The sequence below is a fragment of the Zeus faber genome (genome assembly GCF_960531495.2).
Source record: "Zeus faber genome assembly, chromosome: 6".
Lineage (NCBI taxonomy): Eukaryota > Metazoa > Chordata > Actinopteri > Zeiformes > Zeidae > Zeus > Zeus faber.
This window is the reverse complement of record NC_137201.1, coordinates 11,945,199-12,067,489: the sequence shown is the minus strand read 5'-3', so window position 1 is coordinate 12,067,489 and position 122,291 is coordinate 11,945,199. Positions and strand designations below refer to the sequence as shown.

The 122,291-nt window shown below is 42.6% G+C and overlaps 3 protein-coding genes across 3 annotated transcripts; 2 read left to right on the top strand and 1 right to left on the bottom strand.

Annotated features, from left to right (window-relative positions):
• Positions 1 to 17,414: 17,414 nt before the first annotated feature.
• On the top strand, positions 17,415 to 39,780 carry il34 (interleukin 34; the record flags this gene model as incomplete). Its single annotated transcript, XM_080002785.1, has 7 exons — positions 17,415 to 17,525; positions 33,687 to 33,790; positions 34,246 to 34,323; positions 35,431 to 35,508; positions 35,987 to 36,094; positions 38,542 to 38,725; positions 39,731 to 39,780. Exons 1-7 carry the CDS (start codon positions 17,480 to 17,482, stop codon positions 39,778 to 39,780), a joined length of 648 nt encoding a protein of 215 aa, XP_079858911.1. The 5' UTR covers positions 17,415 to 17,479.
• An 11,766-nt stretch (positions 39,781 to 51,546) lies between these two features.
• On the top strand, positions 51,547 to 81,724 carry lonp2 (lon peptidase 2, peroxisomal). Its single transcript, XM_080002717.1, has 17 exons — positions 51,547 to 51,835; positions 52,827 to 52,962; positions 53,197 to 53,304; positions 53,504 to 53,635; positions 54,005 to 54,127; positions 57,118 to 57,281; positions 60,383 to 60,477; positions 63,514 to 63,632; positions 66,101 to 66,240; positions 68,063 to 68,204; positions 69,963 to 70,113; positions 71,230 to 71,356; positions 75,842 to 75,984; positions 76,861 to 76,946; positions 78,674 to 78,881; positions 79,334 to 79,524; positions 80,831 to 81,724. Exons 1-17 carry the CDS (start codon positions 51,603 to 51,605, stop codon positions 81,059 to 81,061), a joined length of 2,529 nt encoding a protein of 842 aa, XP_079858843.1. The 5' UTR covers positions 51,547 to 51,602; the 3' UTR covers positions 81,062 to 81,724.
• A 3,548-nt stretch (positions 81,725 to 85,272) lies between these two features.
• Positions 85,273 to 116,623, bottom strand: siah1 (siah E3 ubiquitin protein ligase 1; the record flags this gene model as incomplete). Its single annotated transcript, XM_080003026.1, has 5 exons — positions 116,608 to 116,623; positions 95,690 to 95,744; positions 87,665 to 87,846; positions 86,712 to 87,008; positions 85,273 to 85,644 (listed from the first exon to the last, which is right to left on the bottom strand). The coding sequence occupies exons 2-5, from the start codon at positions 95,697 to 95,699 to the stop codon at positions 85,273 to 85,275; spliced, it is 861 nt and encodes a 286-aa protein (XP_079859152.1). The 5' UTR covers positions 95,700 to 95,744; positions 116,608 to 116,623.
• Positions 116,624 to 122,291: the final 5,668 nt, after the last annotated feature.

Below are 122,291 nucleotides of genomic sequence, written 5' to 3'. Positions count from 1 at the left end.
CCATGTTAGTTATATGTTGTGTCCTACGAAAACTCAGTGAGAGTTACAGGTTGAATTATACTGAAACTTGGTGACAGTCCTATATTCAATTTTATTGGAACTCAGTGACAGTTTCATGTTCTATTATTGTTCCATAGTGAATAAAGAACAATAATAAATAATTATTGTCAAAATCAGCGATCTCACTAGTGTGGTAACTGAATAATGCAGCGGTAGTCTGTATGTGCAGCTGTCCAATCACGTGAGTGTGATCAGATCACATGATGTTTTTGTCATTAGCGTACAGCAGATCGGAAATCAGAATCTGCAGGTCAGACTTAAAAAAAATCTGAAATAGGAATTGGCTGAGAAAACTGCATCGGTGCATCTCTGGTTGGTAAACATGTTCAGTAACTTTACGAGATGATGCATTTCAAGGGGTATATCCTAATGAGATTAACTTGTATACTGTATATATTTAGTCGTAGAGGCTCACATACGATGTGATGAGCCTCGTTACGAGACGCTACGGTGTGAATAACTAATGGAGTCATTTAGCTGCAGTAACTCAAACACCACAGAGACTCCCTGTTACACTACTGTGGAACTCACAATACTTTCCCACGGTTGGCCGGTCTGACAGTGTCTTTCTCAACGGGAAGCTGGCAGAGCCCGGAATAAAGGCCATTCTGTATGATACGACTCAAGGAAAAGTCCATAGGCCACACCTGGCATGGCACCTCCCAGGATACCCCTGGAATGACACTTTGACTTTCTGCTCTGTCCTCGCATGACTGCAGTGGATCTGAAAAGATAAGGCAGTCATGGATAATAGCATTCAGCAGGATCACCTGGTCCGTGCTTTTGCTGAGCCGGGCATAATGACATAATGTTTAATCGACTACTTTTCGGGTAACTAATGTGTAATGCGCACTATAGTGACGTTTGTTCTCCAAGGAGGACATGTGAGCCTTATCAAAGAGTTACGGGAGAATATATTTGTTTCGCTTTTCAAAATTAATCCTGCTTTTCGAGGTCGATGATGCCCAAAATGACGTGTTGCACTCGCCGGTGAGAACGTGGAGAAAACACGATTTTGAGTGATTATCAGTGAAATGATTCAACGACTGAGCTATTTGATGATTCATCCTCACCTTGTGTCAAATCTACACGAAATTGACACAAACTCACCTCCCAATATGACATTGCATCTGTGTGTCTGGCATCAGCCGTGCTGGATTCCAAAGAACCTGCAACTTCAAAAGTTTGAATCGTCAATAAAAACACCTTGAGTTCTTTACATCATGATTGAGCAGACGCTTTTGTCCAAAGCGACTCACACTTATGCATACACCGACGGACGCAGCCATCAGGAGTTAGGTGTCTTGCTCAAGGACACTTCAGCGTGCTAGCAGGAGGAGCCGGGGATCGTACCGACAACCTTCGGATTACTAGACGACCTCCTGAGCTATCTGGACGGATGGATCTCCTCTTCCAAAACAGGGGACCTGCCAGAGTCACCTCACGCTAAGAAACCGGGAAAGCGGGAAATGCACCGCCTGGCCCTTGCTGGGTAAATTGTATCACTTAGTTGGTCGTATGTGAGATAACCCAAATGTAGTGACTTGAGGTGAGGCCACTTTCCGAGCCCGGTTTGAAGTCCAGCTTTGATGGATTGACAGTGTGTGAACAACCAGTCCATCCCTCACCCCCCCATCCAGGTTTAGCCGAAACGTCTCTTCTTCAACGTATTTCTATCGATGATGTATTACCAAACCCAGACACCTTCAGCTGACCTGGGACGGCTCAAGGTCAGCGGGAGTCCCAGTTTGAAACTCACAGGCGGCGGGAGACTTCTGGCCTCAGGTGCACAAACATTATTGACTCACTCACTGACTCATTAACTGTCTCAGTCATTAAATTATTTGCAGACCTATTTAATATGAAAACCCTATAATGTCTGTTTTAACTTGAAAGACCGCCTGGGCAACATTTAACTGAAACCATAGATCGAGCGACCATTCCATCGTCTGTTTATCTTTAGGCGGCTTTATTTTTTTTAATTTCTATTTTTAAACATACATAAACATAAACATCAAACGTGTATAAACAGAGTTAATTTAGTCCAGAAAAACTGGAAAAGCTATTCAGCACGTGGCCTCTTCCTGTCATAGTTATGGCAGTAAATGAGGGGGAAAAGGAGAGGAAAGTAACCAGGAGGGTGCTGGGTTGTGTTCAAAGCTGGTTCTGGTTGCGGTTTGTGTGTGTGCCTGTGATGAGACCACCTATGTGTGTGTGTGTGTGTGTGTGCGTGTGAAGTGTCACCCGGTGAGTGTATTGGACTTGTCCCAATTGCTTCCGGTGTATAAGGTCAGTATTATATCGTAGCGCCTCCAAGCAGCGGAAAAGCCCCTGAGGCCCGCAGCCGTAGGAAAGCCCCGAGCACCCCGCCCTGCACCCACAGCAGACCCTCCAGCCTCCAAAGCAGCCAGAAGACCATGGAGCAACACCCACGCCTGGACCCAAGGAGCTTAACCCAGTCCCAGAGCACGCAAGGAGACTGCACCCCTGAGGGGCGCACATACATCCCACCCCCATGTGCAGGCACAAGACGCAGCCGCAGATCCTGGGCTGCGGGTGCCAGACACGGACCACAGACCCGGAGCCAGCTCCCCGCGCCAACCGACTGACACCCCACCCGAACTGCCCGCACCGCAGGTGAGCCAGCCCCCATGCCCCCATGCGCCCCGCGCAAGGGTGTAACCCACCTCACCGCAACCGACCAGATGCCCCATCCAGCCAAAAGCCCCGAGCGCCCATCCACGTAGCCGAGTGTGCTCAGCACATGACACCTGGATGTCAGCCCCTTCACGTGACGGACGCTCCTGGCCGCCTATTTGGACCAAAGATGTGAGTTGAAGGATAGGGGTCGATAGGCGATTCTGGAGGAAATTTCCAAATTTAAACCTCTTGAAATACCATTCTAATTATATTCCCCCATTTCCTCCACTGGAAATCATAGGAAAATGTCACTTCCCATCACATCATTATACTGTATGTCATTAAAATGGTTGAGAATGACAGAACTTCAGTTTTTGGCTAATAATGACAAGGGACTTGACGTGTTGAAGCAAGGTTGTTTGGCCAGCTGGTGTTGAACGCATATTACACAAAATAAAACAGATGTTTCCAATTTCTTCAGTAATTTAATCATGTTTAAATTGATAGACACGCAATAACCAAATATTCTCGACTCTCCTGATATTTACCTCAATTGTTCACAGTTTATTTTTTTTTAAATGATAGTTTGAATATTCTCCTCTTCAGTCATGTGAGATGGGGTGTCACAAGTAAACTTTGATTTGGAATAAAAACTTGTATTGTGATGGGAATCAAGCCACTTCTGTGGGACAGGTTTGCTTGGTGTGATGAATCAGAGGGAATACATGCAACATTAGAGTTCCATGTAGAGTTCATTACCTCATTTCACCACTCCTTTTACCTAAATATATGCATTAATATAATGTAACATTGTGATATATATATATATATATATATATATATATATATATATATATATATATATATATATATATACACAGTATATATATATATATATATATGTGCGTGTGTGCATTTTTATACTTATTTTAGAAATTATATTATTTAGAATAGTTAGAATTTAGAATAATACTTTTAGAAATGTATAATGCAACAATATAAAACCAAAATAATCAATCTAAGAGGTAGAAATGCGTCTCAAAATTGACGAAAATATGTTCCAAAGAGCTGTACCAAAGACTGTAATGCGATTTGGGGCCGAACTTAACATATAAAGAACAAAAAACTTGCAAAGGGAACTGCCATGGTATTCATATTTTAATTTAGAGCGACTTTAGCGCAGTCTACAAATTGACTTTTAATGTTGATCCAGTTCTGAGTACTGGGTACCTGTAAATGTTGGGTTCGATGGATTACGACTTTCAGCGTTTGTATTTTGGATTGAATGTCAATACATCATCATATCATCCTTATTTTGCGGCAAAAATAAAAGTGCTTGAACGTTCTTCTTTGTTAGTGATCTGAAACCGAAATTCTTCAGGGCATTTTATAACACTCATTGTACTTTGGCAACGACCCTCGCACTGTGAAAACATTTTTGTGTTGTTTATTTTTTGTGTCTTTCGGTTGAACTTTTGACCGGCACCTTTTACAAAAATCACACTGTTTAACCCTCGCTATAGGGAATGTGAAGCTGACATCACACTGCATGTACTCCCTCGCACCCTTCTCCGTTTTTGTTCATTTCGTATATTTGATCTATTTCTCTATGCAACTGAATGGAAGTGGTCCATCCAAAATGGTGAGCAGAGTCCATAGCAACCCTGTGGTGTGTTTGGATGGTGTGGTGAGAAGCCACACCTGACCTGGATCTAGGTGATCGGGATCACCTAGATGGCTGCATACCTGTTGCTTGCTGGTTGGTCTAACGAGCAACAGGTTAAAGCCCCCCATTCCCACACACACTCAGATAGGAGCCTGTGTCATGACATGATCAATCTCCTGGACTTATTCCAGCCCGCCCACTCTCTACAATTACCGCCGTTAACAATCCCCGGTCTACTGTGTCTCTGTGCCGGAGGGCCCTGAAAACGCCACTTGGGTGGCGTGTGGTGGCAAAACTGCCACAAACCCATAGCAACCATCCACCTTCCCATTCCCTATAGAGCAGCTCAAGTCATATTTCTATTGATGATAGTGGGGGCCAGGTCGCTGACTTCTAAAAAGCAATCATTTGAAATATCTCAAGTGGAAAAGATGCTCTTCAGACGCCGAAAGTGACGTTGAAAGTGGTCTCGGAACTGGCCATGGCGTTGCCGATTTGAAGACTCCTCTCTTAGTGACTTTTCTTTCCGGGAGTCATCCACAAAGCATTCGAGCCCTAAAGCAGGAGTCCTGAGTCACAAACACACAAATCACCAGCAGTTCTGGAAATATCTTTATTTATAGCAATTTATAGCAACGTTTATGTCATCTTCAATGTCTAATCCTAACCCTAACATTAAAAAGGGCCTAATGTGCTCTCATTCGAGGCAGATGTTTGCTACTCAAATTCTACAACGTCTTCCCTCGCCAGCACTTTTTTTGTTTTATGTTCACGAACAGAATGAATCAAAAAAAACCTTTTTCATGTGGAAGTGCCTGGTACCACATTTTCTGTACTAGCTTGTTAAGGGATTTCAAGCTCCAGCTCCAAATTTGCCTTCCTTTCATGAACCAGTTTGACAAGCTGCCACTCCCGGGCCGGTCCTCTATAAAGTAAATAAAAAGCAAGCGAGCAATTTTGTGACTCATTGTCCTTCCTAGTAACACGTTCTGACCCTAATCTTTCTTTCATCTTAAGGTTTCTCCAAAGTAGCTCAGGAAGAAGAACTCTTGGTCATAAGATGAAATACTTTGGCCCATGCTCTCACTGTGCAGATGGAATTACTAAACGGGAGCTGGAAGTTTTCTGCCCTTTCAATTTAAATGATCTATGTTGATTTAAAGTGGAGTGCTTCATCATAACGATGACCTATGCTGAGAGTGCACCTGTGTGTTTCATCATGGTAATGTTGGAGTGAAGCCGTTGGGGATGGAGTCCTGTGGTGATGGTGTTTCTTTGAACATGTGTGTTCTGTAGGAGGCAACGGCGCATGTCCATCGTGAGTTACCAAAGGACCTAATAAGTGCCCCCACTTCTATGATTATTAATAAATGAGGTTGGAATTTAGGCTTCCACACCGCCGCAGCTGGACTCGACCCTCTATCTTGCCGCACTCTTGACCAGTGCACGTGCTTCATTTCTCATTTTATTCATTACTGAGACAGTAGAAAAATGTGGAAATGCATGTCGATGCAAACGTGTCATCGGATTCTTTGGCCGTCCTGTGAAAGGCATGCTGTGCAGCGCTGCTGCATTCCTCTGCAGCTCCTTGGATGCAGCCAGTGGCTAAACCAGCCCAGTCTCATGAGAAAACTGATATTTTTAATGACGATTACTACGGAGGGAATTCAAAATTGACGTCACATCCTTGTTCCAGGAAACCAGTTACTTCTGCCAGGAACATATTTGCTCCAAAAGGGAAGTTTTGTTCCTTCACAAGACAGGGTCAGGGATGTCTGAGGGGAGATTAGATTTTTTTCTTACTAATCTTACTACCCTGAAGAGATGTTTGGATGGACTTCAGACTAGCAGGTAATTAATCAATCATTGAGGATTTTTATAAGGTGTTGAAAAAGGTGAACATTAATAAAACCAATATAATATGATCAACGGTCCTAACACGCATGCAAATAAAAGTGAAGCCATCTGACATGTTTTTCATCAACAAACTGAGGAGCATTTTACACATGCTTCATTAAGTCCATATTGAGCCTTAGTTGAGAGCCTGGTAGTGCTGCCTCAGCAACATCTGGGAAGTTACGCTGGAGGAGGGTTAGGTTGGGTTTTGACTAGCGATGCCATTGCAAAACCAAGAAGGACCACAGGATCACCAGGGCTTCTGTGGTCAAGACAAGAAAAACCATAATGGATCTTCCAACACATCCCTTGAGATCATCACTTTGATACACTGAGAAGGGCTGAGAGGATAACGTGGCTGCTACAGTCAAAGTTCCTCTATGGGAAACTGTCCTATTCTGTTATATTCTGCATCTATTTGTTCTTCCATTCCTCTCCAATCGTCTCAAAATGTTCACCAGCAGCACTGTGAAAATTTACAGCGGTAATAAAACCTGAGGTGTGAATATGATGATGTGAAAATAAATCAAGTTGACTGATGTGCTTATCCTGTCATAAATCAGTACATGACAAATTCTCTCTAGGAAATAGGCCCACAAAACATCAATAGCGGTCAGCATTGGGCTGGCATATTGTCTGTGCGGGGGTTTTCCCATCTGAGATCACAGCAAGTCGTCCAGACGGATGGACAGAGTTGTGCTCGTGGTTGTGGTTTTTTGCGGTAAAGGAATCTCCCCTCCGAGTAAATAACATTTCCAGCGTATTAGGTCACCCAAGCGCAGCGGAAGCTGTCAGTGTCGCTGATTTCGATTTTTCTCTTATCCACTGGTGCGATTGAAAATCTATCAGTTAAACTTTGAATGAGTTTCAGTGAGGTCAGAATCCACTGAAAAACTACATAGGTCCTACACGGATTGCCGGCACTAATAAATAAATGAATAAATAAATAAATAAATGAATAAATAAATATATGTATAAATAAAAAATGTATATTGTAAATTAATTAATTAATTAATTAATTAATACATGAGTAAATAAATAAATAATAAAATATTTCATTGTACATTTTATGAAAATTATGTATAGGTTAAAATATACATATATAAATATAAACATATGTACCTGTGATTTCAACATTGCATAGGCCTTGAACTTGCTTATGGAGAAATAGGCTAGGGTAAAAGAATAATAAATAAATTGTGATAATGACAATAATAACGATAACAATAGTGATATTATTATTATTATTATTATCATTATTATTATTATTATTATTAATAATAATAATAATAATAATAATAATAATAATAATGGGTTCAAAATTACATGGAAACCCTATAGTAACACCACAGTAATACAAAGTAATAAGTAACAATAAAAACAATTATTATTATTATTATTATTATTATTATAATTATTATTATTAATAGCAATAATAATAATAATAATAATAATAATAATAGAAACAATAATGATAATAATAATAATGATAATAACAGTAATCGTGATTTGGAAAGCACTTCGAAAAAGAGGAGCAAATACCTACATAAGCCTAAATTAACATAATAAAATGTAATTTGTATTACAAAGATTAACTGTTGAAATCCATGGAAAGACTTTTTATTACTGTGGTGTTACTATAGGGTTTCCATGTGTTTTTTGAACACACTAAATCATAATATTACTAATGTAACGTGTATTCCCTCTGATTCATAATGTAAGACTATATGTTATTTCCACAGTACATGTTATACTAAACTGCATTTTAATATGATGGTGAAGATTAAATAGAAATCTTAACATCTGATTCTACACCAAAAACGGCCTCCTGTGAAGAAATTACCGCCTGCTGCGAATGACGGCAGTCCCATCATCTGGCGGTTAACACTGTCTGCATTTTTATGACGCCACCAGGACCTGAGTCATTGGGCGGAGTGACATTTATTCAATGTTCTATCATTGATAAAAATGTATAACTAATAGGCCGTAATTTCACTTTGAAATTTTCAGCAAAACATAACTTAACTCACGAAATGCTGAATGGAAAAGGGTGTTCATTTGGGTGTAACTGGTACTACAGTAGAGACCGGCTGCCATAAAAGTGCTCAGTTCTACGTGCATGTGCATGGTAGTAGCCTACTAAAGGATTGTGTACATGTGTGGATAAGTCTTGGCTGCCTTTAGCGACTAAGCAAACTGTTTAGTAGATATGCTATCAGTATTAGTGGAATTCATTGTTTAGGGACCTATGTAAAAGAATGTCTGGCTGAGAAAGTCAAAAGTCAAAGTCAAAAAGCTTTACTATCAATGCTGTATAGCACAGGGTCATTGTGAACAGTGAAATTCTTGTGACAAGGCAAAGGAAAGGCAAAGGCATTGAGATAAGATATTCAATTTTTAAAAAGAGTCAACAAACGAGGGAAAAACTGGCAAATATATGGCAGGAATAGCAAAAACATATATATATAATAAATAACCCTCCGGCACAGAGACACAGACGATGGGGTTGAGAAAAAACACAAGTTTATTGTAGAGAGTGGTCTAGGTGGAATAATCCCAGGAGCACATGGAGATGACATGGCATGACAAGGGCTCCTCTCCTTAGTGTGTGTGAGGATGAGGGTTTTACCTGTTGCTCATTAGACCAATCAACAAGCAAGGGCAAACAGGGCAGTCTGCCCTTCACTAAAGTTCAATGGACAAGTGTGCTTCGGCTCTCTGTTGCGGTGTTTTTTGTGACTGCAGAAGTTGATTTGTTCCAGCCTGGTTACAGTGTCATTCTATGAACATTCTATGTCATTCTATTCTAATTCTTGACTTTGACTTTTACTGAACTACATTTCAGTAAATATCTATACCATACAGTGGTGTCACATGATGGTGATAGGCCGCGGTGCAAATACCGTTTTGGACCCTTCCCTTTCCGCGCACACACGCACCCAGTCCGGCTGTAGCCGCTTTGCCGCTGTTTGCAATCTATCGAATCTTGAATGTTTGGTTTCGTTCATTAAGGAACAGAGTCAAATAAAATAGCCTACATCTAAAATACATCTGGGCCCCGGTTGCACGTTGTCGGTAGTTACGCCACTGATACTATATATGTATATATATATATATATAAGATGGATTTATAACACAGTCACTTTATTTTTGTTAAAAAATATATATATATTACAGTATATATTATATTGTATTTATATTAGTTTACTACATTTTCAAATAACTATGAAACCAACTATACCATTTTATAATGAATTCTGATCAGGACACTCATCTGCAGAAAAAAGGTAAAATAGCAATTGATCTCTCTCTTAGTCACTAAATGCAGTCTGTGTGTCATTCGAATAAGCTCACTGTTTCCCCATGATCAGGGGAGGGCAAGCTGCCTCGGGAAGGGTGAAAGTGAAAGTGAGGACCTGTCCAACAATCCACCGAGGGCTTGTCTGGTTCCTCCTCCCCAAAGCAAAGTAAAAGGGGGAGGAGAGGAGGAGGAGGAGGAGGAGGAGAGGGACGAAGAGGAGGAGGAGGAGGACGACGCACTGAAAAGCAGCCACCAAAACTCCCCAAAACCAAACCCAGCCCAACCAGACGGCCTGTGGCGCACTGTGCAAAACAACCAAACGGACATCAACCAATAAGATCTCATGACTTTTTATTTATTTTCTTGTTAAGTGAAACGAGAGTTCCCGGTTGGATTGAATGAGGAGCTTTTTTTTTTGTTTTTGTTTTTCCTTTTTTCCTTTTTGAAGCTGGTGCTTTAATTGATTTAATTTCCCAAGCGTCAACGTGAAGGAGCGGGCGCGCACTGGACGGACTGTTGAACCCAGATACAGGTGCGTCTGTTCATTTGGTATTATTACTTTTTTATTTGCTGTGTAATACGACTTGACACCCGTCAGTTTCTCCCACTCCCGCCTTTGTGTCGTTAATAGCATTTGTTTTGTCCCTCTTATACTACAATTGCATAATAAGCAATTCCAAGGAATGACATTTGGTGTTTGAGGCTATTTTCAAATGCGGCCTTTGGGTGAATAGAATAACAATAGGCTTTTTATTGCAAGTTCATTGTTTCTTTTCCATAATAGTCAATAACACCGCATGCATGTTTATTGTTATACATTACATTTAGCAGACGCTTTTATCCAAAGCGACTTACATTTATCATGCAATGATCGTTCTTTTAGAGGCACCTCTTTGGGTAGACTTTAAAGGCCCCCGCAATAGGTAAACTGGACTTTGTCTGTGCGTCTGTCATATATACAGGGTTTTAAGGAAGATGCTTGAGAATGTATAAGTACAGAGGGATGGTGAAAAAGCAGAGTAAAAAAAAATAGACATGTGGTCAGCCCCCTGCAATGCCAAAGCTGCAGCCGCACTTCTCTGTGAATGCAAGAAGGAGCTGGAAAGGACATGGAAGTATGCTGTTCATCAAAACAAGAAGTTCAATATGTGTTTCGGCTGTGCTTGAATTCCTGCAAATAAAACGTGTGGGATGCGGAAGGTCCCGTCCTGCCCTCTCCATGTCCATGAATACCTGTCTGTCCGACTGTTTAAAACCAGGTGGTATTGATGGTCTTTCAGTGGGATCTTTCTTTTTCTCGAGGGTTCGTCCTTTTCCCGCTGGGTTTTTGAGGAGTTTCCCTCGGGAGCTCCGGGGGTTAGGGGCTGCTGTCACTCTATCCTTTGAACAGGGGCCTTTAACGCCCTTTAGGGGTCTACAGATACAGTTTATTTTACTTAGTTTGACTTGTCACCCATTCAAATTCTATGTTATGGCTTGCATTATCCTGAAGTGGGAGGAAGGTTCCCGTACGGTTTTCTTCAGGTTCCGGGTACAGGCTCGTCTCTCAGTTGTATCCAACGGATTGACATATTCACAATTGATAGAGTAGACATCATTTTGGGGTAAATGAGTTAGTTGTTTTGTGGGCGAGCAATGTCCCGTCCTTGCTTCGAGATTTGAGATCGACTCTCCAGTCGTGGCCACTTGTGATGTGACCTTTTCCCGTATGAAGTAGCTTAAAACGCAAAGCCATTATTAATTTCACGTCGTAATGTATAGTCGTAGTAGTACGCGTCATCCAAAGTGTGGTAGGGCGTCGAACATGGGTGGAACAATTGAACATGGGTGGAAGTAACCTCAGTGAAATAGTGAAGTTGGCACTTGTGGTGGTTGTGGCGGCTTGGAGGCCACCTAAGCCATTTGGAGCTGGTTTGTGGAGATGCTGATGATGATGATGATGATGGTGATGATGATGAAGATTATGATGATGATGGCACTGCCTGAGGTTCTCTCCTTAAACGTAAGGACGAGTGTGTAATTGGGTTGACAATCAACCCAATTACAGTAAGGGATTCAACACCAGAGTGTGTGTGTGTGTGTGTGTGTGTGTGTGTGTGTGTGTGTGTGTGTGTGTGTGTGTGTGTGTGTGTGTGTGTGTGTGTGTATTGTACGTTGTCACTTTCAATTTGATTTCAACTTTCACTGTCAATTTGTTGCAGCCATAAACCAGCCGGTGGGAGTCCAAAACGAAGCCCATGTGTAGCAGACAGATAATATGTCTGTCTGGTTTACAGATATCACCATTGATTAAAAGTCTGTTCCGTTTAAGCGTCTGTCGACCTGTCTGAAAAAGCTGCCTGTCTTCTGGTTTTTGTAACACTGACAAATAGAATCCATACACCGCACACCTGCTGGGTGGCATGAGCTCAGTAAGTCTTTCCCTTGGTCGGAGGCTCTCCCTCAATGTTTCAGAATTTGCATCATAAGTTTATAGCAAAGGGGATATGCTAAAATGCCGAATGGGAAATGACTTAACGAGACAAAAACTTCTTTAACGTGAATGAAAAAAATGTCTCAGCACACATACCATCAGTGGTAAAAAAAAAAAAGAACACAATGAAAATGGATTTAGGAAAAGTGGAAAATGGACCAAAAAGGCGAGTTTAGGCTTGATGAGTGAAAAATTTTACCGGACACATGGTAAAAAATTTCGCAAAATCCAGATTTTGGCGGGAACATTAAGATCACAGTTTAATAGAATGTGAGCTGAATGTGACAAAATGACCTAAAACCTCAATCAAAATTTTAAATGTCATCGAAATGGACACGTAAGTAATAGGGGGACGCGTGTTGACGCGTGTTCCTCTTGATATTCAGCACAGCCCCCCACCCCAGGACAAGACAACCTGGCCAGTGGCCCCCAGGTCATTTCAGCTTGAGACCCCTGCCTTAAAGAATACATCTTAAACATAAAACATAAAAGGGTTAAAAAACAAAAAAAAACAAAAAAAACGAACTAACAAACAAACAACAACCTATAGCTCATTCCTGCATTTAAATGTTTCAAGTGCCACATCGTCAGGAGAGTCGGTTCAGCTCTGAGTTATGAATGGAACTCTGGCATTGAATTCCTCAAGATTATTCATTTTTGGCGGCAGGATGCATACTCTGGATTTGAGAAAATCTTATAGCCTAATTCTCTCAAATACATTTATTTTGGTTTGAAAAATGCAGAGTGTGAATGGATATGGTCACGTTCAATATGAATCATCCCAAATGCCTTGGCCTTTTTTTGTTCTTTTGCCTCGGTCTTGAACCAAGTCCTCGTGAGTGACTCATGTTTCCGAGTCTTTGTTTTCCAAGATTCACTACGAACAAATCGTTTGTGAGTCTTGCGTCACTCCTTTGAGATCAGAATGCAAATACAAACCAGACAGACAGAGTTGTTTTTACTACGCCTGTGATCCCATGACATTGGATGTCCAGAGAGCAGGGCCCTTAGGGACGGGTGGCAGGGATGTTATGAAGGCTACACCAGTGTGGGTGTGGTTTTTTTTTTTGGTCGCTGTCTGCGAGTTTTTTGAGTTGTTTCACTTGGATGTGTCTTGTCATAATACCTTGTGTTATGACAACAGAGCAACATTTACCCCTTAAATAGACCCAAAACAGCAAAAGGGACATTTGGGCTGGTATTCAAATGAATATTCGTCAGATAACTTTGTTAAAAAAATGACATTATATAAAACGTACTGAAATGTTGTTTAGTTGATTTTGCCTTTTAAACTTTACACAAATAGGAAAAATAAAAATCGATTTGACTTTTCTTTGATTAGAGATCCCACTGCAATGAAACGTTAAAATAGTAAATAATCTAAGAGCGATTTTCAACATTCTGTATAACTCCTCAGTGGCTTTGTAACAATACTGCCCAGAATGGTTTACAGGGATATTGTTTTGTAAGTCTGTGTTTTTGCCGCATAACATTATTCCTCAACCTCCGTATCCCATTCATTGCCCCTTTATTCTGAGTAGATTTGTATTCTTATGAGCGGGTGAGCGATGCCATCGATTTTGTCTTTAGAAGTGTTTCATGAACTTTGGTTTAAGAGAAACGCAAAGTGCTAAATTAAACATCGAAATTAGAAAAATAAATGACCCGCCGGGAGTGTGGCTGCAGGAAAGGCCTTTTTTTTTTTTACTGTAATGCTTTAGAATCCTTTAGATTTCACTAATTTCACTGTCCCTAAAGTAACACCTAAAAACTACAACAGAAGTGTAATATTAAGTGGCAATGCATGACATCAGCGATGAGGCCAGTGACACAACTGAGAGAAGGTGGGCGAGTGCGCTAATTTCCGTGTGGAGTTCTCCCCGTGCTCACATGGGGTTTTTCTCCATTTATAGCATCATAAAGAACCCCCACTAAAAAAATCCACGAGAACATCGTCTGACCGGCGATGGACGCTAAAGCTGGTCCCTGGGTGCTGCGAGCCGCCCATCGCTCCTGGCCCGGCCCCTGACGGAAGGACAGGCCTCGATGGGGAAAAAAACATTTCATGGCCTCCATCTGCATGTGTGTGTTGGCCCACTGTAGCTGCACGTAATGCATTTCTTGTGGTGTGTGTGTGTGTGTGTGTGTGTGTGTGTGTGTGTGTGTGTGACAAAAAAAGACAAGCTAAAGCTTGTCCAGTTAAATCTTTAATCTTAATCCTAAAAACCCTGGCAAAAGCATAACATGCTGTCGCGGTCTCCCCATGGGGGCTGGGGTGTGTGTGTGTGTGTGTGTGTGTGTGTTTGTGTGTGTGGGGGGGGGTGTGAACCCAAAACCATTCTGTCACCAAAGACACCCACACACTCTGGTGAAGACCCAGAAAAAAAAATGTATATGCCAGAGAATACTATTGCTTAATGCGTCCCCTGTCCCCTCCGGTCACAGTGGCTGTAGATGGGTGATAAGTGGTTGTGAGAATGTGCCGGAGTCGACGGAAAGGTTTAATCCATCACCAGTTGGAACACTGCAAGCCTGATTTTTCCTTTTTTTATACCCATTAACAATTGACATTTTTTTAATGACAACGATATGTACAGCAATACTATCCTCCCGGTTAAATAACACCACATTTCATAATTGAAAATATTATTATTATTATTTTTTTTTTCAAACCAGAGCTTTAAGACATCTGCTTTCCTTCAGTTCATTTCATAGGAGCTGAGAGTGTTTCTGATGAAGTCCAGCAATGTATCAGTCCTTTAGCGGAAAATATCAAGCGAGCCTTGTTAAGGCTTGGAGTCTGCTTTGACCACACACAAACTTGGAGTTCCATGGAAAGAAAGTGGTCTGATCGGCAACTTTAAAATCTCCACCTTGCCTTTGAGGATCTGGAAATAGTCATTCATGTTTCCGAAATTCGGAACACAGGTCACACCTCACTCCAGTTTTGGATGCTCTTCATTGGTTACCAATGAACTGCAGAATTGATTTTACAATTATTTTAATTACTTATTAAGCACTACACGGGTTGGCCCCTCCCTACATTTCGTAACTGTTGTCACTGTGAGGTCTCTGAGATATCTCAGGGCTCCTGACGGAGGCCTTCTTGCAGTCCCAAAATCGAGGCAAAAATAAAAACCGAGGGTGACTGAGCTCTTGCTGCTACAGCTCCCACTTTCTGGAAGCCTCAAAGAAGCTGTTCGAAACTCTATCGTGAGCACTTTGTCTTGTAATGTGTGTTTTTCCTTCTCTGCAATTTTAAGCGTTTTTTATATTATGGTCATTTTCTATATTTCTGTTTCTTACTTTCTATTTTTGATTTCTATTCTCTTTAATGTCTTTATTGTACAGCACCTTGTAACTAAATAAAATGGACTTACTTACTTTACGGCACCAAGAGCGAGCTTGATATATTTTCCTGATTATTATTATTGAAAATAGCTGCATTCGACATCACAAGCCCTCCATGCCATGTATTCAATGTATATATACTATATATATTGGTGCTTTGAAATACGGGAAATCCCTTTTTGCCTTTAATCTGACACAGAGGTGGATGTTGGAGCGTGAGCTGCAGATGCATGCAGTGTGCTTTTTTCACGCCATCTTGAAAGGTTTAGAACCGCTTTTCGGGGCTGCAGGGGATGACGACTTCTCCACGGTAGGCAGCAAACAAAAAAAAACAAAAACACATCAAACTATCGGAATAAACACGTTCTGGCCACCTAAACTGGAATGCGTCCAGTTTAGGAGCAATACATATTTGCTCCTTGATTTTGAAGTGTTTCTTTGTTTTGACTACAGTGCGTTTGAAAGGGGTGCGTTAAGGTGCCGTCTCCGCTGCCTGTTGAGTTTGTTTGTCATTTTAAAAGATGTTGCGATTGAAAATGCTGGAAGTCAATGCTGATTGCCCACTGTTACAGTCCTGTTTACATCCTGAGTACAATATAATATAATATAATATAATATAATACAATATAATTCAATATAATATAATATAATATATTATAATATATTATATAATAATATAATATAATATAATATAATGCATTAAATTTGTGGTTGTTCTTCTGTCTGTATGTCAGTCTCTCTCTCTCTCTCTCTCTCTCTCGCTCTCTCTTTCTCTTGTTTACTTTCTTTTTTCTGTATGTATGTGTGTGTGTGTGTGTGTGTGTTTGTGCGTGTGTGTGTGTGTTTGTGCATGTGTGTGTGTGTGTGTGTGTATGCGTTTTTGTGTGTGTGTGTGATTGTGTGTGTGTTTGTGTTGTATCCACACCAAAGCAAAGAGGTCATTTTTTTTTATTGGAAAATATATAAATATCTTGTCAAAGAGCATGCGGTTAATTTAGCGTCTGACAGATCACGCCCAGTTGCCACACCGCCTTGGATGCTATGATTCAATAAAATGATATAACAGATGAATGTTGGTCTCCAAAATAACCGGGCGCAATAGGCTTCAGCATGTGTGAATGAACTTTTTAATGAACCGAGACAACAATTTGAGGGCTACGGCTCAAAAAGCCCCCAGCTTTAAATCAATGCATTAAAATCAGATGGAGGCGGAAAGTGCAACCACACCCCTCGGAGCAAACACCCCAGAGTAAAAAGCAGACTGTGGAACAAAAAAGGACAGGAGGGGAAATAGAAAAAAGCAGAACAGAAATACGAGAGATGCTATTAAGTTGGACGGCTCCTTGTCAACCCATCCCAATGCAACCTCAGGAAACGTCCCTGGATGTGGACGGGAAGTCGGGAGCAGCTTCAGCATTAAGGCCAACATGGTTTTAACTGTAATGCTCTGAATTATAAAAGACACATTTCATTATTCAATTGACTTTTAGACTCGGCTCATGGTCCGATGGGAAAGGGTGCCTCAAATCCAAAGTTTCCAATAAAGGAATATTTTTCAAGTCAGCGTGGTGCCCCACGGACTCGCAGATGGAGAATTTATAACACATGTCAATACACACTCGCACTGTTCTGAACCCGAACCGGCTATCCATTGCATAGTGTTGCTTTAGATATCACGTCTTATTTTAACCTCGGTTTCAGACACCCAGACGGCGGAGTTCAAACATTATTTGGGTTATGAGAGAAATACCTATTGATCTGTCTCAGTGAATCACACCGATTCAGACCGACCGACTCGCTGTATATTGCTGAACCTGATCTGCCCCTCTGACCTGTTTTTTCCCCTTTTCTTTATATTTCAGGCTGTAAAAAATAAAAACACCAGTCAAAAGGAGAACGAGAGTGGAGAGAGAGAGAGAGAGAGAGAGAGAGAACGAGCGATAAACCCCTCGGTGCCGGCGTGCCAGACGGGCCGCACCATGTTGTGAAGGCCTGAAGGACCCCCCCCGGAGTGGAACTGCCCATGTGCTGCCCAGAGAGCCGCGTGTCCGGGCGGTAGAACACCCTGCGAACGCCACTTCAAACAGATAACATGGTCCAAGCGTCTGCCTCCAAATGCCTGCTGGCCGGCCTTGTAGGTAAGAGAGGTTCTGAGTGTGTGTGTGTGTGTGATAGTGATGCAAGACTCGTGAACGATTTTTCCATAGCAAACAAATCTCTGAAATGACTCGTTAGTCGGGGGGAGTCACTCGGGCAAAAGAGCCATTTTTTTTCCCCCGTTTCGTTGGCGACTCTGCAACTGCAGCGAGGTAAACAGGATTCCCCTCCGTGGGCGAACCAAAAAGAGCCCCGTGGCTGAACGGGCTCCGCAAGTCTTGATTCAGTCAGCGGGCGAGCGAGGGAGAGCAAGAGAGAGCGAGTGAGTGAATCTGAGTGAAAAATAGGATTTACGAATGCGTGATTTATATCGAAAGTGACTGATTTACACTCTCACATTCCACCGAAATGAAGGAGTCTGACAGAATTAAATGATCGTTGCGAGAATGCCATCCACGGCTCAGAACCAAACCGATGCTCGAGACTCTCGTTCACCGTTCGCCGAAAGCCCTCCCTCGCTCACCGCCCGTCGCACCGGCGGATTCAAACCAACCGAGACGAGAGAGTCGGAAAAAAAATCGGAAACGAGTCGCACAAGTCGAACGGACCCGCCGGTGACTCGTCGAGAACCGAATCTCAAAGAAGAGCGGGACCCTTTACCACTAGTGTGTCTGTGTGTGTGTGTGTGTGTGTGTGTGCGTGTGAGATAGAGAGAGAGAGTGAGATAGAGAGTGGGAGAGCGAGAGACAAATGCCGCTTACAGATTGCAGCCCGGAGGTGAGGAATCAAACTCAATGTTGTCCATTGTGACGACAAACGGCAAAGATGAGAAAACAGCGTGTGGTTTGTCTGCACTGTTCCCCTGTCATTTGCTTTTTATTAGTCTATCTCTTCATCTGTCTCTGAGGAATGAGTGGGATGGCTGGGATGAAGGTCACTGTGGCTCAGAAATTACTCTTTGTGGAGCAATAAATGAAGGCCCATCATGTGGAAACAGTTTGCATACACAATGCAACGCTGATAAAACTTGTCCCAAGCCCAAACTTCCTGCTTCTTTTTCGAAAAATTATGAATTGCCGAAGTTGGTTGGACAAAGTCCATCCTTTCATCCCTCTGTGAGAGTTATGTATGTAGTGGGAAATCGTTATAATGACTGTGTTGACAGGTTGTTAGCTCTTCGTACTTAATGGATTCCTGGTGTTGAGGTTCTGAATAAGAAGAGGAATTCTTATGTCTCTCTGCATGTTATAGCTACTTTCATGTTACATTATGATCTATTATCTAATCTTATCTTACCTGAAAATATAAGGTAAAAGAAAGAAATATCAAGGAAGCGTGGCAACTTCCTGTTTCTAGTCTCTAACGTTAGTGCAGATGGAGCCAGTATAGCTGATTTGTGGAAGTGCAAAAGAATCAATACAACTCTCAAAAACCAGATAAATTGTAGGGTTTTTTTTTACGGTATAACTTATAAAAAGAAAAGACTACATTACATATCAGGAAGCGATTCAACCTCATGTTTCTAGTCCCTAATGTTACCACGGATGGATCCAAAAAAGCTGATTTGTGGAAGTGCAAAAGAATCAATACAACCCTTAAAAACCTGATAAAATGTCGGGTTTTTTTTAACGGTATAACTTATTAAAAAAAAAAATTATATTAAATATCTGGAAGCGAGTCAACATCCTGTTTCTAGCCTTTTCTGTTACCATGGATGTAGCCAAAATAGCTGATTTGTGGAAGTGCAAAAGAGTCAATTAAAGAAAACCTGCTAAAATGCTGTTTTAAAGAAAAGAGTACAACATACAAAACAAATAAGATAAGATGAAATATTCTGCTTCCTGCAGAAATCTTCCTGTTTCTCGCCTCATATGGTAGCATGGATGGAGCCAAAAGAGGTGGCCACTAGCCCGAGGTAAAGCTACCACAGCCCAACCTCCATCCATCATCAGCCATCATCCATAAGTTTCTATGATAAAAATTGACGTATGAAACCTATCCTGCCAAAAGGTTATGTTTGCTCAGACACAAGCTACCCCCGAGTGGACGTTTTGAGTTCTGCTCCAGGTTAAACCAGTTGGACATTTAGTTTGGCCGAGGCTGTGTGGCTGGATTTGAACCGGCCCCATTTGGAGCAAAGCATCAGGGTGGGACTTTTGCACTTTTTCAGCCTTTGATTGACCTATTTCGCCCTCAGGCCTGGCTATTCAGTTCTGCTGAGCCTCCAGATTTCAACCTGTTACTGGCTTTAGAGGCCCCAGATATTCATCACAGTAGCGTAGGCAGTAATGGGCCTGGGTGGCACTGGCCCACCCACATTACTCACTAACCCACCCACATTACTCACTAACCCACCCACATTACTCACTGGCCCACCCACATTACTCACTGGCCCACCCAGCTAAGTTTGATCAAAATACATTTTTCTCCAAAAAAATATAAAAGTGTATGTAAGAAAATAAATACATATAAACTTGATTCATTGTTAACTTGTTCTGTGTGTTTAGTTTGTATTCTGATTAAAACGGAACTGTTGAAACAATTTGTAGGAAGTTGGTGGAAAGTGGTGGAAATCCCTCTGACGAACCCTGCCGAAAGAATGACCATTTCCAATGTGCCCCCACTCATAACTTATGAAATGTTAGGAATGTTGTGGGCCAGGTTTGGGCAGATTGTTTCCCACATTAAATTGATTTCCTTGAGTTGCAAAGCTCCTCGGCTTAAACATTTTCATCGTTTAGAAAACAAGTCTTTATGGCTTTAAAAAACAATGGAACAGAACTGAAAATAACATTGATGCAGTGTCTATGCCACATCTCACAAGATGAAGTGCTTTGGGTGTGGAAAAGAGCTTTGATCAGAACCTGCCCAGAGGAGAATGTCAGCAGGACTCACCCCCTGAGCCAACACCTCCTGCCTCAGACCCCCAGTCCCCACTGAACCCCCAGTCCCCCTTAACCTGCAGCCCCTACTGAACCCCCAGCCCCCACTGAACTCAGAGTCCCTCTAAACCCACTGCCCCCACTGAACCCACAGCCCCCACTGAACCCACAGCCCCCACTGAACCCACAGCCTCCGCTGAACCCCCAGTCCCCCCTGAACCCCCAGCCCCCACTGAACCCACAGCCCCCACTGAACCCACAGCCTCCGCTGAACCCCCAGTCCCCCCTGAACCCCCAGCCCCCACTGAACCCACAGCCCCCGCTGAACTCCCATCCAGTCCCCCAAAACACCCAGTCCCCCTAAACCCGCAGCCCCCACTGAACCCCCAGTCTCCCCTGAACCCCTAGACCCATAATCTCCCAGCCCCCACTGAACCCCCAGTATTGGTTGAGCATTGTATAGTCAGTGTTTTGCTGTTATACTGGCCCACCCAAAATATCTCTAATCTTAATCTATCCATCCTCTCTCTCTCTCTCTCTCTGGATGTCCATCAAAAGGTAAAAAGCTAATTCAAGGAAGGTGTCAAACCTTTTCAGCTGTCAGGAATTCAACTTCACTCCACAGACTCTCATCATGCTAATAGAATTATTTAGAATTTGCGTACACAATTAAGCCTGGTTTATATTTGCTGCAGCTGTAGTGTCGTCTAGTGCTCGCGCCAAAAATGCTGTCATTGCATTTGTGACAGCGATGCACGCCAATTTGCCTCCAAAAGCTTGGAGCTCTGCGTCGTGTGCTTCAGGTCATTCAAGACGGACGCAACTGCAGGAAGGTTGTGCGAGGATGTACGCAGGTACAATCTGTACAATCCATCTGTGGGTGACCACAAGAACAACCAGATGGCGTTGAATTCATGGAAGGAGATAACGTTGTCTCCGTCCAAGGTTTTGGACTGTTGCCCCCAAGGTGTGGAAGAATTTGGTTGATCTGGGATGGCTGTCCCAGTTCATTAAGCACCGGGAAACATCAACAAATATGTAGGTAAGCTTTGTATCATTTTAGTACTTAAGGTTGAAAGCATGTTATGTTTTCAGTCTATTGCTTGGGTTATAACTAGATGGCATGCTAGCTGTGTTAGTATCAGTGATGATTACAATTACGTTATCGTCTTTACTGTTCGACACACACACACACACACACCTTTATGTTTGAACCTTTAATTTTGAACTTCAAACACCATTCAATATATGCAGTTGTAATACAGAAGCGTACAGAAATGTAGTGGAGTGCAGAACATATGTTAATTCATTTTTATTTACCATGGTCAAACACTTACTTGCATAAAAATGCTCTCTGTTCAGGAGGGTATCCAAGATGTCTGCAGCAGGCAGACTGCCTCACTTCAGCTCATGTCTATCTGATCCACTCCCACCTCCCCTTGATCCCCTCCCCTCCTGCTCCACAACCCTCTGATCCATCAAGTGACACTGAATTCACTGTGGCCAGCAGAAGAACGAGGGCGAACATGGACGAACTGTGCGAGCTGCTTGAGGCAATCGATGCACAGTGCAACCTGCAACATCAAGCATCGTTGTAGTTCCAAAACGACAAACCCTTACCAACAAACCTGCACTGACCAAGATAGATATAGACCAATCAGCCACAACATTAAATCCACCACTAATAACCACTAATATTGTGTACGTCCCCCTCGTGCCACCAAAACAGCTCTGACCTGTCGAGGCATGGACTCCACAAGACCTCTGAAGGTGTCCTGTGTTCTCTGGCACCAAGAGGTTAGCAGCAGATCCTATAAGTCCTGTAAGTTGTGGGTGGGGCCTCCATGGATCGGACTTGTTGTTCCAGCACATCCAACAAATGCTTGATGTGATCAGACCCTTACCCCGGCCATCCACATGATCTTGAACTAAACGTTATACATCAGACCAGGCCACCTTCTTCCATTGCTCCATGCTTTCGGCGATGGACAGGGGTCAGCATGGACACTCTGACCGGTCTGCATCAGCAAACGCCCCATACACAGCAAGCTGTGTATGGGGCGTTTTGATACCTTTCTATCATAGCTGCATTAACTTTTACAGTAATTTGTGCTTCAGTGGGCTTCTGTGGGATTGGACAAGATGGGCAAGACTTTACCCCCCACGTGCATCAATGAGCCTTGTGCACCCATGACCCTGTCATCACCGGTTGTCCTTCCTTGGACCACTTTTGGTAGGTACTAACCACTGCTGGCAACACCCCACAAAACCTGCTGTTTTGGAGATGTTCCGACCCAGTCACAACTTGGCCCTTGTTAAAGTCGCTCAGATCCTTACTCTTGCCCATTTTCCTGCTTCCAACAAATTAACTTCAAGAACTGACTGTTCACTTGCTGCCTAATATATCCCACCCCTTGACAAGTGTCATTGGAACGAGATGATCAATGTTATTCACTTTACCTGTCAGTGGTTTTAATGTAGTGGCAGATCAGTCTACATACATTTAACACTTTCTATTTAAATTTTTACTGCTTCTCTAGTTATTCAGATCCTTGCAAGCAATACCTCAGCACTTCTTTGAAATGTTTACACTGAAAAGTCAAGAATGTATATAAAAAAAACCTGCACTAACCACAAATATACATACATTTAAACTCTTATATTGTACAGGTTTTTGTGATCATTGTAAATAATACGCAATACTAATTTACTAATTTACTTTGTGTGATTTTTTGTTTGTCTAAATTTTCCCTCCATTCTATGTTTTTTTGTTTGACATTGTTCGAAATAAACTTTGATTTGACTATATCCCATTTGTTTTGTGGCTATGTGTGAAGAACTCTCTTACATTTCGTTATTCCTGCTTGTACAATAAATGCTTATTTACGCTTCTGAACAATCTGATTGCCACCAACCAAACACACAACATTTTGTACAAAGGGTTATTTGAATACACATTTTATTTACATGCAATATTTAAAGAATCGGCGGGATTTCTGTATTTGTGAAAGACAACAGCATTCACTTTCCTTTGACTCATAGTCGTCATTTACGCATTTAGGTAAAAGTCCCAAACTGTTGGTCGGGCATGCGTTATGCACATTTTAGTTCAGAGATCCTCTCCTGGTCACTGACTCCTGCCAAGGCACAAGACCTTGTGGAGTCTGGTCATTTTGAACTGCGATCATAGCCCAAGATGTTCTTGCAGCAGTGAGTCGTCCTGGATCCAGCTAGTTATTGTCACCTGCCACCTGTCTCCTCCATTCACTTGGTACAATGTCCCCTGAGGCAGCTGCTCCATCCACAAAAGTAGGTGGTACAGTATGTACAGTAACTACATGCAGAGCTATTGGTAGCATCTGTGTGGGCTAGCAATGTAGTGTAGAGCCACACAAGCCTTCACAACATCCACCGTCTTCTTAAGGTGGTATTCAATGTCCAAGAGTCCTCCATCGTGAAGATAAGATGCCGAAGTTGTTCTCTACGACCCTTCTTGATCAAGATCAAGATCAAATACACAAATACAAAAGAGAAACACAAATAAATCCCTGCTGCATCTGCACATTACGATTTCTAATTTCTGCATCTCACTTATTAAAAAGGATAGATGTTAATATGCTACTGGCCTTATTAATGGCAAGTACAAGTGCAGTGAACAATGAATACATTCCCTGGATGGGCCGCATCAAGTTCACATGCAACAGGAATGCTGCATCTTCCAGGAAGACATGTGTGCTGGCGCCAGGTAGGCTGGCAGGGGGTGGCACTTCAGGGGTCCTGCTCAAAAATGTAGTTCGAAAACCGCTATATTGGAAAATCCCGCCATCGCTCTCACGACCATCAGCGCCAAAGTCCACTATCGTGAATGGATAGTTTGCGTCATAGCCCGCCATAAGGACAATGGAGTGTATGCCTTTAAAGTTGAAGTAATCACTTCCCGCCATTGGTGGGGCCTTCATCTGCACTTGCTTCCCCTCTATACTGTACACCCCAAACAGTTGGGAAAGTTCCAAACTCACCAAAACTCCCGTTCACTGCCCAGCCCCCAAATTGAGAACCACTGTCCTCAACACAGAGCAACTTTTGTCTACCATGTCTAACATCGTATGAGATAGTTTACACACAAAGAACACTTTTATCATCATGAAAGCACCCGATCAAAGTAGAAGGCCCGCTTTTGATTATTGCTGTTGTTGATGTACTTGAACTTTAAAAAAATTGCCCTAGCACCATTACCTTAGGTTCAAAGAAATGTTTTAGCTCCTTTCCTATGCTAGCTTGACAGACATGTGCTTGGCTGACCTTTCAAGTAATAGATCCCATTGTTTTAGATATGTGTTTTTGTGTCAGGTTTCAGCGCTTCCAGTCTGCCCAGTGGGATAAGAATATCTTATATCTGGAGAAGAATCCGCTGGCTCCTCATCCAGCGAAGACATATTTGAAATTGTGAGCCATAATGATGTGCTGGAGAATTTCGCCTGCGTGGTCGGTGAGGTCAATCTGCCCGCTACAGGAAAACAAAACTGAGTAATAAAGATATTTATCTTGCAGAATAAAGAGAAAGATAGAGTCATGCTTCAAAGCAGTGTTCTGATCAGTCTAGTTTTACAGAAGAAAAACCCAGCCTATATAAAGGGAAAGGTTGTCCCATTCTGAGACTCGCCCTGTGATTCGCTGTTGCCTTCAGTAAAAGCTGCGAACAGGTTTCAACAAGGAAAACATAGAACACTGACGGTGCTGGGAAAGCATACGTTGAATGTTGACACAATTCTTGTTTTAGGAAGTAGAAAAAAAGAGATAACGTTTAAAATAGTTGTGAACCATGGGTCAGCTTGTCATTTACAGGACTTTGCCCCCTCAATCATATCCACGGGTATTTCTCTCATACAGTGGTTTGATTGTCAAAATCAGGTCACACAGGTACAGTCTTACTGTGCTATAAAACCAACCACAATGCTCTGCCAAGCCCCCCTGGGGATTGTCTTTATCTCCACACCAGGTTAAGTGAAGATGGAATGTGATCTGCTGAACCCTTATACAACAGTTGGCATTGTCGGAAAAGTCTCTTCAGACAAACTCAGTGAGACTCATTAAATCCCAGAGGCAATGTGTTTTAACAGCTACGTCACATACAAAAGGCTATTGTCCTATATAAAACATGTCAAACAGCATTCAAAGAGTTGATCATGTGCATTTTTTCTCTCACAGATGTTAGGAATGTCGCTACATGTCTTTTGTCGGTCTTCTGTGTAAACGCTATTGATAAGATTACATTTATTAAAAATGTAATAATTCAACAGAGATACGGTGACATGATAATTACATGTTGGGGTTTATTTAGTCCAGTTGTAATGGTGTAAATCCTACATGATTTGGTTTACCCACTGCAGACAACATACTTTTGAGGGTTTACTCTGCACCCATTGTGCATGGGGCGGTGGTTTAAATGAAGGATCCAGCCATGTGTCCAAATTTGTGCTCAGATCGCCGTCCACACCCCCTCTTGTCTTTAGTCCAAGTCCACATCTGTGTCTGTTAGAACGCGAACGTTGGCGCTTGTGCCAAATGCTAACAAGCGGTAATTTTGTCAGTGAGCTTGTCGGATGCCCATGCTGTGGTTTCGCAGAATCCCCTGAACAGGTAGAGCGGGCCCCACACGGGCCTTCTCGCATTGGTGGGCGTCCATTAAACAACCATCAGAACATGGACTGTGCCTCTGGCAGTGGGCACTTATTTCCTGCCAAGCCAATGCCTTGAGAAATGATTATTACATTTCTGACGAGAAATGACAAAAAAAAAAATCCTGTACATGGGAAGTGTCTGCCTTTGTATGTCATAAAATGAGAAGTGGAATTATTGGCTAAACAATTTCAGGTTCTAGTCCTCATGATGTGTTGATCTGCAGACTGGTTTGGCCTCAGTCTGGTCTCGGCAATTTGTTGTATTGCTCTGTCCCGGTTTGGAGCTGTGTGTCCCGAATCCAGACGGATATCTATAAAACACTAAAAGTCCACGGTTTTCAACATACACTACACATTTGCACACTAACGTCCCGTCATTGAACGAAACAAAAAAAAAAAAAGCACCGTGCATAACGGCGACGCTCTCTCAGACACTATCATACCCTGCCCAGCCCATATGGGATTCTAACTGGTCAATGGCGGCAATCAACTCTCAGTTATTTCTGGATAATGGCTGTTGTCACAAGAATCCACTTCCCCGCCTGGTTTCACGTCCCTTGCCTACATGCTAATGCTAACGCAAGCTAGTGGCGCCAAGATGTGGTTCCTGCATAGAAACTACAACGGAAGACTTGAGTTGAATGTGGACATGTCCAATTTAACATTAGTTTTAGTTTGCTATGTTGTTGCAGTGTTAGCTACTTAGATGTGGACTTTTTCTTTAGCGGAGGCTGAGAAGTGGAAGCTTTGCAGTGGCCGCGCCAGGAGTACACTTTATAAAACTAGACATACTAGTTATAACAATAGACATAATATTCATGATATTATTTGCTCAATATTCGCTCTGGCATAATGCGCAGCCAGACAGCCACTATCATAAAATAAAACCCGACAGGGTGATCATTGTATCAAACTGTCCCTTCCTTAGAATTCAAATGAATTCCCCTGGTAGATCTGCGCGAATAAGCCTGTGGATGTGTCCGTTTAGTCCAGTAGCATGTTGTTACCAAACCACAAGGCAGTGGCATAACTTTTGTGGTCGTTGACTCTCTCATTTCTAATTACCTACCGCCAAATCCTCTTTGGTGAAAAGAATTCCAGCACTAGCGCAGCTGTTAGAAGGTCCAGCATCCTGGGAAATTCTCGGGTTTGAGCATGTTTTATCTTCTTCTAAAAGGTGGGCTGGGTCGCCAAAGTAACAGTGCCTTGCCAATATTCCTACCAAGGATCAATGAGAACAAAACTAGGGAGGAAGATGAACTGTGTTACTTCAGTTTCTCGCTCCTTCCGGGTTTGAGAGGGTTCCTTGTTTTGTTGACGCTGCTCTTTTTAATGGGCGTCAGATTGTAAATACGCCGCCAACCATTGGAGTTGTTCTTAGACGGGGTGTGGGAGTTAGAATTTGTTAAGGTTTTTTTTTTTGTAGCTACTGAGTATATTCTTTATGTCGTCAAGCTTACGAAATCCAGGCGGCTCAACTGGATAAGTGGACCTACAGTACAGGCAAATCACCTGCTGTGACCCAGGTTGAAATCCAGTCTGCAGTTCTTTGCTGCATGTCTCTCCGTCTCTCTCTATCCTCCTTTCCCGGTTTCTCTCCAAAAAAAATACTGCCCAAAACAAGAAAAAAAGCTTGTAAAGTCAGCAGGTTGAGTTCTTCAGTCAGAAACTGTTGGCAATTAAGTAGTTATGACCCATAACTAGTTTGTGGCCCCTAATTGAAAGAATATTGTTCTGTAAAAAGGTTATCAAACTAATTTGAATGCCAACTCTATTTGAAAATAAATGATCCATAGATGATGTGCTCAATGAAACCTTTTTTTATATAGTCACTTCATAACAAGTCAACAATGTATATTTCCATGTGCATGCAGTGTGCCAAAAGAAGCACTTCGTCTGGTCTCACAAAGCCAAGGTTTTTTATGGCCTGATACAAGCAATTTTTAATAACATAAAAAAGGTGTTGCAGACGAGAAAACGTAGTCAGCCTGCGCTCTCATACCTCGTGTGTTGAACACGTTTTTTCTATCATGAAAACATTTACCGACACAAAGGAAGTTTTAGCCCCAGGGCTTATTCGAGAATGAAACATATGGAAGTTTAAAGGTCTTTTAACTCAAATTTCGCAGAACTCTGGAATTTTTCTCCAGTTTGTTCACTGTGGCAGCTTATGCTCAGGTTTGTTTGTCTTAAATCAGATTAATGCTTATTTAGCACCTTAATGCAACAGTACAGTGCTTTTCTTAAGCTGGCTTGTCCACCGTGCACGGGAGTGTATTTATATATAAATAGTGGTGACCCTGGGCCCGGTTTAAACCGCTACTAGGACTCCAGCAAGACTTTTTCTAGTTTCCATGTTGAAGCTGAAAACAGTTTGTTAAATGTTAAAGGAAGGGACACACGGCTTATAATTTGGAAAGTCAACACTACCATTTCATCGATTCTCAAATGTTAGAAAACACTTGAGCCATTCCAATTCCATAAATGCTTCTGTATCTTCCAACTCCACAGTTCTTCTGACCTAGAACACTGTCCGCCACCTTGAAATGACATGAAATGTCATTATGTGTATGATCGCCCCTTAGGCAAAGGCACAGTTTGGATGGATACATCCTAGGATAGTTTGTACACCCCTAAACCAACCAGTGCATCCTCGTCTACACATTTATTTTGATACCCTCGTCTGCTCAAATAACTTGGGTGCTGCTACGGATGCCCATCGGGTTCAAGGGGAGTAAGTCAGTCAAAAGGCCGTTATTCAGGCACTCATAACTATTTACAGGTTTTGATGGTATGAGCGTATGAGGAACAGATGAGAAAAAGAAAGGTTGGAGGGGTGGAGGCCAGAGAGGGATAAACATAAGGTAATCTCCTCCCCTGGCCCTGTTCGTCCATCCTGAAGCTATTTGGGCGGCCCAAGGGGGAATAGAGGAGACCATCACTCATCACGTACTCACCCTCATAGATATGATAATGTTTTTTGGGCAGGAGGACTAACTGGCCTGGTGGGGAAGTGAAGAGAAGTTTATATCTCCCCAAGTCTGCCTCTATCACTGAAACTTTAATCTTAACTAAATACTGCACTGCAGCAAGGTTTCCAAGAGACTCCCTCCTGCCGCAAACGACCAGGCCTGCTTGTCTTCTGACGTTTCCACCCCCGAAAGTATCGGGATGTGATGTGCGTTCACAAGGAGCGGTTGTTGTTTTCACCACTGCTACTAACAAAACGTCATTTTTTTTTTAACCATACACAAATCTTGATGACAGAACTGATTGACTATGGCTGTTCCATAGCATTGGAAAAAGTGCCCTGACCATCAGAGACTTCCGTCAAGCTCTCTTCAACATGTCTTCTTATTCCAGTGTTAGTTATTCACACACACAAACAAACCTCTAGAGTGCTAAAAATGGAGCAACCACATAAGAAACCACTTAGACCAAGTTCATTCATGAAATTAATCCTTTCACCGCAACATTTAAACATACTTTTTATAGCATCCATCTGTTGTTACTCAACTAAATGGACTGAGCTCGCCATGTGACAGGCGGTAGTTATGTGGTTACTTGTTCTGACAAATAAATGCCGTTTCTCCATAAGGTAGCTGGAGTGTCCATTCCAGGTCAGGTTTGACTGACGACATACGACCTCTCCTCAGGGCTCTTCGGCTGATAAAGGATCTTTGGGGCAGTTTCATTAGAAAGTAAACAATATAATTACTTTAATAATGATAAATTTTGCTGAGAAGTCAGATGAAGTTTATTTTTCAACTGGATCGGCTGATTAGTTGAATCTATACAATGATGGAGAATCTTTATCAGCATAGTCAGTCTTTTGGTACCTTACTGCTTCCAGAATACTTAGAAGTAACTCAAGGTGTGAGCACGGCAGCAACATGACAAATCGAATGACTTCTCCCCAGACGCTTGACACGAAGGAGCTGTAGCGTCGAGGCAAGACATCCGCATTGGCGTCGTACCGTTACGCCGATCTAAACAGATGCAACTCTCATGTCACTCAAACTGCCAAAAAAATTAAATTACAGGCCCATCTTGAGTATGGATTTGCTTGTATGAAATGAAATATTGGATGAATTTTAGAAATGCTTGAAACCCACTTTGAAATGTAATCCACTTTGTGATATTACATTCCAGTGTGTGGTGCTCTGAAACTGACAAAATGAAATGCACATTTGCTTGCTTTTGTCCAAATTGCGTTGTTGTCTTTATTGCATTTCAAACAAAATAATGAGTCAGTCATGCCCAAATGAAATGCAGTCGACCAACAGTCCTCTGACTGTGAAACATCTCTGCTCGAGGTTAAAGGGATTGATATTAGAATGGCCGTTTGAGAATTGAGTTCTACTATTTGTTATGAAACTCAACCAATTATGGGAAACTTTGATGCATGTCAACAATACTTCAACAAATGTCAACAATACTTGCCAAAGTTGTCTGTATTGCCATTACCGGCTGTAAGCAATCCAGCTTACTTCGTCATCCACCAATGTTTTCCTTACCTCAGTGGATGGCAGGAGCTCTGCAGAGCCTTGGGACATGGTGATTTCAGTTTGCACGACTTTGACGTTTACAGACTTGAATCATGGTTGAATTTGAGACTCGTAAGGGCTGATAATATACTATATACAGTATCTAAGGCAGCTAACGTTGTCCATCAGAGGTGCTTTTGACTTTTCAAAAGACAGCACTCTTGGAGGGAGATCTCAGAGTTTGTAACTGGAATCTGTCTTAGCCACTTTGTCACCTTGGGGGGTCACTTATATATTCACCAAGTTTCTTATATTCCTTCTTCTTGATTGTGACGCCACTTAGGTCTGCTACATCTGTTTCCATGACCTATTTTCAGTAGCTTTTATGCCTCTTCTTGTCCAGCTTAAGACACCAGCTGGGTATTTAGCGGTAAGGGTGGATGCGTTGATGTCTTGGGTTTTCTTCTTTCCACTGAACTCACACTTCGAGACCTAGAGTCAGGACCTAGAGTCTGTTAAGACATCAGCGATATACAGTACTGTATGTAACCAGAGATTTTATAACCTTGCAGTGCCAAAACAAGCGCATAATTCCAAGTACCAATCAGAGCAATTCATGCATTTGTCGCATGTTGATAGTTCCATGCCCCTACCGCCCCTGGTATCATGTGGGCCTATCCACCGACAGTATGAATGCATGCTCAGTGCCACCGGCTCCGTATGGGCCTTCTTAGTGGTTCCCATCCATCCTCAACTGGAACCACCAATACCGTATGGGCCTATCCAGTGATTAAACCCGCTGGCACTGTTAATGGGAGCAGGATTGGAGTCTTTACTTTGTGTCAGCAGCAGATTTACATTTGCTCGTATCGATTTTTTTATTTTTTATTTTACCTTTATTTAACCAGGAAGTCCCATTGAGACCAAAAATCTCTTTTAGAAGGGAGACCCGGCCAAGGTAGCGACCATACAAGTTAAAGTTCAAGAGATTATTTGTCACATACATATACATACGGTCATACATATATGCAGTGAAATGTCATGACACCCGGTGATTACGCACAATAAGCTCTATAAGCTCTAAAAATACTAAAAAATACCAAAATGTGCGTAATCGACACAAGGTGCTCGCGCAGGCAGCCGCAAGGGGAGGCGCCACAATCGCGATTCTGGGTTCTATAACTATATAATAGAATTAATTGACTGTGTTGTATTAAATATACATTTCAATCCTCCTAAATGAAACTTACCTGAACTTACGTACCTCCAGCACAAATAAACTATATAAAACACGTACATGATATACAGCTGAACAATAAAACAGAATGACAGCTATTCAAGCACAATGGCATCTCAAGAAAAAACAACGACATTCCTCTCTCACTGCATTCTTAATGATACTCTTAAAATCATTATTAAATATGAATGTTTTTAGTTTCAGAGCTTTTTGGAGTTTATTCCATGACCATGGTGCATGGTAAGAAAACGCTGTTTTGCCAAAGTCTGTCAAAGCCCGAGGAACATTCAAGAGCAGCCACTTGGAGGCGCGCAGATAGTAACTACTAGAGCTGACAGAGAGAAGGGTACTGAGGTATTTTGGGAGTTTACCCAGCAGAGCTTCATGGATGAACATATACCAGTGTTGCTGTCTATGAGCAGTTAATGATGTCCAGCCAGCTAAATTATAGAGAACGCAGTGGTGAGTGAGAGATTTTGCATTTTTAATGAAACGTAGAGAAGCATGATACACTGCATCGAGGCTCCTTAAAGTGGAGGAGGCGGCATGCATGTACAGTATGTCACCATAATCGATCACAGACGGAAAGGTGGCTTCCACAAGTTTTTTTCTTTGCAGAGAATGTGAAACATGATTTATTTCTGAAGTAAAAGCCAATCTTCATTTTTGAGTTTCTTAACTAGATTAGAAATATGTACATTAAATGAGAGATTTTCCATATTCCCAGGTACTTATAAGAAGACACCCTTTAAATCAACGGTATCATCAGATGTAAAAATTCCTAGATTGTCAAAGTTTTGCAAGCGAGCTTTTGATAAAATCATAAACTTTGTTTTCTGGGCATTTAAAGCCAAGTTTAAACCCTTCAAAGCTCTTTGTAATGACTGTAATACAGTCTGAAGTTCTTCAATCGCCTGTGCTGCAGAGGGAGCAGATGTATGGACGATTGTGTCATTCGCATAAAAATGCAACTTAGTTTGAACGTCTTTACCTAAATCATTTATAAAAATAGAAAATAAAAAAGGCGCCAAAATGGAACCTTGGGTCACACCTTAAGCTGACTTAAGAAAGTCTGATTTGTGGCCCCCTGCCCGGACACATTGAGTCCTACCTGTCAAGAAATTTTTAAACCATTTAAGAGCCTTAGAAGCAATGCCAGCGTTCCTTAGTTTGTTTAAACGCTTTTGAAAGATCTACAAATAAGGCGGCACAATGCTGTTTTCTGTCCAGGCACCAATGAGATCATTTTTCACAGCCATAGCAGCAGTGATAGTACTGTGACCACTTCTAAAACCAGACTGAAACTCACATAACATGTTATTATCCGTAATTAACCTGAGATTCAAAGTTCTTAGCCGAGACTGATTGTCTTGAAATGGGATGATAGTTGTTGAACCCAGAAGGGTCTCCATCTTTATGCAAGGGAAGAACGTATGCAGCTTTCCAAACTGTAGGTATTGCGTTGGATTGAAGACTTAAATTAAAAATATGTGCAATAGGCTGGGCAATAATATCTGCAGCCATCTTTACGGGGTGGGGATCCAGGTTGTCTGGACCTGCAGATTTTTTTTATGGCCAGTGTCTTTTAGGGCTTTGTATACTTGGGTGACTGAGATGGGTTTAAAATCAAACAAATCTAGACTTACATCAACTACAGGTGTGAAAGAGCATGGGTCAAAGGTTGGTACATATAAGCTGTCAAATATAGACCCTGCACTGATAAAGTCAACTGATTCACAATATCAGCAATCGATGTACCTTTCCCATCTCTCCTTCTCTCTACCCGGGCTGTACAGGTGTGAAGACCGTACATGTCTTTGTGTTTTTTCAGTGTATGTGTGTGTGTAACATATCGTTTGTCATGACACAATATATCTTATGCAACGTATCCGCTGCTCTGTGTCGCCCCCTATAGGTCTGTTATTGTTAGTACCGGCACTGTTGGCCACAACGCCCCCTGGGCTGTGCACGGCTTTGAAGACACTCAGCGGCACCCTGACCCAAAGGCGAAGATACATGGTGAGTGAATAGCGTGCTTGGTAAAAGTATGTTTTACCAGCATACCTCACCGAAGAACACATTATACCTTATAGCGTAATAGAGGGTAACACACTTCAAACTCCACTTCCAACTGGAAAGCCATGGTACTAGTTTACGGATCATCTAGGATGGTCTGTTCTGGTGGAGTGTTGTACAAAATAATCTCCCCTGTCTAAAATTCAGGGAGAGGGTATTAATTTGCACTGAATTTATATATCAATATTGCGCTGTTTACAAGAACTTGCATTCGATTTCTGAGATCAATTATTGCCATCAACATAACCACAAGTACATATAACAGCTCATGTCCACAAGACGCAAGAAACATCATACAACAACTAATTTTAAAAACTACTAAAACCTCAACTGTGTTTTCTTTATCCTGCTGTATCTATATCTTCCTTCTCTCTCTCTTGCTCTCTGTTATGTTACAGAAACACAACTTCCCCATAAACTTCACCATCATGGTTCATTATGAGGAAGTCTTCAAACCATCCAACATCAGCAGGCTGGTAATTCACACACTCTTCTGTCTCTCTCACTCTCTTTATTCTTTTATCTTTACGAAGCTCGCATAGCTGGCTCCCAGCTCTTGCCGTGTAAATTGAGCATTCCTCACATTACTGGTCAAATAATACAGTAAATTTATGTTGTATACAGTAACAGTCAATCGCATTTTGCCCCAGAACCACAATTCTGGGGCAAAATCGTACCTTAACGCGGACATAAAGTCTGCACCAAACATTTTGCCTCTCTCCTCCTCCCTTGTTCCTTACCTTTCCAGCTGAGAGTCCAGATTGGGCTATAGTGGATTCTAACCATGACCCATGTGGGGATTGTGGAAATGGGTTATAATTGGAAATAATTACGCCTGGCAAATTGTTTGATCATCCTTACAGCCGTCCTATGTTTCTTTGCTTCCGCCCCTTGACATTCGCCTTCTGATACGGCCACTCGTTTTTTTTCTCCTCTCATCTTCTTTTCCCTATCCTCTCCTCACGCTGTCATGGACGAGGCAGATAGGACCCAGACGCCGCGCGCACACACCACGGGGAAAGTATAGAAGGTTTATATACATGGGGGGAACAAAATTATGTGGGAGTGGAATAAAGGGCAAGTGGGTGGTTCGGGGTCCAGCCGGGCAGGCTGAAGGCACAGGGCTCGGAGCGTGGACAGGCCGGTGGTGAGGCGCAGGCAGGCAGGCAGGCATGCATGCAGGCTGAAGGCACAGGGCTCAGAGTGTGGACAGGCCGGTGGTGAGGCGCAGGCAGGCCGGCAGCTTTCTGGAGACAGGGGGCAGATCGGGTCAGACAAATGCATGCAACAGCGAGCAGTCTGGCGAATACCACTCTAGGCGACGGTACAATTGGGAGAGGTCTGGATGATGAGCCGGCCAGGCCTGAAACCAGGAGCCATGCCCACGCTGCATCAGAGGGAGGGAAAGGGAGGAGAGACACATAAGGAGACCAGGGGACAGAAAGTCACGGCTAGGGCTGTGACACACGTCACAAATAACTTTTCCGTTTCTCCTTTTTCCTTTCCTTTACTTACTGCCCTATCGATCTAACAAATCCCGCCCCACCCCCGGCCTTTCCCTTTCCCCCTTCTCTGTTCATCAGAGGTTACGCGTGGAAGAGTTGGAGATGTTTGTTCTCCAGAGGTTGTGGTTCCAGGTCAACCATGGTGTGCTGAAGAAGGTAGGAATAAAAAAAAAAAAAAAAAAAAGCAGCCGTTGAGCTTCTAGATTTCTAGGTTACATATCTATGTTGTCACCAATGCCATTGCTGATCTTTTGGAATATAAATGGTGAACAATGCAAAGCATTAATTGTTTGTGGAAGGAAAATGGACTGCTGTAATAATACGATACTGCAAATGCTTGCCAATCGGAACTTCTGATAACTCTTTAATATACCCTTATCAGTCCCACAACGGGGAAATTAGCAATTTCTCTGCATTTACCCATCGTATCCTTGACGTATCTAGGAGCAGTAGGCTGCCATAAATAGGCGTCCGGGGAGCAGTTAGGGGGTTAGGTGTCTTGCTCAAGGACACATCAGCACGCTACCAGGAGGACCCGGGGATCGAACTGGCAACCTTTCGACGACCCGCTCTACCTCCCGAGCTACTGCCCCGACAACGCCAACCATAACGCTTCATTTAATGTGAATACTAGGTCCTTCGGGTACTTCCAGAAAAACACCCATCGAGACGCTATGCGGCGGAGGTGGAGAGACGCTTCAGGGACGCTGAGGGAATCTTTGTCCAGTCATACCCGTCTGAGGTAACAAAACACATACTGATAAGCCACCATCTTCAAAAGGCAGGCTTTATATAACACAGTTCTCGTGAGTTTGTGTCCGTATATGTCTGCATGAGAGAGAGAGAGAGAGAGAGAGAGAGAGAGACTAATTGAATTCCAACTGAAATACCTTTGGAACTGCGCTAATCTCGCTCTCTTCCCTTCTGTTCAAACTCAAGAGAAGAGAGCGAGCGTGCGTGCAAACTGCCCTTTTTCAGGATTCGCAGGTTCGCTTGGGTTTTCAGCTCTGTGTTACGAGCAGTTTGTTTTTCTGTGGATTAACCTGCTCTCCAGGGCTCGGGGGCTGCCTGCGAAGGTCCCGGTGTTTGCACAGGTTAAGTGGCCCCTGGTTAAGACTATGCTGACACAAAGAGCTTAAAAGAAAAGTTTGGGTCTTTTGCTTCAAATCTTTGGTTTTGTAGACTCTGCTAACCTCGTCAATTTAAGACAAGACAACACTGAATTAATCCCCGGGGTGAGGGTTAAGAAGTTATTTAAACCTGCACCACGTAACTGTATTAATAATGATGTGACATTATTTCCAATATAAAAAAAAGTGATATAAACAAAAAATGAAACACCAAGATTCAAGGGCCAATGGTGTTTAAGCTGCTAGAAGCTCATTTTGGTCAGATATGAGCAGTGGCAGGAGATCTTGGCTGTACATATGTAGTTAATGAACTTATAAACATACATTTCACTCGACCTGGAAACTTTTTTTCTCCCTGTGCAAGTTGTCCTCTTTTCTGCATTTGCATTCTGACAGTTTCATTATCATACTGTAGCTGCAACAGGGAGGCTCTTGTGGCAAAGTGACATAGTGCAGGTTTAATTAGAATGTTTCATGTCGATAGCTTTTCTATTGCTAAGTCACGTCAATTACGTCAATTACGTCAATTAAGTCAATTAATATACTGCAGTCCAATGTTTTATTCACATTTTGAATGGGCTTCAAAGTTCAAACAGACTTAGTGCTCTGCTCAGACCTGGTAACCTGGAATATCCAGATTGTGTCTTAAATCCAGCTGAGACGGATCGCTTGTTCAAGGCTTTGGAATTGCTGCATGAAGTAAGAATTTCGAGGGCAGATTATTGTTGGCAAGAGAATTGAACACAGTTTCTTGGCATAGCAACAATGTGTCGATTTTTTTTTGATATTTAAGGTCAAATAGATTCGATTGAAAAAGAAAGGACTTTATTAGTGTTTATTAGATTTATGGGCAGGTGGCGTAATTCTGAAGTCAAGTGCAAGTAATGAATAGCAATAATATGCAATGATAGTACTAGTAAAAAAGTGGTGTAAAAAGGAAGGAAGTATTTTATTTAAAATTCCCAGCGAAGGCATAGAAGACATAACGCCAAACTTGAACTATTACTCAAGAAAGGAAAACTTGAAAAAAAGGGAAGGAACCTTGGCAATGAAGGAGGAATCCCCTTCTTTCTGGGACGCTCGGCCGTGCTCGAGCTGCGATGAGAGTAAAGCACCGCGGAACATTGGAACATCCATCTGGCCCCTCACACTAACACGAGGGGCCAGATGGAAATGGATAATACTCTATGGCCGTTTGCATAATACGAGGAAAAGGCTTATTCTCCCACTTATCGTTGCTCCCTTTTGCTGTTGTTGCAACAGTTCTGCAGATATTTGTACGGATGCAAAGGCACAAAGATTAAAAATAATCAAATTCAAATGCAATTTATTATACTGTATTTGTTTGTAGATCCTATTAGATAGGGGAAGGCCGTCGCAGTCCCGCAGCTAGAGCCCCTTTGAAAGCTTCTGCCTAAGCTGAGGAAGAGTGAAGAGGTTAATATCAGATAACGCACCCCATCTCGGGCTCAAAGGGAATCTGTAAAATGTCAGAAATGTGAGATGTGGACCGAGCCGCACAAAGCTTAACAAACAGCGGTATCGTTACCGGTATCGGCCTCTGAAACACGGGGCTCACACGGGGGGGGGGGGGGGGACTCCTCATAGTTTGGCAGAAGCTGTGCTACAGTTTCCACATTGCTCCAAGCAGAATGAAAAAGAGGCCTCGCATAACTCTTTCTTGATCGCTCATCTTTTTGGATATAGCTCTATGGACAAAGTCAGAATGCCAGCGGTTACATAAAGAAGTGTCTCAGATGAAAGGTCCGAAATGATCTTGACGATCCGAAATGGTCACACAAGATTTTGTGGCATCCACTGTACCTCCTTAAGTCAATCAAGAGCGCCAAGCTGCTTTGATGATCTGGATGAAGAGATCAGCAGGGCAAAGAATTATAGTTCACATTCCTCAATAAATCAATTATGTTCTAACTGTGTGTGTGTGTGTGTGTGTGTGTGTGTGTGTGTGTGTGTGTGTGTGTGTGTGTGTGTGTGTGTGTGTGTGTGTGTGTGTGTGTGTGTGTGTGTGTGTGTGTGTGTGTGTGTCGTACTTTCCCAGGTGTTCCAGAAAGAATTTCCAGAAATTATACAAGATATTTGGGACCGAATAACGGAGCAGCCGGACGGCATGCCCGAGTCCAGCTGGCGCTTCGTGTCTCCCAAATCTCTCCTGGACAACTTCCAGCGCACTATGCGGTGCCTCTTCAGCAACTGCTTCGCCGGCGCAGATCCACAGCACGGCCGTGAGTACCAAACATGTGTGTTGTGTGCAAAAAGAACTCCAGTGAGTCAATGGACAGGTTGTGAAACTGCTAAAAATAAAAGTGTCACCGCACACCATCAACGCCGGAAGCACCGACAATCCATCGTAGTATGAATGCAAGTTGGTGAGTTTGCATTTCGAATGTACATTTTGGGAAATTATGAAAAAAAGTTTGTTCTTGTACAAGTCTGATACACTTACAACACTCTTAAGCGAGCAGTTACCTTAACTTACCTTAATAGCATTTTCACTACTGTCCTCTCATCTGTAAGATACAATATGTAGGTAGGTGGTGGGTAGGTAGGGGGTAGGTAGGTAGATACATAGGTATAGACGGATGGATTGATTGATAGAACAGGAACCCAACATAAAATTGCATCATAATGAAGGGTTACTTCCTGGTTTGGCAGCTTGAGTTTACAGGCACAAAGAAATTATGTTCAATGCATGTGCAGCATGTTGAGCTTTGGCAGAGCTCACGCAGCATGTTTGCATTGGACACGGCCGCCTCAGTGTCTTTTTGTTTGATATATAATACGAAGCTTGACAGCTACCTGGTGGTGTGAGCCAAAGACAAATATCAGGGCTTCAGGTTTTTTTTTTGTTTTTTTTTGTTGATCCGCCAAATGTGTAGAACCACTTACATGAATATTAGAAAGGGCTTCATCGAGTGAAGTCAGAATATCAAATGCATGTTGTAGTTGGGAAAGAAAATCTGGATGTATTCAATATTCTTCAATATTTTTAAACCTATTTGAACATGTTTCGCTGACAGTAGTCATGTCATTTGAACATACAGTATGTAGATGGGAATGCATAGTAATTATGAGGACCGTGAACAGTGGTAGCTACAGTTTAATGTCAAGATTGTGAAGTTGTGATCTAGTTTAGAGACCCTTTGACATTTACGAGACCCTTTGCATCAGTCCTCCAGCAATGTTCACCCATTTTCCTACAAATGTCAACTATTCTTTCTTGCCTTCAGATTTTCCTGAGAGTCTGTTAACACCTGAAAAAGCAGCCTCGTTGCCCTAGATTGTTGCCCTAAATAAGCTCAATTTGCCTCAAGCGACCACGGTTTTTCTTTTGATACTCTGCTGCAAACGTGCTGCAGTTTTACTTCTGGTGAAAGTTATTCAGTTATTCAGAGTTATTATCGTCAACACACATTCCGTTCTATCAGAAAATAATGTGATTTTAGCCTTACACTTCACTTTCACTACACTTTACACCACACATTTTTTTCTGTCGGTTGGACAATCGCTGTGAACTTGGCGATTGTCCAAGCATTTTTCTTCTGCCGGCACGCCGCAAAATGTGTGTTTTATTAATGCCGAAGAGGATAACTCAGCACGCTGGTGGAGCCTCAGGTTGCAAGACTTGAATTGCTTTCTGCAGGCTTACCCATTTAATCAACTCTGAGTTGTGGGAATTGCAATTCCCACAACTCAGAGTCAGAGTGAGATGGTAAAAGAAATGGAGGTTTAAAATGTTGCCACCTGAACTAGAAATGATAGGAAAGAAGTAACCAAAACCGTAAACAGTCACAGTCTTTCTGCTGCAAAGAGAAATGGTGTATTTGAAAAAAATAAAAAACAGTACAGGAATGCAACCTGTATCAAACCACGAACACGGCTTTGTTGGTGGAGCTCTGTGTGAGAAGAACTGTGTGTTTTCCTGGTTGATTTGAGTTGCATGTGAACTGCGGGACTCCAGCACATGTTGGTATCGTCGTCAATCAACTCCGCGGTCTTTAAAAGGCATCTTCCCCTGTCAGGCTTCCAGCACACATTTGAATTCTTTTCAGAGTAGCTGCAGCACTGCAGAACTCCCAGCGTCCCACTCATCTTGTTTTTGTTTCTTCCTGAACATATAAACCTGACCCGTTCTGGTGCGATGAATTATATCCCATCACCAATTTGTCGGAGTGTCTCACCTCGTTTTGTGGTTTTGTTGGTGGCTTCATTGGGTCTTAATGAGGGAAAAGTTAATATTGTTTTATTTTTTTTTTATTATTTTTATTATTTATAAAAAAAAAAATAAAAAAAAGTCCTCACATTCAGCTTTAATAATGCTCGACTGTCAAGGCCGCCTTCAAATATCGCAAGGTCAGTAGATCAACTCATGACGAGAGGACGCAGGTGTTGGAGAAATTCGCCCATCTGGACATCAAACGCACAATGTCGGTGCATCTGTCATCCAGCACCACTTTTATCTAGCATCCAAGCCTGTCTGACACACAAGCTGTTTGTCATTGTGAGCTAGGATGAAGGTAAAGTGGGAAAGACAGTGGAAAAAGCCCAAATGCAGGCAACATGTGCAGCCGAAGAGACGCACATTTATCTTTATTTTTACACCTCTAAAGCGGGATTTGCATTACAAAAGGGGATATTTCCTAGCCTGGGAATGAGACCAAGCTGCAAGGTCAGGCTTTATTTGCTCTGGCAGATACTGTATGTCTGGCCCCCCTCCCGTTCGGACAGATGGGGTCAATGTTGTGATCGGCCCAATCACAACCGTTTATCTAACACAGGGCGGGCTTGATGACATGACTGTACAGAGGAGCAACGTTGATTAGTTGTTCATACATGGCTGCCACAGATGTGGAGTGGTTTGTTGAATCCGCTATCGTGACAGTATTAAACCAACTGGATCGTATATTTTCTCTGAAAAACCTTTTGTTGATAAGAATGATGTGTTTGCCCTACTTCCGACAGGACTTGTCTCTGATTTGTTGTATGTCCATCCAATTGTGTCCAGAGACATTTTGATTTGCGCCTGTTGATAAGGCCCCTTGGAAATCGAAAATAGACTGTGAAGTTCCAGCCTAATACCATTTGCGAATTGGTCTGGCGATGCCAGGCTAAAGATTTCCCACAAGGAGTGGTTATTACCCATGTACATCCCTTCTCACACCTGGAAATGATCCAATGTGGGCAAGGCTGTCCTTGCCGCAACCATATTTAAAATAAGGTCAATGTTTAGAGGGAGACAGATGTGGTACGTGTCCATCACTGGACACGTACCACACTTACCATGAAAATACTTTAAATCTCTATATTAGCGCAACGTTTGGAGGGATGTCAAGAGAGCGTGCACCACCAAGTGTCAGAGGCCCGTACATCTGGACATCAAATGCACAACGCCACTGCATCATTCATGCTGTCGGTGGAAAATATTTGGCCACAGCGTTGAAGAGACCTCTCGAGGGCTTCAATCTAGTCCAATCTAGCCCGTAATAAATCTCTGTATTCATCATGATAATATCAGGTTTGATTTTTAGTGCATCGACAATCTCCAGTCAGCATGCTGGCATGTGTACACTGACACTGATGTATGGGAGAAATTGGCAACAGATGCCGTGAGAAAAGTTCTGTGTGTACCACACAATCATTTATTTTTTCCATGGCTGAGGGAGAGCACACATGGAAACTAGACAACTAGCCCAGAGCGCTCCTCAGGTGGGGGGTACGCTTAAAAATAAGTAATTGCTTTGGACCAATAATACGTGTTCAAAACACGATAAGAACAAATTGTGATCTTGGTTCTTGCGGTGTTCTCGGTGCAAGCTACAGAGGCGAACTATGTCTTTCGTTTTTCTCTCGTTCTGAGAGCTCGCCTTGTCGCAGTTGGTCCAAACGGCGTTGCATCACGGCAGGGGACGCACTTGAACCTCCCTTTCCGGGAAAACGGTAAACAAGGCTGAATCTGAGTCAGTGTGTGTGATTTTTTTTTTTTTTTTTCTCCTCCTCCCGTGCGGTTCCGTGTTCCGGTTTTCCTGTGCTTTATTTCAGAGCTGTTCTTTTTGTTAGTTTCTACTTGTATAATACGATCATTTTAAACCAAGCGACATTCCGCCTTGGATCGGGATCTGGTCCACTGTGCGTCCTGTCTTTCTTGAAGCACCATCAAATAATCCTCTATTTGGTTAAAACGCTAAGCTATGAGGTGAAATATATACCTCCCTCAGGCCCTTAAAGGGCAGGGTTTGAATCACTCTGCACAGAAAGCACTCCCACAAGCGGTTATTCAAAAATAACTGATAACTATTTCAGTTTGTCCTTGTCGATTTGGCCTGATTCGGATCATAAACGAGCCACCTCTAAATAATCAAAAATTTACTTACGTACCGGGACTGTTTCTTTCTCTGTTTCTCACAAGCTGGAAGTAAGGGAGACCGGGGTTGGTTAGCACACTTTTCACTCTCCGTATTTCTCCGGCATAATTTATGTTCGAATATTCTAACCCACAGCAAGTGAAAGGTTATGGTCTCAGCTATAACTGCATATGTTTTAATGTACACAAATTTTTTCTAAAATTAAGTGATTCGTGATTGAAGTCGTGTTGTGCATTTGTGCCGACCAGCCCCATCACAGGGTTGGTTGGCACATGTAATGGGGTTGGTTGGCACAATGTTTAAATGCTATAGTTAAAAAAAATAAAATAAATGAAGCAACCGATTGAAACAATTTGAACATTTTATTTAACTAATGACAACCTAAATACCCCCCACCAATATGTGACACACACGCCAACCACCATTTCTTACTGCCCACCCAATAAAAGCCATCTAGAACAGGGCCTGCCCACAAGTGTGAATATTTACAAGACTTGGACCAATCTCACTACTCTAAGTGACCGTATCCTGACCGTGGCCCTTGCCACCACCATATTTTATTGTTGTTGGAACAATCCCAATTTGGATAAAGCCAGTTTCCTGATTACTGGAATTAATAGATTCCTACCAGGCTTTAACCAAATATAGGGCATCAGCCATAATTCAAAAAGGCAGACAGCTAATCATGTGTATAATAAATGGGAGGATGGATAGGTGGATTCAATTGTCATTGTACATGTACTTACTAGATGTTGTTTTGCTTTCAGACTGCGGTGCGTCCCATTGGAAGAAAGGCAGAAAGAAAGACTTGCAGCCTGAAAGTTGAGAAGAGCCAAGCAGGGCGATGCTGTTCCTGCCAAGACAAGGGTTGGGGATTACCTTTACCTCATCTGTAATTGAGGACATTCTACCCTACAACAAAAGTCATGTATGCTGTTCTTTTCATATAAGACTGCATCTGTGAATGATTTCCCCCTATACCTGCAAAAGAAAAAAGAACAGAGGTACGCCATTGTGATCAAGAGACAAAACCTGGCGTGTCTTCAGGATGGATGAGACTCAATGGAACTGGCACAGTAACGGAGCCTTGTTTATCTGGCCTTTCCTCAGTCTCTTATCCCAACCGAATTTCCTAAACCTTACACAAAGGACCTTACAGCAATTGCCTAAACTCTTCAAGCCATACGCAAAGGACCTTACACCATGCAATTGCCTAAACTCTTCAGACCTTACACCGAGGACCTTATATCAAGTTCCTCAAGTCTTCAGACCATTCACCAAGGACTTTACACCAGCACCCTTACAGCCATTGCCTAAACTCTTCAGACTTTACACCAAGAACCTTATATCAAGTTCCTAAAGTCTGCAGACCATTCACCAAGGACTTTAAACCAAGGACGTTACAGCAATTGCCTAAACTCTTCAAGCCGTACACAGATGACCTTACACCAAGGACCTTAAGCAAGTGCCTAAGCTCTTCAGACCTCACACCAAGGACCTTTATATCAAGTTCCTAAACTCTTCAGACCATTCACCAAGGACCTTACACCAAGGACGTTACAGCAATTACCTAAACTCTTCAACCCGTACACAAATTACCTTACACCAAGGACCTTAAGCAATTGCCTAAGCTCTTCAGACCTCACACCAAGGACCTTTATATCAAGTTCCTAAACTCTTCAGACCATTCACCAAGGACCTTGTACCAAGTTTCTAAACTCTTCAGACCATTTGCCAAGGACCTTACACCAATGGCCTAAACTCTTCAGACAATTCACCAAGGACCTTCCACCAAGGACCTTACAGTAATAACCTAAACTCTTCAGACCTTACACCAAGGACCTTGACCAAGTTTCTAAACTCTTCAAAAACATTCAGCAAGAACTTTACACCCATTGCCTAAACTCCTTAGACCTTAAACCGAGGACTGTTTCACCACTACACCAACTCGTGACAGCATCAGAAAGTAAATCAGACTGGATGCCACAGTATCATTTTCATGTCATGTCATGTTCTACAAGTATATTGAAGGCGATTGCTGTTGGGAATTGCTACATAATGCACTAAGCCTTAACTTTCTCACAAGTTCAGGTAGAATACAGAGTTCATAGAGATCATCACACATGCTCACTCAACTTATGCCTTAGCAGGGAGACAACACTAATAAGACTTAACCATTCCACTTTACTTTGTTTTGACATCATGACTCATGTGTGTCTTTGTTCCATGATAATGTACCATCATACAGTTTCTGTTCAAAACCGTAGTTTCTCAATGAATGCTCTTTCGGGCCGACAGCAATTTCTAAAAAAATTCTGTATAGATAAATACATAATTTGAGTATTGAGATGTTTGGATACAGTGAAACCATTGCTGTGTCAGATGTCTTTTCTTTAGGAGAAGCAGCAGCATTTTCTAAATATGTCACCCAGTTACATCAACCTTAGTTCTCATTACTTTATTTTACACCTCACCAATAATACACACCGCTGCATTCAACAGGGGCAATCAGTTCACATTTCTGTTAAGTCAGAGTTATATGTTGCTTTTTGTTGCTGCTGAATAAAAGTCTTGTATAAGAAGATCTGTTTGTAGAAAGTCAGAACCGCTTGAATTCAGATCTTTTGCTTTATACATTTTTAATATCCAGTGCATCTTTTAATGGTTTTGTTAGGATACTATTTAATAGCCCATTAGTAAATAGTTAATCATTTCGAGATTAAGACCATGGGAAAAGGTCCAAACAGTGCCAGTTTAGGCTATCCACTAGAGGAAAAAACAAACACAAAATATCTTGATAGAACATGGGTTAGCTATTTAGCTTTACTCTTTAGATATTCCGGAAGGCCCTAGCTCTGCTCTCAGGAATTCCCCCTTTGAAATTGTATACACACAAGGCAGTTCACGAGTTACCACAATCGTCTGTGTAGCAATCATATGGGAATTATTACTACGGTCGAGCCGTGAAGCTCAACATATTCTCTATGAAAAAAAAATTTCAACACACACTTTGCAACATGTGTTTTTGAGCTCAAGGCAACATGTGCTCGGAGTACTGTACGTGATTTAGAAGCCCCCTTTGACTTCGGCAATCATAGAAAACCTACGTTTATTTGATAGTCACTTGAACCTTTGTTAGCTGGCTGTATGGTGCACATTGCGAATAACTCATATAAATGAAAAGAAAGAATGAAACATGTCAATTAAGGGTTAAAATGCAGCCAGCAAGTTATTATTGCAAAATAGCCCCCAACAGGGTGACCCGGACCCTTGTGTTTTTTTTGCAGAAGAGTCAGATAAGATGGAATGAAGAGTGCGGAACAAAAAAAAGTGTTCTATTTGAAACTTCTGTCTTGCTCCAACGTCAAGAGTTTAAACGAAGAGTGCTATTGTTTTGCAGTCACTTTATTTCTGAGCGAAGCTGGTACAGTCATGTGATGTTTTCCACTAACGCTCCGTGTATTGCATATCTGTGTTTCGCAGTTGGTGAAGTGATTTCAGAATACTACTACTTTTCATATGTTATTACTGGAGAATTGCTGTTACATTATCGATATGATTTGACTCGCTTTCCTGAGACACATAGAGAACCCATTTCACCTACATTGTTTTCCCTCTCTGAAAAAATGTATTTATTAAATACCAAAATATTTTTGATAAATCTGATTTTGAACACTAAATGACTAATCGTACAACAACAAAATACACAGTTTTACTATAAATTTATGCAAAAACACTACTACTCTGTGTTAACTTTGCATTACTTCGATAAAGACTCCTGTTTGTCCGTTTCAGAAAATAAATGCGCTATGTTCGTGCAATAAGTGAAATTGTTTTGTGACAGACCCCCAAGAATGCAGGAAATAATGGAATGTGTGACGATGTGCGTGTGAAAGGGAAGCTCATGACTGATGTGATGTATTTATATTGATTGGTTTCTTATGGCAAATGTTCTGATCTCATGTACAAGGATGCAGGCCTCATCGTGCTACTTTCAGCAGGGAAATTGTTCCATTTTAGTCCTTACATTCAAACAGAATCGCCGTAGCGATGACGATTCATGTTTTAGCTCTATAAAATATGTGTGTTTTGTATCCCCTATTATCTGTCGGATGCTCAAGTATTGACACCTTATCAATATGAGGAGAGTGTTTTCAGAATAATTCTAATAATCAATGTGAAAATTTGTCACATCCCACAAATCTATTGGAGAGAAACGAAGGCCAATAACTGCAGCACATTAGCTTGGTGTTTTTTTCCGATACTTGTTCTGAAGACTTTATTAGCAGATTTTTATACACAAGATATTGAATTTATTTATTTTTAAAATGTACAATGCTGTGTGACGAGGCTTTTACATAAAATAAAAACAAATCCTATTTTTATCAACTTAATGGCCTGTGTCCAGTCTCATATAATATATTGTACTGTTGAAATGGTCTTTTATTGTTTGTTATGTCAAACCTCTTGTTCTAAATGGCCTGCCTTTGGAGACAAACAGATCAGGCTACTGGCTGTTTCACCACGTGGCAGAGGCTTAACCTTAGCTGTCAACAGGTTCCTCGCACATCTCCCGAAAAGGTGACTGGTGTTTATGAGAGCAGTTATGTTATTGTGTTAATTGTGACGTGACCTCTATGATTTGTCAACGTTTGTAGGCATTAACAGGTAATGACTCTGTATTTTAGAGAGCAGCATAAATAATAGCCCCCACCCGGGATTTTGCCTATGTAGAAGCCTTATAACCTGTGTCTAACTCTTATAATAAAATTATAAAAATAAATAAAAATAAATAATAACAATAATAATAACTTTTATTGGTTTAGCACCATCCATACAGAACAAGCAGCACATTGTTTTACATTGAGAAATCAAAAAGGATGATTGGGGGAAAAAAGTCAATTTTTTGTGTTCTACACATTCTAACAAACATTTTAGCAATACTGTACTCAACAACAAATACAGCAACAACAACAACACCAATAATAAATATAGCTGCCAGCAGCAATACACAGGGTCCTGTTTATTTATTTTAGGCACATGTTACATTTTTTTTTTTTTGTGTAGTGCTGCGAAATCTACTGACCTTATAAACATAATATAGTTACGTCCGTGTAATTCCACGAATCCAACTTTCATGGCAATACTGTACTAAAATAGACATCAACAACAAACACAACAACAGCAACAATAATAAATAAAGCTGCAGGTAGCAATACACAGGGTCCTGTTTATTTGTTTTAGGCACGTGTTACATTTTTTGTTTTTTGTGTAGTGCAGCGAAATCCACTGAACTTATAAACATAATGTAGTAACGTCCGTATAATTCCACGAATCCAAGGCATTCATGGCATTACGTATGAAGCATTTCCATTTCAACCAGATGTCAACAATTGGTTTTAAGTTGTAATGTGACATACTGTAAGTGTTGTATAAGATAGGTCATTTCAAAATAACAGTTCTAAATAGCTGAGTTTACCGTCTTAACATTGTAAGTTGTGAAGTAGAGAAATTAGTAAATTCGGACAAGAAATTACAAGACCTGTCAGATAATTGTTTTATTAAACAGTTGTCCAAAACAGCCGAACAAAATAATCAAACAAATATTACAGTATTTATAAAGATCACATGTCAAATAATGACTGTATATTATTGAAATGGCAATCTCTCTCTCGAAAAAAAAAATATAAGAAAATGGACAACTTGTATGAAACTGTCAGAGTAAGCAGTGTTTATAAACATTGTGCTATATGTAGTTGATAAACTAAAAAAAAGCAATGATTAGGAAGTGAATTTTTTATAACGTCAGCTTGATATTTTTGATGTATGTGTTACGCAAAAAAAGCAGTTTTATTTCTCTGTGAGCTGGAATCGGTTACATTTTTGGCAGGCGTGGTTGTCCTCGTCAGTGTTTAAATTTTCCTGACTTCTCCCACACTTAGTGCATCAAATAACACTTTCCTGTGAATTCCTTCGTTTTCACTTATTGAAAATGATAATGCTGTAAAGCAGCAGTTACCATCAGACACAATGGACTTTGTTTCACAAGAGTCACTAATTGCTATAGCTCTCTGTATTTTAAAATTCTTATTTGAATGAGAAAGGTTACTTTTTAAACAACATTTATTTTGTTGATATATTGTCAAAGGTAAGAATTGAAAGTTAGTTAGTTAGTAGTTGCATCTTTAGTGGTCTCTGCAATATCTGAAGTATTCATACATTTTTGTGCTTGTTTTTTAGTCATTTGTAGTGAATATGAGTTTGTTATTAAATTATAATTTGTTGGTTGTTGTTCTTCATGACACACATTGTATTTAGTTTCAGTATCTTTACTGATTTTTTTTTTTTACATCTTCATTTTCGAAAACATTCTCAGCACGGTGAGCAGTTTTTTTTGTTGACAAACATGTTAGTTACGGTGTGTTTCTGATGGAATTCATGTCTTTCATCTGTTTTTGCTCGTGGGTTTTATGCAATTTTCACTTACTCTTCGTTGTTGTTGTGTGTCAATAACATCTATCTGTAGCCCGCTGATTTCAGATATTGGTTGAGTTTGGCAGAATAAACTAGTCCTATTACAGAAATGACGACAGACAGATTCAATGTTCGTGTAGTAAGCTACAGAACGACTCAGTGAGTCATACTCATTCAGCCCTATTAGGTTCCTTGGATGTCAATCAACAATTGCATACCATGGTACCTGCTTAATAAATGCACATGTATTACCCAAAATAGTTGATAAACATGCATAAATATTATTTAACAGTGATTTCTTAAGTGCTCTATGAATTGGCAGCTATAGCAGCTATATTATACAACGCAGAGTCATAGTGATCTACACCAATGCAGCCAGTAAACCGGTCTACATATGTTATTTGGAATGTTGTATTAAACATAATTTGTCTTGTTGGCAATTTTGTTAGTGCAATATAATCTCTTCCTGGAACATTATCATTTATTCTTCCAGACTTTCTCCTGATAAAGATTACTTCCTTTAATCCAAACATCATCTCGGTCATTTTGTACCCATGCGCAAACATTCTGAATCTTGTGTTTAAGAATTGCTGTTAAACTCATAGCTGCACACTGTTTATTTCTGGAGTCTCCAAATTGTAAATCACCCTGATGAAATGAGGCTGTTAACGCCAATACGTTATGGGGAATCAACACTTTCTAAAGTTCTTTCATTACTGTTTATTCACAATATTTTTCTTCAGTACTTTTATTTTGAATATTGACCGTGACTGACCTTGACAACTGGATTCTTGAACAATGGCTTCTTTGTTGTCTTCTTTTCAGCTATTTTTCAGCATCTGCAACAATCACAAAAACAGCTTTTGTAATAACCTTTCATAACAATAACAATAAATACATTGAATTGTAGTCATATAAATACCTGTTAGTTGTAATTACTACTTCATTGTATTTTTTCTGTTAATTATCTACAGTTGGAAAATTCAGTTTAATGGATTACTTGTCTATGTTGTATTGCAGACAAGATGTATGGAACTTTAACATTAATTTGTCATTAGAATTATCATGGAAGAATGTGTCAATACTACAAACACTTTCTGCCTTTTCATTAAAGTTTGTTGAGTTAAGTTCATGTTTATACGTGACATTTATTCAAAAAAAAGTTGTTTATTATTTACTTTAAACTAAATATTTTCATTGTTAGAACTTACTTTGTTGTATGTAAGTACATCTGGAGTCTCAGTGACGGTAGGTGACGTTGTCTCGTACACATCAATTAGGACCTATTCACGTAGATTTACAATAGCAGTCGAAGTTACATAATTTAATTGTTGACTATTTTCCTTGGATTACATTTTCAATAAGTTACGTTTCCATGAAATACCAAAAACGTTGTGGTATTTCTGTGAGTAATATCCATTGCTTCAATTTTTCCGACGCCTCACTGAATCTTGAACACATCACTCAGTCACACATTTCAGTGGATTTGACTCAATATGGTCACAAGGTTTTGTGGACTACATTTTAAAGTATTTTTCATTAATCCGGTCAAAGTGATGGGGACTACGGACAACGGGGGAAATACGGACCATGAAGTATGGAGACTCCACGGTCCACTGGGCATTTTGAATCAGAACCGCCACATTTATAGTAAATAGTATGATGATGTCATATAGGATCTTACTGTCAATCACATCTTGTTCATTTTGTTTACGAGTAGTGATAAGTTAAGCAGGACCAACTGAATATTTGGGATCACAGCTGGTTTTTCATTAAGATCGGCTCCATATGTCGATCGATTTGAATGAAACGCCATCCACGAGGTGTTTATGTCATACCCTGTTCATAGGTTCTGCCAATGTCGTCTTCCACATAGTTTGAGATATCAAAATTCCTAGAATTGTCCCAGAGCAATAACAATAATAAAAACAATAGTAAGTTACTATTACTAAAATGTGTTATTTAGTAATTCATCATGTATTTCCATAGCACCTTTCATACGCAACATAAAGTTCATATTATCATACAATAATTTAATAATTAATAGTGAAAGTTATATTTTTATTTAGTTATTAATTCGTAAATTACTTATCAATCCTAACAATTTCCATTTGCGTTAACTCTCAAAGCGATTCATAATATGTCCCCGTTCTGTTTGTCCCTCGGCACACACCGTAGTCCTTCATGTCAACAACAACCGTCTGAAACAGAAGCTCCGGCTCATTCTGTTGCTGTGCCGTTCGGAGAGGGGCTTTTTCGGGGGAAAATGTCGTCCAACACCGGCATTAGGATTCCGGGGCGTCTCCCTCTGCTGCTCACCCACGAAGGGGTGCTCCTGCCGGGCTCCACCGTACGCATTAGCGTGGACAGTCCCCGGAACATGCAGCTGGTCCGTAGCCGCCTGCTGAGGAGCACCTCTCTGAAGAGCACCATCATAGGGGTGATCCCCAACACCAAGGACCCCCAGAGCGACGCCGAGGACCTGCCACAGTTACACAAGTAATGAAGAAGAAGAATACATTCATTAGTGAATAACAATACAGCTCTCTTTCGTATGGTTTAAGTCAAAACAAAGTAAATGAATATTCAATTCAATTACGTTCAAAAGTATTGAAGTCGCCTAATGACGATTAAAGGTAATGAAATAGTAATTTTGTGTCCGACATCGTGGTGTTTAAAAAAAAAAAAAAATGTTGTGCAACTCTCACAACAGTCCTTAATAGGTTACAGTAGTCAGTGTACGGGTTGGAAGCTTTTCTTAATGTGACTGTAATTCGTCATAACATGCACACTGTTTGTACGAAGAAATGAAAACTCAATGCACTGCCTAAGTCACGGGCCATTTATAGAAAATTGACAGGAGTTTGTTTTGTCTTGGGTAACTGCAACAGAATGTGTTTACTGCCACCCCCGGGTGATCACACTGCACATTGGACCCTAACCCTTGGGTGCAGGCTCAGTTCGGTCACATAGTAGATTTTTAACCTGAAAACCGAAATTATAACTATGTTATGTGAATTTACCCAAGTGGTGTTTCCAGGGGCCTCCGACACAGAGACCCAGGCGATGGGGTTGAAAAGTACCAGTTTTATTGTAGAGAGTGGGCAATGTCATGTCCAGGGCTCCTCTCCTGTGTGTGTGGGGATGGGGGTTTTACCTGTTGCTCGTTGATTGCTCTAAAGAGCAACAGGCGTACAGCCACCCCGATCTGGGCCCAAATACCCAGACAGACGAAAGGTGTGGCTGCTTAACCCACACCACCCCCACACCACACAAAGCTAATGGAAAACAAAAAGGGAAGGATATAACCTAAAATGAAAAAACTGAAAAAAGGTCAATGTTGCAGTTAACAAAGAATAAACAAAAAAATACACACACACACACACACACACACACACACACACACCGATAAATGAGGATAACTAAAATAAACTAGAAATGTTTTAACATTGCTATATCTCTGTCTCTCTCTGCCTCCCCTCTCCCTCAGTATTGGGACAGCAGGACTAGCGGTGCAGGTTGTGGGTAGTAACTGGCCGAAGCCCCACTACACCCTCCTCATCACTGGTTTGTGCCGATTCCAGGTGTCTGGTTTGCTGAAGGAACGGCCATTTGCCCTGGCTGAGGTGAAACCGTCTAAATGTCTTTAATCTTTTTGTTCAGAAGCCAATTTGTTTGGCAAAGTTTCTATACGTCAGCGATTTTGTCATGCAACACAAGAATAAAGCCTTTGCAAAGAGTGTTTTTGCAGCGTCAAACTGTCATGTTTGGTTTGCGATTTTAAGAGGGTTTTGGGCAATTTTGACTGATTATTTAGTACTTGTGATTGTCATGCTAATTTGTTGCATTTGTTTGTTCAGGTGGAACAGTTAGATAAGCTGGAGCAGTACACCACCCCTATCATGATCACCTCTGAGAACGGCGAGCTGGGAGAGCTCTCCCAAAAGTTCTACCAAGCTGCTCTGCAGGTGTGTGTTTGTTATGTTGGCAAACATTATGTGTCGAGCCAACACAATTATCAAATAATTAACTGAATTAATAAATATTTATGTTACAATGGTAAATGTCATTAGAAAGAATTGTATTTAACTGTTATGAGCCTATTTTGATATGATATGATATCATTATGATAACGACATAAAATGAAATGTGTGTGGGTCGATGTAGTTGTTAGGTATGCTGGACATGTCTGTCCCAGTGGTGGCCAAGTTTAGGCGTCTTTTGGACAGCCTTCCCCGGGAAGCTTTGCCTGACGTGGTGGCCTCCATGATTCGCACTTCAAACAAAGAGAAACTACAGGTAAAAAAAAAAAAGAAACTCCCCAAAAATTTGAGTTCATTATTTACATTTTATTTGTGACTGTGTCAAATCAAATATTTACCTTGCATTTGTTTATCTGCCGCTCATGCACATCAAAGTTGTATTTATTTGAGTGAAGACTGGATAAACATCTTTAACAATTTAGACACTGTTGGTTTGTTTACGCCAAAATCAAGAGAGAGGGAGAAATGATATCTTGACTCAACTGAACACATACAGTATATTTTATATTTCTTGGACAGGAACAAAAGTAACCCCCTTTTTTAAATCAAATTCCCAATTTATTTGAACTTGATAAATTCTGTGCTGATGCCTGAAACTGTGCGTGATACTGGGACTTTTATGGAGGTCCTGGATGCCGTGGGTCTTGAGGAGCGGTTCAAGGCCACACTGCCCCTGCTGACCCGCCAGATAGAGGGGCTGAAGCTGCTGCAGAAGACCAAGAACTCCCGAGCCGACGACGACAAGAGGGTGAGCCCTGTACTCTTCTTCTTCCTCTGTTCCATATTGGCATAAATTCAACCCCATTAAGCACGTTTAAACCCCCAAAACCCACATGTTTGTAGGTTAATATGTGAATTGCTTCTGGGGCTGGACAATGTATTGTTGTTTTTTTATCGTCACTGTGATGCGAAAAATCTGAAGGGGATACTGTAACATGGATAATTGCAATGCGGTCGAGGATGCGAATGTTGATATTGTGGCACCACGAGCCCCTAAGCCTGGGAACGCGAGAGCCCCCCTCCCCAAACAGCCGCCAACTGTTCAGTTAGGCCCCCCAGCCTTTGGAGGCCCTAGTCAAATACCTATTGAGCAAATACAGCATAGCCAGCTACAGTATGAGCATTTAAAAAAAAAAAAAAGCAGAACGACAGTGAGAACATACAAAGATTGAAGAAGAATCTTTATTCATCACACGACACGACACTACAACACATGCACTTTGGATGGTGGCCGGTGAAGTGGCTCCTCTGCATTTGACCCATCCTGGCTTGTCCTTCCTCCGGGGGGGGGGGGGGAGGCAGCATGGGAGCAGTGCATGCAGCTGCATTCAATGACGCACCCGGGGACCTGGTTCCAAATGTCCATCACTGGTCAGATGATGATGTGTGCATGTTTTTGGTGGGGGTCCTTACTGATGTTAGATGGAGGAAACCCCATGTGAGCACGAGGAGAACATGCAAACTCCACACAGAAAGGCCCCTAATTGGGAGATAACCCGCCGAAGCCGGTGCCAACAGCGCCCCAGGCCGGAATTCAACCCAGGACCTTCTTGCTGTGAGGCAGCAGTGCAATGCAATGTGCCACTGTGCCACAATTGTGGGACATGTAGGCCTTGCGTAAACGTTGGTACGACTGGTCTATGAAAAGGCAAAAGACATGGTGTACTTATTATAGACTTGTGCCTTTGAAGTACTGACAACACATGTAACATCACCAACCAGATATAATGTACAGAAGTTCCTAGGACCCTGGGCAATGGCCAGCCAAATAAATGTTCATCCTTTGATGAGAATAGATGATTCTAGAGGACATTTTTTCTTCAGACCAACATCGACTGCTATTCTGAGCCCTTGATTCAGAATGGCAGGGAAATAAGGACACAATGAATGTTTGTTAAAAGAAATATGCAGCCCTCCTAACTCACAATCATAAGTTAAGTTTTGCCAGCATTATGCCATACGTTTAATCATCCAATAAAGACAGCAAACATGCAGTCAAACAATATCGAGTGGTGCAATATCGGACCCTGGTTCCCTCAACCAAAAGCCAATGGGATTTTGGATCATTGCAGAAAATAAGCTCTGTGGCAAACAAAAGTTTATGATACTTACACGTTTTGTTCAGCAAGATAATCTTCACAAATTGACACCACTTTGGCTATTTCTGAAGCGTCAATGCAATGGCAAGAAGTAAAAAGCTAATGTTAGGCTATAAAGGAACTTAACCATGGTTACATGACTTCAACGTCACCATCGCTAAGCTTCCAAATTGTCGTTTTATTTTGTGTGCATAGCTCTTCTACGAAAGCCTGGAAAGTTTGAGTTAGAATATTTTGCAAGAGTGCGAGTACAAACACACCTAGAGGCTGTAAAAGCAGACTAGTGAGTAGATGAGTTTCCTCCTGACAGCCTCTGTAGTCTTGTTTAGCCACTTTTAGCAACCGCCTTTTTTAACACACGTAAAAGCTTCAAAATTCATGACTGGGGTATTTACTGAGACATTTTATGTCATAGGACAAAGCGTTAAAATCTCCTAAGCTTGTGTTAACCAGAGAAAGTTTGCTTTTTAGTTTGCTTACAGACAACATACACAACTGTGCGTTGTGTAGCGGCCATATTGTGTGTTGGATCCTGTCTACCATCCACTGAAACAATGTGTCAATCTTTGCAGTATGAATAATACCAAATTGCCAAAATATATGCTCGATTTTTAATAGTGCAGGAACACTTAGCCATCTATTATTTGTCAGAATCCTTTTGGGAAGGTTGCTTTATGTCACTCTGGGTGGAGTTTTCCCCGTTCTCCCAGTGTTGAAAATGGATGCCAATCTGGTAAACCTCTCCATACAAAATGAGCCAAAATTCACATGCAGAGTACAAGCTTACACCAGAAACTTGATATTAAACTTATCAAATAAGTTTGATAACAATCTAACAGAAGAAAATCCCAGTTTTCCAATTTGAAAAGACCCAACAATAGTGTTTGCCCCAGGCTACCAGATTTGGGCCATTGTTAACTATCTTAAGCGGTCTGGTTGCCCCCGTTGTCAATCAATATGTGAGAAGTTTGCATATAAATTAAATTTAAATTAGTCATTTAGCAGACGCTTTTATCCAAAGCGACTTACAATTGTTCAAACACCGACGGACGCAGCCATCAGGAGCAATTAGGGGTTAAGTGTCTTGCTCAAGGACACTACAGCATGCTAGCAGGAGGAGCCTGGGATCGAACCAGCAACCTTTAGATCACTAGACCACCAGCTCTACCGCCTGAGCTACCATCCCCATATTCCATATCCATATTGACATGGATTATTAATTACATGGAATCTATATCCCTCAATTATAAAATTATTAGAATTGGGCAACTATTTTGTTATTCATTGCAACCCACAGCTTATGCATGTTTGCCAACTTGACAACCACTTCTAAAAGTTGGTGTCAGGCACTGGTAAAATATTGCCTCTGGATACTCATATGGATCTCATTTGGAGGGAGCAACATCTCCGAGTCTTGACCCGTCCGATGTCTCCATGAGAACCATTTAGGTTTTATGTTCTTTTGGTGTGTAGCACTGGTTGGGTCAAAAGCCGTCCTTTGGCATGGGGTCCAGGGTCAGGTTAGCCCCCTGTGGCTAAACTATCCCTAGACCATGGAAGTGGAATCTGATCTCCAATCTGCATCCAACCTTTCATCAATCTCTTTCCCCTCCCTCCCATTCCCCGTCCTGTGTTGCAGGTGTTTTTGGTTCGTAAGGGTGGCGTGTTGCCCGGCCAACAATTTTCCTTGGACGGGGAGGCAGGGGACGAGGACGGGGACGACATGGCGGTCCTGCTGAGGAAGGTCCATGGGGCCAACATGCCCGAGGTGGCCCTCAAAGTCTGCCTCAAGGAGCTCAAGAGGTGCATGCATTACTCATTCCATTTCATTGTCTGTACCTGTGGTTCCTAATGCAGAGTCCTAAGTCTAACTAGTGATCATTTTGCTTGGGACCCCCTGGGACCTTTTGAATGACAGCATGGGGGTCCCCAGTAAAATGATCACAAGTTTGACTTTTCATTTACAAGCCCCTTACAGCATTAGGAAATCTACATTAATGTTTTGTTCATAGTTTCACTGTTGTCTCCCTAAAGTTGAGCTGTATAAGACAAACACTGATCAGCCACAACAGTAAAACCAGCTGCCTAATAATGTGTCCACCCCCCTCGTGCCGCCAAAACAGCTCTGACCCATCGAGGCATGGATGCCACAAGACCTCTGAAGGTGTCCTGTGGTATCTGGCGCCAAGACGTTAGCAGCAGATCCTTTGTGTCCAAGGTGGGGTTGCAAGGTGGGGTTCCCATGGATCGGACTTGTTGTTCCAGCACATCCTACAGATCTTCGATCGGATTGAGATCTGGGAGGTTTTGAGGCCACTTTGAACTCTTTGTTATGTTCACACCAATTTTCCTGAACAGTTTTTTGCAGTGTGGCACGGCACATTATCCTGCTGAAAGAGGCCAATGCCATCAGGGAATACTGTTGCCATGAAGCTGTGTACTTCGGTGGTCTGTAAGTAGGTGGTACGTGTCAAAGTAACATCCACATGAATGCCAGACCCAGCAGAACATTGCCCAGAGCATCACACTGCCTCTGCCGGATTACCTTTTTCCCATAGTGCATCCTGGTGCCATCTTTTCCCCAGGAAAACGACGCACACACGCTCGGCCATCCACATGATGTAAAAGAAAACGTGATTCATCAGATTCATCAGGCCTCCTTCTTCCATTGCTCCATGGTCCAGCTCTGATGCTGACATGCCCATTGTAGGCGCTCAGCGGTGAAAAGGGGTCAGCATGGGCACTCAGACCGTTCTGTGGCAACACAAACCCCAAACGCCGCAAGCTGTGCTGCACTGTGTGTTCTGACACCTTTCTATCATAGCAGCATTTACTTTTTCAGCAATTTGTGCCGCAGTAGCTCTTCTGTGGGATCAGACCAGATGGGCTGGACTTCGCTCCCCATGCGCAATGACTCTTATTTTTATCTTCAAAAACAAATTATTAAAAAATATTGCTACAGCAAAAACATCATCACATGAAATGTCATCACACAACCATGTCTTATTTTAATGACATGGTGACACAGGGAATAGTCATGCTATCTTGTAGGTAATGTTTATTGGCCATTGGTCATATATTGCTAATCTCGATGGCATTCAATGTAAACTCCCCTGGCCCACTTGGTAGGAAACCTGTTTCCATGACAGGGATCTCCATCTCAGGTCCCGATAAATCTGTAAGGAAGTGTTGTAGAGCTCTGGGAATTCGAAAAATCAGTTTCTGCTCCATTCCATACACTTCCTGTCTCCTTCACTTCTTATTTCTATTGGCCCAATGGGGACAACCAACTAAGTTGAACATTCGGCACAAGGGTGCCAAGCTCAATAACAATGGAGTTTAGAGCATTTGCATTGAGAAGTGGTGACAGTTGAGTTTATTGTAAAAAATCTGACGCAACCTGTTGATGGAACAAATCTAAGATTCACCAGATATGTGGACTATTGCTCTCCTAAAATATACTCAACAAGAGACTTGTTGGGATTGTTTAGGTAAGAAATTTAGAAGGTTCCTAACTAACCGTCATCATTACCAGATTTAAAACCAAGGCCGGCCCCATGAGTGTTGCCTGTTCAATCGGGTACAACCAGTAAAGTTTTGAGTGGCAGTCGCCTGCCATAAAGGGATAAAGGAGTTCTCAGAGACAGATATGTAAAACCAACAAAATCCTTCATGTTTCTTAATGTCCCTCATTTTATCTCATTGTTGGCAGTGCGGCGTAGCACGTTTTTAATAAGAAATACAAGCTCTCCGCAAGGGCTTAATCGAATTCAAAGTGACAGGGCAATGTAATTGAACGAAATTTTCAAATCGCAAAGGCTGCGATTTAAAAAATGTAATAAAAAATATTTTTTCTTAAGCAGTGATGCTCGTAAGCCGCATGCGGCTCTTTCATGACTAATTGCTGCTCATTTGTGTTATTTACAATTTAAATTAAAAAAAAAAATTCAAAGGGAGTATTTAAATATATTTTAATACATTAATACATAATACATTTTATAGACATTGTGTGCAGTATTCAAAATTGAATTTCCCATGAGACATCAACTTATGACGGCTTCCAGAGAGAGCACATCTATAGAGATCGGTTTCCTGGTAATGATCAATGATCTGTTAACTGAGTGAACATGGCTGGTTTCCACTGGCAATTTTATTATTAATTATTCGTATGAAATTATATTATCACCGTATATAAATAATAACCTGAAGCCACACCAGAGCCGCGCCATGCGAGACTACCGTGTCCAAATCCTCCATCGACTTCCACGCACAGGGCAACCGCAACAGCCTCCATGCAATTAATAGGTAGAAAAAAATCCGGTAGGCGCAGCAGACATATGCAGTACAGTTGGCTCGTTGCTTTCTCTGCGTAACTTCCGGTTTGACGTATACAATAGTACATAATTAGCGTATAATAATACATAATACATTTGTTGTTGTAATGGTTATAAAACATGGTAATAATAATATGGTAATGGTAATAATAATAAATTGCAATTATTGCATACGTCATGCTTTTCATTAATAGATCTATAGAAAGATGTTACTAGTAGCCTTATTTTAAAATGCATAATGGTTTGATGGAGGAAAGGGCAATTTAGAAATTTGGCTCTTGGGAAAATATTTTTTGTTAATGTAGCTGAGCCATGAGCTGGGAAAAATTGAGTACTACTGCTATAGAATAATTTATTGCTTGTGGTAAGTGAATAATATAGAAGATAATGAATTTAAAGAAAAAATTATCGCAATATTGGTCTCGAAAGATCGCAATTTGAGGATTTTCCCGAATCGTTCAGCTCTACTCTGCGCCCCATGCCATGGCTTCAGTCCCGCATAAATCGTATCAGATGTCACACAAATACTGCTAGAAACCCCTATCAAAGATGTGTATGGTGTGTTTCCAGATTAAAGAAGATGCCCCAGTCCATGCCCGAGTACGCGTTGATCAGAAACTACCTGGACCTGATGGTTGAGCTGCCCTGGAGCAAGAGTACCAAGGGTGAGTGAGAGAGAGATGGCTGAATGGAGAGAACAATTCTCAAATAAAAGACCTTCACTGATGGGTTGGGTCAAATGCAGAGGCCACATTTCACCGGCCACCATCCAAAGCATGTGCATGTGTGTGTGTGTGTGTATGCATGTGTTGTGTAGTGCGGTGTGTTGCGTGACAATTAAAGATTAAAGATTCTTCTTAACCCATAGAAACAACACAGTGACCATTTTTCTTTTGCTAATACTCTTAAAACCTAATATCAAGCGAGACAACAAGAGGCCACGTGCCAAATTGCTGTTACAATTTTCCTGGACTTAATTAATTATGTTTTGTTGATACATGTCTGATGTTTCAATGTTTATGTATTTCCAGGTACATGTTGTTTGTTTCTATGTTTATTTGTCTCACCTGTTTATTATCCCCCTCTTGGAGAAGTAATGATGATTAGTTGTTTATAGACAAAAACATGGTAAGATCATTCTCCAAAGAGGGGGGGTTGGTGGCAGTTCTGTACAACAAAAAAGCTTTGTTCTTTTGATCCCACAGGTCGTCCACAGGACAGTTATTGCAGCACTTCTTGATGATTAAAGAATGAATAGAGTGGCATTGCAAGTTGAGAAGTTGAATTCCACTTGCAGACTAACTCTGTCCTAGATGCAATGGCGTACAAATACTCTGTGTTGTATGCCAAGCATGCTGACAGCACAGGTTAAGTGGGAAAAAAAAAGGAAAAAAGGAAGTTAAAGGGAGCGGGCGTTCCACACGTCAGTGCGGATATCGTCACGCAGATTATCGCGGACGTGCTCATGACACTCCAAAGCTGAGGTTAAGCTGCGGTTAAGCTGCTGTTAAGCTGCTGTTAAGCTGCGGCGGCCAAACCGTGACCAAGGTTTCCAGCGGTAGCAGCGCTGAACATTTCAATTCTCCATCGACCATCGCTTTTTGAGGGAGTGTGGTATTTATCGAGCGGGGGGTACTGTGTGAAAGCCCGATAAAGGTCGAGAAAAGATTACACTTCCTCACTCCCACACTTATTGTCTAGGTCGCCGTCCAACATTTTAATTGCTTTTGCTTTAAATGCAGTTTAATGTAAGTGAAAAGGAAGATACAGTGGCTTAGGTTTCGTTTGAACATTGAGGGGACATTAAGCCAGGGGGGATCTGGGGGTCGAGTGTGAAACACTTGATTTCCTGCATTTTTAATTTTTATGCACCAGTTTGTGCCTTTTCTGCATCAATTTATGTTGGAAATTAATTAAACTAATAACACAAAATTCAGGCACCAGGTGAAAATTAACAATACACTAAGGCTCTCAGGCAGGAGAGGAGGAGACGCTGTGCCGCTGTTGCCTGAGATCACAACACTGTGAGTGTGTGTGTGTGTGTGTGTGTGTGTGTGTGTGTGTGTGTGTGTGTGTGTGTGTGTGTGTGTGTGTGTGTGTGTGTGTGTGTGTGTGTGTGTGTGTGTGTGTGTGATTAGGTTTTTCCGCAACAGATTCTGCGGGTGTGTGTTCAGCTCCCGCTTGCCCAGTTGCAATTTTTTCAATCTATTTTAACCTGCTTCAAACTCCCTGTTAACTTTCCTCTTCCCTTCCCTCCTCTATATTTCATACTCTGTCCTTACCTACGCACTTTCTCTCTTGCACAGACTAGTTCAGCCCCTGATGGCCTGCAGCTGTCATCCAAAACAGGCTGTTACACACACACACAAACTCACTGGGTTCCTGCTTATTTACATACACATGCATGAGATCTCTGTTCTGCTCCCTTCTCTCAGTACTTTGCTACAGAGTGAGCAAGATTTATTTATATATTTATATTTTAATAATTATGTATTTAATTATGTTTATCAAGATTTACTTTTTATTTCTATTTCAATAATTATTCATTTAATTATGTTGACTTTGTTATTAATTTATATTTAAAAAACACAATCTTCCTGATCGATGCAGATTTGTTCAGTTTACCCACGGTCTTCTCGACCGATGCTTCCACGAACCTTCCTACTCTACACAGCACGTAGGTGGAAACACGTCTGTCTGAGGAGTTGATGTTTAGCTTTCCCAACGATCTGTACCTGATCGATAAAAAGATTTTACACGACCTTCAATGATCGATGCAATTTCTCAGTATGTTCTCACCTTTAATTTATCCAGTCCAGACGACTCCCTCTTGGATGTCTTATGGTTGGTCCTAGACTGTAGTTGTGCACTCAACCTAGATGTGAAGAGGTCCAGCAGAGCCAAGCAGAGAATCCCATCCTCGTCGCCAAAATTGATAGAGAATTGATAGAGAAGATAGTGTGGTCAGTGAGGTAACCCTGTCTTGCTACAGGGAATAAACTGAGAATATATTAATGGAATTTATTCTGCGGAATAAAGAGAGATACAGCGACACACTTTAAAACCAGTGAAGGGCTGTGCACTCTGACCTTGCTTCTGCTGAAGAGGGCTTTATACCGTGAGAGGATATGTGTCAATAGTTAGGTGTCATTCACATGCCTCTCAATCACAAGTCACATGGTGTGTCCCTCGTAAAACGATTAACAGTCAAAGTCTGGTCAGAGTTACCGTCTTATTGTGCTGAAATTGTGTGTATATTGTGTATTATGTGTGTGTATGTGTGTCTGTGTGTGTGTGTGTGTGTGTTTAGGTTTTCTACAACAGATTCTGCAATTATATGAGCTGAAATCTATGCCTATAGATACTTTTTTCACTCCAAGATGGAAATTGCAGTGTTTGGTTTCCTAGATACTGAAAACATCCATACATTGTCTATTACAGTGACAGGGTCCAGATGTGGTCTCCTCCCCTTTCCCCTTCTGACTTCGTACAGCTATCAAAAATGCTGCTCGCATTGCCGTTCAAATAGCTGAAATTATTTAAAGATCTTGAAAGGATTTCATGATAATTTGACCAAATATTTCCTCTCCTCTCACGTTATATTTTCACTCTCCTTTCTCTCTCCCCCTCAACTGATTCCTTCAACTTTCCCCTTGCAACTTACATCTACCCCCCCACACACACACACACACACTGTCCAGATTGTCTGGACATCCGTGCAGCTCACATCCTGCTTGACAACGACCACTACGCCATGGAAAAGCTGAAGAGACGCGTGCTGGAGTATCTGGCCGTGAGGCAGCTGAAGACTGCTCTCAAGGTGACATCCTCTAAGCGCATTTCATTTACTTATTATTATTTTTATTATATTATATATTATTATAAATACAGCTGCAGGCAGCAATGCACAGGGTCCACGTTAGTTGTGTTAATTAAATTTTTTCGAGTTCCCATGAAACGCGTAGCATCACCTCCTACCGACACTAATTACAAATTTCCGAGTTCACATGGAATGCAGCATCGGTTCCTGTTGTCAGTCGTCTTTATCCGGCACATGTCATGTGCAAAGCAACCAATATACATCAATCTGCACATATATAACAATATGGTTGGATGATGATGTGCACAAAGCGTCCTGTCCCTCCCCCACCCCCTTCCTCACACCCCTGTTCTGCCAACTCCTGTTTCTTCAATCGGCTACTTCTGGCACGTCAACTCTGCGTCCTACAGAGAAATGGTTTTTCACTCCTTGAAGTGTATATATAACGAAAAGTCAATTTGAACAAATTCAACCAATGTCAAATAGTAGACCAATTTAATGTATTTTAATCAAACGTGATTATTTTTGTAAAACAGAGCATAATAATAGCATAATGGTGAAAAAAATAGTGACAAGGCATGTCAGATAAGTGTTTTATTAAAAAGACAAAATAGCCTAATATTTATAAAGATTGTCCCACATGTAATTTCTTTAGTACAAAAACAATGCCATCTTCAGGAAGTTATTTTTTAAAAAGACAGACTGACGTTTATTAAGTTGTTATTACAAAAATATTGTATAAATATTTTTTTATACAAAAGTATAAAAAATATTGGTTACATATCATGTTTAAAAAAATAAAAAATAAATGCTACCAGGGTCCGGACCCCCACTTGCTGGGAAAAACTAACATAACTATATAATTTAAATAATCGCGGCTCTATGCCCCAACCGCTCCCTCTCTGAGTGTACGGACTGTGCCCATGGTGCGCCAGTGAAGGGTCACCTGTAATCAGTGCGCCAAAACTGTGTTTTTATTTTACAAGTAGGTTATTTTATTTCACTCAATTTCATTATGTAACGAAACAAGCACCGTGCGTGATGGGGACACGGTCTCCTGCACTCTCTTACCTATCTTGACCTTTCTTCACCATACATGTTTTTTCATCCCTGTACAGTTAACTAAAACTAAAACTAGGTTTGAAAAAAAATTTAAAGTAAAACTAGACAGAAAAAATTAAAACTAACTGAAACTATATTGTGTACTTAAAAAACGAACTAAAATTAGGAATATACAGGAAATGTCTTTAGTTTTAGTCGTTTTTCTAGTCAGTTTGGTCAAACTTGACATATATAGCTGTTACAATACAATAACCAGTTCTTTGTAGACAGACAGCATTAATAATGAGCATGGCTCAGACCTCATCTGGTGGAGCGCTACTTTTAAATGGAAAGATAAAAATGCAGATGCAGTATCTTAATTACTCAAAATATAAGTTGACTAAAAATGGCAACCATGTTTCCATTGTCTCATCGTTGCCTGAGTAAGTCTTTTCCACGAACATTCACCACTTTGGTTCCTAACGCCATCTTCATGACTTTGAAATGGATTTCTCCAATCTGAAAATGACATCCATGATATTGATACTTATTATGGAGAGATGTAGGGGTTCAATTATGAGTAATTATATTATTTATAGATATGTCAAAATATATGGGAGTCATTTAAATATAACGTGTAACCAACATTTCTTTCAAAAAATATTTGTTTTGGGGAAGAACAAAAATAAACATTCAGAAAAAAAGCGAGTCCGAACCTTGGAGCTCGGCTACAAAGACGGGAAACTGAAATGCGCCCATTCTCTATGGAGACTGGTCTTTATGTTTCTTAAAAATGCCACTCAGACCCTAGATGCGTTTTTTGGAGTTAGGAATGGAGAGATGGACTACATGGTGTATGTCAGTATGGGAAGTATGAAGTGCTTCGAGTGTGGTGACATCGGGCACAAGCACTACACTTGCCCACCGGCTGCACCGGCGCGGACAGCTGAGCTGTGGGCTGTCTGTAAACGCAGGACCCCAAGCACATCTGGTACCTACACCGGGCCCTCGGCAGCAGTGGCAGATGAAGCCGGGAAGGTGGAACCGGCTGGCAGGGAGGGGGGCGGGCATGTTGCATTACCGGCATCTGTTGGACTGTCCCTTTCCCCATCTATTCCGGCATTATCATGACATGTGTGAAAAGGCGCAAGACGAAAATGTTTCCGAAAAGTAACTGCATGTGTGAATAGTGAAAATCACTAGGTGCCTGACAGATTATCCCAGTAATTTACTGGGAGCTGTGTGTAAAAGGAGCTTTACAGCTTATAAAAGTTCATAATAGATCGTTTTAGTTGTTGGATAAAAGTTTTGGAATTCATGAAGCGGCTAATGGAAATTTGTGTGGATGTTAATGTAGTGGTCATATTTTTATGGTATTAGTATGGTGTTTCCTTTTTCTTACATTGTATTGTTTTTAAATATTTTAGGGCCCCATACTGTGCTTCGTGGGACCCCCAGGCGTGGGAAAGACGAGCGTGGGGCGCTCCATCGCCAAGACGCTGGGCAGAGAGTTCCACCGCATCGCGCTGGGTGGCGTCTGCGATCAGTCTGATATCCGTGGACACAGGTGACAAACAAAACAAACTCATGTGAGACAAGGTCAGGGGTCACATATGGCACTCCAGTGGTAGGCTGCAATGAGGACAGTGCAGCTCTGGAAAGGAATTTCCAGCAGCCCAAATTCAGTAGTGCCTTACTTTACAGAGCGTTTAAATACTCCCCACACACTGCTTGAATTGGCATTAACCTCCAGCTGAACTTGTCTTACTGCTGTGACACGCAAAATTAAGACAAACAGACGAGCTGCTCTGCTGGGGCCTGTAAAAGCTTTTTTCTAACTACTACCAATGAGGAAAGTATGAAATAAACTTTAAATTCAACATGCAATAAGCACAAAATCAAACCAAAAAGAGAGCTATGTAGATTTGAGTTTCTTCAGCATATTGTTGTGTTTCATAATTTGGGTTAAGGGGAGCGTGGAGAGCTTAAATAAAAAAGGGCCCAAGGATGGAACCTGTGGGAACTCCACACGTGATATTAGTTTATTCTCTAAGATACTCGGATACGTAGTTGCTAAGGGTAACCATTTTGTGAATAAGACTTATCCCGGAGTGTGTTTGATGTGGTTTCTATCCCAGTGGTCAGTTTTTGTGCTCAAAAAAAATTCAGATGACTAATAAAATCTGCAAAATATAATCACAATTCCACTTGAATTTGTATTGATAGGTGTATAAAGTCGTCAATCAACTAGTGGCCTGCTGATGGCTATTTTGAAGGAGCACCAGCTCCTTGTGGCACCGCTGAACAGGCAAAATATGTTGCTTAGTTTGATTTATGTGGAATGAGAGGCACCCCTAATCTGTGTGGGAAACGTTTTTTCATGACAAGGCTTTAGCCTTTAGTCCCACATGTAAACTGCAGACTACATCAGATATGAGGTCAAACCTCCAAAAGGTTAGCCTCATGTCTGTGGGTGAGCGCATGATGGTGGCAGTTTGAAAGGCTTCTACCAATCAAATACTTCAAACGAATAATTGCATACATCCCCACCCCTTACTGACCCTAACTGACACAATTTGAAAATGGCTGCTGAGAAGTGCACACGGTAGAGTGGTATCATCTTGATCTCACTCTCCATCTGCCTTTGGTTTGGTTTGTTGTCATTAAACACACCGGATCCTGTGGCTTCAGAGCTCTGTTTGTTTTGTATTTAACTTCTGTTACACACACACACACACACACACACACACACACACACACACACACACACACACACACACACACACACACACACACACACACACACACACACACATACTCTCCATGTTACTGTACATGCACATCTGGGATGTGTGTAGATATTTACTCTCTCGCTCCTCATTAGCACGATCAAATATTGTATAATATGACTAGAAATTTTTATTGGCTCCTGTATTGCTTCAGAACCAGTATCAAGCTGTTTTGTGTGTATAAGGAGTTTCTAATATTACTCACATCAAGGGAAATAATAAAGTAAAGACACGGACTATGAGACTTAAAACGGACTCTGCACAATAGACTTATCTTTACTTTAATACTGTATCTTCATATACGTGACTGGAATTTTCTCCTGGGTTGAAATAATGTTACCATAATGGACAATGTTTTGAGGAATTCCTTTTATTGCTTTAAGCGTGACCAGCTATTAGATGTTACTAAAGGCATTATTTTTCGTCCTTTATATCAATACAATGAAAGCCGTTAACCTCTTCTGTGGTGGAAGAAGCTTCCCATTACCCAGCTCTTGTTGAAATACAATCGAATCATAAAGGTTCATCATTTCGCTAATTCGTTATTTATTTATCTTTCTCTCCCCCTGACCCCTCCCCGGTTTTCTATCCATCTCCCAGACGTACCTATGTGGGCAGCATGCCAGGACGCATCATAAACGGTTTGAAGTCGGTGGGCGTCAACAACCCTGTCTTCCTATTGGACGAGGTGGACAAGCTGGGCAAGAGCCTGCAGGGAGACCCCGCGGCTGCCCTGCTGGAGGTCTGAGGCCAAGCTGTCACTCACACACACACACACACACACACACACACACACACACACACACACACACATTCTTCTTTTACTGTGTCTGTATGAGCATTTCATTGACTTTCCATCCGTTAAACGGACCTAACCGTCATATGCTTAATCTAAGATACCGCGGTCATGCGAAACCTTCTAAGTCGGAGTACAATGAAGTGTTTGTGTCCGGTGATAAAAGCACTGCACGACAATCTACAGTGTGTTCGGGGTGTTTTCACATCGATATAACATGTGTGATTGCTCCAACTGATCTCCGCCTCCCAGAAAGCGAACCGAACTGAAACCATCACCGAGTGTGGCTCACTACCATGAAAACACAAACATATTCTATCATGCTCAAGAACTTGCTCTCAACGTTTTTTCATATCAGGTAGGGCTGAACGATGAATCAAATTCAAACCGACATGGCAATTTAACGGAACGCAATTTTCAAATCCCAAAACCTGCGGTTAAAACAAACATACTAACAAACAAACAAACAAACAAACAAACGGTGTTTCTTAACCAATAGGGCTGTCGTGGGGGGGGCCTGGAGAGGGAGCGATAGGGGCACATTTTACAGACCTGTCTCCCTTTCCAACGATGCACGTGCCGGAACAGTGTGTTTTTATCTTATTTTACGTCTCCTAATTGAACGAAACAAGTGCATTTGGAACGAAACCGTGCCTAATGGGGACACTTTCTCTGTGCCCCCCGATTGTTTTAACCTTCCGCGCTGCCCCCCAGTGAGACCCGTGTCCTGCTGGCAGAGCCCAGAACACCTGTAGGGTCCAGACGGAGCCTCTTCCGGAATAATGCGTCTGTTTGTTTGTTTTTGTTTTTCTTTCCTTTTTTAAATTAAATGAGCATAAAGCTGTCCCTGAGCACAGCAGCGGTGCCTTGTGTATGTGGACGTCTGTGCGCAACATTTTTATAAAAAATTAAAGACTTCTGCTTACGCTGCATATATTTAGAATCTTCATTTTCAGATTCTAACAATAACAAGGCTTGTTGGAGTTGAGTCAATATTCTCCTCTGATTGAAGGTTTTTTTCCTTTTACAATTCAATAGTTAAATAAAGTTATTCATGTTATTCATAATCAATTCATGCGACATCTCATTTCGTCATAACACACGAAACAAACAGGAAAGAGCAGTTAATATGTTGACTGTTTTCATTTTTGTGTTGGTCATATTATAGAATGATTTATTGCTTGTGTTTACTGATAATACAGAAGATAAGGAACGAGAAAAAGATAACTGAATCGCAATCGATTCATTTCCCATATCGTTCAGCTCTAATATCAAGTACCCCCCAGTTAGTGTAAGGAAGCCCATTCTGACATGTTAGGTATGATTGACTGGCTATACTGCAGATAGGGAGACAGTGAAACTAGGATCAAATTGATCGCTTTCATGTCTTGTGAAGGTAAAGTTCAACAATGAATCATTTTCCCCCTTGGGGTCTCCTGACACCCTGCGGAGTACCACGGCTCTAGAAGACACCGTCCACAAATCAAAGTATTTTGTGGTGTTCAGTTCAAAAGGAACTAGTGTGAAGGGGACCACCAGCTGAAGTGAGCCCAAAAGAGGTCAGAGTGGTCTTTCAAGGCTGTGGGACAGCTCGAATGCAAAGAGAGCAAAGTTCTCTTTGTCTTGCTCCACCTTAGGTAAGATGAGTTTGGGTTCTTTTGAAGAGGGCGACTTGTTCAAAAGCTATGTGCATGTTCTCCCCAGGTCCTGGACACTGAGCAGAACCACAGCTTCACGGACCACTACCTCAACGTGGCCTTCAACCTCTCCCAGGTTCTCTTCATCGCCACAGCCAACTCTACTGCAACCATCCCCCCTGCTCTGCTAGACAGGATGGAGGTGATACAGGTGACAGGTGAGTTGCAGGGGGTCTCCAAGCACGACACTGTTCTCCGGAGAAATTGAAGAGCCACACCTCATTAAATGGTTGTTTAGGCGTTAGAATGCTTCTTTCGGCAATGACAAAATCCAAAAGGTTCAGCTTCTGTTTTACAACTTATTGCCAATCAGTTTCTTAGTAGCTCATAAAATTCTGGGCTTTCCTGATTGCTCTAGGCAAGATTTAAAAACATTCTTGACAAAAAAAAAAATAAAAAAGAGGGAAACTGCTAAACTTGGTATTGACAAAGAAGAACAACTACGAGGAAATTGGTTGAAGTCCTTCCGCTCCCTGGAGAATAAACACAACAAACGCATTGTACCTGTCATGACCAGCAGGATGGAGCCTACAAGCTTATTTTCACTGCTGAACCCAGTGCAGATTTGTGTGTTGGAGGTCATTGAAATGGAATCTGACTGGTTCCCTGGTGATTCCTTACAAAGATCTATGAGGTAGGGACTAAGCTTAACTCAGTCCTGTCGGCTTGATTTTTTATTTTATATATATATTTTTTTCTGGCCCACTTTTTTTTTGGCCCAATTTGATTTTGTTGCCATTCTGGACAAGAGGGTAGAATTTGCCAAATTAAAATATGAAATGCAAGTATCGTACATTTAAATTGGTGGGCAGATTTACATTACATTACATTTTACATTTAGTCATTTAGCAGACGCTTTTATCCAAAGCGACTTACAATTGTTCAAACACCGACGGACGCAGCCATCAGGAGCAATTAGGGGTAAAGTGTCTTGCTCAAGGACACTACAGCATGCTAGCAGGAGGAGCCTGGGATCCAACCAGCAACCTTTAGATCACTAGACCACCAGCTCTACCACCTGAGCTACCATCCCCATGCTGAAGAATCTGAAACTGAAATCATAACTTTCTACTTCAATAACATGGTGTGTGTGTGTGTGTGTGTGTGTGTGTGTGTGTGTGTGTGTGTGTGTTTGTATTGTGTGTGTGTGTGTGTGTGTGTGTGTGTGTGTGTGTGTGTGTGTGTGTTTTAGTCGAGACTACATTTATTCCGACTTGACGCAGTCATTCACTCTAAACACTTCTGTACGACAATATGCATTCCTCTCCCCCAAGGCTACACCAATGAAGAAAAGGTGGAGATTGCACACCGTCATCTGATCCCACACCAGCTGGAGCAGCACGGCCTCACACCCCAACAGCTACAGATACCGCAGTGCACCACAATGGATGTGATCTCAAGGTACACACACCTTAACACACATTTAAAAGTCAGAGCGGTCCTCACAAGTATACTAAAACACACACACACACGTACCGGTCCTCTCAAGTATAGTAAAACAAATTTTCATAAAAACCCTACCTAATCCCGGGGTCAAGCAAGTGAACACGCACCTGGGTGTAAAGGTTGGAATTTTCTTTCTTTCTTTGTTTTTGACATTGAGCCGCGGCAGTCTCAGATTACCAAAGACCATCCTTCCAACGTCCCAGGACCAACCCCAGACCTGTGGTAGCGTATTATGTCTCTAATGTAAATGCCTCGTTTAGCTAAGTCAGAGCTTCTCAATTATTTTCTGTTACGCCCCCCCAGGAGGAAGTAAACGTTTCACGCCCCCAACTCTCCGCCGCAACTGTAAATAGTATAATTTGTCTATAAAATTGTTATAAGTACATCTCTGCATAACATTGTATCCTCATTAACATTAAAAAAAACAAAAAAAGAAAAAAGGAAGAAATATAGATCAACTTACAACAGGGGTGGCCAACCAGTCAGAGACTAAGAGCCACTTTTTTTACTGTTACTGCAAAGAGCCACATCATACACATGGGCACACATGAACATCACCCCATCCCTTCCTCACACACACACACACACACACAGACCTCTGCTCAGCCAGATTTATTGTAAATGTCACACACCAACATGATAATGACAGAAATTGACTCCTAGCCCCCGCGACCCGACTAAGGATAATCGGTTGAAGATGGATGGATGGATGGAGTACTAAGACCACAGGCCAGTTATTTTCACCAATTAACATTGTGTGCACTGTCTCACACACACAAACTCTCAGTTCAACCAAGTCCACAAACAAAAATATAACATTGTGTGCACTGTCTCACACACACAAACTCTCAGTTCAAAAAGTACTGTTGTTTATTTATTCATAGAGGGGGGAATTGGACTTCGAGTTTAATGATAAGGATGTATTTTTTTCATGTTGGGTCAATTTATTCAATAGTGTCCCTTAAACCCTAACCTTTAAGAATCAGCTTTGGCTCTTGCCTATCATACACGATCCGATGCTTTGGCCATCCACATATACCTGGGACTAGGTGTTCCGGAGCCCTGGCCACATTTTTGAAAATGTGTGGTTACGAGGATCGAACCCGCTATCGGAGCTCGAGTTCAAAGCCGCTACCATTGAGCCAGGACTCCTAAATGAAAGTACTGCGTTTCCGCGGTATATCTCTCAGTTCAACCAAGTCCACAAACAAAAATATAATAATTAACAATAGCGTTTTTCTCTTAATATGCATGTTGCTTAGTGGGACTTCTGGCATTCCTTGTCTTGAACAATCCTCTTCAAATGTGGCTTGAATTCCGTTGTTGCCACTCGAAGCAATTCTTTCACATGGGTGTCAGTCAGAACAGATCGATGCTTTGGTTTCACATGTTTTTGGGTAGAAAACACAGACTCGCAGACGTATGTATGTTGACCCAAACATTGACAGTATCTTAAGCGCAGCCCGTTTGACATTGGGGCATTTTTCCATTGGCACACTTTCCCAGAACTCAATGGTCCCTTCCCTTAAAGCAGCTTTCAGTCGGTCCTCCTCCTGCAGCTCGCGAGTCGTGACACACACACACACACACACACACACACACACACACACACACACACACACACACACACACACACACACACACACACACACACACACACACACACACACACACACACACACACCCCTCCAGCCTTCACAGTTCTCCATCGGAGATGTCCGATACGCAACGCAATTCGCCGGCCGATCCATCTTATATGTTGACTACTAACCATGTCAATAGTGTTGAAAATAAACTTCCAAAGCTTTTCGAATCTTATTTGGTGTTTTATTAGTCCTAATGCCGCGTTAGACGCGTTCCAGGCGACTGGAACGCGTCTATACGTTGACTTTGTATGGAGGCGCGCCGCCCCGGCGCTTTTGGTGTAAACGCGGCATTAGGACTAATAAAACAGGCGTTAATGGGACATGACTCCTGCTGCTGTCCGCTTTGAGTAAATGAGGAAGTGATCCGCGGTGGAAAACGAGTGATATATCATAGCGATTTTATAATCCTAATAAGGAATGAATGGCCGCGCTTTTTTTTTTCTGAGTTTTTGACGCTTGTCATGTGAAAGCCCCTTAAGAGCCGCATGAAACCAGCCAAAGAGCCGCATGAGGCTCGCGAGCCGCGGGTTGGCCAGGCCTGACTTACAACAAAGAATAACTTTATGAACATTGTTTTTCAGTCCGTAACAGAAAAGACTTAAAGTGCATCAATTTGCCTGAAATTTAAAAAAAAAAATTAAATCCTTATTTAAACTGTAAACATTTGCTGACCATTTGATACTGAAAAATAAAATTAAATATAATCAATAAATAATAATAAATTCAAATTGATCAGCAACATTAACTCAGGAGCACAATATATAAAACATTTTGACCTATAAAACAATAATAAATAAAACAATTTGTGCTGATTTTGTTTTTGTCAAATTGAGGATTAATGGCTACAATGAGCACGTTTTGCAGTGCACAGCTTTTCGAAGCGGGGTTTGAAGCATGATCCTGCAACTCTCAGCTCCTGCTCAATGTTTAGCTGGGACCTGTACTTGGTCTTCAGTGCAGCAACAGCAAAGAAGCCAGTCTCACAAAGATAAGATGTTGCAAAAGGAAGAAGAATGCCCATGGCCCTCTGCCCTAAGAGCGGATACTGCCTCTCTACACTCGCTGTCTGTGATGTGAACCTCAGTCTCGATGTGGAGTCAGACGTCATAGCAATGAACTGGTCCTCCTCTGCAGAGCTGAACAAAGTTGGAGCTGGTGCATTGAAAGGATCTCTCACCCAGCCATATTGGGAACTGTTTTCAGGGAAGTACTTTTCAAAGAATCCCATCAGTGATGGAATATGCTCCTTAATATATGGAATCACTGAGGTGGCATCAGATTTAGTTCATTTAGCTTTCCAAATATGTCACTCAGGTAGGCCAATTTTTCTGTGAGGTCATACTTGTGCTCCTGCTCCAAAAACATTCTTATCTGCTCTCTGAGCTCAAAAACTCGGGACAAGACTTTTCCTGGTGACAGCCGCCTTGCTTCACTGTGGAACAGCACAGCTTGATGTTCAGCTCCCATCTCCTCACAGATCGCAGGGAAGACTCTTGTTTTGAGTGGTCTGGTCTTTATAAAAATTGACTACAACTACAATGTCAGTCATAACCTCACTTCATTCAGAGGAAAGGTGCCTTGATGCCAGTGCTTCTCTGTGTATAACACAGTGTGTCCACTCAGCATTAGGTGAAGCCTTCTCGATGAGCGGCCCCAAGTCCTTTTCTCATCCCCGCCATGGTCTGTGCACCATCACTGCAAGCACCAAAGCAGTTCTCCCACTTTAGCCCGTTCTCAGTCAGGAAGCAGTCCAGCATTCTGAATAGCTCTTCAGCTGTGGCTCTATCTCTGACATGTTTACAAAAAAGTAGATCCTCACACGGGGAGTTTGTCATGTCAAAACCTACATAAGCGATAAACAAACCAAGTCTTTGTTGCTGTCAGTTGCTTCATCGAACTGTGAGGCAAAACGTTTGTCTTTGAGTTTATCTACCGGCTGTTCTTTAAGATCATTTATGTCACCTGAGCTAAGTTGACGGTGCAGACAGAGTTGTCAAGTGGGTTTCTGTGCAGTCCGTGTCTGTGTGAAAAAATGTGGAAAAACAAGACCTTGTTTGCGTTCTCCCTCTGTGCGTTGTGCCGTCGGTGTAAGTAGAGGTAATACGAGAAGCCAGGGAGCTGGAGACCTGCTGCCCTCTGCTGGGATGGAGGGAGGAGGCGACCCGGGGTAAAAGGGGAGAAAGGATTGTAGAGAAAATAAGGAGTGGAAGGGGGTGGAGTTGGATGGAAACTCTGCTGGTAACCAGGGTTACCGCTGAGTTGAGTTGTAAGCAGCGTTGTCACCCATAGCGTTGGGAATATTACTGCTGAAACCTTATCCATCGCAGGCCGCTGATTCCACTTAAAATGGGCAATATTTTATAATATAAGACCGATACAAAGAACACGCTAAGCGGGTGTGGGAAACCTCCTGTCATCTGCTGCTGTCACCATTATGACACACTTTATTTTGCCTTTACCTTGGATGACGACTTGATTTCACGGCCAGCAAACACTCTTTGAGGTGTGCCGAAATGTGTGCTGCTTTTCATCCAGCACGGATATTTCTGTCTAAATATTCCCTTCCCTCCGACCTCTGAGGTTTCTGTGCCAGACGGAGATGACGGTGGGTTTGCATCAACTCAAACTGTCGCATGAAGTTTGACAGCAACTCTCGGAATTTCTCTCTCTCTCTCGGAAGTGGAGGCTCACAAAACTCTTGCGGTTACCATGGCGATGCTTATGGATGGCCTCCTGGAACTGGTCTTTTTACAATGGTGCGTACGTTTCTTAACTTTCTTAACTTACTTACCAGGTACACCCGCGAGGCCGGCGTGCGCTCGCTGGAGAGGAAGATCGCCGCCGTCTGCCGCGCGGTGGCTGTGAAGGTCGCCGAGGGTCAGAAGGTCACCAAGCCTGAGAGCGAGAACCCTGTAGAGTCAACCCAGGAGCAGGAAGGTCAGAGCCTCTTTAAGGATGAGCCTGGTTAGCCTGGTAAATGGTGTGTGTCTGTGTCTGTGTGTGTGTGTGTGTGTGTGTGTGTGTGTGTGTGTGTGTGTGTGTGTGTGTGTGTGTGTGTGTGTGTGTGTGTGTGTGTGTGTGTGTGTGTGTGGACCAGCCTCTGGTCGGTTGGCGTTAGTCACATGACCCCCTCCACGTTAGTGATCTTCTCCTGTGGAGAGACACCGGGGCTCTGATCATCTGACTGAACGCAATTCAATGGTGGACTTCACGACAATCCCTATTTCTTTGTGCCGAAACGCCTCCTTCGCAACCTGCTCCTCCATTCATTTTCTCTCACTTCTTCACCGTTTTACGCCTCCCCGCGGTTAGTTTCTTAAAGGAGAAGGCAGATGGTCTTCATGCAGCTTGACATGAAGTCTCCATTCAGAGGTAGACAGTGATGGCAGGATGCCTGAACAGGCCTTGGAACTTTTCTCAGGATGAAATTGCACCCGCCCCGTCTCGCCCCCCCAATAAGGACAAAAGATAATGTGAGTAAACCTGGAGCTTTGGTTTGTTGGGGTTGGAAACGACATCTTAAGCCCATCAGCAAACCAAGCTCTACAAGGACAACATGAACCAGCTGACGTTTGAAGGGGCCAGGCGAGGAGGCGTCTTCGTCCTTGGTTTTCACCCCTTGCGGCCCTTTGCTCACTGGCCTTCCTCTCTGTTTGACTTCCCATAGTGAACGTTGAGGCAAGCATTGGTGTTGTGATGCTGATGGAAACCCACTTGATTCACATTCTGTTTATCGCGACATTTCTACGATTGTCCAGTTGAATGATGGGGCGATGATGTAGTTAATTGCCGCTGTTCTATGTGTGTGTCCAGAAATGGACGCTCCCCCAGAGATGCCCATTGTCATCGATCGCATCGCTCTGAAGGACATCCTGGGGCTGCCGCTGTTTGAGATGGAGGTAAGAGAGGGAGGGGTACGGGATGGAGTTGGGGGTTTTTTTTGTTTGTTTTTTTTTGGGGGGGGGGGGGACAACCTCCTGTTGTCCCCACAACCAGGCAGATTTTGACAATTCCTTTTTTAAAGCGTGACCTTTTTTGTAATATATTGACTTTTAATCGTTAACAGTATTTTAATTGATTATTACCAAGCTTGGTCTGAGACCGTGAGATACGGTGTGTGTGTGTGTGTGTGTGTGTGTGTGTGTGTGTGTGTGTGTGTGTGTGTGTGTGTGTGTGTGTGTGTGTGTGTGTGTGTGTGTGTGTGTGTGTGTGTGTGTGTGTGTGTGTGTGTGTGTGTGTGGCGGCAGCAGCATTACACGGCCTGACCTCTCCAGGGGCCTAACGCTGAAATCCTATTTCAAAATTCAAGTTTGGTGGAAAAAAACAAGTTTCCCTTATATTTACTGCTCCTCCTGTTAAATGTTATTAATGGAGTTAGAGGGAAAAAAGCTGGATGGATTCTACTGAAATGTGGTGTTTTAGCGGTGTGGGAACCAGAGGAAAACATAGTAGGTTCTACATAGAGCTCTGAAGCTTTTCGGAATCGTATCGCATGAAGTTTATAATAAAATAATATACAGTATGAGGCAAAGACTTTATTCAAGTGGACCAAGCTGAGGCTCACGCCCGCATGTGGCCTTTCGCCTGTACCTCAGCAAATATCATATTTGAATCAATGTTTTACATATTTAAAATAGATAAATAAATATACATTTTAATCACATTTAATCAAAATGTCCTTTGCATGTTGAAAGCGAACATTATACCTGTGCCTTAATGACAATGTGAGGATGTCTATTGTTGCTGAATGCAACAAGTTGACACATTCATGAAATTTGAGTTGCAGATTTATTTTGATACACATAATTGCGATTAACAGTTTTATTTTGTTTGTTTCAGCCACTTTACAAGTTGCATTAAATGAAAAAATAATAACTGATGGAAACTCATCTCATTCCCATTCCCTGTTTAATGCGTCATTTCTAACATTTGCTTAAAATGCCGCTGAAATCTGGATGGAAATGTGTGTGTGTGTGTGTGTGTGTATTTATTTTTTTATCTTTTCCACTGTTTCTTTTATTGGGAAAATAATGATTTTTATTTATTTGCTTGATTATATATATTTTTACATACTTTGTACTTGTCTGATATTTCCATGTCTGAGATATTCTGTGTCTGTGTGCAGTTGTGCACTTAACTTAGACGCAAAGAGGTCCAGCAGAGCCAAGCAGAGAATCCCATCCTCGTCGCCGAAATCGATAGAGAATTCTCACTGTGTGGTCGGTGAGGTAACCCTGTCTTGCTCCAGGGAACAAACTGAGAATATATTAATGGAATTTATTCTGCGGAATAAAGAGAGATACAGCGACACACTTTAAAAGCAGTGAAGGGCTGTGCACTCTGACCTTGCTTCTGCTGAAGAGGGCTTTATACCGTGAGAGGATATGTGTCAATAGTTAGGTGTCATTCACATGCCTCTCAATCACAAGTCACATGGTGTGTCCCTCGTAAAACGATTAACAGTCAAAGTCTGGTCAGAGTTACCGTCTTATTGTGCTGAAACAGTCAAGCCCCCCTGGGCTGTGTTTTGAGGGCTGCGTAAGTCACAAAAGACTAATCCCGTATATAAGACATATGAAACATCATTCAAAGCTCTGTGTGCGTGCGTGTGTTGTCCTCTCCCCAGGTGTCGGAGCGTCTGACCCTGCCGGGCGTGGCCCTGGGCCTGGCCTGGACACCGCTGGGGGGGGAGATCATGTTCGTGGAGGCTAGCCGCATGGAGGGCGAGGGCCAGCTCACCCTGACCGGCCAGCTGGGCGAAGTCATGAAGGAGTCTGCGCGGCTGGCCATCAGCTGGCTGCGGGCGCACGCCAGGGCCTACCGGCTGACCAACAGTGAGCCAACATGGCCGCCGCCAACATGGCCGCATGCGTGCGCACGTAGCCACATACAGTGGCAGTTTTGGGTGTTTTAATCCGAGAATGCATATTGTGGAGGTCAAAAAATGATGATAAATAATAAATATATATTAATATATATTACACTAATATATAATTGATAACTAAACATAATAATTCTGTTATTCCTTTATTACATAATCTAATTAATTCAATCTATTTCATTCATTTTTTATATTAATGTGTTACATACAGTAGCATTGACATTGCATTTATTTATTACATCATAAAATGTATTCATTTATTTTATTTCAGTTATTGAACTGAAGGTTAATAGTCGACTAGCGGTGGCAGTCCTAATAATATACGTGTAATATAATACTTTTTGTGTTTACCTGTCTATTTTTGAACAGGTGAATTAGGCATTTTGTGTGTGTGTGTCCCTCTAGTGGCGGGCAGTGCAGACCCCCTGGAGGGCACCGACATCCACCTCCATTTCCCAGCCGGCGCCGTCACCAAGGATGGCCCCTCGGCTGGCGTTACCATAGTAACGTGCCTGATGTCGCTGTTCAGCGGGCGCCTGGTCCGCTCGGATGTCGCCATGACGGGGGAGATCACGCTGCGAGGCCTGGTGCTGCCGGTGAGGGGGTAGAAGTCTGTCTAGAGCACTGCATGCTGGTTGTTGTGAAGACATCATGGTTGAATAGTCGGTGGGTGGTTGGAGTAAATAATCGATTATTCGGATGTGAGCACCTAAGTTTACTTCCAGGAGAAAAAGGAAAGAAATCTTATTTTCAATCTAATGAATTGTCTGAGGCTTTATAGCAACACTGTAACGTGTTTACTACATAACAGCTTTGACATCATTTTGATGGTACACTGACTTGTAATATGGAGAATGGCACCACCTTCATTCCCACCCACCCCCCTGAACGCCTGTTCTTGCACTACGTAACTTCTGTGCTCATGTACGAAACCACGGGAAGAGTGCATAACGGCGCTACGTCACTTCCTTGATGTTTGGCTCGGGTAATTGTTTTTTGTTTTTTTTAAGCCTGGTAAAAATTTATAAAAAAATATATGTATAAACTTGCCGGTCAAAATGTCCGTAAGTAATGCTCATACAAAACCTAGCCGCTCCACCTCCCCGACAGTGGATGAGACAGGCCAGTGCTGCACCCGCACCTCAGCCAGAGCGCGCCGGCCCTCACCTTCATTGCACCGTCGGGTTTGTTTCAGCCACTTGACTCGTGCGTGTGAGCCCGTCTGCCACCGGTGGCAGGGGGCCGATCCCCGCGCCCTCTCCCCCCCCCCGGCTCCCGCCGAGCCTTGGACTGAGGGCTCGCCGAGGTGCGTGCAAGGGGCTCTGTAAGCTAGGTGTACGTTATATTTGCGTTTGTAACGTAGACTAAACCGAGCTTCACGACAGGGGTGTAGAAGTGCAATTGCACTTTTGGCGCGCTAAATACCAAAAGCTACGTAGTGCTGCTTTAAGCCCTGGGTGATACATTTCACATAGAGTGTGAAGCCGCCAATGAAGCTCAGCGTGCTGCTGCTGTAGGGTTGCCAGCAGGGTAGTCGGCAGAGTTTTGTTGACGGTGATGTTCTGCCGCGAGGTATTTCAGTTTGTACCTGGCAACGCCCGACTCGCTTGAAGTGGAAATTGAAATGAATCTGCTTTCTCTAGTACAAAAACATGCCGGAGTATCCCAAGCAAAACTGGATTCATTGATGAATAGAGACAAGATCAAGAGAGATTCTGAAACACTGGACCTTTAATGGTATTAGATTTAAGTCCAAATGTGAATTGTCCTGATGAATTGACTGTTTGACGATTAGGAGTTTGACATGAAACAGCCCGCATGGTCGGCCATTTCTTTGTTTGTGAAGTCAAATTAAAGTACAACTACTGCAGCCCTGGGTCTGAAGCGTTTTCTCTTCCTCAGGTGGGGGGCATCAGGGACAAGGTGCTGGCGGCCCACCGGGCGGGGGTGAAGCGCATCATCCTGCCCAAACGCAACGCCCAGGACCTGGAGGAGATCCCGGCCAACGTGCGCGCCCAGCTGGACTTCGTGGCGGCGGGGAACCTGGAGGAGGTCCTGAACGCCGCCTTTGACGGAGGCTTCCCCGCCGCCGAGACGCCGCACACGCAGCCCCAGCTCAGCAGCAAGCTGTGAGCGCACACACACCCACGATGCTGTGGAGGAGACGGCTGTCAGTCCTGTTGGAAGGTGGTTAATGTGCACGCTCCAGGGACATTAGTCTCAACCTGCGGTGGCATCGAGGAGGTTGCTCTCTACGACCTTTTGGGGGAGGCAAAGGATTGTTCCAGATTTAAGTTTTTAGTTGTCAACCAGTCAAACGATGCCTTTTCTAAATGAAATCCACTTCTTGATTACTCTATAAATAGGTGAAAATCAACTGATTGCGGGTTGTTCATGCCATGACCGGCAGTAGCTTTATGTAAAGAACGGTTCTTCTGCAGTAACATATTAAAATCTCCTTCCTAGCTTGTTGTAAATGCCGAAGGTATATATGCAACTTGCTGTGAAGACACTTATCTAATAAGTGAGATTCTACATCAATATTTTGCAAAGAATAATATATTTTGTCACTGTGTCGTGAAATGTAATTCAATGATTTGACTGCATTCTAGGCATACTGTGAAGGTGCACCGCTGTGCTCTTATTGACCAAGGAATTGATCGTAATAAAAAATCTAAACACTAAAGCTGTTTTAAACACGTTCCTGTTATTAATGTCTAACTATGCTGCTGCTCTCTGGGTGAACTGATGCACACGGATGGTCTCAACTCATAGCTGCACTTTATTTGAATGTTAGTCTCAGCCAAAAGTATAATTTAACAACTGTAAAGATGTGATAAAAGGTATTAAAATATGCCTGTCATCAGGTGTAACGCTCTTCTTTCCGTTCCAGATGATTTTAATTCATACACAGCCTGGATGAGTCAAAACCCTATTAAGCTAAATATAATAAAAGCTTTTTGGTTTATTAAGCCTACAGGGTTGTGGCCTGCAAGTAGTAGTTACATACCTTTACCAGCAGAGGTCGCCAAACTGTCTCTTTCAGAATGTTGCGGTGACCTGTGAATTATGAGCTTTGAATAAATACGTTTACACGTGAGGATGAACCCTGAGCGGTCGGATGAGCAGACCGGGCTCCAGTCAGACGAGGGAAACGCGACTTTCAAATTCAAGCCCGTTATTGTCATATAAAATGTAACAGTGTCCGCTGAAGCCAGTTGGAAGGGGATGTGGTCACACCCATACTGCCAAACTGAACCCTAATATTACCCAGGGAGCCCCCCTCATTAAATCTCCATTCCTCACCACACCCAGTCACCCACACACCTTGGTGGATTATAAAAGAGGGTGCAGCAGCTTGGAAATTGTGTTAAATGCGATCTTGGCCGAGAGAAGGGAAGCCTTTCTGAAAAATTGGTTGTGGCCTCCCTGTGAAACTCATGTTTTGTGGATGGTAATGTTCTGATGTTGTGGTTTGCACCTGGCAACATCCAACTCACTTAACCCAGCACTTCAAATAGCCCCCCCCCCCCCACCAAAATCAGATTGATGCATCTGTTAGAGCCAGAGCTTGACAATTTACATAAATCTCCATCTATTCAAGCCCGACGACTGCAAACCTTCAGGGCGGTGGTTTCCAGGAAATGTCTTAAACGTGACGCCGGCCGAGAGAAAGCAACAAAGCAGGAAAGAGGCTCCGGCTTCAACCCTGCGAAGCCGTTCATTGTTCCACACGCACCCGCGCCGTGCGGCCGCCGCCCTCCGTTTGGACCCACAGCCGACACCGCCCAAACGCCGGCGTTTTTTTTTTAACGGTAAAATGAACAGCTTCACGTGGAATTAATCGGCCGCTCTGATTTCTGCAGCCGTGACATTTAAGAATCAGTTTGGTCGCGACGCCGCTAATTCACCACTCCGGGGCAGCGAGAAAGACTCCGGCTGATTTGCGACTCGGCGGCGGGAAGGCGTCCCCGCTGTTGGGGTCGGAAATGGCAAAGCGGCCGCGTCGCTTTTGGGGATTCCCCCGCCTGTCACCTCAGGCGGTTTCTGCGAGACCGTCACGAAGCCAATTCACGCGGGAGCCGACGGACAGGAAGCGGTGAGCACAGAGTTATGAAAAAGATAGATTTATTTAATGACAAATTAAAACGGAAAAAAAAATAATAATAATAAAACAAAAAAAAACAAAAAACAAACAAAAAAAAAAACAAAACAACCAAATGAGAAGTCGGGGAGTTCAGGGAGAGCAGCAGACTCCATGTTAAGAGAAAAGGAGGGATGACTGGCTTGACCTCCTCCCCCGCTCCCTCCTCACACAGACCAGGAACAGCGACGACGTCCAGCGAGACGAACAGACGACAAAGACGACGAGAAGAGGAAGAAAAACAAACAAAAACAAACAAACAAACAAAATTAAAAAGAAAAAAGAAAAAAAAGGTCCAACTCAGAAAACAACTTTCGGAAGAACGACAACTTTTTCCAACTACAAACACTGAAGTTTTTAGCCACAAAGTTTTTACAACTGCCTTTTTCATTTTTAAAAGTTGTTACAAAAAATGATAATTATGATAATAACAATCTTCCATTTAATAATAATAATATAATTATAAGGGTAGAAACTGTCCCTCGGTCCGGGGGGGGGGGGGGGGGGTTTGGGGATCCCTCCATCAGGCCCTGTTTTTTTCTTTCTTTTTTTTTAAGGGGTTGAGGCCAACGACGAGGAGAACACACACACACACACACACACACACACACACACACACACACACACACACACACACACACACACACACACACACACACACACACACACACACACACACACACACACACACACACACACACCCCTCCATCATATTCATGGAGGGAAGACAGGAGTACAAAATAAAAACAAACACCAAAGCAGGTGGGGGTGGGTTGATAACCAAAGTTCCAATTGGACAAAAATTAAATGCAGTCTTTTCTTTCCGTACTTAAAAAAAACAAAAAAAAACAAACAAAAAGAAAAACATTGCTTCTTGACACTTCCTTGGTCAAAAAATTATAATAATAAAATAAAAAACATTGACACGCTTCTCTCGCCAGGGACCCATGAGCATGGGTGTGTGTGTGTGTGTGTGTGTGCAGACAGGCCACATGTTGACAACATAAAAGGTAGAACAGGTAAGGTGAAGATACTTTTTAAAGTACGCCCTACAGAGTGTCCCTGTGCAGAGTGTCCCCCGACACACACAATCCAATACAAATGTCTGGGGGGAGGGGGGGGAAGAAAGAGAGAGAGAGAGAGAGAGAGAGAGAGAGAGAGAGAGAGAGAGAGAGAGAGAGAGAGAGAGAGAGAGCATCTATTTAGTCCTCTGTTTTCCCCCCAAATGTATATAGCCCTCTGTTATAAATGTTGTAAGCGCATGAACCGTTCAATTCAGGAGGTCCAACGGATGGAACGAGTGGATGTGGGAGAGAGAGAAGAAATAGCTTGATTGCGTGCTAGGTTAGCTAGCTAGCTAGCTGGCTGCCTAACCACAGACTGAGTACTGACCAGAAGTCCATAGTAGATTTTACAATGAGCCAATGTCTAACGTGCTATAAGCTCGCCACTAGTTAGTAGCCGCTAGTTAGCAGCGGCTAGTTGCAGCCACTAGTTAGCAGCCACGAGTTAGCAGCCACGAGTTAGCAGCCACGAGTTAGCAGCCACGAGTTAGCAGCCACGAGTAAGAGACTAGCAGCTCGTTAGCTTCTGCGTCTGAAACGGGGATGTGAAGCGCGGCGCCGCAGGGAGCGAAAGAGACAAAGAGAAAGACAGAGAGAGACAAACGGAGAAAGAAAGAAGAGACAATAAAAAAATAAAATAAAAAAAAAAGGAGGAGAGGCCAGTGTGAGTCGGAGGTAGCGGCTCGAGAGACGCGGAGCCAGAAGAAGAAAAACTACGTCAGGTAGCGATGGCGACCGAGAACTTGCGAGAGTTTGCAACTGAGGGAGCGGGAAAGAGATTAAAAGAGAGAGAGAGAGAGAGAGAGACTGCATGTGCGTGAATGAGACTCTTCCGTGTGTGTGTGTGTGTGTGTGTGCGTGCGTGCGTACAAGTCTTTTATCTGCCACCGTTCCGTTACATCCACGTGCGCTCGCCCATCGTTTGTGCGCTCCGTCCCCTCCGTCCGCCCTCCTCCACCAAAATGGCTGCCTGACCAGACAGTCCACTCGGACCCTCGGGTGAGTCTGCCTCGAGGGGGGGGGGGGGTTGGGGAGGCGGAGGAGGAGTCGGCGCTTTAAAAAAAAACCAAAACAAACAAAACAAAACAAAAAAAAGAAACGTTAACAGAACGGCCTCCTCCCGCTCCACCGGGCCCTCAGCACATGGAGATGGTGACGTTGATGCCCAGGTTGCCGTTCTCGGCGAAGAGCTGCGCGATGGAGGTGTCGAACACCAGGCAGTCGCTGTTCATGATGGCGGTGGCGATGCCCTCGTGGATGGAGCGGGGCGTGGCCTCCCAGGTGAGCCGCCGGCGGTGGCCGTTCAGCTCCAGGCGGTACGCAAAGTTCTCCGCCTGCTTGCGCGTGCCGATCAGCTGCACGATGGCGAAGAACTGCTGGTGCCCGTCGTACTTCTCCTGCTTCTCCAGCACCAGCATGAAGTGGAAGCCGAAGCACGACTGCATCATCACCCAGTCCACTGCGCCCGGCAAGTTGATGTCGGTGGCCAGGAACACGATGTCCTCGCCCTGGTGGAGACACAGCGTTACACGGTTGCCTCCGTCAGCTCATCATCCTACGCCCCCCCCCCCCCTCCCAATTAGTCTCGGTCCTAATTGGAGGGGGGGGGGTTTAAACCGCTTTGGCAAACGCTGCATGCTAACGCAAACACTAACGGGGCGAGCCTCCATCAGGTGGGTGGATGACACTTGGGGGGAGGGGGGGGGGGGGGGGGGGGGGGATTTTTTTTTTGGTGTTGGTGGGATATTTCCTCGGCGACAACAGCGCATGCATTTCAGCTTCACACTAAAGCAGCTGCGAACGCAAGGTTTCAACCGCGTCGTGAGAAGGAGCAGGCGTCGCGCTCGAGGCCCCGCCCCTCAACGTCAGCGACGGGTGGAACAGGAAGCGACGCGGTTCCTGATGTGAAGGCGCCGCGCAGAACGACAAACAAACTCAAAGAACCTTGTGCTTAAAAGCCCCAAAAATGTTTTCAACTTTTGCCCTGGCGCAGTGTGTGGTGGGGGTGGTAGGGGGGGGTGTAAACCAGAGGGTGTAGTATTTCTGGACCCAGAGAAGCTACTCATTTCCACCCGGTGCCTAATAATAAACATCTAAAAGCAGTCTGGACGTCTGCACACTAATCTGTGTCTGACTTAATGTTCCGGGCGGGGAAGCGCCGCAGCTTGTTGTGGCCACACCCCCCCCCCCCCCTCCCCAAATCGCCATGGCAACGTTTACCAACACGTCCCCGCAGCTTCACATTCACACTACAACCTGCTGCTGCTTAAAACTTGTTCGACTGGGATGGATCGTAGTACATTGTAATAACTTCAGTTAATACATTTAATAGTAAATTGTTATCATTTAGAAATACTCCATCATCGTTCTCCACGCCTGTGTCGTTGTACACAGATGTAGTCATCCTGTACAGAATATTTCATCCATATTCATATTTATAGCAACAGCTAACACGAGCAACCAGTTGAAACCATCCTGTTCATAAAATCATATTTTATAGTTTTGTTTCTCTTGCTTTAGTCTTTTTATGCTCATCCCCCATGAAGCACCAGCAAAGCCCCCGGCGCGGCCTGACCTGCAGTGTGGTGATGGACTTGTGCTGGTGCATGAGGTGGGGCATGACGGCGTCCAGGGAGCCCTGCCACTTGCAGGAGGCGCCGGGGCAGGGGCAGGAGTACGGCCGGAACTCGCACAGCTCCTCGTGCTCCGCCTTGTCGGTGTGCGGCAGCGTCACCTCGCAGCCCGACGAGGCGTACTTGCAGGGGAACAGCACCGAGTTGGCCACCTTCTCCATGGCCAGGTTCCGGATGGAGCCCAGCGGGCCCCGGCATGTGGGGCAGCACGTGAGCTTGGGTCTGCAGTTGGAGCACACCTGGTGGTGGGGAGGGCCGTTACTTCCACAGGGCCGGATATTTGGACAGGAGTCTCACGAAACGCTTCTGTATCAATATTGACATTGTATATACAACTGCAACAGACTTCTCAGTTCACCTGGTGTGCATTACAGGGCTATTTTACCGGCTAAATTCAGTCTAATACAGATTAAATACGGCAATTACTTTGGAACTATGGCGGTATTTCATTTGAGCAGGAAACAGTTATTACAACTCTAATCGATTCAGAAACAGATTTGTATGCATTTTATTTTCACCCGGCCCTATTATTCTTAAATGTATTTTCATTGCTATTATTATATGATAATATCTATACATTACGTTTGTTGTCTTCTACGACAACTGAATCTTTCCCTCTGTGTTCGTATCTGTGGGCAGTCGTGCTGCAGAGTTGTTTTCTTAATAGTGAAAGGAAAAGGAATTTGAAGCCTGGAAAGCTCAGACCGAGCTTTCCAAAAAACAAGAACAAAACAAAAAAACATCTTGAATATTCTTACACCAAAGGATGTGGTGTGTGTGTGTGTGTGTGTGTGTGTGTGTGTGTGTGTGTGTGTGTGTGTGTGTGTGTGTGTGTGTGTGTGTGTGTGTGTGTGTGTGTGTGTGTGTGTGTGTGTGTGTGTGTGTGTGTACGTACCAGGTGTCCGGACTGGCACTGCAGGATGGGGGGCAGCACATAGTCGAAGCAGACAGGACACTCGAACAGGCTGGCAAGGTCACTGTTGGAGGCGGTGGTGCCGGACAGGGTGGGCACGCGCTGAGAGGGGGGGCACTTGGAGGTTCCTGTGGGCAGCGCGGTGGCGGTCTGGCGACTCATTTCTAGGAGGCGAAGACGGAGGGAGTGAAGGTTTGTGATCCAACTACATCATTTAAAAAGGAGAGTTTAGGCTACTCAGGAGGCAAACCGCACAGGTCTTTTCTTAGCGTTACCACGGTGACCCCGGGACATGTGACACCTATTGCCGAGTTCAGACTACGTGATTCTGGCCTGATATCTCCACTCGCCGACCGGTTTTTGGAGATGGCCGAGCAAAGGCCCAGAGCGGAGGAAAACCATAGCGCGTGCGGAGTGAACTGCTCACAACGCGATCCGACTGCTCTGATCCGACCGAGACATCAAGCAGCTTTAATATCTGGTCGTGTCGGGATCGATTTGGTGATGCAACGAGCTACAGCCAATGAGAGCAGACATGGAGTGAGCAGGAGGGGAGGAGTTGAGAAGGAGAGACAGGCGTGCAGAAGAGCAGCAGCCAGAAACACACAACATACCTTTATTACTTTTCTTCTCTCAATTTCTAATATATATTTCTTATTTAAATTCAGTCTTTTTAATTATTATTTTTTTTACAGTGATGAAAGACTCCTGCCCCGCGCGTGGTATTGCGTCATTTCCAGTGTCACTTCCCGCGTGTGTTTGTGACAGGGCATGTCATGTAGCCTAAAACCGCAAGATTCCCGATCTCAAGACAGAAAGTCGTGTAGTGTGAACAGTACAGAGATCTGACGACTGTGAAGGCCTCGTAGTTTGCCTGCGGCATAAGAGCCCTTCGGAGCTACCGAAGACAAACTCATTGATGAGCGATCGAGTCCCTCCCTCACTCAACAGCGTCTGGGAATATGGTTATTTGGTCAACGCTGAGCTCAAAAACAGACTGACTTGTCCAGACGACGGATGGACGAACTGACAGTTCTTGAAACTCACCATTCTATTTTCTTCCAGCTTTCAGAGGCTTTGTGAAGTGATGCCCGTTTCTTCAAGTCTGCCTCTTTAACGCACTCCCATGTCGTGGAGGATGGATCTAAAATGGATTTATTTAATCTATACCGGGACAAGAGTTGGTAACCCTTCCATATAGCACTGGTACGTATACACCATTAGGGATGCACAGATTGTGAAATTCTTGGCTGGTACTGATTCAAATAACAATTTGGCCGACAGCCGATGTTTTTCGTTGTTGTTATTAATTCCCTCTTTTGCCAGGAAAAAAAAAAAGAAATCTTCCTTGTTAAATTCATAAAAAAAAAACAACAAAAAAAAAAAAAACTGAACTGTTACCATTCATCACACCATCTTTGAATGAGAACAAGACAAAGATTATTTTTGTGAAAAATCACTGTTTCAAAAGCCTTTTCAGACTGCTATACAACTACATACTCAAAAAGATTTTTTCTCGGACTATGTAAGTATGGAAAAATTCTCTCATTGAGAAACAAATTAAATGCAATTAAATGTAAAAGTGATTACAAAGGCAATAAAGTTAAAATAATCAAATCAATAATAAAAAGTAAAAATATTTGAATTTTTTGCCATCCTCCACTACGGAATTACAACCAGATGTTAGGTAGCTACCTTACAGACACGGAGGAAACAAGGAGCGACTACACTGCGCATGTCTGCTGCGGCTGCTGGATTTTTGCAGGTCAGTGACGAACGTTTTTCTCAGGAATATCGCAATTAAATGGCTTAAATTAAAAAAAACAAAACGAGGATTGATATAAAAGTTTGTTCTATTTAATAATTGCATGGAGGCTGTTTAGTGCCATAGCGAGGAAGCAGATGGAGGATTTGGACACAGTCTCGTGTGGTATGGTCGGTCCGGTGATAAAGTTGCAGCTCCATGTTATTACAATATATCTTCACGCTTGCCGTGCAGAAAGTGCAGTTATCCCGTTCCCTTCCATGTGAACTTGGCATCAGACCGCAAATAACCAACACAACATTTAGTCACGCAAAATTGATGCGAAACAACAGATAAACATGGGCCACAGCCATCACTGAATGCCATCTTATTTGCCGATAGCAATCGAGGCGAATATCGGCAGATATCGATATACGGCTGATAAAATGGAGCACCCCTAACCACTATACCGACTTTTATTTACGGTCATAACTTTGATAAAGGATGTTGCCGCCGGCTCTCTTGTAAAGGCCTGAGTCGTTCTATAGGAAAAGCCTTTTTCAGATGTTTGCCTGTGCTCTGAACACCGCCGCCCCATTTCAGTCTTAATTTTGGGGAAATTAACGCTCTGCGCGGGTCAGGTTGGAAATATCTAGTTCTTGGATCAAGACAGTGTCCAGAGACAGAGGAATGCACAGTGCTTTCGCTCTGACAGCGGCCTTATCTGCACTCTAAAAAACAACCCTGCCCCGGCGAGGTACAAGCCAAGAGCACAACGTGCACTCCCACTCCCACACACACACACACACACACACACACACACTATTTTTGTCTCAACTACAGAGATCTTAATGATCACATGTGAGGAAGAAGAGAAAAGAAAAAAAAAAAAAAAAAAAAAAAAAAAAACCCAGACGGTAAAGCAAAGTAAACTCAGAAGCGCCACGCTAGTGTTTGAGTGTGAGAGCTGCAGTTTCCCACCGTGCTGTGCAGTCACCTTGGTAACAGGTCTGCGGCTGGAAACGGGGTGTTCTCTGGAGCAGAGAATGTGGGTAAGCATAGTGGGAGGAAGAATAAGAGAAAAGAGTGGGGGTAGAGAGAAAGAGGCGGGGAAAGGGAGCAAGGTAGTAAGGAGAGCAAGAGAAGCCTGAGAAGGCGCTGAAGGGGTGGTGTGTGTGTGTGTGTGTGTGTGTGTGTGTGTGTGTGTGTGTGTGTGGAGAAGGAATGTATGAAGGAACGCAAGTATGAGGGGGTATTAAGGAGGAGATGCAGGGGATGAACAGGAAGTGCGATGAAAGGAAGGAGTTATGTGTTCATTTGAGGACTTTCCTGGGCTCTAGACAAGTATTTTGGTGACTACCTGCTGTGTGGGTGTGTGCTCCCACCTGCTTGGCAAAGCTCATCCTTATTATAGCCTTACTAGCAGTCAAGAGCACAGGACAACCCAGAAATCAGCAGGGGGAAAAATACAAAATAAAATAACTACAATTTGGAAGTTGGATTAAACGAAAAAAACTCTGAACGCTGGTAAATTGAGGGGGGAATATTATTAGGAGCTGGGGAATAGGTGCAGCTGAAATAACGGAAGACCAGCAGTGAAAAGAAAACAGTAGAATTCCTGCAGACATATCCCAAACTGGCTTTTTGCCAAGGACAGAAACTTTCTACCCTGGAAAAACAATGTTCCTGTTTTGTTCTAAACGGAAAAAATTTAAATGTTTAAAAATAGTTTTTTAGATCCTGATTGTCTTGGGGTTCTGAGTTCATCAGCCAAATAATAGCTGCTTTTTCTAGGGTTTGACACCAAATTATACAGGTGACGAGTATCTCTGATATTTATGGGCATAATTCAACTTTTAGTTAGACATGTTTAATATGAAGGCATGAAAAAAATATATCCATTTAAATCATCTTTCTTTTTAATTTATGCAATACATTTTTGCAATAAAAACTAGCAAAATAAGAAAATAATGTGCAATGCATTTAACCTGACATTACACAGATTATTCAATTACTCTAATGACGACAACTATGCTTTTCAAGAAGATTCTTTATTACACACACACACACACACACACACACACACACCAACAAACATCTGTTTTTCAACCCATCCTGGCTTGTCCTTCAGGAGCAGTGGGCAGCACACAGCAACTGGCACGGGGATCAATTACAAGTGTCCATTGCTAGTCAGATGATGTTCTGCATGTTTTTGGTGGGGGTCCTTACTGATGTTACAAGGAGGAAACCCCGTATGAGAACGTGAGGACATGCAAACTCCACACAGAAAGCTGGACAAGGTGCCAATAGCACCCCAGGCGGGAATCGTACCTAGGACCTTCTTACTGTGAGTCAGCAGTGCAAAGCACTTTGCCCATCGTTTTTAGTTGACCTCTTACATTTTTTTATTAAGCCAATAGATAAAGGGGGCACTACTAGGTTCATGGCTCTAACTTTACCAGAAACATGATGCTTTCTCAGATAAGCTCCTGTACCAAGTGTAATTTGGAAGCTGGCAGAACATTTCTGTGAACACATCTGCTAGGATAAAGCCCCCCCCCCCCCACCACACACACACACACACACACACACACACACACACACACACACACACACACACACACACACACACACACACACACACACACACACACACACACACACACACACACACACACACACACACAATTAGCTAGCTGACCCTGTAGCTGCCTGCCTGCCTGCCAACACATCTGCTGTGATGGAGATAATGCCTCACTGGCTATTAATAGCCTGCCTTAGCAATGCCTCAGATAGCACGCTAGCAGCAGTGCTAAGAGCACATGGCTGTCCAGTGATATATCAAAGAGGAAATCCACAACGTTTGTCCTCACCAACAGTTTTTTGTATACGATACACGAGGATAAGGGTTTACACAGCCACAATTAAGACTCACAATATGATTGCTAAGGGGTCAATTTTGCTTGCACTTGCTAAACTTTCCATCACTTTCAAAAAGTGATTGACAGGGTTATTTACAACCATGTTTCCATTCAAATGTCGAGAGAATTGTAAGATACTGTTGTGTCATAACAAATAAAATGTGGATTAGGTGCTTTTCCCATCAGTGTGTTGAGACAAATTCCCTATCTTCCAAATTGATTAATGTTCCATCGTTCAATGTCATAAAGAGGATAACTATTAATGAAGCCTATAACCAGATCTCTGATGAAAAGCACTACGAGCATATGAACAGTAGCTTGCTGTCACAACAAGGGACTAGAGCCAGCAGCAACACGGGCAGCTAGAGTAAGCTGCGAAGGCACCAAGCATAGCATCACTTGCAGCAAGTACATGAGATAAGAAGTGAGTCAGCCCAGATAAAAGCAAACACACAGCCAGCCATGGCCGAGGGCTTTAGTTGGAACCAGTTCACTTTGAAAAGGCTTTTCTTTCCAAGTCCATTGTATCACAGCTTCTGGGCCTTAAGATTAATGCTGCGTTCTAGTGGATTCAGGTAGATTGCAGATAAAAAGAAAGCACACAAAAAAAAAAAAAAAAAAAAAGCAGCGGATTGATAAAAAAAACATGGATATATTACCATTGTGATGTATCATTGTATTGTAATATAGATTATTTACACAAAAATAAACAATTAAAGATCACTGTCGCTAATTATTATTTCACAGATCACGATACCTCGTGAGAATCTGCCGATCCGTTTGCAATCAATGAAACAATAAGTCTCGGAAGAAAAACAAAAATGTAACAGCCGTACTCGCAGCTTCAGGATGTATCATTCTTTACTCACCCGGGACCTAAGATAGAAGCGCCGGTGTAGAGGGGCTCAGATTCAATGCCGCTGAAACTCATCCCAAATACTTCAAATAACACTTGTTTCAAAGTTTTTATGCCTCACTCTGACTTCAATACTTTTCTCAAGTTGCTTAAGAGCCCTGAGGGATGGAAGGACATGTGCAGCAGATGCTGATCTAGTACCGCAGCTCTCCTGGATGGATTAGACACAAAGCTACAGTTGGTAGATAAAATTATCAAGAAGCTTAAGGTTCTCTTCCAAAACTGATGCTACAGTGAAGTGACCCTTTGTCGAACAAATGTCCTTAACCTTCGTTTCAATGTTTCAACATTTTCAGCAGTTAGTGGGGGCGCCCCAAATGGCAAGTGTAGAACAGTTTATGATAGTGCACGGTTCTTGTTTGGGAAATGCTGCTGACCTACTCTCCTCTGTTCCCACACATTGTTGTTCTTGTTGTTTGATGGCGGCTTGCATCCTGGACTGTTGCATTATACTTCCGTGATCTTGGTGTTTATCTGTTCGCGTGTCTGCATATGATACCTTGTTTTAAACACTTACACGTTTGTGTGTACATTCAGCTTTCTATGGGGAGAGTTGTGATGTCACAAAGACTTCACATGATGTCTACAGTAAGAACGACTGGTGGAACAGATTCCATGGACGAGAACACAAGCATCACCAGAGTTCTGGGTCCACACCTTTGAATTTGTCCAGTCCACTGAGTTGACGGATTCTTCTGGTCTGGCATCATGACATGAAACAAGCGGTTTCTCGGTTGGAAAAAAACCCAAAAAACAATCGGTCCAATGAGAGCTGCGGGGGCACAAACGATTAGCCAATCAGTGCCACAGGCGGGACTAACGCTGCTGTGTGCCGCTCGAAACCAAGGAGGAGTAATGGCGACCGACAAGATAGACGATGCTATGGAGGCTGTTCTAAATCGATTAAAAGTACAAATGACTTTGAAATACGAACAGGTCTCTGCCCCCCCCCCTTTCATTTTATTTTTTAAAATCTTTGCTCCACTCTTAAAACACCAGCAAAACCAGTATGGCTGGTGACTTAAAATGACCTTAGATTCAGGCAGATATGTTGGTTTCTAGTGATTGGTTAGGGAAAATCAAATCACCCTGCCCCACGGAAATTGGTAGAATGGAAGCAATGTCAGACTGAAGATAGAAACCGAATGTAACAAGTTGACAATTCTGTCTGATACCAACCATATAACACCTAACAGTAGAGTTAGTATAGTATATAGTAGATAGTAATTTTCTTTAATATCTGTCATATCCGATAAGAGACTCTTGGAATTTGATTTCTGAATTAGAATCCTCTCCAGTATTGATAGGCTACACCAGTATCTGTCTTTAATTTTGACGCTCAAAGACGCATATCTTAACAACACGGAATTGTTTTTGTACATGACTGAGCAGGAAGAATAAGGAGACCAGAAACAGAACAGTGGGAGCAGTGTTCTGTCAAAAGGATTGTGTGGGGCGTTAAAAAAAAAAAAAAGACAAGCCAAAAGAGATTGACGGAGAGAGAAGGAAGGCAGAACAGGAAGGCAGAAGAGACAGCTTACATCAGAAACGCAAATAGTTGCATTGATCAAAATGAGAATATGCAGACCAAATCAGAGCATTTTCATAGCATAACGGCGATAGGGGAATATACAATACGCATTTAAAGGATCCGATTAAAGGTTTGATTTAAAAGAAAATCATACATTCCTTCTCCACACACACACACACACACACACACACACACACACACACACACACACACACACACACACACACACACACACACACACACACACACACACACACACACACACACACACACACACACACACACACACTCTCTCTTTGGTCAAAGGATGGCTTTTTTAATTTCCCAGCCTTTTAAGAGTGATATGTGCTGTCACAGTACAGCTGCCCTTTATTGCTCTTCTGCATCAGTTGCCAAATACATTTACAGTATTTATGTCATTATACAGCAGGGGCAAAAGTTTTAAGGTGTACTCCGCAACTTGTAGTGTGAATCGAGTGGTTAAAGCCTGCACCGCTGACCACAGAAAAAGATCCAAGCTCATTTCAATAAATTTTCCAATTACAGCAGTTGAACTTGCAAAGTTGCACGGAGGTTTCTGTGAAAACAGCTGGAGGCGTCAAAACAGTATTTTTACCACTATGAGTATTTCTCTGTGATGTCTTTGTGGCATTACCACTGGCAGAATAAGAAATGTCACAAGAGATGGCACAATGTGCTGTAAAACTGTTGTGTGCCAGACTGCACAAAAGCTGCTGTTGGGGAAAGAGGAATATTTCAACAGGTGACTTTAAAGGGGAGGGGGACATACTGGGATAAACGGAATCTACCCAACCCAGGCTGGTTTACTCAATTTTCCCACACACACATTCAAACTGCAGACAGGACAAACAGAGACTGTATGAAATACACACACCTTCGTCCATATGATTTTCCTAGGTCTGTCTCCTCCAACTGAAATGCGGGGACCTCTGAAAACAAAAGAAAACATTTCAAGACAAGTGGAACAGCAAAGACAATAAAGGGACAAGCGATAATTACTTCTACCACAAATACACATAGTAATACACATCAATCTTATGAATAAGAGCCATAAATTGGTCTTAAATATTGGAACAGAATGCAGGTAGACAACTGATTTTCCTGAACCCAGCATTAAAGCACCAAATTCACATTGGTTAAAAATTCATTTCACATTAGGATGAGAACATAATTGTGGAATCTTACGATTTTGCTAAATGATTACGATCAACTCAACAATGTTGATGAGACGATTATGTAATAAAAGCTCTTATGATCAACCTTACGCAGTGACATTGGCTTTGTTGGGCGTCTCATAGGTAAATCCTTGACTGTTTGCGAGTGCAGGCCAAATCATAAAAATGAATAAATGTCCCATACAAATGTTCTAATAATGCAAAAGTCAGTCACCACAAGGAGATAGCGAAATATGCTATATTTGTGTGGTTCTGTGCTGGACCAGCCCTTCTCCATCTAGTTTAGCCTTCTACAGTACAGTATGTGGAGACCAGTGTTCTGCATCCCTGCGGCATCCTGCATTGCTGCTAATGCAAAATGCATTAGTCCAGGTGTACACACAAGTGCCCCGCTGCCCCCCTCCCCACCCTACCATTTGTCTCAGCAGCGCTCATAAATGTTTCACAAAGAAAATATTTCTAAAACAACGTCTTTGTCTCTTTATTATGTTTCCACAGTCACTTAGTGCTTATGTAAGGCAAACTGGTATGACCAGACCAGACTACAGCTAGACAATAATACAATAAAATACAATATTATTATCTTTGGTATTCAGTGGCATGATATTGAGGTTTGTAATATTTTTGGTGTTTTCTTTGAACACTACATTTCAGATTCCATACTTCTGAGGTCTATTCAACTCTGCTCATATCAAACGTGGCCAAAATGTCAAATAAGGTAAACTAATGACAAAGTAATCACTGTGAACAAAACGCTGAGGCTTCTGACCGCTCTGAAGGTTTTCTACTCAGCATGAGCGGACGTCAGCTTGTGCCGGATTTTTTTATATGGTCTACCTGCTCCATCAGATCTGCTGTGTGTTTGATCTGCTCCAACCTATTCTGTATCTTATTTATTCATTCATTTATTTGGGGTCCAGCCCTGTTATTTGTTTTTGATCAATATTGATGTACATTTGTTTTGTTTTTTACCAGAAGTAGAAAGTTGGCGTGACTCTTTTTCAGGAGCGCAGTGTTTGTGACATCATCATCCTAAATTATAACAGTCCAAGCTTAGTCTCTCAGAACTCTATCACATCCAGTGACTTGCGCCCTATGGATTGCATAGCCCTCACAGACAAGACGTGTAGACAGACAAGCCGAGCTGACTCTGCATTTAATGGAAACTCCTAAAACTGTAACTCGTTCTGCCTTTGACAAAGCCCCAAAATATATAATCGGTCACAGGAGGCTTTCGCACTGCAGGAAGTTCTTAGAACCTTTGGAGGAATGGTCCCTTTCTTTTGTGTCCACACTGCATGATCCAGGAACTGTTGTAATAGTTTAAACACGTTCTTGAGGGATATTTAAACTAAACGACACAAGAGGAAGATACAGTGACGTTAGTGCAATACGATGTGTTTTACAGAACCTCAGAAACCTGTAATACGTACCTAACATGACTACACTGGGCCATGCGAATTGCTGCCTGCAGCGATATTTTTTTTAGTTTTATTTTTACGGCGTTTACATGAAACAAAAAATCCCTGCATGCGAGAGTCCCGGTGCGGTTTCTGTGTGGCAACCAAAGTCGGAACTAACTTTTAAATTAGGCCTTGTAGATCTAATATGAGTGAAAATTCAGCAACTGGACTGCTTATTTATCGCCTCAAATCTGTTCAGAAACAGATTTTAGTGTATTAAAAAGGGTGAAATAAGTGAAGTTTACAGAGTAAATACAACAGAGCCCTGAGTAAAGCTCAAACCGCATTGGCTCACAGAACCCGGAACTTGTGCTCAAACCCCATTGGCTCAGAACTAGGGGCTTGGCTGCCCATTCCGAATGAAAGCTACACACTACAGCTCATTTTGGAATAGTCCGGGTTTAGAGGCATGTCACAATGGCTCCAAAGCAAATCTGAGTGGTAATTTCAGCAAAAAACTTCAAAAACATGTTTTGGGGACATCAGACCTATATCAACATAATATGTATAATATTACATAATAGGTCCTCTTCAATATGCAGATGACCTCTAGGCATCACACCAAAACAAAGCACATGCAATGCAAATATGACTTGTGGCAGCATTTGATGCTAGGTAGAAATAAGGTGATAGAATGAGGGTGAATACTCATTGACGAGAGAGGCCGAAGAACAGATGAGTTTCGAAACAAAACATGGCACTCATGCCTCACTGCAAATACTCCTGGGACACACAGCTATTGTCTTTAAAAACACCCACAGACATTGTCAGAAACCCATACGCTATAAACACAGACAGGCAACCAAAGAGCCGCTGTTGCATTACAACCAAATATTGTCATAGAAACATTCACATATTCCAAGCGTCTCCAAGACAATGTCTTGAATTATTAACCACCAGCATACACAGCTACAGCTGGCCAAGGCACAGGAATTTACAACACTTTACAGCACCTTGGCTGCAGATACAAGGGCAGGCCTGTGTGTGTGTTTGGCCTTGCAATCACAAAACCGATAAAATAGAGCAGAAGGAGGTAAAACGCAGACCCATGAGTATGCACATATCCTAGACATGCCCCTTCACATTTGCTCCTATACACCTTTGTGGTAACTAAACTGGAGTAGTGATTGGATAATTTCCACTTCAAGGGCTGGGCTAGCAGCACCTGGCTAACACTACCAGGCTAGCAGCACCAGGCTAGAATACTTGGACTTCACTTCAATCAGAGACAGAGCTACGATGCCAAAGCAGCCCCCCATGGCGATAATCCTTTGCCTTTTTTCATCTCCGTAGAAACCAAACACCAGCACTGCCATCGGCCAAAACAAAAAACATAGACACACAAAAAAGGTTTGAATTTCCTTCTTCTCCCACTCGCTCCCTGTGGAGATTTACAAGCACAGGAGGGTCCAGGGCAGACCGTTACGAAACAGCGATTGCCTGTTACCCATGGGAGAAAACAATGAGCCTAAACAGAGAGCGGTGTGGGAGAACGGATACGGGGTGAGAATCTGAACATGTTAGTGTGTTGCTGCAATCCCTCCAACGGAAGAACACACAAGAACCAACTGACTGTTAAGAATCTTGTTCCTTGATGATCCAGTTGCTCTTGCTTGTGCAGATACTGGCAAACCTGCCCGGTGAGGCAATGTTTGAAATCAAATTTGGGTATGTCACTCAGTTCCCACACACCTGCACCTACCTGCTAGGAGGGGGAGATCTTGAAAAAAAAAAAAAAAAAAAGTCACTGTTCATCCAAGAGCCTTGACAGTGCAGTTCAGCGAATAACTTGTAAACAGTCAGTGCGTGGTGCAGCCAAACAGCCGCTCCCTGGCTGCATCCTAGCGCACCAGTAAGAACAGGGAGTCAGCGGGAGAGCAACGAGGCCGTCCAAATGGCAGATAATTATCTCTTCAAAGCCTCGTCAGTGCTGAGTGCACAGGAAACAACTGGCTCGGTAGAAACATCTCACTGTAGCTTCTCGGCAGCTTGTGAAAAGTTGTCTGGAAAGCTTTTTCAGGTGTCCAGTCAACCAAGCTCAGATACGTTTTCTGCTTCTAAAGAAGAGCTGTGGATCCCAGTAAAAAAAGAAAATCTAGAATCTGGACATAGCAGAGGTCACGACAGGATAAATCCTTGATGCTTTCCCAAAATCCAACAATAGGCTGAGCGGTGTGCTCCCCCGGACTTGCCGGCGGGACAACGGATAGAGGAGAGACGGCTAGAGAGCGGAGGGGAAGAACCAGAACTCCATGGCGAAGAAAGTCAACCTGAAAAGCACGGAGGACTCGGATATCCATCCTCTGTGTCTGATTGCTTTTAATTCAGAGGATCTGTCTTCCACGTGCAGTGGATGTCATCACTGCTTAGCGTGTGAACACTTGTGTGTGTGTGCACACACTAGAGTACGAGTCCAATGTCAGTCTTTACAGAGCATGCTCAACCCGCCCTCCTCCCCTAATGTTGCCCTCAAACACTTTCTTCCTTGTACAGATCCACCCTCTTTTGCCCCCCCCTCGCCCTCTCTCCTCCTCCAGCTGTTATTCCCTCCACTGCCCTCCCTTCCCGTTTCTTATGCCCTGCGCTCTCCCTCTCTTGGATTTCTTTCTACATCCCCTCTCACCCTCCCTCCCTCCCTGGCTGGCTGAATGAGTTGGTCTCAGATTTCAGCGCTGTCTGGCTGCACAACCAGCTGCCCTCGCCGACATCCTCCCTCTCCTCTTTTCACTTCTCAGACATTTTTTCACTAGTTTCATTTTTCTGCTCGCCCACCCCCCTTTCCCTGCCTTTCCACTAAGAAATGTCCTGCATTTGCCATTACATGCACTCCCGGTTTTCCATCATGTCAGTTTTCTGTGTCCTGCTTTGTCACACTCCTCTCTCCCTTCCTTCCATCCTGCTCCAACTAAAGCTGCCCGGGCAGTGGGGGTCAAAGGTCAAACACACCAAATTGTCAACTACAAATTAAGATACCTACATTCATGGTGTATGTTGAAGTTTATAGTTAGATTATAGTCACGGTCACTCCAACAGAAGGCTGGTGGAAATGAAAACTAAGCTCTGGCTGCAAGCGCAACCACTAGGCCTGGGCTGATATTCGATAATATGGAATATTGCGATACTTGCCACCAGATGCGATATTTTCACAGTATTGAAATATTGCTCCCCATCCGTCTGTCCGTGGGAAGCGATGGACGGAGCAGCACAGCGCACAGACTAGACTTGGGCAATCTTGCAAAATTCCAAATCGGTGATCGCTGGGGGGCAGATTGCCAATTTACAATTCCATAGAGAAGGGGGGGTGTGTGTGCATAGAAGGTAATGTAATGCGGCAAATGCAGTCTCCCCATTACAGAAGTGCAGGATTTATTATTTACACGTACAAGTAGTAAGTATCATTACAAGTATTTACACAAGACATCTAGTTTTTACTAATTTAAGTTCCTTGAGAATGGAAAGCAACAGCAGACATGCATGATGCGGCACAGAACAGTGGGGGACACAGGTTTTTTTGGAAAGGGATGGACAGTCCCTTAACTCAGCTGTATTTAAAAAGCTTGTTTCATCCAAGTAGGAAACAAACAAAAATAAATATCTAAAATTAAAAAAAAAAAAAACCCAAAACACAGGAAAACCACTGTCTAGAGGAGAAATAAAAAAAACTCCCAATTCCCTGATACCTCTTTTCCATACAGGATGTTGGTGCGTAAATAGAAGGAATATCCGTGTATCATTTCATATCCAATTTAGAAATCAAGGGAGTAGGAATAGGACGTGTGTCCCCGTTATGCATGGTGCTGCTTTTGTTTCGGCCTAAACTAAAAAATAAAATAGTAAAATAAAAGATTTCTAAATTAAAAACCCAATATTCTCAACGGACAGATCACAGCGGCAAATTACGCATGGACATTACACATGGAGAGAATGATCTAGACCTGATCTAAGGTCTAGCCTTCTTTCTCTCCTCTTCTCCCTTGATAAGTGAAATGTGATCGTGCTGTGTGCGCACAAAGCCACTTTCACTTTTGTAGCGTCCGACTAAGTATTGATAACATGCTTAGCATTTAACAAATTAGATTTTTTGGTATTTCATGAACGTGGGTGCTGATACGCTGAATTAACTACATGGGTTTTATTTCTATTAAAAATAAATAAATAAAAATAAAAAGACAGTAGGGGCAGTGGGAAGGAATGTAATCGATCTATGCCCGAACACCGGGTAACACCGGTAACAAAAGAATATGAAATAAATTCCATTTCTGTTGTCGTAGTTGATTCAGACAACACACTTCACAATAAGGGTTAGAAGAACACAGTCACAACAATGAGAGGGAAAAACGTCACAGTAATTTCTTAACATGCAATACAAGAACACCTTTACACAATGAACATTACAAATAATCAACAATAAATAAATACAAAACAGCTGTGAGTAGAGAGGAAGAGAGCCACAAGCCCCCACTCAGAGAGAACGAGAGAGAGAGAGAGAGAGAGAGAGACTCTCTCCATCCCCTCTCTGGGGGGTCAGTTTCAGAACACGGTGAACTGCAATTACACCGTTTCTATGCTTGGATCCCAAAAAGTGTCTGTTATTAATGTCAATCACGATCGACTGCCGATTTAATCGTCAATTGGCCCAAGCCTAGCACGGACAAAGCTCATTCACTTGTAACACAAAGAGGATGTATGTGGATGTATGCACAAAACAGCAAGGAAGCAGATGGAGGATTTGGAGGCGGTCGCGGGCGTGGCACGGATGGCCGGGTGATTAAGTTCCAGCTCCAGGTTATTAGACAGTTACTAAAATTATATGATAAAAAAGTTGTTTTTAATAATTGTTGTACAGAGCTGCCAAGTATCACACTTTGACCACGAGACTCACACATCAACCAGTTCACATGCCACACAAAATAAGTGAAAATCCCTTTTTTTTTATTTTATAAATTCAATGCAAATAGTTAAAAGCTGCCCATCACTGTTCGCGTGGTGAACTCAAACAGTGCGTGCACGTTATGTGGACGGACCCCATGCACGTTACATAAACGCCCACGTGTAACCTCGTAGTTACAGCAGCATAAATATTATGCCAGAAATATTATGGAATAAACCGTCACAACTAGTGATCGTTCATTCATTCATTTGAAAGATTAACAATATTGATTATTTCATAATCAGGCGATTGACGGTTATCGACGGTCATCAACACACAAAAAAAAGTTATAATTGCAAGTTGTTAATGTGTTTTGTGTATGAAATGAAATGTATGAAATAATCTACCTTTCCTATGAATATACATAGATAATTCCATGTAAGCTTAAACACTACACAATCCCTCTATAACAAAGCCGACAATACTTCTCCATGCAACAATCGTGCTGTCTCTGCAATTTAACCATGTATTGCAAAGCAAGCATTGTTTTTAATCTCCCTTTTGCAGTAGACTATGTAATAATAATAATAATAATAATAATAATAATAATAATAAGAAGAAGAAGAAGAAGAAGAAGAAGAATAAATATATATGTAGAAAGCAATACATGGGATCCAGTTTATCCGTTTTAGGTACATGTTAGTTTTTTGGTTTTCCTGAAATACATCACAAAGCACTGAACTTACAAACATTGATGATAACGTTAATAATGTACAATCGGAAAATTCAGCTTTATAGATTGCCTATATTGTAATACGGGCAACATTTATGGAACTTTAACATTAATTTGTCATTATGGAAGAACTTGTCAAGATTAACACTGTCTTCTCATTTAAATCTGCTATGTTCAGCTGCTATGTTTATACACGACATTTAAAAAAACAAAAACGTTTATTACTGTAAACAAAATCTTTCATCTTTCGTCATTGCTTTAACTTACCTTGTTGTGTCTAAGTACATCAGTGTCCGTGACGTAAGGTGACGTGTCTCGTATACGTATATGAAAGGGATTACATAGGTTTACGTATTTACGGAGATTTACCATTGCAGTGAAATTGACCTAATTTTATTGGTGACATTTGTCCCTTTCATTTTCAATAACTTCTGTTTCGATGAAATACAAAAAACCGTTGTGTTATTTCTTTGAGTAATTACCATTGCACGGCTTCTATTTTTCTAACTGCTCCCTGGATCTTGAAGGTATCACTCAGTCACACATTTCAGTGGACTTGATGTGGTCACGAGTTTTTGTGATCTACTTTTTTTGCACATTTTTTTTTTATTAATCCAGCAAAGTAATGAGGACCAAAGATATAAATCAATTGAACAGATCTACAGACATCTACCAGGTAAGAAGGTACATAAATGTACACGTAAACACATCGTTTGTAATCTATAAGCACTACATGTCTACACTGCACATGGTCCAATGGACATCCTGAATCAGAACCTCCACATTTATAGTAAATAATATGACGACGTAATAAAGCATCTTACTGTAAATCTCATCTCGTTCATTTTGTTTACTAATAGTGGCATGAATACAGTGGGGCCTGTAATTTTCATCATAGGTACACTTTGACTATGAGAGACAGAATGGGGGGAAAGAATCCAGGAAATCACATTGTAGGATTTTTAATGAATTAATTGGTAAATTCCTCGGTAAAATAAGTATTTGGTCACCTACAAACCAGCAAGATTTCTGGCTTTCACAGACCTGTAACTTTTTCTTTAAGAGGCTCCTCTGTCCTCCACTCGTTACCTGTATTAATGGCACCTGTTTGAACTTGTTATCAGTGTAAAAGACACCTGTCCACAACCTCAAACAGTCACACTCCAAACTCCACTATGGCCAAGACCAAAGAGCTGTCAAAGGACACCAGAAACAAAATTGTAGACCTGCACCAGGCTGGGAAGACTGAATCTGCAATAGGTAAGCAGCTTGTTGTGAAGAAATCAACTGTGGGAGCAATTATTAGAAACTTGAAGACATACAAGACCACTGATAATCTCCCTCGATCTGGGGCTCCACGCAAGATCTCACCCCGTGGGGTCAAAATGATCACAAGAACGGTGAGCAAACATCCCAGAACCACACGGGGGGACCTAGTGAATGACCTGCAGAGAGCTGGGACCAAAGTAACAAAGGCTACCATCAGTAACACACTACGCCGCCAGGGACTCAAATCCTGCAGTGCCAGACGTGTCCCCCTGCTTAAGCCAGTACATGTCCAGGCCCGTCTGAAGTTTGCTAGAGAGCATTTGGATGATCCAGAAGAGGATTGGAATGTCATATGGTCAGATGAAACCAAAATAGAACTTTTTGGTAAAAACTCAACTTGTCGTGTTTGGAGGAGAAAGAAAGCTGAGTTGCATCCAAAGAACACCATACCTACTGTGAAGCATGGGGGTGGAAACATCATGCTTTGGGGCTGTTTTTCTGCAAAGGGACCAGGACGACTGATCCATGTAAAGGAAAGAATGATTGGGGCCATGTATCGTGAGATTTTGAGTGAAAACCTCCTTCCATCAGCAAGGGCATTGAAGATGAAATGTGGCTGGGTCTTTCAACATGACAATGATCCCAAACACACCGCCCGGGCAACGAAGGAGTGGCTTTGTAAGAAGCATTTCAAGGTCCTGGAGTGGCCTAGCCAGTCTCCAGATCTCAACCCCATAGAAAATCTTTGGAGGGAGTTGAAAGTCTGTGTTGCCCAGCGACAGCCCCAAAACACCACTGCTCTAGAGGAGATCTGCATGGAGGAACGGGCCAAAATACCAGCAACAGTGTGTGAAAACCTTGTGAAGACTTACAGAAAACGTTTGACCGCTGTCATTGGGTCAAAGGGTATATAACAAAGTATTGAGATGAACTTTTGTTATTGACCAAATACTTATTGTCCACCATAATTAGCAAATAAATTCTTTAAAAATCAGACAATGTGATTTTCTGGATGGAAGACTAATTTGGACTTGACTGATGAGGACGCGCTCAGAACGTGTACCTCATGAATAGTCATATCTTGCCCAGAAAATAAATCTGCTCCCTGCTGCTCCACTTGACTCTCTTCTTTTTCCTACCGACTAAATAATGTAATTTAGTCTGGAACATGACACATTAGAACACTATAGTTGCAACGTTATACTTCTGCTGCAATTATAAAAACAAATGTCGGGAAAGGAGTTAGTCTTCTTTCTCCCCACTAAAAGCGCACACTGGCGCCCGCTTAAATATGGCTATTATTTGAGCTCATAAAAATATTCCATTTTATCGAAGGTTGACAATTGATATTCCTGATATTGAAATAAACAAATAAATAATAAAACCCACTGCTTCCCAATGGTGCTCTGCCTTTGCGCATCTCTCTCCGAGAGAAACATCAGCACCCCCTTCAACCGTCCGACCAAAACGGGGATCTGTCCGGTTGGGGACCCCTCTTTAAGTCGATATACAGCTCTCTTGTTCCCAATTAAATCTTGATGCCCATTCACACAAATAAATAAATAACAATTAAAAGAGACAACCCCTGCCCCAGACAAGAAGAGAATGCTGATTGATAGTCACCCAATTATGGAATCTATCGGCAGCAAAACCTTCATGATCGGCCCAGCCCTAGTACATCATGAAGGCATGTTGATTTATAATCGTTGACATATTTTACAACACAATGGATATTTACCGTCTGCTTGTATTAATATTTACCTCTACCGTCGTTAGAGGTGAAAGGTCAGGTTTCGATCGTCTAAACTGTTTTTCCGTTACAACGCCAAAATAGACAAGATCTGCAGAATTGTTGTTTCAGTCTGTACCTTTCAATACAGGTACTCCTCACTTACGACCGAGTTCCGTTCCTCGGACCAGGTGAACACGTGAATTCCAAGTGACCAGGTGGATTCTCTTGTTCACAAGAGAATTGGTCGCTAAGCGAGGACCTGTATTATTTCACAGTAAGGAGGCGTGGCCACTGCGAATGCTCGTGGAGTGAAGACTGACAGACTGCGGGAATGCGACTGAGAACGGTGATGAGAAGAAGAAGAAAGCTTGTTTTTTTAATAAATAACTTTGAGTTCAGTAACATTCAATCAATGTATATAATTTTATCTTTTTGTAGTGGAAATATAAACAAAATATTTCATACAATTTCATGAATAATAGAAATGCTTGGGAGCCATAAGAGCGGAACACACTGCAAGTGCGTCTCTTCTCCTCTGCCCACTGCGTCTGTCTGCTCTGTACGTTCTTCTCTTATCTGATTTTTTACCTAATTCTATTCATCATATCGCAGAACCATGTTCGGTTGAACATTATCATCTTATCTGTGATATCACAATACAAATCATATCCATAACGTTTACTACTCTCGGATCGCATACTCTTGGATCTTGTGTCCCGGCACTTCTCACAAGCTGCCCCGTCCCTGTTCTGCCCTCTCAAGCTCATATTTTATTGAATCTGCGCAAACTTTCAGCCCCCCTCCCCAAAGCTCTGCTTCAGCGATACAGTATACAAGTTTATTTTCAGATAACGTTACATTAGAGATCACATTCATGCCGGACAATATTACCCACAAAATTACGGAGAGAATCGTGAAGCTTGTTGTGATTTTAAGGTTCGAAATCAAACGCTCATTTCGATTGAGTCACAGAATCGTGACCTACAACCAATCACTGTGCTTCAGAGTAAAACACAGCACGCATCTGTCTTGTAGCTTTTCACTGCAACTCTGCGTCGAGATTTATGTAATTTTTACTTAAAAAAGTATCAGTAAAACTGTATTTCACTATGATGATACAATTTTACACACACACACACACACACACACACCCCCCCCCCCCCCCCCCCCCTTCGGGTGAAATTTCAGGATGAACCTAAAATGCACTATAACCTTTACAGGTGAACTTAATTTGACCTTCTCTAAACTTTTGAATGCACATGTCCAACTGTTCAATGCTTCAGTACTTTTTGCACAACTTGCTGTTCTCTAACAAGGAGCTGAACGGCAAAATTAACAGGTGTTTGATCCATGAATCCACCAATACATTTCCGGGTTCAATTAGAATTGGTATTTAAACAGTCCTCTTCATCATGCTGTTCACATTTTGACATCATGAGACCAAGACGACACCTAACAACTGATCAACAGTACCTCGCCATTGTGAGGCTTCAAACAGGATGTTCTCAGAGGGAAGTGGCCACTGAGCTTAGAGTGTCACAGAGTGTCATCAGCAGCTTGCAACAGAGATACAGAGACTGGAAGAGTCACAGAAAGGCATAGAAGTGGACGTCCTTTGGCCACATCCCACACTGATGACCGCTTCATTGTGAACAGTGCCTTGCGGAAGCGGATGATGAATGCCACTCAACTCCAGGCACATTTAAGGGAGGTGAGAGGCACCCAAGTGTCACGTCAGACCATTCAAAACCGTTTACATCAGCGTGGTCTGCGTGCTAGACGACCTGCAAGGGTACCTGACCACACCACCAGGCACAGGCATCATCGTCTTGCATGGGGCAGGGAGCATTTACGCTGGACGAGGGACCAGTGGCCTCAGTGCTGTTCTCTGATGAAAGTTGATTCATTTGAGCAGAAATGATGGCCGCCAACGATGTTGGAGGCGTCAAGGAGAGCGCTATGCATCAGCCACTGTTGTCACCAGACGAGCCTTTGGTGGTGGTGGTGTTACAGTGTGGGCGGGTGTGTCTAGTCAATACAGAACTACCCTACACTTTGTGAATGGTACAGTGACAAGCCCATACTACCTGAATAACATCATTAATCCAGTCATTGTGCCCCTGCATGAACAACACAGGCCTAGTTTCATCTTCATGGACGACAATGCTCCAGCTCATGGATGTGGCATCATTAGGGAACGGCTGCTGGAGACTGGGGCACCTCAAATGGAGTGGCCTGCACTTTCTCCAGCCCTGAATCCCATAGAAAACCTATGGGATCAGCTGAGTCGTCGTGTAGAGGCTCGTAATTCTGTACCCCAGAACCTCAATGACCTGAGGGCCGCCCTTCAAGAAGAGTGGGGTGCCAGGCCTCAGCAGACAATAAGTCGACTTGTGAACAGCAGGAGACGTGGTTGTCAAGCTGTAATTGATGCTCAGGGGCACATGACAAGTTATTGGGACATTGACATTTTTTGTTGTGGTATACCAACCACTGTTGTTGGCTTTTGTTTCAATCAATTGTTTGAGATGAGGAAATCACCATTGCATGCTTCTACTTAAATGCCCTACTTTCATGATATAATATCACTGTAGCGTGAACTTTTTCCATTTTCCATAAATTCCACCCAAAAGCCAAATATCCCTAACTTTTTGTGAGTAGTATATATATATATATATATATATATTATCCACAATCCTGGACAACTCCCCTCCAATCCGATGAACCTATGCAAATTATAACAACCCACCAATGAATTCAAAAACATTTTTTATATCTTTTAATTTAAAAAAAATCTTAAATTTGAAGATACCGAAATCATACCGTTACAGTGGCTCCAAAACTGTGATACAACCGTGGGCCCACTTTTCCGTTGCATCCCTACTTCCAATATGGCTCAAAAGAAAAAAGAAAATTCTGATTCTCAATGAGACCTTTTCATCAATTTTCATCATTTCAAAATAAAATGCTGTATCCATTGTGACCCAACTGATTAGGATTACACTAACTAACCATTAACACTAGTCATTTGCTTTAATTAGTTTGTCTGTATCAGATAAACAAAGAGTTAATCATGTCATGATTGAATTAGCAGACAGGCGTCCAGTCCACTCGAAAGTACAGGCAAAACAAAACAGACACTTGAGAATTGTGATTAAAATACTCTGTAAATATTTATAGAAAGCTCCAGTTTTCTATCTTGTGTCCTACCCTGGCACACCTAGTTGCCTGGATAGCAACTGGTCAGTCAAGTGAAGCAACTGATACTGGTGGAAATGAAAATCAACATAGATTTCATCTTGTAAAACAAAATATAAAAAATATATTGCAGTTCTAACAGTATTGCATTGTACTGGCACAATAAATCCTACATGAACTGAGATAAGGACTTGGCCAATGCGTTATCTTTAACCAATCTAAAAGATCCAATTTACAAACCTGTGCTAATCAGAGGCTTTCAAGTGGTCTGATAATTCAGATGATTGTGAATCGAAACATTTGAAAATAAAAATAAATTACTTTTCTGTATACAGTAGGCCTTCAACAAAAGTTTAGACTAAAGTGACTAATCTTTAGTATTGTTTCGAGACAATGTGACTGTACAAAAACCCATGACATCGGATATTATTTTGGCTTCAAAATCAATAATTTAGCTCAAACAAACTGTGTGCAAACAGGGCATCTCAGCAGTACAGTAGACAGAATCCTCACAGAGGGAATCAGATTATACTACTTTGTCCATCATTTGAGTTTTCAATGTACACTATAATGTCTGTCAACCCAGCAAACTTCTTTACGTAAAACATGCCAATCTCTAGAATATGCACAGTACACAGACCACACACACTGCCTAAAAAAAAAGGTTTTTTTTTTTTTTTTTTAAATCACCTATTCAATAGGCAGGCCTACTATGCCAGGCTGCACCTCAAGTTCTAGACTTTTAACTGAGCATGTGACAGAAGGATGGCGCTAATAATCCATTTAAGGGAAATCTTGGATTTACAGCTTTGGCCAGATGCAATGTATTCATTCCCTTTTGTGGCTTTACACTACATCTGTTCACATTATCACTACCACACACACACACACACACACACACACACACACACACACACACACACACACACACACACACACACACACACACACACACACACACACACACACACACAATGTAAGCACAGAGACAGCTTCTAAACAGAGGAGCTATAAAACAAGCCACACTGACACTAGCCGATACCCGGAGTGTATTATTAAAGGGGAAGGGCGGCAGCAGCAACAATGAGCCATCTGGAACGGGCAACAGTTCATCAGCAGCCTAATAGAGAGAACCAAACACTTCATCAACTACAGCTGGCAAATCACAAAGCAGAGACACCGGGAGGGAGAGAGAAAGACCCACATATAGGTTGGGAGATGTAAAAGGAACAACCGTGCATTGGCTTTAAGGTCGTATAACAAGTAGAGGCAGTGCTACACCACACACACAGTAGGGGTGCAACGGATCACAAAACTCACGCTTCGGATCAAGGGTTTGAGTCACCGATCGGATCATTTTTTGGATCAACAAAAAAGGGAGACAAATATAATTTTGCCTTCCATCTAGTCTGACACTTACAGAGAGGAACTTTTGCCCAACGGCTGAAATTAAATCAACATTTAGGATGTTGATCCAATGTTTAAATAAAATTTTAAAATGTTATTTCATTTAAAAAAATGCCGTAAGAGCCGTCTCTTTTCAGTGAGCCGGATCATCCGGCTCACTGAAAAGAGACAAACCTTTCAACACACTGCAAGTGCGTCTCTTCTCCTCCGCCCACTGCGCCTGTCTGCTTTGTACGTTCTTCTCTTATCTGACTTTTTACCTAATTCTATTCATCATATCACAGAGTCATGTTCAGTTTAACATTATTATCTTATCTTTGATATCACAATCCAAATCATATCCCTAACCTTAACTACTCTTGGATCGCATACCGGTGCGTACCGGCACTTCTCACAAACTGCCGGTCTCTCTTCTGCCCTCTCAAACTAGACATATTGTAAAATATCATATTTCATTGAATCGGAACACACTTTCAGCCCCCCCCGCAAACTCTGCTTCAGCGGTACAGTAAAATGGTTAAATTTTGCAATCGATCCGCGGTTCACATGTTCTACGTTCCATTACACCAGTAACACATAGTAACATTTCCTTCTGTATTGACTTCTTAATGTTACAGTTTTTTGTTTTTATACTTCTGTTCCACTACACACTAGCTCAATAAATATGTTGATTTAGGGCAAAGACAACACATACATTCATGTGGTAATCCATTAGATCATTTAGAACAAAAAATAAATAAAAAATCCTATATTGATTGAGCTGGTACTATATAGATATTCAATGTATTTGTGTTATGCATGTTCTGCTCTAAAATGTTTCACTTAATTGGTGGCGGTGTAGGCCTTTCCCAAGAACACAATGATATACAATGGGAAGAAGTGAAAGGGAGCCGTGGTGAGTTTGATAAACCAGCATAGAGAATTGTGGTCAGTAAATTGTTGATATGGATAAAAATTCATAAAAACAAACAGCACCCTCACACAGGAGAAGAGAGAAAAAAAAAAAAAAAAAGCAGAAAGGATCGACCAGAAGGGATACTTCCGTGAGCAGAAAATTACTGTCTAAGAGCAAAAACAGGGGAAACCCAGATGTTAAAAATAAAAATAATATAAAAAAAAAATTCCCAAAATAAAAACATTGCCATTTGACAAATGGAAGTCTGGGACTTGTAGTGTAATCTACCCAACAGACAACCTTATGGATTTCCACTTGAAGTGGCAGAGTGGCTCTTTCAGTAGTCTCAATCCATTGGCATTATAAATCAACATCTGCTAAATATACTGATTCCAACCAAAGAGGGTTATCTTCGTTTTTAATTTTACAGTTGCCTTCATTTCCACAAAGGGAAAATAGCTGTGGCACACAGCAGCAGCTTGTTACCATGGAGAAGAGCTGGGATGCCAGGGCAGAGGCACGAACACCTGCGCACACACACACACACACACACACACACACACACACACACACACACACACACACACACACACACACACACACACACACACACACACACACACACACACACACACACACACACACACACACACACACAGACTCCCTTCAGTATTACTAACAAAGATCTAGAATTACCTCAGTGTTGCAGAGTTTCTATTTTGCTCCCGGTCACTCAGCTCCTGCAGAAGCAGCTGCCACTCTTGTGAGGGACGGCTGACTTCTATTCACTGGACATGTGCCTCTAATGTTCTGACAAAGGCCAACAAAGACTGCCTGCTACTGAGCACAACAAGCATGGGCAGATGCAAGACTAGACCAGGTTGACACATCAACTTTACTAAAAAGTACTGTTCAACACCAAATTAAGGCCATGATTAATACAACAAAAAGACAGAACTGGAGTTGGATGAGCTATTAAATAATTTCAAACTGTTTTCCAGAGGCCTTATAGATTATCCAGCAGATGTCTGCTTTCATGGGCAAAGGGGAAAACACAACCATCACGTTATGATGCAAACACTGTATGACAGCCATTTCGTAGATAATACAGTAGCAAAAATACAACTGAAAATACAACTGATGAATCTGCCAGAAAGCGATAAGCCGGTCAATACAACAGCTCCAGATAGGCATATGAACGTCCATTGACTAAATGTTTTATTGACAAATGATCAAAGTTTGTTCTTTAGGGCATTGGGCCAATGTTCCCCTTGGTTCCACAATAAATCTTCTACCCCCTGAAGCAATATAGGGAGGATGTCTTTACAACTGTAGCTGGTAGTACAGTTTCATCGTACTTACGACCATGCTCATGTCATCCTTGCTGAGCTCCCTTCAGCTGTCAGTTCTCATTCCCTTTAAGTCAACGGCAGACTGGACAATTTGGGCCATCTTTCATTTTGATTCCAACCTCAGAGGCCACACTCTGAAACTGCGGTTCAGCGGTCTTGTTGTGAAAACAAAGACTGGCAGTAATGGGTGCTTGTATAGTGGCTAATAAGTTATTCGTAGCATTCAATAAAGTCTGCTCCACTGTTTTGCCAGAAAATGACCAACATAATCAAGTCTCTGGGGGTTAGAACATGGCAACGATCCCTCCCTGCAAGTGGTCATTAAACACATGGCAGGCAATAACAGGTTGGCACACCAGCACTGGTTCAAATATCACATTCACATCCAGCAGGAGGCTTTTACAGACAATTCCTGCATCAGAGTGCTACAAAAACCTGGATATACATCATCACAGACTGCATCTAGTACATAGTTTATTTTTTAACTCAGTAGATACAAAGAATACCTACCATTTAACGTGTCTATTTTTTTTCATGAGATATTGTGGTGGACATTATAGTCAACTAGACAATGTCACTTTAGCTGAAGATAATTATTATGATATATACATTATCACCTGCTCCTCTGAATTATTTCTCACACAATATAAGCAAAGGCAAGATCAGCTGCCCTGTTGCAGCTCAGGACCACAACCATTTGTTCTAAACAAAAGATACATCAAGAAACTGGCTTTGGAAGAAATGCACTGTGTGGGTAATATGCATGCTTTATAATTGCTCTAGATGCTTTCCTTAGGATTCCAACAAACGCTTATAACTGATTAGAAAGAAAAATCTAAATGGAAATGCTGACTAGTGTGTTTCCAGAACCTGAGCCTGCAGGAAAAGAACTCTCCAAAAAAACAACATTATGAGTCTCAACAGACTGCGTGGGCCACAACCGAGTTTCTGAGGGAATATATAGAAAATGCTCAGAACAGGTTTCTCCTGGTTATTATACTAATAGAGACTATTTGGTTAAATAAATCCAATGAGATTAAGATGTCTCTATAGTAAAGTCCAAAACGTGCATATCCTGAGGTTAGAAAACAAACCAACATATTGTAGAAATTCTATTTCGAGACTCGTGCAGGCGGATGCAGGCAGAATGCCTCCGACAGGTATCCGTGTCCACGCAGAAACAAGTACAATCTCCCTCCTCGCACCGTGACATCAGAGAAGTCGGAGGTGATTCTGACTCTGCTCAGCAGTGGTCGGTGGGAAGGAGGGCGCTGGAGAACTCGCTCACCTCCTACTAAATTTCTTTGACATAACAGGGCTACCGTGAAACTTTCCACAGATTCCAAATAGGTTATCACGATCTTCAAGAGAGCAATGCAATTATTAAATGAATGAGGGTGGTCTCGTTTAGTGTTAAATTACTTTGACACTTTCGACTGTTTAGAATGTAAAGCACTCATTCGGAAAACACAGAATTAAAGAAAACTCCATGTTGTCATTGTGTTATAAGTCCAAGGCTCAAAGGACACCCGTACTGTCAACAGCACTGAGACTCCCCTAGATGGATTAATAATGACACCTGTATAGCAATCTAAGAAATTATATGCTATAGTTAAGTCAGCTTTTGTTGCACATTCATTCATTCCACTATTGACAGGGGGAATATTGTCGGGGTCTTCATGATTAGTAGGCAGCCCACACACTAATGGCTTGAGGACACATTTGTGTCCGTCCAATCGGTGACTGTCAGTAGCATTAATTTCCAGTGTATACCACTACACTTGACAAAAAAATTGTTGTGAATGAGGGACTCGGGTGAACTCACAGCTGAGGAGCAGATCGAGGGATTTCTAGGTGGGTTTCAGTCTCAACAACAAAGTGGGTGCGAAGGTGTTTTGTATTGATGTGTGATTTAATTATTTTTATGTCTGTTATCTTCTTAATTATATGCTTATTTACTTGTAGGTCTTCTGAGCCTTATGCAAAGTGAGTTGAATTGCCCTTGTGTATAGAACCTGCTGTAGACATCATATGCAGTGAGTGAAAACAACTATCTGCCATATGTACAACATTTTACAAACCACCGTCCCTACTCTCCTACTGCCATACAACCTAATTCATGGCTGTCTAAAACCTAACAAGACAACCATTACAAATAGTGACCAAGTCTATTCTTTAGAAAACTAACCCAGAAAACTGTCTACATTTCTTGCCCACCACCTGTGGAAATGTCTTTCAAGTGAATGGAAGAACAAGTGGATTTCTGTTCTCAAATGACCATGCCAGAGTGCGAACAATTCATCTGCGGAGCCAAAAGCCAGTAATCCCTGATACATCAAGCAAACTAATTAGGGGCAAGCAAAGACCAGACCAGCCGATTGTGCTCTTGTTTTGGACCACTTGCACATAAGATGTCGGAACATTTTGGCAAGTTTAAAGTGTTAATCCAACCAACACACAGCTCTTTAAGGATGGAAGAATTTCAGGAAAGATAACATACATCCCACGTCTCTTAAAGTTAACAAGCAACCTTTGATTCAGTAAGCGGTTTAGTGCTTACCTGCAGACAAAAGCATCCTGGGAAACTGAAACAACAACAACCTGAGAGGTATTGAATAAACTTTGTTTTAGTTCACAGATCCACGTTCGCGCCCCAACTCCCGATGTGAACCTCACTTCGACAAACCACCATGCCTCTGGCCGTCCAGATCAGCCCAACCATTAAGTGACGATGTAATCTCAATAATATGTGACGAATGTTTCTAGTGAACGCAAATAAACATGCACAAATATATTTAAATCTGAGATTTTAAAGACTGAGTTGCACAGGAGCTGCAATAAGACATCTCCTCCTCTGGTTTGACCTGGGTGACATGAGCCCTCTGCAATATATATATACGGATGCAAACTAGCACAATTCCCTGTTCTTGACAGTGTGCACATTGTTGATACAGACGTTTGTTGACTTCTAGGTTTATTGTATATTGCCAACTACACTGTCTTCTTGAGGCTTGTCGTATTTTGCCAATTTCTCAATTTCTTTTCGTGAATTGGCTTTTAACATTTTTTTTTTAGTTCGTTTACTGGTTTAATGCATGTTGCACCATTTCTTCCCCCATGTTTAATTCGAATCAATTTATTACTGTTGCATATTGTTGGCGGTGTAAACACCGCAATTTCCCCCCCGTTATGGAAAACAGTATATATCCATCTATCAACACTTCAGACGTGCAGGGCCTCGTCCTGCCGTAAAGCAACAGACCGTAATGCTAGCCGCTTAGCATGTAGCTGCAGGAGATAAACCATAAACGCCCCTAATGCCTGGTATCCAAGTCGGTTTGTATCTGTGCCCACTCGGGGGACTTTGTTATTCTCGGCATATCACCAGACAAGAGTCCACTATAAACGGGTAGCACCGGCAGCTTAACCCAGTATTGTCGCTAGCTGTAGCTCGTTTCCAAGCCGAGCTGAGCTGAGCTAAGCTAACGACCAGCATTAACCCCGCGCTAATGAAGCAGGCTACCGCTAGCTAGCCGCCTAGCATGCTAGGACGCACGGCTGTTGTTTTCCCGTATAAAATGTGTTTTACCGGCCCGGGCAATCCGACTTACCTCGGATGAAATATCCCAAAATGTAATGTGGTCAGAGCGAGCGGGTGTTTTTTGCCAAGCGATAACCAAGTGAGTCCTTGTTTTTACCGTCTTTCATTCGGAGCTCGACGGATCCACTTGGAGCAGAAACGAGACGTTCGGTGTTAAGTACCAGCCGCTCGGGGGCGCGCACAGTTGTTGAAGTTGTTTGTCGCGGGAGCGCGCCGCTGCCAGCGCGTCGCCCCCCCCCCCCCCCCCCCCCGGAGTGTGAGTCGAGTTGAGTTGACGGGACTTAAGTTAAAGATGCGTCAACGACAATGACAATATGACGTCAACTATAATGACACAATGACGTCAACTAGAATGACACACGTGAGAGCGGGTGAGAGACCCGGCGCGCCACCTCCTCCACCTCCCGCCAAAGGAATTGTTTTAGTCTGAAACGAGGGTTGGAGGTGGTGATCCAGACGTTTCCTCGTTAAATGTCGATTTGTGTTCATCTGATGAGAAACCTCCACCTCCACATCCACCTCTGCTTAGCGCCTCCACCTCTACCCAGCACCCCCACCTCTACCGCTACCTCTTCCTCCCCCTCGACCCAGCACCTCTACCTCGACCCACCGCCTCCATCTCCACCTCTACCCAGCATCTCCATCTCCGCCTCCACCTCCGCCCAGCGCCTCCACCTCCACCTCTACCCAGCACCTCTACCTCTGCCCAGCACCTCCATCTCCACCTCTACCCAGCACCTCCACCTCTCCCTCTACCCAGCACCTCCATCTCCACCTCTACCTCCACCTCCACCCAGCACCTCCATCTCCACCTCTACCCAGCACCTCCACCTCTCCCTCTACCCAGCATCTCCATCTCCACCTCTACCTCCACCTCCACCCAGCACCTCCACCTCTACCTCTACCCACCACCTCCATCTCCACCTCTACCCACCACCTCCATCTCCACCTCTATCTCCACCTCTACCCAGCACCTCCACCTCCACCTCCACTTCTACCCAGCACCTCTACCTCGACCCACCACGTCCATCTCCACCTCTACCCAGCACCTCCACCTCCACCTCTACCTCCACTTCCACCTCTACCCAGCACCTCCACCTCCACCTCTACCTCTACCCACCACCTCCATCTCCACCCCTACCCAGCACTTCCACCTCTACCCAGCACCTCCCCCTCTACCCAGCACCCCCACCTCCACCTCTACCCAGCACCCCCACCTCCACCTCTACCGCTACCCCCACCAAGGGATCGATGACCACTTGAATCAACATTGAACACCATGAATATGTGCCCCGGATTTACTTCCATTTTTTTTTTTTTTACAATATCATCAAATAGAAACCTGAAAACATTGGCGGTCTGATAAAACTAAAACCAGAACACATTATACACGTGCACACACCACACCATAATACCTGCAAAACACTTTGAATTCAGACAAAAATAACGGAGTGTTTTTTTTAATTTTTATGTTAAACACTACAAAGAAACGGCTCGTGGTAGCTCTGATGTTAAAATTTGTAAAAAAAAAAAAACAAGCAAAAAAACAACAACAACCAAACAAAACAACCAAACACAACAACAACCCACTGTAGATGTGGGACAGTGCGTGTAACTGGACGGGATTAGGATTAAGAGGTCATGACACCTCCTCCATAGTAATCCAGAGGACATAAGGGAGGCCCCCCCGCCTCAGACAGACAGACAGACAGACAGACAGACCGACCATGGAAATGAGAAGCAGTGATATGACAGAGAGCGAGAGACAGGGATTACACGGGGTTGTTATGTAACTGTATTGTCTGGGGGGGGGGGGACTTTGAACTGTGTGTATATTTAATGTTATTGTACAGTCGTCATCGTAAGAAAAGAAGACGTTCAAGAGAAGAAGTGAAAGAAGGAAAGAAGTGAGAGAAAGAAAGATTGAAAAATAGAAAAATAGAAACATAGAAACATAGAAAGTTAAAAAGACAGAAATAGGGAAACAGAGAAAGATTGAAACACAGAAACACAGAAAGATAGAAAGATAGAAAGGGTTTACCTATTAACGAGAAGCGCTATTGCTCCAGATCGTCAGTCATGGTGTAAATAGACAAAATAAATAAAATTTCAATTTCAATACTTATTGACTCATACATCGATATTGATCATTTGAGGATATTTTGGTGCAGGATATTTTTGCACAACTTGCTGTTCTCTAACAAGGAGCTGAACTGCAAAATTCACAACAGGTGTTTGATCCATGAATCCACCAATACATTTCCTGGTTCTATTAGAATTGGTATTTAAACAGTCCTCTTCATCATGCTGTTCACATTTTGACATCATGAGACCAAGACGACACCTAACAACTGATCAACAGTACCTCGCCATTGTGAGGCTTCAAACAGGATGTTCTCAGAGGGAAGTGGCCACTGAGCTTAGAGTGTCACAGAGTGTCATCAGCAGGTTGCAACAGAGATACAGAGACTGGAAGAGTCACAGAAAGGCATAGAAGTGGACGTCCTTTGGCCACATCCCACACTGATGAGCACTTCCTTGTGAACAGTGCCCTGCGGAACCGGATGATGCCACTCAACTCCAGGCACATTTAAGGGAGGTGAGAGGCACCCAAGTGTCACGTCAGACCATTCCAAACCGTTTACATCAGCGTGGTCTGCGTGCTAGACGACCTGCAAGGGTACCTGACCACACCACCAGGCACAGGCATCATCGTCTTGCACGGGCCAGGGAGCATTTACGCTGGACGAGGGACCAGTGGCCTCAGTGCTGTTCTCTGATGAAAGTTGATTCACGTTGAGCAGAAATGATGGCCGCCAACAATGTTGGAGACGTCAAGGAGGGATGGGGGATGGTAGCTCAGGAGGCAGAGCTGGTCGTCCAGTAATCTAAAGGTTGCTGGTTCGATCCCAGGCTCCTCCTGCTAGCATGCTGTAGTGTCCTTGAGCAAGACACTTTGCTCCTGATGGCTGCATCCATCGGTGTTTGAAAAATTGTAAGTCGCTTTGGATAAAAGCGTCTGCTAAATGTAAAGGAGAGCGCTATGCATCAGCCACTGTTGTCACCAGACGAGCCTTTGGAGGTGGTGGTGTTACAGTGTTGGCAGGTTGTTGGCAAAATCTTATGAGAGTCATCTGTCAGTGATTCATTACCTTCATCCATCCAATCCAATATAGCTAAAAAAACCCTAACCAAATCAAACCCTAAAATAACCCGTAACCCTGCTCAAGTTCATTGAGACAGGCTTACTATAATCGGAACCGCCAGGCTATTTTTGGTTGGTTGTCGGCAAAATCTTATGAGAGTCAGCTGTCAGTGGTTTATTACCTTCATCCAAGATAGAATATCTTTTTCCCATTGGATGGCATTGATTCAATCAAGTTCATTGCGAAAAGCTCACTGTTAATGTAATGGTAACCCCTAACCCCAACCTTAACCCCTCACCCGAACCCGAACCAAATCCTACAATAACCGCTTACCCTTACCCTAAGCCTAACCAAACCCAAAAATAACCCCTAACCCTAACCCTAAAATAACCCCTAACACATAACCCTTTACCCTAACCCTATTTCTATTCCTAACCCTAATCTAACCAAATAGAACCCTAAAATAACCCCTAACCTTAACCTAACCCTAAAATAACCCCAACGCTAACCCTAACTCTAACTCTTACCCTCTCAAGTTCATTACGACAGGCTCTTGTTACTGTAACGGTAACCCCTAACTCCTAACCTGAATCCTAACCACTTACCCTAACCCTCTTCCTCACCCCTTACCCGTACTCTAACCCTCTCAAGTTCATTGCGACAAGCTCACTGTTACTGTTACTGTAACTGTAACGGTAATCCCTAACTCCTAACCCGAATCCTAACCCCTTACCCTCACCCTATTCCTAACCCCTTACCTGTTTGTGATAGGCTCGCTGTGACTGTCAAACGGACAATTCTGTCCTGTTTCACAATGACCGACGTGGGATGCAGGTTTGAATGAAGGACTCAGGCGGTTTCTTACGGAATAGCATACAGCTTTGTGCCAATGGCATCTCCTTGGGCAAGTTTTTGTTGCTTGCTCATCGATTCCAAATGCTTTCATGAAGCTCTGCGCTAAGCCCTGCTCCCGTAATGCACAGCCAATTTGTTAAAGCAGAGCATCAAACATGTTGGGTTGTCAAACAATATAGTTCTATCAGAACACTGGTTGTTGAAGCTGATTTGAGGAAACGTGACCCAGATCCATAGACTGAAGTCCTTCAGAGAACTAAGAACAGTACTGAAACAAAGCAGGTTCCACTGAAATTTTAACTCAAATCGCTGGATTCAGAGTCCAAAGTGCTAACCATTACACCTTGGAACCTCTTTCAGATTGAGTTGCGATTTGAATGGATTAAAACATGATGTATTTAAGACACCAGAACAAAAAAATTAGACACATAGTTAGAGTTGGTCTCGTCCAGGAGTTGAACCCCGGACCTCTTGCACGCGAAGCGAGAATCATGCCACTAGACCAACAAGCCAAGCTTGGTTGGTTGGAGGTTAGAATATCTTTTCTCCCATTGGATGGCATTGATTCAATCAAGTTCATTGCGATAAGCTCACTGTTAATGTAATGGTAACCCCTAACACTAACCTTATTCCCTAACCAAACCCTACAATAACCCCTCATCCTTACCCTTGTCCTAAGCCTAACTCATAACCCTACTGATGTTCATTGCAACAGGCTTACTGTTACTGTCAAACGGACAATTGAGTCCTGTTTCACAATGACCTACTTGGGATGCAGGTTTGAATGATGGCAAGAAGGACTCATGGCATTTCTTACGGAATAGCATACAGCTTTGTGCCAATGGCATTTCCTTGGGCAAGTTTTCTTTGATTGCTTATCGATTCCAAATGCTTTCATTAAGCTCTGCGCAACCTCAGGAATTTTCTTGCATTCAAAACACCCAGCTCCTGTAATGCACAGCCAATTTGTTGAAGCAGAGCATCCACTGACATGTTGGGTTGTAAAACATCACTGTTGTTACATCAGAACAGTGCTTATTGAAGCTGGTTCCAGCAAGTGTGACAAGATTCATAGACTAAAGCCCTTCAGAGCACTGAAACAAAGCAGGTTCCACTGAGATTCGAACTCAGATCACTGGATTCAGAGTCCAGAGTGCTGACCATTACACCATGGAACCTCTTTTGGCTTGAGTCGGGCTTGCGAATTGAATGGATTAACAAATGATGTATTTTAGAGACCAGGACACAAAAATCAGCCACATAGGTGGAGCTTGTCTCCTGGGCTCGTCCGGGAGTTGAACCCGGGACCTCTCGCACCCTAAGCGAGAATCATGCCACTAGACCAACGAGCCAAGCTCAGCCTAATGCCTTTAGAGAACCGAAACGGCAGGCTTTGTTTGGTTGATTGTAGGCAAAATCTTATAAGAGTCAGCTGTCGGTGGTTCATTACCTTCATCCAAGCTAATATCGCTACCCTAACCAAACCCTACAATAACCCCTAACCCTTACCCTAACCCTAAACCTAACCGAACCCTAAAATAACCCCTAACCAACTAGACCAACGAGCCAAGCTCAGCCGAAACCCCTTAGAGAATCGGTTGCAGTTTGCCTACCGGCAGAACAGATCCACGGATGACGCGGTCTCCCAGGTACTGCACACCACGCTCACGCACCTGGATGGCCAGAAGGAGGCCTATGTGAGATTGCTGTTCATCGATTATAGTTCAGCTTTCAACACCATAGTTCCCACCAGACTGGCTGTCAAGCTGATGGAGCTAGG

What these genes read in the sequence shown, in the direction of transcription:
- lonp2 (XM_080002717.1), top strand. Translation starts at nt 51,603, where the DNA reads ATGTCGTCCAACACCGGCATTAGGATTCCGGGGCGTCTCCCTCTGCTG. An exon ending in TCTACCAAGCTGCTCTGCAG is followed by an intron (nt 53,305 to 53,503) that starts GTGTGTGTTTGT and finishes GGGTCGATGTAG; the next exon opens with TTGTTAGGTATGCTGGACAT. An exon ending in GGAGGTGATACAGGTGACAG is followed by an intron (nt 70,114 to 71,229) that starts GTGAGTTGCAGG and finishes CTCTCCCCCAAG; the next exon opens with GCTACACCAATGAAGAAAAG.